The following is a 123,836-nucleotide window of genomic DNA, read 5'->3' as shown; positions in this document are numbered from 1 at the left end:
TTTTAGCCTTCATTCTCCTGAAGGAATTCCACCGTAGTACATTACAAACTCCCTTGCCTCTTCAGGGGCTTGTGAATCTTAGAATCATAAAATCATTTGGGTTGGAAGGGACCCTGAAGACCATTGAGTCCAACCATAATCCCAGCACTAAACCATGTCCCTAAGAACCTTGTCTGCGTGACTCCACTGCTTCCCTGGGCAGCCTGTTCCAATGCCTGACAACCCTTTCTGTGAATAAATTTTTCCTAATACCCAATCTGAACCTACCCTGGTGCAACTTGAGGCCATTTCCTCCTATCAGTTTGTTAGCTGGGAGAAGAGACCAACACCCTCCATGCTACAACCTCCTTTCAGGTAGTCGTAGAGAGCAATAAGGTCTCCCCCCAGTCTCCTTTTCTCCAGGCTGAACTGCCCCAGTTCCCTCAGCTGCTCCTCATCAGACTTGTGCCCCAGACCCCTCACCAGCTTCCCCTGCAGAGTTACCCTGACGAAACCTTGGTCTTTCACAGCCTTCTCGTCCTTGCCTGTAATACGTTTTTCAAAATGCTGTGAATGCCTCTGAGCAGCTGTGGTAGCAGCACGGTACGCTGGCATTCGTTGTGCACACCCAAAAAGGCAGTGCAGACCCATTGTAACGCAGAGCTCCTGGCCTCTGCTGTGTTACTGCCGGGCAGGTAACGCATGGTGGGTTTTCCCATGACCTCTGTGTGTGGCATCTCCTGCCTGTTGGGGAATGGCAGCTTCAGCTAAAGAAGCCCCAAACCAGAAAACAGTTCTTATCCTCAGCCTGGAAAAGAGAACCCAGATGCACAAGCTAAAGGCCCAGTAGATGGAACACAACAATTTGTTTCCTCCCTGAACACCAGCATGTATTATTAAAAAACTAACAGGCAAACAAACAAACAAAAACCTTTGTGTTTTTTATTAATAGTACTTGATGGAGTATAGTTTAGCATGCTACGTATCCAGCCTGTGAAATGGCACTATTGATGTCTGAAAGGAAGCAACAACCACCCAAAGCAATCTGCCTTGTTTTACAGCTTCCAGGATTATACTCATCCTGTTACAGCTTTGCCAGTATGCCGTCTTGGTAAATAAACAACTCTAAAATACATTGTTTCAGATATATTTTTTGTTCATTAGGTAATGGTTTTCTACAATATTTCTATTTAAAGTTTTCTTTTTATAAGAGTCAAATTTTGATATTGGAAGTTTCTGTGTATAATTGTATTTCTCTGCTGCATATTGACTTCATCACCTAAGAAAACAATTTGGTCAGATAATTGTAATACAAATTGACCTGCTAGAATGAATGCAAGTTTAAACTATCTTCTTCTGGCCAGTCATGCAGCAGAGGGATGTTTCTGTTTCTGACCTAAATTGTCACAGCCTCCTGACTATAAGAAAAAATTCCAAAAACCCTTACTAAAGAGAGAGAAATTTTATCCTTGTTTTGTCTTATATAAAATAGGACTCTTCTTTCCTTATGTTGGTTTGCTCTTCAGTCACCGGCAGAAAATGTGGAACTGTGAGTTTGCAAATCTAAGTCAGTCTACAGGTACTCAGTAAGTGGTGCATAAGACTGTTGTGGGAGTCATGTCTCCTTAAACTGGGATGTTCAAATACAGCACCTATCCGCCAGTACCCAAGCCATTAATTCTACAGAAGTTTTAAACAGACTTTGCAGATTTCATTTAAAAATTGTTATGGTTGTGTGAAAGGAATGGCTTGTGTTTCTATTAACGTACTTTTCTCTTTCTCATTGCCTGACTTTAAGACACACAGATACTGGTCAGTGCTATGTTGGGGTACATTAATTTTATTTTCAGTAAAGAGTGATAGCATTGTAAGCTTGCCAGATGTTAACCAGATGACTTCAGATACTTCCATGAAAGAATTAGGGTGTTGAAGAGGATTGTGCAGGAACCAGTGGAGAATAAAAGAACTTATTATATACATTGTATCTCTGTCACTGCTTGTGTTAAATTTCTTCAAAAAGTAAAAAGGGTAGTAATTTAGGGGGGCACAGTTCAAGTGTGTGATAGATATTAAAATAACCTTTATATATACATCTAAGAATATGTTCCATTACAAAGAATAGGTCTGTGGGAGTTAGGGGTGCAGGTTTTAACTGGAGTGTTTCTGTTTAGCTGTAGACCCTGAAAACTACATTTTATTTTTACAAGTTGTCTTTGAGATTCTTTACTTGTCAGAGGATATAAAATTACTCTTAACATGGGAACTGAGCAATGATCTCAGCTTTTTAATACCACATTGTAGCTTCCTTTTTTTCCCTAGGGTTGAATACTATTAACATTGCAGGACTGATTGGTGGGGAGGAGTTGTTTTTGTTGTTAGCTAAGGAAAAATGGCAAGAGAGGAGAGTGGTCCATGATGCTGAAGCCTGTGGGGAGGTCTGATTTGAAGGGCGGGTGGCATTAAGGGGATCCTGCTGGGGATGCTCCTGTTAGATAGGAGGATAAAAGGGGACAGAGCAGCATGCAGGTCTGTCTGCTTCTTTCACCCTCTCAGCCTTATCTTTGGCTTTAGGAGATCAGAAATCATTTGGAGCTGAAGCAGGAGCTGAAGGAAGAGCTCAGATCCATCCAGAGGACTCCTCAGCCTTTTGCGTGGACAAAGAGCAGGGTCTGACACGGTAAGGGAAGATGATTCAAGTGAGACATCCCTCTCTACAGCCTTTCCTCTAGGACCAGCTGTCTTATTAGCTTTCTTTTCTGCCAGCATGCTTTTGAATTGCATTGTAGAAAAGGTCTTTAGTGTCCTCACTGTGATGTGGAATGGAAATGTGCATTTTTTCCACAGGGTAGGAGGCACTGCTTGGTTTCACTGTGTTCCCAGTCAGGAACTTTATTCTGCCTTAGAAAAACTTCAGTGACTTGTAAAAATATATTTAAGGGAAAAAACAAATTTAGCTTTTAAAACCACTTCACTTTTTGTTAAAAAATGGTTGGACCACAGTGCCTAATGAACATTTGTAAAGAGCATGTTGATGTCTTTGTTAGACACAGAGCAGTTGTAACCCTTTACTTTTAAGTCCACAACAACTTCCTAGTGATTCCAGAATTATTTGTCAAGCAGCGACAAAAGGAAAGACAAAGTCTGACATGTTGGATGTATAAAGACTTAGAAAAGTCTTTTGCAAGGAAATCAATCTGGCAATTGATAGAGCATTAAGCATATGCTCTGTGTTTACACACCTAGAGCGCAGTAACTAAAACTTAAAATTAGTCTCTTAGATATTCCACAATGGTCTGTAATCCCCAGGGGCAGGCTACTTGAAATGCTTGCATTGTACTTGGACAATTTAATAATTATGAAAATACATATAGTTACATTTTATTTTGTTGAAAATAGTTTAAGACATCTTAATACTGTCTCAGGAACTTGAAATATGGTAATTGATATATCACAGTTCCATGAACGTCTTTTCTGAAATATACTTCTGTCTTCACTTAGCTTTTGTTTGCCTTTGGAAGCTAAGTAATGACCTCAAACCAATGGTTATGATTTCTTGAGAGAAGACTACTGACATGTTGCTTGCAAAGCTGGTGTTTTATGGTATCTTTAATTTATTATCTATTTCCTGAGTAAGGACTGGTTTATGCCATTAGCATCTTTCTTAAAGGTCATGTTCTGGGGTGTTTTTTCTTTCTGACATTTGTCCACATTCAGCACATATGGAAAAATTAAGTTTGCAGATGTGACCTACATTGAGTATGATAATATTTCTGAAATAAATCAAAACTAATTTGCCTAGAAATATTATTGAGGAACTGTTTTAAATGTCAGTGTGCTAGTGAAATTAACAGTTGTTCTTTTATTGAGCATGCTGTTCTGCTAAAGTTACACTCTTAGCAATTGTCAAAGTATAAAATCTGTTCTGAAAGCTGTCTTTGCCACTTGTTACTGAGGATGTTTACACTCATAAAAGTTCCTAGATTGACCACAGTGTTCAGTTGGAAAGATATGTATCTGGTAAATTACCTAGAGCATTTGTATGAAACTTTCTGTCCTGACCTCTGTACTTGTGCAAATAACTTGATGGGACCTAGTCATGACAAAGTTATTTCAGCCTGGATACCGAAGAGAGGAAATCTTGACTATGCTGAAACAAGTGGGAAAAAAATCTCAGTGATTTCATTGCTGTCAGTATTTAAACCAAGTGTGGATGATGAATCCATTCAGTGACACTACTGGTGCAGTCACTTTGTTCAAATGTCTTATAGATACCTTTCTAATACAAACTGGATTGATATTACTTACCAGTTACAAGTGAGAGATATAATTTATATATTTTTGCTTATTTGTACATGGTTTTGTGAAATAAATGGATAGTGCTATATATGATGATTCTGGGTTTGCACAGGGTAATGGCTGATCGGGTGCTTGTGATTGGCAGTGGAGGGAGAGAGCATGCGCTGGCCTGGAAGTTGGCCCAGTCCCCACATGTAAAACATGTGTTTGTTGCTCCAGGGAATGCAGGAACAGCTGACAATGGAAAAATTTCCAATTCAGGTAAAAAGAAAAAACGAAATATTGTGCCAAGTAATGATTAATATGGTTGTTGGAACTGAAACAAAACTGACCGCATTTGTGTTGAGTCGATAGGAGATAATTGTATTTTTTTACTGGTACCACAAATTATTTAAGGCACTTTTTTTTCCCCCCCCTATGTTTTGTTTCTGAATTTTAGAACTGCCTGGTAAAATGCCATACTATATCTATTTTTAGCCTAGCTTCTTAAGACAGTGGAGCTTATGTGAGACTGTGTATTTCTATACCTCATCTCTTTCCTCACACTGTTATGCTTTAATTCTCTTACCAATTTCAGTGAAATCTAACAGAGGAATAGAAGGCTCAAAGTGATTGACTTCTGGCTAGAAACTTCTCTGGTGTCTGCCCAGGCTGCTCACCTAAATTTAGCTGCATCATGCACTGGCATTGATTAAATCTTTGCTCAGATGTTGAAATTGAGTTGCCTTATGAACTTAAAGTTTTATCTTTTTAAGGTTTTATTCTGTTATGATAAGCAGCTTTTAAAAGTTTATATTGGTTACATATAGCAAATAAAATAAATTTAATAAGTTAGCAGATGTGTATTGAAAACAGTAGTGCAAATTGGAAATGTTCACTGTTCCTTGTGAACTCTGTTATTACATGTTTTTTTTACTGTGGCCTTCATGGACTGTTTCATTATTTTAATCATACTTCTTGGGGTGATGAAACAATGACATTCTTATCTCCCATCTTGTATTTAGGCTTTACAGTGGTAACTTAATTATGTTTCCTTTTCCTTTTCAGCTGTATTAGTGAGCAATCACACTATTGTTACCCAGTTCTGCAAAGATCATAACATTGGACTTGTGTTAGTTGGCCAAGAAGCTCTTTTGGCAGCTGGTAAGGCTTGACAGTAAAAATCAGCACCTTGAATTCTCCTTTAAAATGACCTTCCTTGGTCTTAGGAAACACACTGACTTACACTGTAGAGCAAGAAAATTTAGATTATCTTGTAAATTGTAGTAGCTGAAAACACTTGGCTTCATATCAGTGTGCTGCTTTTTCTATGTTAGAAATCAGCAGAGGAAGTCATACAGGATCAAGAATCAGTAACACTTCTCTTGTGTTTTCTGCTCTGCTTTCCTTTGTATGAGGAATTGTCTTGCAGTAGTCCTAACATTATTGCAACAGTACCCACATGCATTTATTATAAAGTAGTACAGTAAGATCTCCACATCTTAAATAGTGAACAGAAGCACCAGACAGACCTAACAGTAGTCATGGGGTGGTAACTGTGACAGTGCTTACTAATGTAAAGAGCTGGAGACCTCTTAAAACTAAATGATGAAACAGGTCACTGGATATGCAGAACCTTATTTTAAGGATGAATGAGGTGTTTGAGACAAGGAAAAGTGTAGCAGACTGCTGGAATGGTTATGTGGTTTTCCTTTTGTGAAAATGACTTGATGTTTCCAAAGAGATGACTTGGTTATTTTGCTGGTTTTGACAATTAGGGATTGTTGATGATTTGAGAGCAGCAGGAGTGAGGTGTTTTGGACCATCTGCAAAAGCAGCCCAGCTGGCATCCAACACCAGTTTTGCCAAAGCCTTTCTGGATCGACATGGGATCCCAACAGCAAGATGGAAAGCCTTCACCAATCCCCAGGAAGCTTGTAGGTTTATTATCAGGTAAATATTTTGATACTGGAAACTCCTCTGTTGAATCATCTGTGCATTGGGCCCTCACCTGTGATAGTTACCTAGAACTAGGTAACTTTTCAACTGTTGTTCTTCTCAAATAGCTACTGAATGAATTAGTTTTGTAATTAGAGACAGATGGTGAAGGTGCAGGGAACAGGTTGGTTTTTCTGTTCAGGGACCACAGCGCTTTTTCCCTTTGATGACCTTCTTCAGGATGCTAGGCAGTCTTTTAGAAGACAAAAAAATGTGGCAGAGAAAAATATTTCAATATTTCTCTAAGAGTAAGAATAATTTTTACACAGACAGATACCAACAAAACGCTGTCCGTGGAGTGATTTGGAAGATACTGGTCAAATACTCATAACTAAAGGAGGATACTTCTATTTCTTCAAGGCTAGACAGCATATATCTTATGTGGAGAGAGAGAAATATAGCTGCATATCTCTGCAATTGCTTTGAGCAGTAATACCTCTGAAGTCACTGAGGATCCTTTGGGAGAGTAACTTACGGCTGTCGCTATTTTGGTCCAGCCTCACAGCAGCTGCTGTGTTCAGCTACACTGGTCTGTGGCTATGTCGGTTTCACGGACTTCTTGGTTTTGCTGTCATCTGCTGCATATGGTATAATCTAGTGGAACTTCTTTTCTAAAAAAAATAAAAACAAACTTTTCACTGACTTTTCTCTGTGACAGCGTTTAGCCTGTATTACTGCCACGTAGAGAAACAGGCCAGCAACTCGTACGTCTGTAAGCACGCATAAGGCTCAAAAAGGAAAACTGTATCTCAGGTCAGCACACTGAGATGTGGAGAAAGGGAGCTTTGTGTGAACCTGCTTTAGCTGCTTGTATAAATCTAGTGTTGAGATTTATCCTAATATAAATCATAATGTGGAAAGGAGGAATGAGGTGTTCTTTGAGAAAACAGGCTAGTAGTGTGTAGAATCAGCTCTTCAAAAGGGACATTTTATTTGGCTGTTGACAAGCTGGAGAGAGGTGAATGGGTAAAGTGTAGTTAAAATACATTAACATTATGCTACTTTTTTTTCCTCCTAGATTTAGTTTCTGTTTGAGTAAGTGAAGCAATTCTGGGGATACAGTGCTGATACACTAGTTCTAACGTATCCTTTATGTGCAAGACCTAACTCGGCCTTAACCATATAACCCTAAACAGACCTTCCATAGTGGTCTATAGGATTATGTACTGTAATCTGATGTTATAAAACTATAGATCATTAATTAGTTCATCTTTCCAAACCTGTGACAGGAATAAAATAATAACCCAACTCAGGGGAAAGCAGAAGAAACTGCAAGGCATTAAAATTCAGTGACTTGTCCGAGGATATACATTGAGTTGTTGTCAGAACCAACAACACAATTCATGGATTTCTGGTTCAGTCCTGTGCTGAGGGCTATAAGAGCCCATTCACTTCCATGACAGGATGGACTAACAGGGAATGTATTTTTCTGATGTGTTATTCTTCAACTGTTCGTAAAAAAAGGAGGAGTATGGGAGGCATTCAGCTTAAAAATTATAATTTCACTGGATGCAGTAGGGACGTCTAAATCTCACTTTTGCTTTCATTTAAAGCACAGACTTTCCTGCACGAGTTGTACGGGCGAGGGGCCCTGCTGCTAGAAAAGAAGTGACTATTGCATCCAGCAAAGAAGAAGCCTGCAGAGCTGTCCAAGAGATTATGCAGGTGGATAAAGCTTTAATTAATCAGTGAGAATCCAATTCTGGATGTTCTGTAGCCTCTGAGTTTGTAATTTTGGCCACAGGAACCAAGTATTTTCAGGAGAAACTTTCCTATTTGACTAAGGAATTTCTCTGGGTACCATCCTCAGATTCCTCATGTTTGCCCCAGACAGTGGACAAGTGTGCAGGGATTAGTAGAGTTTGTAACTGAACTCTCGTTCTGGCACTGAGTCCTGCCGCCCTGCCCCTCCAACATTTTCATTTTTCATTGCCTCCTGGGATCTGATAAGGTGCATTTCAGTGTCTCTTCCTTATCTCCAAATGAGATTGTTAGCTTTGCACAACTTACCAGAATTCAAGCAAGCTGGTACTTTTTCATGTGCCTAGTTTTTGTGTTAAAAGAAAATAAAGAGAGGATTTAACCAGTAAATGTCATGTTTGCCAACTGGAGAACTTTTTTTTTTTTTTTTTTGTACAGGACAGAATGTTTGGAGAAATGGTTGTTATTGAAGAACTTCTTCAAGGGGAAGAACTTTCTGTATGTGATCAATGGTGTGGTTATGTACTTTTATTCTTTGCATTATTGCTATGCTGTATGTATAAGCACACAAGTTTATTGTTTCAAATTGTGGGTTTTTTTGTTTTAGTTGCACTTACATAAATATGCAATCAAAGCAATTTGATGCCATACTAATTAATGGATGTTGTCAGTAAAATTTTCTTCTACATCAGCCATAAAATTGCAATTATGCCAGGTGTTTTTAGGTGGAAAGTGATATTTTTTCAAAAGTGTCCTAAAACATGTTTTTGTGGTCTTCGTCTTGGTAATTCTTGTGACATTAATAACTTTGTGCTAATATTTAGTGCCTATTTTGGCACCGTCCTTACTACTGATTACTACTCAGTGGCAGAATAAAACTTAAGCATGCATATTATATGCCACATGAAAACTGAAAGTGCAAGTTTGTGCTGTGCTGAAAATGCCTCACACTCATTCAGGCCGCAGATCTGCAAACACATGTTTATCTTGAAACACATGAATAATTCTGCCAATCAAAGAAGACTGTTCACATGGCTTAAGGTCAGCATATGTCCACGTGATTGATAGGTCAAGATCTGATTCATCAGAAAGAGATTGTTATGAGAAGCACCATTTCTCTTGATAATTAAAAAATGAGAAAGACCTGAATGAAATCCCTCAGGTCTGTGGGCTTGCAGCAGAATAAATTAAACCTATTGTTTTCTAGCTTTGATTCCTGGAAGAACTGAGCCTCAGCCTGTGACCAGCATTGTTAACTTCCCTTAGGACAGGTCATTGTCACTGTTTCTTTGTTGTATGTGTCTCTTAACAGTGCTTGTGCTTCACGGATGGTGTCACAATTGCCTCAATGCCCCCAGCCCAGGCCCATAAACGATTATTGGATGGTGACCAGGGTCCAAACACTGGAGGGATGGGAGCCTATTGCCCAGTTCCTCAGGTATTGCACTCCAGCTCCTCAGCCTGCAATAAGGCTGATCACGTCTGTGGTTAATATATCTCCTTTAAGGCTCAATCTTGTTTCTATCACATAGGCCAGATGTCTTCTGGAATTGATTGACTCTTTGCTTGTATAAGTGCAATACAGGGCGCAAACTTTAGTAGTCATTCTTTAGGATTTAATGAGCCAATGTTCTCAGGAATGGTCTCTTTTACCTTTTCCATTATTCCTAAACCTGGTGTTTCTCTGCTCCTATTAGAATCACTTGAAATGTCTCTGCAAAATTCCACACGTGCCTGGAGTCTTTGTGACTTGGACATAACCTTGGGTTTCTTGTTGTTGATTCTTAAAACTGACTGCATTGTTCTAAATATGCTGCTCTACTCAAGTACATTATTAGTGTGTTTTTCTATAAGTACAGAAACAAGCTTACCGTGTACAGCCCAGGTTGCCAGTGTTTCAAACCTCCTTAAAATTGGCCTTCTAAAGAAAGAACCAAACAGAGAATCTTGGAAGACAGAGGATCAGTGCATCTGGCCTTTGGGCAGCAGCACGCTAATGGAAGGAGTGCCCTAGTTGTGGGTGGGAGAGTGGAAAACACAGCTGAGGAATTTACTTACCCCAGTTCTTCCAGGTCCTATGAGCTAGTCCAGCAAATGTCATCACTCTCAGTCTGTTTCATGTTGGTCGTCAGGTTCCAGAAGTTCTGCTAGAGAAAATCAATGATGCTATCCTTCAACATGTCGTTGATAGTATGAGACAAGAAGGAACAGCATATGTAGGTAAGTAAGCATTCAACTGAAAACCAAGGTAAAAAGTCCTATCAAGGTTAGTTTCATTGTTAGAGATTGCTTTCGAATTAATTTTTTTTTTTTTTAAGTAGTTCATTTTTAGTGCAGTATTAAGCCTCACTGGTTTGGTTTATAGCTCTTCCTTTAAAGAGAAGAACTTCAGTCTTTTATCCATAAAACATACTGTATTTTTTTAAATGTTTTTTATTAAAACAGTTACAACCAGAGTCTTTGTAGTTTGAGTATAATTTATACTTAAGTTCAGTTGTACTGTTTACTCCTATATACAGCAATGTAAGTTCTCTTAAGATCTTTGTCTCAAGGCTGTTTTGAAAAAGGAGGCTGATGCTCACAGCTGTCACTTAATGCCAATGGCTGCTTTTGGTACTGAAGACTGTAAAGATCACCTACATGTAAAGAGTTGGCTTCCAGTCTGCAGTGTATTCCCTGCTATTAATATTTGGTAACTTTTTTACGACACCCAAATCTGCAGTAAGAATTTGACGGATGTCGAGCATTTCTATTATGATGCTGTAGGACCTGATGCTTTGTGTGGTTTGGTTTAAAGTTTAATACTTGTTATTCTCTGGGGATTGGTTTTCTGATTATCCAATGAAAGGCTTTCTTTAGATCATGATAGGCATATATGTCCATTACAGTAGAAATTACCCAAGACCACCTTCAATAAGTTTTTGTTTGTTAGTAGCAGTTATGAATTTTGATTTTGGTTTTATTTTTTTGGCCTAGAATACTTATGCTTCTATATTTATGCATAACAGTAGTGCACTTAATGGTAAGAAAATCACCATGTCTGTGTGATGAATGGGGTTTTATGGGAACTGTTTTTTTCATACTGTCAGCTCCTTCTGATCTCTGAATACCTGGAATTATAAGGCTGTAGCAGAAGGCAGAGAGGTTGCTCTCCATTGGATTTGGTCTAAAATGTGATGCAATGTTCCTCAGTTTGTGGCTAGCCACTTTGTTGGTTACTGTGGCATTTTTATGACTTGTGTATAACTGCTTGCAGAATCCCTGCTTCTAATTCCTTACAGTTTGCAGAAATGCATCCCACGTTCCATAGTACTGTGTTGTGTTTAGACTAGTTCTTAAAAAATAAACATTTGCATTCATTTGCTTGGCTATGTTCTTCCTATTCAGGTGTGCTGCAAACAGGTTTAATGCTTACCAAAGATGGTGTGAAAATTTTGAACTTTAAATGTCAGTTTGGTGACCCTCAGTGCCAGGTGAGTGAAAGAGACTGGAAACTTCAATGTGTTCCATTCTGCTACTTCTGACTGTTACCTTTAGGGAAGTGTACGTGATATATTTGGATTTATGTCTTCTTTCCCCTGAACATGCCGATATGAATGAGAATGTCTTAGATAATGTATGAGGTAACTTAAAGTTTTAGCTTGTCAGCTTCTGTGAATTATTAATTAATTAATTAAAGTTAAAGAGCTGTTCCTCAGATTTTATTTTTTCTGTATAGAAGCAGAATGAGAGGGGCCTAAATTCATGTTCCTTCTACATAATGTCATATCTCATGTTTGTAAATTTATGACTGTTGCAAAAAGATGCTGCAAATTAATGCTCACCTATAGTTTCTAAATCTACCAGTATAGGGAAATAGAGTAGCTTCAGTTTGGCAGGTATAAATTTTACTCTATTAGCTGAATTTTACCTAAGTTGAATTTCAGGTCAGCAAAATAAAAATTAACTTCTATCACTATGAAAATTTTCTGCAGGTAATTCTTCCACTGCTTAAAAATGATTTTTATGAAGTGATTCAAGCAACAATTGATGGCAAGCTCTGCAGCTTCATGCCAGCCTGGTCAGAAAATAGTACAGCTGTGTGTGTGGTCATGGCAAGTCCAGGATACCCAGGAGACTATGACAAAGGCATGGAGGTAACAGGTAACTGCCATAGGTTGTTTCCTATTTAATTTCAGTGTAGTACTTCAGTAGGTTTGCATTTACCCCTTTTCCCAGAGACCTGTACTGTTTTCTTCCGTCGCACCCGTCACACTCTATCAGAGTCTGCGTCCATCCGTCATTCCTTGTCCTTGTGGAAAGGTTAGCTGTTCGGTACGAACTTTTAACTGGAGTGTATGCCTGCCCAAAGTAGCAGAAGGACTAAATGTTTAAAATTACATCAGTGTATAAAGCAATGTCTGTCGCTGGTTGCTCAGATAAGAAAGTGATGGGGAATGATATCCTCCTGGAACAGCTCTGGTACATCCATGTGGAGTACTTCCACACACTGTGCTGGAAACATGGACCGACCACAGTGTTGCAGCACATGACTGCTTTTTCCTAGCTTTGCTCTCTTGCTGGGAGGTTGTGTTATCTTAGCTAATACCTGGCCAGGTGATCAGGGTGAGACTTGAGGACCTGCGACAGTGCATGCCTCCACCATCGTCTTGTTTCCTTCCCTTGTGCCTGCCAGCCAGCCAGCCAGAGTTGTTGCACTGTAATACTAAAAAAGACGTCTTCTTCATAGAGCTTGAAGGGTTTTGGGGAAGGTGCACTTCAGATCGATGTTGATTTTCTGTGTTAAAATTATTGTGGTTTAATATCTCATTGTTTAAAAAGTTTTAAAATGGAGGGAACTGTTGTGGAACTATTTCCTTCCCCCTCAGTTACTGCCTTGCCAGTCCAACGCTATGCCTTGTGGAAAGCAACCCAGACAACTGATCCTGTATCAAAGCCACCTTATTTTTGTCAGAACTCAAGTTACCCTACATCACTCAGGGAAAAGGTCACGTTATTCTGCCTTTTCCCTTGTCAAGGTTTCTGCTGTCATGTTTTCCTCACCCACCCTCCTCCTGTTCACTCACTGTATTTATTTTGTTTTGTCAGTGATATTCTGTGAAACTCTGCATTTCCGTAACTGTAAAAATCCCAACCACATAACTGAAGGAATCCTTCTGCTAGGGAGCTGTCTTTCACTAGTCAATCTCAGGAACTTAACTCTTTTCATGTTGGTATTGACACCTTTAAGAGTGAGATGGTATGACCCCTTGCTTGTTAATCATAAAACAGACAAAACTATGAAATCCAGTCCATTCTTTCATTGTTATACTCCAGCCTCTGGAGTTGTGTGGGGTTTATTAGGTATTTTTGTCCTATTTTCTCACTGATTCCCACTTTTTAATGGCTTAACAAGCATTTTATTCTGGAGTGTTCCTTAAAACATGATGGTAAGGAGTTAGGTTTCCATTGCAGCAAGGCCAACTGAGGCTCAGCTTTGACCTTGTCAGGGCAGTGTTGTTGCAATGTAACACGTTGTACCTTCAGCAAGTATAAAGGTCCTTTTTACTCATCTGTAGAATCTATCCCACTGATAGCAAGGGAAAACTGTGCTTTGTTTTGCTTTTTCCAGGCGATGGCAGCAGTTCCTCCTCTTCCCTTATCCTCTCCTCAAAATACAAATCTAAAAAACCCCTGAACAATTTTGCTTTCCTCTAAAAGGAAAATGCACAGAGCCAAGTGAAAATAATCAAATCAATCATTTGTTTTAGCTATTGGACAACCACCTGCAAGTGTTTGCAGAGCACTAATTCCTGGTGTGGTAGGGAGCTGTGTAGTGTTGGCACAACAGAATTTCTAGGGGAATGCTGAGGTAACATTAGCATTACTGGTTTAATATCAAGGAGAGGGGAGAATCCAGGCAGTAAGCTGCTATGAATTGTGATCTCATACAAGAAGTCCCAGCACAAATAATTCACAATTACAATATACAGCACAGATTTGCCCTGGCACGGGGTAGTTATATGTCCTGTTGTGGTTCCTGGATCCCTTATTTCTGTTCCTGTGTCATCTGTGTCCTTACTGGATGTCTCAGAAGGGAGACTAAGGGCCAGGGGGGTGGGATACCCTTCACAGGTCATGCTGTTTCTCAGAAGAAAGGTAAGGTGGGAAGCTTTATGTTTCTGTCTTGTCTGAAGAAAGGACTTCAATCTTCACTGCTTTGCCAACACAGCATGTGATTTAAAATACTCTGAGAGTTCCTTTTGCTTTTGTAGGGCTGCTGCAAGCCAAAGAGTTAGGCCTGCAGGTGTTCCATGCTGGCACAACGCTGAAGGATGGCAGAGTGGTGACGAGTGGTGGCAGAGTCCTCTCCATTACTGCTGTTAAAGAGGACCTGATGAAAGCACTAGGAGATGCCAACAGGGGTGTAGCAGCCATACGTTTCAAGGGTGCCACTTACCGGAAGGACATTGGCCATCGGGGTATTCGGCTTCTCAAACAGTCTCTGTATGTAAGCAAAGGCACTAGCAGAAATTGATGCTAGTCCAAAGTTTTGTATCTGCTGTTCCCATTTGTGTGATGAATGATGGTCTATGCAGAAAATGTCACTGCTGCTGCTAGCATGTCCTTTCCTCTCCACAGCGGTCTAATGTACAAAGAGAGACATGTGGAAGCTGTAACTACTGATGTTTTGTTTCAGCAGCTGGAAACATCAATTGTGAGTGGCACCAGATCAGGTAAGACTGGGAAGAATCTTTGAATTTCCTCCGTATATTGAATGCAACAATTTTTTAAATTATTTTTTTTCCCCAAGGAGGTAAGCAATGCATTCTTGGCATGGAAACTGAGCTTGAGCAGCTGGGCTGGGGTCTCCACTAAGAAAGAAAACTCTAATTTCTTTCTTATCACTTCTCTTAATTAAAAAAATGATTGGCTTAACATGGAGATGATTGCACTTTTTCAAGATTAATCTAGTGAACAGAATAACCCCTGGATTAATGGAATGGTTTTGTATGTCTCTGGACAAAAGTCATCCTACCAACTCTACATATGAGTACAGCATCCAAACAGTTGTTAGACTGTGGCTAACAATCACTGAACTTGTTATTTGCTCTTCAGACTATGTTCTTTACTCTTAGCAATGATCTGCTGAGGAAAATTTCTTCTTGATTTTTTTCCCCTTAGAAAAAAGTAGCTACACAAATTAAAACAGCGAGCTGTTAACAGTTTGGTAAAATGTTTAACCTTTGCTATACACAGTCCATAGGTCACAAATACAAAATAATAAAGATCTATTTACAACACCATGAAATATGTGACTTTGGGGTCCATGCTTCATGAATCTGTGCATGTTTCTGTCAGTGGACACAATGTTGTCTTCTCCAGGAAACCAGAATTTGCAGTACTTGTCTTGGTGAGTCTTTTATTTCCCATAAAAATGACCCTTGACATATTTTTACTTGGCAGGCAGTCATTCAAAAGTAGGAGACTTCGCTGGTTTCTTTGACTTGAAAGCATCTGGTTATAATGATCCTATCTTGGTATCTCAAACTAAAGGCCTTGGACCTAAACTCCAGGTAACTTGGAACTTGACGTAGCAAAGCTCATGTTATCTCCCAAAACTGTTTCAAATGCCAAAGCCAATTGTACCATCTGCATCCTTTCTGTGCATTATAAATACATCTCTAGTCCACTGCAATGGTCATTTGAACTTTGTAGATGATAACTGAGCAAGGCCTCTATGTTATTGAGAATTTGGAGACTCTGTATTTCGTGATGAAATGATAGTAAACCAAAACATTTAGATGAGCACTTCAGGAAGTAAGAACCAGAATTTGTGCTGTAAAATAGAAGGTTCATTGTCTTTGAGAAGTACAGAGGGAGTGTTGAGACAGGAACTGTCAGACTTAGCTTAATAAATTGTGTGCAGAGAGGTAGTATGATTACCTTTGTCAGTGCACTGGGGAAAAGAACGGTGGAGGAGATAAACATTTAAGGGGAAGAGAAGCAAATAGATAAAGAAAGCTAATTACACAAGGACACACAGGATAAATTCAGCCAGGAATATATATATAAATATATATATATATATAGTTAGAAGAAAACTTCCAGCTATCAGAGAATTTGGTGGTCTGAAGCTGCCTTTCCCTGGTCAAGCACAGCAACTTAACTTGTTTGAAGTTGTTTATACTTTTAGTGATGGGATAGTGTAGTGTGGCTTCCTGCAAAAGGAGAAGACCAAATGTAATAATTCAGAAGGTCATTTGCAGCTTTATGTCCTTGAACACCTCTGAGCATGAAGAAGTGGTTGGTGCTGGCTCTTGTGAGTCTTTGTTCCAACTGTTTGGCAGAGAGACATTCCCAACTGTGTTTACACAGACTGCTCCCAAGACTTCTCCTTGGCCAAAAAATTTGGCCAATGCCTACATGAATTGTTACTAGATTGGTGGGAAGGAGATGTTATAATGCAGCAAAGGACACAGGATGACTGGATTCCATAGCACTTCTAAATCCACCAGCCAGTGAAAAAGTCAGGCTTGTAATCCAAATTCAGAATTTGTTTAGGTGCTGATCTCTTACCATTTTGAAGCCAGTGATAGTATTTATTTGTGTTTTTCCCTCACCCATCTTTCTGGACTGAGCTTTTCTGCACTGGTATAACTACACTGATAGAGCTGTGTCAGTAAAAGGTAGTTACCTTGAAAATTTATTGACATATATGCAATCTTCATCCTATTTCAGACCCTGAAGTGGTAACTGACAGGCTAATTGCACTGTATGAGCTGGCGCTGTGCATCTACATCAGTGTTGGCACACAGGGAACTGCTCTGGTGTATCCCTGACAGTGTAGAAACCTCTGCTTGTAATAAAGTAGTGTAAATGTCACTACTTTATAGAAGCCAGGTTGTCTGAATCAGGTTGCATTACTTGTAGGGTGAAAACACCTTAATAATTTAAAAAAAAAACAACGGCAGCCTTCCCAAGGGAATACTATTACTTTATGAGAGACCTGTCTTTCAAGGGAGCCTACAGACCAGGCCCACATTTTTGTCTGTGATATGAGATAGCTGAGATCAAAAGTCTTCTTGGGGAGGGTGGGAGTGAAGAATTTCATTCCCTGTGGACTTGGAGAAGAAGAAGAAAACTACTTAATAAATTGTATCAGTTTTGCCGCATAGCCCGGTGAAATTAGCAGACAAAAGTAAAGCAGAACACACAGTGATATTTGAGCAACCCAATCTTATTATGGAAATTGCTAGGATGTTCTGTAGGTTGAATATCCTGGGAATTTATAATTGCTTTTAGACACCTCTTATTCTGGATTTGACATAATATTAAAAAAAAAAAAAAAGCAACCAAACAAGCAGCCCAAAATGACAATTTTTGAGTATCTGGAGCTAGAATTTGAATTAATGCTTAAAAAAATAAAATAGATTTTTTTTTTTCTGTGCTAGAAAATGAGCTGTTTTCTTTTGATTTAAAACAGACGATGCAGGATATTAGCTTCTGCATGTATGTTCTATTGTGATTCTTTTCAGGGAAAAGAAGATTTCTGCTTATTTGACTGATTAATATCTGAGTTTTGTATATTTCTTGTCACCACTGCTGTTTCCCACCATGTTTTTTGCAGATTGCACAAGTGTGTAAGAGACACGACACCATAGGTCAGGACCTGGTTGCCATGTGTGTCAATGCTATCCTGGCCCAAGGAGCGGAGCCTCTCTTCTTCCTCACTTATTTTGCCTGTGGCAAACTTGATGTCGAAGTGACTGAAACAATCAAAGAAGGAATAGCTGAAGCCTGCAGAAATGCAGGATGCGTTTTCCTGGGTATGAACACTCCTCTCATTTGAGTTCTGATGTTGAAACAATTACTAGTGAGATGGACTTTGTAGGCAGAGGCAGTATGTGGCATTAGAACAGTTGTTTTTTGTTTGGTGAGAAAAACAGTCAAGCATTTGGGCTTAAATTCTTCTTTATCTCTAAAATGGGTCAGCACAGAAGGATGATTTTTACTATTCATGCATTTGGATCCTGATTCTTGCTTATTTATCCTTGCACAAAAGAGAGCAAAACTGGATGCATCACATTCTTGAAGCATTAATATGTTTACATTCCCTCTCTGATATTCAGTCATAGCAGGGAGGTGCCAGATAAGTAGCATGAAAAAAAAAAATAAAGTTTATTCTTTCACTGACTAGATGAAGCTTTGTTTTGTTGAAGTCTTGAGGTGAAGCAAGAAACCAAGAAGGATTTTTAAAATACATCTGAATGCGCTGCTTAGGTTGCATGTCTCTGCAGCTGTCCTGGATACGATGCTTATTTTAGGAGATACTATAGATTTAAAGTAAACGATAAAAAAATGTTTACAGCTCGTGCTGGCTACTTTCTCCCCGCACTTAGGCAGGGAGATGGCTGAGGTGGCTGGCATGTATTCTTCTGGAGAGTATGACCTGGCTGGCTTCGTGGTTGGCGCCGTGGAGCGAGGGCAGATGGTCCTGGGGCTGCAGAGAGCTGAGGAGGAGGATGTGCTTATTGGACTGGCCTCTTCTGGGATTCATGGCCATGGCTTCAGCATCATAAGGAAGATTCTCTTAATGTCCTCTTTACACTACTCCTCACCAGCACCTGGCAGCTGTGGTGACAAGACTCTAGGTACAATATCTTTCTTTTCGCAACCAAACCCACAAATGAATTGTGTTCAGACATTTTTATAACTAGCTGCTGTCAAGGGGTGTTTACTTCAGGATGGGTTAGGGATAGTCCATCTTTGGGGAAGGTATGTGGGCTTGCTTCCACGGTTTTGGAAGAGTGGGCCAGCACTTTTTGCTGCTTCCCAAGGCTGTCTGCCACAAAGATCAGAAGGGAACCTGTTCAGAGAAGCATTCCCACTAAACACCTAATGACCTTTTACACAAATTAATTTACACTTTTGTTTGCAGGAGATATATTGCTGACTCCAGCAAAAATGTACAGTCCATCTTTGCTGCCTGTCCTTCGCTCAGGGCATGTGAAGGCTTTTTCCTTCATTGCTGAGGAGGGGTTGGTGGAAGGAATCTCCAGAATCCTGCCAGAACATGTCAGTGCTGTCCTAGGTAAGTATCAAAGATGACTGTTTCTGTTTGACAAAATTAATATACAGCATAGACTTGATTTTTCAGCTTCAGTTATAGAGATACTCAGAAATACATGTGTCTACGTAATTGAAGACTGAATGACTGGAAGTCATTACTTTTCCAAAGAGCCTACCAAAAGCATTCACATTTCAAGCTAAGTAGCAGCTGATGAGCACCACTCTCTCATTGGAGAAGGGAAATTTAAGTAGAGTTTGAAGGCACCTCATGTCTAGGACAAAAGGTGTTTGAGAAGATTGTGTGTTCTGTAAGGCACATCTCCATACTAAACATTTTGAGCAAGGACGCTTCTTGAGATAATTAATTTGCATTATTTGCTCCACAATACGTGTACACACAGACATGTACACACACACATATTTAATGCAGTTTTATGGTGGATGGTAGCTTCCCTGTGGCAGATTAACATTTGACATCTGTAAGTATGGTATTATAGAACCTTTTTGTTGAAGGCGAAATTGAGCAAAGTATTCAAAAGTTCAAAATATTAAAGAAAAACCTATTCATGCAATTTCAAAAATATTGTGGGGGTGGGGAGGGAGGAAGGAAGATGTCTGTATGTCTGTCTGTATTTCTATAGAATGAAATTAGAAGGGGAAGGAAGAAACTCAATGATCCTTGTGGGTCTCTTCCAGCTCAGGACATTCTATAATTCTATGATTCTATGAACTCAGCTTACTAAGGTGGTGCCTAGCTTGCTTGCCAGTGCCTGGAAGCACAGACAAGGTAACAAGCCCAAGGGATTGTTAATTTTCTAAAGTAAAGTCAAGGTGGCAAGTCTACACCATCAAGCTTTTCCACAAACAACCTAAGGCCATGCCCGTGTGAGCAGAGTCACTGTGAAATGCCATCCATCCTTCCCATCTATGTGTATAGAACTCTCAGCCCTGTTTCAGTCTGCCCATCAATACACGTAATTGTACAGTCTTGTACTGATTATTGGTTATTTGAAACAGAAAACCAGGATCTGCTTAAGTAGTCCAAAAAAGCCAGAGGATTATGTGTCCCACAGCTCCTTTATCTCTTACAGAAGAGATGCAGGTCATCTGTAGCTTTGTCCTTCTGGCTAATGAGAGATGAGTAAATCTTAATTCGCCATCATTTCCTACATGTTGCCATTAGAAAGCCCAGAGACAACTTGGCTCATACAAATCACAGCTAGAAACCTCTGGCTAAGCAGCAACTATAAAGCTGACTGGAAGCTGGGTCAGTGTCCTCCTTGGGTAGTATTTTTAAAATATCAATAATTAATCTCTATCAGATCTTGTAATATACCACTGTCATTGTATATATAATAAAAGATGGGGAGCAAACATTTGTGCTGACCGTATACAAATTCCAATCCTTTTCAGATGCTCTTAGTTGGAAGATTCCTGAAATCTTTTGCTGGCTTTACAAAGAGGGAAACCTTTCTGAGGAGGAGATGGCTCAGACTTTTAATTGTGGGATCGGTGCAGTCTTGGTTGTGCAGAAGGACCTGGCTCAGCATGTTCTCAAGGACATACAGAGACATGAAGAAGCTTGGCTGATTGGGAAAGTTGATGCCTCTTGTCACACAGGTTAGCAAGTGTCCTAGTGGGAAATGAAGACACAAAAATTAAACAGAGTATAGTTTGACTCCAAGTGTAAGAGATTCATCTGTCTCACTTTAGGAAGAGCTATTTAATTTTTAAGTTTATACAGGTTAAGTTGTTTTAGAGGGTGATATTGTGAAGTGTGAGCATCTCCTGGGATGTACCAGTTGTCCTCAGTTGTGTAGGTTCTGAGGAGACTCCCTATTGCAAAGGTTGTGTAGGTCACATGTTTGCCTGTCATTTCATTAGGCTGGAGGCTACTTGACACCCTCCATCTACATTTCATTATTAAATTCAGTGAAAAGTGAATGTCTTTTTTTTTCAGAGTGACAGTACTTGAATAGTGTCTTATCTAGGTACTGACTTGAGTAAATCCCTCCGATGGCAGTCTCTAAAGACTGAAACATTATATAGTTGTTTATGTTTTACCACAATCATGGTAATCAACCCACGTCCTTTCCTACCCCTTCCCTACTCACATGGATCCTGTGTAAAGATCAAGTGTAGGCTACAGCTGCGTACAGTCATATATGATTGTAGGTCTTCATTCTGGGATGTCCATTGCTTGACATGCAGCAAGACATGAGCCAGAATCCCTCTGGAAACCAGACAGCTTGGGGAGAAGTTTTGGCAGTCAAAATGCAACCTCAGCTCTGTCAACATCATTTTTAGTGTAATTTTGCAACACAAGAGAAAGAGGAAGACAGGTGTAAAAGGTGGGGAAAATCCTTGAAAAGACTATGCCATAGCTAGGTCTTTGGAGACAATTCTGCAAGTGGGTAACACAAAATAAATCAGCACAACTAGCCTGAGTTGGTTTGTTCAAGTAACATATGTTTTTGTACTTCAGGGAGCACTAGCATAAATTAATTGCTGATAGGTTTTTCTCTTTATTGAAACTTATGATTAGTGACCTATACAAAGTGAATTTAGGTGTGAAAGTAAAATCTAAGCTATTTTAACTTTTTCCTCACATATTTGGAGAAGGTTCTCACATCAAAGTTGAGAATCTTCTTGAAGCTCTGCAGCTGAGCAGCCCCCAGCATCTTCTGAATAGTGCTGCTGTCGAGAGTCAACACCAGCCCAGAAAGAACAAAGTTAAAGTAGCTGTTCTCATCTCTGGAACAGGTGAGCTTTCATTTATCATCACACAGAGATACGTCCTTGCAGAGGAGAGGGTGAATTCAGCCCTGGTACAGGTGCATCTACCTTGCCTGTTTTTCAGTAGAGTCTATGGAGCCTTCTAAAACCAAGGTTGCATTTTGACTGAAGTCAGGAAGTTGTGTTGTACTGCTAAACAAATGAGCTTTATTAGTGCACAAATTCCTTAGTCCTCTTCTGTTTGTGCGGTTGTTGAAAACAAGATTTTTTTGTTAGATAAACAGGACTGAGAGCAAATTTTCAGTGGCACAGGTGCTCATCTGTTTCATTAATGTTTCCTCTCTCTCTTCATTCAAGGCACAAACCTTGCTGCACTCATCAGTTATGCAAAAGAGCCAGGCAGTTGTGCTCAAGTTGTGCTTGTCATCTCCAACAAGTCTGGTGTGGAAGAACTACGAAATGCAGCCCGGGCTGGAATCCCCACCAGGGTAAAGACACCTGTTTCCTTTTCTTTTTATCACCATCTCACAGCTACTGAATCTGTAGGTCTTTATGAAGTGCTTGGTAAGCATTCATGTTTTGCTTTTCTTTAAAATTTTTATGTTGCTAAATGGAAGTAGCCCGAAGCTGTCAGAACTATCAGTAGAGGTGGAGCTGAAAGCTGTATGGATGGTGCTCACTGGAGACTGTGAGTGTCTTTGTCGTCTCTTCAGTGAGTGCTACAGTCCAGAGTTAGGAAGACACTTAAAATTGCAAGTGCTTTGATGATTTGAGTCTGAGACTGTAGGCCATGCAGCTTCAAGCTTTAACTGAAATCAGTAAGACTTCAGTCTCTTTGAAACATATAGAATCATTTAGGTTGGAAAAGACCCTTAAGACCATTGAGTCCAACTGTTAACCTAACACACTAAGTCCACCACTAAACCATGTCCCAAAGTGCCACATCTACACATCTTTAAACGCCTCCAGGGATGGTGACTCCACCACTTCCCTGGGCAGCCTGTTCCAATGCCTGACAACCCTTTCCAGGAAGAAATCTTTCCTAATATCCAATCTAAACCTCCCTTGGCGCAACTTGAGGCCATTCCCTCTCATCCTATCACTCGTTGCTTGGGAGAAGAGACCAACACCCTCCATGTTACAACCTCCTTTCAGGTAGTTGTGGAGAGCAATAAGGTCTCCCCTCAGCCTCCTTTTCTCCAGGCTAAACAGCCCCAGTTCCCTTAGCTGCTCCTCATCAGACTTGAGCTCCAGACCCCACACCAGCTTCATTGCTCTTTTTTGAACACACTCCAGCACCAACACAAGCATGTTGTCTCCTTGGCTCATCCTATCTTAGAAAGAGCTTTGTCTTAGTCACTTTCAACATCACCATACAAGTCTCTTCTCCTACCTGTGGTCAGTAAAGGTGCACTGTGTTGTGGAAACTTTCATTGGTTTGTTTCATAAAAGAAAAAAATATATAGAGAGTGACATAATGTCATCATATTTGTCAAAACACAGAACATGGCTTTTGAAAACATTCAGCAACTTGATATTTCAAATGCAGCACACCAAGAACCCTTCCTTCTGACATTTAATGATTTTGAGCAGTTATCTTATTTGTACAGCTACACATGGGTGAGAATAAATGCCCTTAGAGTCTCTCCGTGCATGAAAATGTTTTCAGCAAACTCCCTCAACAGCTGGGTTGGATTCATGTGGTGGTGTTGTCGATGAGCCATTACTATTTGTACTTTAGTCTTTGGCTAGACATTCTGGAATAAGAGGTCAGAATCTTCTGATGTGTTCCCCCTTATTTCCCTCTCCACCACATTACCCACATGTTTCTCTTTTTGCAGTTGGCTTCTCTTTGTGCAGATTTTCTACACATCCTAGAAGGTATCCCATGTGAAACAACCAGTGTTAACTTAGCAAGTGATTGGGGTGTTCCCAGGAATGGTTGTATGAATGTGAAAAATCACAAGTATCCTGAATAATACACAAACTTATAACTTTTAAATCCTTGCATGTCCTGGAATTAATCCATTTTGCTTTCCCTTTGTTGCCTAAGTAGCTGCTCTCATTCATGCAAAGTTATTTCCTTGATACGCCTTTTGATCTGTTTTAATGTTTTAGGTGATTGATCATAAGTTGTATGGGAGTCGCTCTGAATTTGACAGCACGATTGACCGAGTTCTTGAAGAATTCGCTGTTGAACTAATATGTCTTTCAGGATTTATGAGAATTTTGTCCAGTCCTTTTCTCAGAAAATGGAAAGGTAAGAAATTGTAACTCTAAAAGAGAAATTAAAATGTGGATGCTTGGTCTCGCCAGAATTACACAGTCCTAGTTCTTAATCTTTTCATTAAATCTCTCACAGCCTTGCTGACACTGAGGATTCCACGTAAATCAGTGGGGCTGCCCTACGCCTTAATTCATTCCAGACAGTGGGACAGTCCAGAGTAGCACTTTCCCAGATTTCACAGAATCATAGAACAGTTTGGGTTGGAAGGGACATTCAAAGGTCACGTAGTCCAACCCCCTGCACTGAGCAGGGACATCTGCAACTAGATCAGGTTGCTCAGAGCCCCGTCCAGCCTGGCCTGGAATGTCTCCAGGGATGGGGCATCTATCACATCTCTGGGCAACCTGGGCCAGTGTTTCACTACCCTCATTGTAAAATATTTCTTCCTCATGTCTGGCCTGAATCTCGACTTCTTTAGTTTAAAATCGTTACCCCTTGTCCTGTCACAACAGGCCCTGCTAAAGTGTCTGTCCCCATCTTTCTTATAGGCACCTTTTAAGTACTGAAAGGCCACAAGAAATCTCCCCTTCATTACACCATGTGTATTTTTTGCTTTTTAACCTGAACCTGAAGATGCCCTGTTACATTCTGACTACTGTTGAGACCATTTAAACTCCTGAGTGGTGCTCAATGCTGTTGTTTTGAACTGATGATCACATCTCGCTTTTCTTTTTAAAGAAAATTCAGTTCAAATTCTTTTGTTTTGTTTTGTTTTCCTTTTTTCTCCTCTAACACTGATGCCCAGGGAAAATTTTGAATGTTTCCCCATCACTTTTCCCACCAATCAAGGATGGAAATGCCCATCAGCAAGCCCTGCAAAGTGGATTCAAAGGCACAGGCTGCACCGTGCATTTTGTCCTGGTAAGTGTCCTCTTGCCTAACATTAGGTTATGAAAAGGAATTTACCTTTTTTCTTTTCTTTTTGAATGCAGAAACATGAAGAGGTAACAGGAATGTGTGGAAATCTTGGGACTGTTACCAGTAAAAACAGGAAGACGTGGGGGTTACATTGCATTTGTGGTTTCTTGAGAACCTGTCTTCTTCATATTATGAGGGGGTGTTTTTTCAGTTTCTCCTACTCTCAGCAAACTGTCCTCTGAATCTTCTAGCCCATGTCTCTCTTCCTGGTGTACCCCCTAACGTAATGTGGATACCCCTAATAGAGGTTGTAAGCCTCTCCAGATGTACTTTCAGCCTCCTGCACACAATTACACGTGCTTGCTGAGACCTCTCATGAGATTTTTCCTCATGAGATTTTCCCTGTCTCATCTGCATCATCCATGACCATCCTGAGACTGTTCACCAGCCTCTTCTAAAAGACTCCCAATATCCCCATTTTAGGAGGAGTCCAGTCCAAAAGCAGTGATCCACCAGGAGCCGGTATCTGTGAAGGCAGACGACACTGAGGAGGCACTGTCAGAAAGGGTGAAAGAAGCTGAGTGCCGGGCTTTTCCCATCGCCCTGCAGCTGGTGGCCAGCGGGGCAGTGCGGTTAGGAGCTGATGGTAAAACCTGCTGGAAACAGGAGAGCCAAAGTCTCTGTCTTCAAGAGGAGATGGGCACATCCTCTCTCGTGGCTCTGGAACCTCCAGAAAACAATGTGGTGTAGCCAGGTTAATGAGCAGCTTGTTCTCCACTATTTTTCCCCTCCTTCTTGCTGCCCTCCATCTGATTCTCTTGGACTGGCAGCATATCAGTGTCACAGGTTTCCATTCTGAGCCTTGATCCTTTTCCCTTAGCTTGCATCTTTAGTTACCCTCCTTCTGCGAAACTGGCAGTGGAAGCCAAGCAATCATTTCAGATTTTGAATTTAGTTCTTTGTAAAGCAGATACTGTGTTACAGACCAAAGAGGGGTCTTAAGCTGCAGAAATGGTATAGTGCTTCAGAGTGAAATTAATTCTTCTGAGGGATCAGTTTTTGTTGGCTGTGTCACATTGCAGAGCACCAAGAGCTTCACGAAGCAACCACAATCATGAACTGTGCTGCTGCAAGGGGGTAACCAACTTGGATGGCAGAGGCCAGACATGATGGGGCAGATGGGAAGTGAGGCCCAGGCTGGCACAGTGTGGATTTGTCATCAAGGGATGAATGCAAAGTTCCGTGTGAGGAGGTAGAAGCCTACAAGTACCTCGTCCTTGTGATCCCCACCATGTGGAGCACCTCAGGTATGGAGGAGAAGAGGATGTGTAAACATGCACCAGTGTGGGAGCCAGAGTCCAGTGAGCTGACAAGCAGGAGATCCAAAGGCCAGCAAGGCAGGAAGCTTTTAAAAGGCAAAACAAAATGAAACAAGCTCCTCGTCACAGATTATTTGTCAATACGATGGGACAGAGTATGCTGAACATACATCTAGACACTTTCCCTGGCTCCTTGAAAGGGGGCAGCACATAGACATTCCTGGAATTTCATATTAAAACTTTTGGATCTTGTGGGGTGAAAATTTTGATTGAGGGACTAGAAACACCAGACTTCAGGCATTTTTCTGCCTTCATCCTTGAAATCAACACAAGACACTCTCAGCTTAACTTGCCGTGGCAGGAAAATCTCCATTTTCTTTGCTGACTGAATGATTGGCTTGATCCAGAGACTTGCTGCTGTTAAATAAAACCTTTTTCTGTGGAAAGCTTATTTTATATATGCCAGACTAATGACGTGCATGCAAGTAACAAATCAGAGGAAGAAAGCTAGTTAAGAAGCTACTTGAACAAACCAGAAAAGAAGTAGCCAGAGCTGAATTTTCCAGAGGAAAGATCATCAATATCCATTAGATGCAGTGAAAAAAAAAGTACTTTTGTTTTGCTCTTACATGTACCATCCTATTAAGGGACATACTATATATCTCACTCTTGGCTACATCAGTTAAAAAGTATACATTTTTCCTTTATTTTTTCTTTTTTCTTTCTCTTTTTTTTAATGTTGTCGAGGGTTAAGATTGCGGGGTGACAATAAAACCCTGGCAGATGTATTGTTAACCTCCTCTCCCCCCCACTTCCCCCGTATTGCCCCTCCCTCTCCCCCCTTCCCACTAAGGACAGGCGATCGGGAGGAAAAGAAGGACAGAGAGAAGAGAGTTGGAAAAATTAAAGATGTTTTACTAATGCTACTAATAAGAATAGAGAAAATAATACAAAATATACAAAACCAATCTTGAAAGTCTCAGCAACTGCAGAGCCAGCCACCAAAGTCCTGGATTAGACTCTGCAACCAAGCGGAGCTGGATTCAGTCTCTCACTAGGCCTCAGTTCACAGGGACGACCAGCCAGATCCTCTCCTAAGGTCGGCCATAAGGAAAAAAAAGGGAAAAAAAGGGACGAGATCCTCGTGATCTCCCACTTTTATATGAAGTATTCACGTGAATGGAATGTTATACACAGTTGGTCAGTTTCTTGGTCACTTGTTTCTCGTCGCCCCTCTCGCGAGATGTCCATCCATGCTTATCAATATGTTTGCATTCCATTGCTAGGTTTACCAAAACATGTGTCTGGTTCTCCAGGAAAATGCAGTTAATATGAAGGCTTTAGCTGACAGGCAAAATTCACTGAAAGAGAAACTTGTTTTTTAGCAAAACCAGGACAAATGTGTAACTTGGGGTGTTTCAGTAGTTCAGGAGGGAAGAAAAATTCAGTTTCCTTCTGTAATGGCTGCCATTTGTTTACAGAAAACCTTATTTATCTCTTGCATTCTAACAACTGGAGCAAGGAACATATTTTTCATGCTCTGGGAGAAGGAGGAAGAACTGTAACAAGGCAAGATTAATGAATGTTTGGTATATGTAGACAAAATTTATGATAAACACATTGCTTAGTTGGCTTTTGGTCTGTTGTAACTTCATGGTTTTTATTATTTGAATTGCATAGCATGCATGACTGAATGTTTCAAACCTAACAAATAAAATGTTAAAAGAGAACAGGGTGCTGGTTATTGTGCTCTGACAGGTCGCCAAATTATCACCATGGTAGCGAACAACTCTCTCTAGTTGTGCTACTGGCATCCCCCTGAGACTGGGTGTGGTGGCAGGTTATTAATCTGTTTATTCTTTCTTTATAGACTGGTAATTGAAGCAAAGCTAAGATCCCATTCACAATGAAATTCCTTTTTATGCATTTGTAGAAATACAAAGAGGTGCTTACACTCCATTTGTCATCAGTCTTAGAGGACAAAATACCTGAGTCTTTCTCAAATTGCCTGTGATGGAGCAGGGTATGAGATTAGGGGCTCCCAGGTCTTCTGCTGCTGGCCTTCCTGGCAGTGATCAAACTGCCTTTTATCCCTAATGTTACATTTATTAACTGTACACATAGTGATTTCACCTCCAGAAGTCTTTCTTCTTCTAATGTCTGATTTCTTCTGACCTGTACGAGGTTTGCTGCGTCACGGCGGAGGCACTGAACTTGTGCAGACCGAAGCCCTGCCAGGGCTGGATGCTCCCCGCATGGTTTGCATTCTCACCCAGACAGGCTGGCTTTCAAGCCTTGGCAGGAAGCTTGCCTGCAGGGGGGAGGCCCTTCCGTGGGCGGGCAGGTTTCTAAAGAAAAACACTGGTCTGAAGACTTAGCTGTTAATCTTAGCCCTTCACAAGCAAGTCAAATTCGACCATTTGACTCCGTATTTTCTTGAGCCTTATCCTTGGTGGCAAATGATGAGAGGAATATTTTGTCAGCAAGTTTCTTCATCACAGACTATCTGGCCACTGAAACAGTAAGGTCACCACACTCCGCAAATCATTACTAACCTATGCAGGATTGCACATCTGTCACCTCACCAACTGATTTACAGTCGCTGTACTGTGGATGAAGTTGGATTCTGTTTCACAAATTTGTCCTACAGCTTATAGCCCTGGTAAAGGAATTTCGAGGAGAGATTGTGATGTTTAATTTTTCAGCTTTATTAGACTTTATTTCAAATCCAATTAAGATTATGTCAACATGGAAGTACCATAAGGACATCAGTGCACAGAATAGGAATCGCCTTTCTCTGTATTAAAGGGGAGTTCTACAACATACATTATTAGCTTCAGTGAAATGCTTCTGGTTTGTATGGGGCAAAACTGATTATTTTACTAAATACATCAAAATGTTTTCACAGCTATGCTAAAACATAGAAAAAAAAAAACAGGTGCTTTTTCACAAGAGTTCAGCTGTGCAAAAAACCTTATTGTTTCCAGAATGCTAATATTTACTGGGTTTCCACCACTATTATTCCAGGTAAAAATACTGTTCCGAGAATAAAGGCACTTCAGCAGAATTTCTGAAGAATGTCTCACAAGCCAAGAACACGTTTTGTATCTAGTCCATTCTGCTTATTTCCCCAAAAACCTAACTCTTTTGGCTCTGAACAAATTTTTGAGAGTTCAGATGTGGATTCATAGGGGGATGCTTTAAGCCAAATGGTCGGCAGCTGTTTAATTCTATTTAGCACCTCATTGATAGCAGGTCCAACATTTGAAATTATGGGATACATCCAGAATATGGGCCGGACAAGATCTGCCAACATTAAAACAGAAACTGTATGGAAAAAAAATTCTACTTCCTTATCTGCAGGGTTAGTGTTTTGGAGGTCAGTTTTTCTTGTTCTGGCCAGAGATTTTTATTATATGAGTAAAGTTTTTTGCCTTTAGCTGTCTCTTCCATTGTACTAGTTCCATTACACTTCCTCGCAAACACTTCACAGCACATGCCAAGAGAACACCTTGTTACAGCCCGTATGGTCTGTCAGAGAGTGATACTGATGTTCCTCAGTCAATCTCAAGAGATGCTCAGATCCCTCTGTAGCCAACTGCTTAGAAAGTGACTGAGAACCAAAATGTTGGCCAAGGAAGTGATTATAACGAGGAAGGGTATAACAGAGCCATAGCTGAAACTGCTGAGAACAGCCCCCTGCCTTAATATTCCTATTTGTGGCTTTCTCCAGATTTTACATCAAATCTTTAGCCGTTTGAGTGAGAACATGACATGGTAAACTCTATGTTGAAAACACTTTGTGAAGAGAATGTAGTGTGCGTGTTATTAGGCTGTGACCTCTGTTTTGAGCAATTAAGGCACTCAGCTGTCCCATCCGAGGACCTTTGTGGACACGCTGTTCCTACTTCCAGCAGATCCTGCCGGCTTCCCCCACCTGTACAGCCCCGCTGGCGACAAGCTGCAGGGCAGCGGGGAAGGCTCGGTGCTCGGCCTCCTTCACCCTCTCGGACAGGGTCTCCACCGTGTCGCCGATCTTAACTGGAACTGCCTCCTGGAAAATGATGGCTCCAGCGTCGACTTCCTCCTGAAAAAGCAACAGCCAGAAGGTCTGTATGGCTGCAAGAGAGAGGGGGAGCCCAGCTATAAGACCAGGAATGTAATCCAGCTACTCCAGGGATCTGTTTATCATTACATTATTACAGGAAACGTGAATTTTGGGCTAATGCGAGGAATGCAGAAAAGATGCTGGCACTCAGGCTGGCCTGTGAGGAGCTAAACAAAAGTTCAAAGAAAAAGAGGAGGTAGGCAGAACACCAGTGAGTAACATTTCTGCCACAGGAAACAACAAAAGCCACGTTAATTGTGGACATGATAGTCTCAATTGGACAAAATGCTGACATTTCAATTTAGAAGAAGAAATTAGCCAAGCCTTGGCACAGAGCTGGACTAGAAGACCCAGCAGATCTTTCTTTGGCATGTTAACGAGGCAGATCCCTGCTGTTTAGTTATTGTTTCTCAAGTACATGGCCACACGGAGAAGAAACCCTAAGCCATATCGTGGAGAAAGGAATGCATTTTTTTCCTTCTATCTGGAAAAATAGTTTTTGTCTCTTTTTCCAAGAGAAAGCAAAAATAATGAGAACAGATTTCAGAAGCAGTGGAAAAGGGGAAGATAATCTGAAGAATGCAGCAGAGGAGGGGAGACTAGTTACTCTCAACCCTGAGAACTGAACAAGATGGAAAAAATGCTCTCTGAATTTTTATATAAAAATGTGCATCTTCCAAATTGAGATCTCTCTGTTTTTCGTTTTCTTAGCTTTTGACTAATGTGATTTGTTATTTTTTCCTCTGTTCCCACAAACATTGAATTACTTCTTAACAAATCTAAGCTTCTTGTGCCATTTCCAGTGCTGTGGTTTTGCTTCTTCTTTTCTTGAAAACAACAAATAAGGAAGGTTATGATAAAATCTAAGAAGCTGTTGCTGTGTAGTAATAAAGATTTTGGGTTAGCCAAGACCTTATATGAACTACTACCCCACTGCACCTGGTGAAAGACAGCAGTGGGATGCTTAGGGAAGAAGTTAGCTTAGGTAAAGTTTAAACTCCTGTATGGACTGTTCGTTTCCAGTTCCTTCTCCAGGGACAGTGAAATAAAGCAATATATTTTCTAACAATGTTATGAATGAACAAAGGAGAAAAGACAATGAAACGTGGTGGTATAAGGGTGTTCCACGCAAGCTCTGAGGTGAAAATCTTAAGAGTGGCCAGTTATAGAGTTAAAGTGGGGGAAAGGAAGTACTTACAGCTACAAAGTGGACAGTACAGCCTGTGACTCGAACTCCAGCTTGTAGCACCAATTTGTGGGCATTTGCTCCCTTAAAAGAAGGTAGTAGGGATGGGTGGATGTTCAGTATTTTTCCTGGAAAATTATAAATGAGGTCATTGTCTTTTAGTATTCAGCCTTACCAGAATGTTCGAAGTACCGTAATCAACAGAGGAACAAAATACATTGGTGAAAAAGTTTTTTCATGACTTTTGCATACACCTGTTTTGTGAGGATACTGACAGATAACCAGCTCAAAGCATTTCAGAATGTCTCGGTATTTCAGAAAAATCAAAGACAGCAATCAGTAACAATTAATTGCATGGCTAAAGCAGATTTCTCCAGTGACTAATAATGATCAGTTTTTTTATATAGCTGTCCTTTCCCTCAGCATCTTGTCCTTCTCTTCTTTGATCACAAGCACAATCCTCTTCCTTACAAACTCAGCACCTGGAAGAAACTCGGTGCGGTTTCAAATGATGTAACAGACCCCTCGTGACACAGCAAAAACTCCTTAGCCTGGACTTTCCCTCCACACTTGTTTTGGCTTAATCAAAGACAACAGCTGCTCAGATCAGAGCCCTTCTCTCTGCCCTTCCAAAAAGCACCTGTCTACCACCACTACTTTTCACAAAGACAGCTGGCTGGGGAATCCCAAAATTGATAATGTAACCTTTAACCCTCAACTAGGTGTGACTGTGGGTATAACCCCGGGAAGCTTGTACCTTACGTTTCCCTTAAAGAAAAAGCATATGCCTGATTTCCCACCTAGCTGTACAGCAGGAGAGAGTGGCTGCTGGTGACCTCTGGGTCTCACCGCTACAGCAATGTGATGGTTCAAACCATGAGAAAACCTTATTTCTTCTGGCAGACTTCCCCTGTCTGCCTCTAATACGTCTGTGACGACTCCTCCTGTGCATTCTGGACCACAGTGAAGTCAAGAGGTGCTTGACAGCCCTAGATCTTCTCTTAGATTTGGTACAAACCCTCACAGGAAAAGAAAAAATCGGCCATCGATACTATTTATATCAGAGTACGCTACGCCCACGCCGTCTCTGCATGCCTCCCGTTTAGGAAGACTGTATGTCATCAGGATTTATTGAACACCACCTAAATGCCAAGCAGCGAGACGGAGCTGACATGCGCTAGCAGAGGCAGCGGTGTCCGAAAATAGAGGCTTGTGATTTTGTAATGTGAGTGAAGGCCATTTCTGGCCGCATGACATGAAACCTGCCCCCTCGCTGCAGCAACACATCCAGATTATTGCCCTGTGCAACCTCCAGAGGCAAATGTATGGACTGATCTTCAGCAATGTCTCAAATGTGTTTTGTATCTCAAAAACCACTACTTCTTAAGCATCAGCATCTCCCTGCCTGCTGCTTGAGCAAAGAAATATTTGGGACAGTGAGCTGAAAACAACACTCTGCACTTCTGAGTTTCCCCAGTTTCTAATTACGGCACTGTCAGAAACTGCTCTAAAGGAAAATGGTTTCCTGTTTGCTTGTTTTGGTTTGGTTTTTAATCTGTCCTTTATGTTACCATTCAAAATTAACATTTCAGGGCTGTTAAGCAAGGAGTTTCACAACTAACCTCACACTCTATGTCTTTGTGACTGGGAGAGAAAGAAAAAGTAACAGCTTTCAAGAGAGCAGCAGTAAGAATGGATTACTCCTGGGTAATTTCAGGCAGTCGGTGCCTAGGTATGGCAGGGCAGAGTTTCTTGGTGGGCTCATCTTGGCTGGCACAGATCCCTGAGCTGAACTGACCGAGCTCACATTGAAGACCTAAGTGGAGGATACTCTTGGTCAGAGCTCAGGTAGGTATCTGTGTTCAAGCTCAATTCAGTGCTGGACATTTAAAAAATGAGTTAACCATCCTGCACCAAAGAAAGTATTTTGCTCTCAGGCCAGTCACACGTGTAACGCAAACCCTGTCCCGTGCAGGGCCACTATCGGTGCTGGAAGTGCTCTGTCCCTAAATCAGAGGGAACTAAAGCTTTATTCGCATAAGATTTCTGCATTAGAGAAAGTTCTTTTCCATCCTCTGCACAAATACTCTACTCAAAACACATCTCTTGTAGTGAGGGATTCCTCTCTCCTAAGTACAGCTATCTACAGCACATTTACATCTTCATCTTCTGGACTAATGAATAGAAACAAAAACAATGCCTCTGATTTACTTTAGCTGACAGCTTTAGCATAAAATGAATTGCCTCCTAGGAATGCCTCTTTTGTTCCACTGATTTTAGAGAGATATTTGAAAAGTAGTTCAGGTGTAAAAGGTCCATGTCACTGGCACACCCACAGTAACACAAAAGTCACCCTGTGAACAACAGCGGCTACCTGGAGAGCTGCAACTTATATTATATATAGGCTGACCAGCCTATGACTGGTATGAGCAAGAAGTAGTTTAAATAACTGAACCCAAATGACAAAACCCAAAGCAGAGCGAACAGAGAGAAGAGCAGCTGCCGCTGTGTGATTCACGACAAAAAGAGATAAAAAAATGAATGTAACAACTGGGGGAGGGAGAGCAGCCACTGAAGTAGGGTGAGGTGTTATCAGCCTCTAATGAAGACCCGCGAAAACAGTAAAACACAACCAGAAAGGAGACGCTGTGAACACTTTGGGCAGAGGGGCTGAACCTGCCTATGAACAGGCCATACTCGGATTCAGAGGGCTACTGGGACATCTGACCAGAAGACTGGCAAGATCAGGTTAATAGGAACTGTATCGCTGCCTAGTTTTGCAGTTTTATACACGGCCAAAGCAGCTCATCTGTTAGGGGAAGGAATTCTCAGTGGCTAGATGCTAACCTCTGCCTAACTAACACTTACTTCTTAGGCAACAATTTGCCCTGCACCTCGTATCTGCAGAGGTCTAAAGTTTTCACAACCTTATTTTAAACTATTTTCTAGTACATCAAAGACCACAAGATCTGCATTTGCCCTTGGCTTCCTTAAATCTCTGTGGAAATGACAGAGAGAGAGGAAAAATACTGCCTTTCTCTTTCTCATCCTTTTCTTTCCTTACAAGATAGGAAGAGTCTAGTTTCCTGCAAACACAGAATTGATACGGTCCCTTTTCTATATTTTTCTCATTTTCTTTTTCCTGACGATAAGCTATATAATTACTTCTTTATTTTTAATGCATACACTACTATGCTGTACTTACCTTCCCATTTTTTGACAAAAGGACCTGACAGTATTCGCATAAATCCAGCCAGACAGATCAGCTGAACTGAGAATTCTTCAAGGACTTTATCAACTGCGCTGTCAAATTCAGCACGACTTTCATACAGTTTATGATCAATAACCTGTGGTAATCCAAAAGATGAAGAAATATGGACACGGTGTTAATTTAATATAAATGTCTTAAGAGCACAATTAAATGGTACTCTGAAATAATAATAAAAAACCAAGTAAATCTCAATGTGTGGCTCTGGTTGGGTGCACATACACAGCAAGAGGAGCAGTTCATAAATACATGCAGCTAACAGACAAACATGCAGTCTTTAGTCCTATTCACACAGTGATCACAAAAGTAAATATGAGTTTTATTTGATGAGGTCCCAGCATTTGGACACAATTTAACAACATACATCCATAGATCATCAAGACAACCTAGAGTCTTAGAATTACTTCACTCAGTTTAAGATCCCTGACAGTTTTAAGCAGTTGAACCTTGGTGAAAATTATGTTGTAAAACTTTGAAAGAAAGGCTAATCACAAACTGATAAACCAGCCCTTACTCCAACGGGTCAATATAACTGAGTAATGCACTTTCCATCCAGGATACATCCCCCAATTTAAAGAAGAATATAGAAGTGCATCCATAGCCTTTCAAATAAAAGTACCTGTTAATCCCTGCCAGATTTACCATGGTGGCACTTTTAAATATCACAAAATGGTTTTGAAAAACCAGAACTGGCAGAGGTCCCTAGAAATAGAGCCCAGCTCAACACTGGGCTGAACTCTGCCAGGAACTACCAGGTACTGCCTGGCAGAGCGCGCACTCCTCGGTGCCTCTGTTTCACCACTCACTCTCCATCTTAACCACTGAGATCATCATCTCTCCAAAACTGTATTTTTTTCCTCATTATATGTTTGTTCTTCCCCTGCATACCATGGATATATTTTACTTGTGATCTTCGTGTACTCCCAAATAAAAAAACCAGCAGCGCTAACAATCAGATCCTCCTACTACACAGGGGCCCAAATCTTCCGTATGTCTCTAGTTATCGGTGAAAAGTGACTGTGAAATGCTCTTAAGTCAGAACAATAGCATTTCACATGTGTAATGCAAATGGCTACACAAAGGGCAAAGCAACCAGTTGTCACCAGATCCCGTGACACTAAGGGAAATGATGTTTGCTTTGAATGAATCCTGGAGAGCCTGGAGCAATGCCCAGGGAATCGGTGGAGTCTGCCCTCCCTAATTCATTCAAATGAACTACCGTGTCTGTTTAGCATGTAATTTTAAAATCAAATTCAGATGAAATAGCTTGATACTTTAGTGCAAATGCACTACAGTTAAATAAACAGGAAAGTTTAAACCGTAACTGTGAAAGTTTTGCCCTGGTTTAATGACTGTTCTCAAAACCATCAGGATTGCTGGCAGCAGCTCTGAGGAGAAAAGGAATTGTATTTGTTTCCCATGTTAGATAGTTTGCCCCAGGGCACAAGTTCATCACAGATCAAAAAAACCCAAACCACTAAGCCATCGTATAAAACCACCTCTTACTCTAGTAAAACTCATTATCTCACAGTACCTCTCCACTGTAGCCAGAGCTAAAGATGGCTAATTTTGAAAATATGAGAAATACATACCCTTGTAGGAATACCAGCTCTTTCTGCTTTCCTTAACCCCTCCACACCAGCTTTGTTAGAAACAACAAGAACTATTTGTGCAAAACTGGTGGGCTTCTTTGTGCTATTTATGAGGGCTTCCAGGTTTGTGCCTGTGAGTGAAAAAATAATGCATGAATATCAGGTTGTTCCTGGAGAATAAATATAGTTAACAGCTATAAGATGTTTTAAATAAGCAGCAATGTGGGTGAGACCCAATCCAGAAAACACTGATGTTAACAGTAATCCTTTTTAAAATTGATCTTACTGGGAACCGAATTCGACAGCTGGAGGGCTTTTACTAGCAGTTAAATTTGTAAACTGTAATTTATGGAATGGGAATGTTGGTCTGTTTCTTAGCAAGTGAGAATGCTGGAAACCTGGGGAGTGCCTATATGGCAAGAAGAAATTCTCATCTATTTGTGAAATACTGCTGCTGGCCTGATAGTGAAATGCAGTGGTTGCTCGAATCTGTAGACATGCAGAAATTTTAGATAAATGAACACAGATGCAATTCATAGTCAGTTTGCAGCAGAGTTTAAAGATCATTCTGTTTGTGACTGAAATTAATCCAAGGGCAAAAGCTATTCTGCCTGTTATTGTAAGCCTGTTAGAAGCCTGTCAGAGCCCTCATGGAGAACTGCCAGGACTTCAGAGATTTTTAAATCTGAGCTGAAGTTCCTTTTTCAACAGTTTGTTTTACACTGTAGTAAAGAATATAACTCTCACCTGTTCCAGAGATAAGGACAGCAACCTTCACTTTGTTTGTCTGGATTTTGCCTTGGATATGGCTGTGCACAGACAGTGACCTATTTGCTTGCAAGGCTCGAAGCAGATTATGGACTTTAACATGGGCAGAGCCTAAACATGTCCAAGAAAAAAAAGAGGAAAAAAAAAACAACAACCAAACAACAAAAAAGCAACATGCAAATAACGGGAGAAAGAGAAAGAGGAGAACAGTACCCATGAAAAGAGATTAGTCGCACTTTACGTCTCATTATTTATTTATAGTTCTACCGGCATCTGACATTGCTAAGCACGTGTTCTGTGAACTAAGACTGAAGTCCTGAGGACTGTCTTTTTAATACACTGTGCTAAAAACCCATGGAAGTGCCAATTTAAGAGATTTTCAGCTGACCCTCATGGAGACTCACTCACCAGCTAAGGAATTTAGGTCTGCATTTTTTTAAAAAGGAAAACAAAAATCTAATAACCTTTTTGAAGGGCAACAACCTTCCCGATCAGCCAGGCTGCCTCGTGTCTCTGTATGTCCTTGAGGACCTGCTGAGCCAGCTCCTTCTGAACTACCAAGACTGCACCGATCCCACAATTAAATGTCCGAGTCATTTCCTCCTCAGAGAGGTTCCCCTCTTTATGGAGCCAGCAAAAGATTTCAGGAATCTTCCACGTAAGAGCATCTGAAGAGAATTGAAAACACAAGTGAAGAGTGAAAATCACTACCAAGGGACAAATACTAAAATTGTTAGAGCATTAGGAGGCAAGATCTGGATGGAAAGCACAGACTAAGTCCCACAGCAGCATTAGCTTGAGTGAAACTGGCTTCCATGCACGGAAACAGGATGTTTTTTCCTTCCATTCTGAACAAGGCTTGGGAGTAAAAAGAAGTATCACTCTGGGAGGAAATTAATCATATTGCTTCACTGCAATCCATTAATCAGTAATTCAAAACAGGCTCTGAGGCAGTCTTCAGAAAATCCTTTTTGAAGGTGACAACTCTGCTTCTAGAGAAACTATTGTACCAGAACAATAGCCTTAAAAACTGTCACAAAAGTCTCACACTGTCCCCAGTTCCCATGAGGTAAGGATGATTTACAGCAGCATGAGAAATGCTTCTGGACAAGCCACTGTAAAGGAACTTCAAATACAGTAAGTTTCTTTCTTGTCATGTTATACTTAAAATGGTGTTATCCCTATTTATATATACCAGTGTCTACTGTGGATCACTGTTTATGTGACAAGTGGAAGAATGATTTATATGCAGTTCTGGAGTGCAAAACTCAGTATTAGTTACCTTATTTTATTCTATAACCCAATGAACACTGCGTAACCTATAGCAAGTAATCCACCTTTCCATACTACACTTTCTCCTTAAGTGAAATACTATTTCTAGCACACCTGATGAGATTGTGGTGAGGATTAATCAAGGTATGCTGAAGATCATGAGATGTGCCTAAGCTGTAAACTATATTTGAATGCCAAGCAAGGACTTAACAAATGTAATTTAATTAGCAATAATTTTGCCGATTATTGCAAATGGTGACAGCTCACTTTGGGTTGTTTTTGAAGTTGTTCTGGTTTTGCAAGAATGAATAGAGTTTCCTAACAAATCCAATTCAAAATACCACCAGGGGAAGTTAATTCAATGGGCAGCAGCCTTAAGACTACAGTGTGCTTTGACTGGCTCTGTTTCAGGCACAAGGAAAAATTCAGCAACAACGAACAAAAAGCAAACTGAGATCTAGACAAGCAAGTCCAGCTCTTACAGTGCAAGTCAGCTGACACGACCCCATGCACACAGGCTTCTGCGTCAATCCACATTAACATGCAGGTATTTCTACAGCTTTTATTTTTTATCTCACCTAAAACGACACCAAAGGACTCTGGGAGAACTCTGGGGATGTTTTCTAGCAAGCCCCCTCCAGTGATGTGGGCATAGGCTTTCACGTGGCCTGAGCGCAGGATGGGTAGCAAAGTCTTGCTGTAGATCTTAGTTGGGGTTAACAAGAGATCTCCTGTAGATGTAAGAGGATGAAAGAAGATCAGCTACAGCACAGAAAGAAATGTTAATCAATAAAAAATTGAGGAAATCTCAATATATTAATTTGCTGGATACTAATGAGCATCATGCTACAGAGAAAAACACAATGTTCTACCTTTTTTTGCATATAATTAGTTAGTTATTCCCCTCTCTTAATTTCTGTCCCACATACGTGATTCACAAGAGAAGAGAACACAAAAACATGTCAAAGAACTTAATAACTTTTCAGTGCCTTAGAAAAGCTAGCAAAGCAAAGGCACAGACAAAACAAATGTGTGGCATCTGCCAGTTCAGAAATTCAAGTTACAGTGCAAGGAACTTCATGATAAATGGTACCTAATGTCTGATCACCGGAGGCACCAACTGGAGAAGAGAAATCGAACGATGACTTCTCGACAATCTTCCTTACGAGGCTGTACCCATTGCTGTGAACACCAGAAGAAGCTACTCCAATAACCACATCTCCATCAGCAATTCTGTCCAGCTGCGGCAGCATCTGCCCTCGCTCCACGGCACCAACAGCAAAGCCAGCCAGGTCGTACTCTCCAGGTGGATACATGCCTGGCATTTCAGCAGTTTCTCCTCCTGTGGGAACCACAAAAAGAGAAAGGGGGTGATGGAAAACCTCTGGGACCAGTAGGCCTACCCATGTATGCAGATGAACTGTTGTCTAGGCTATTATCTATTATCCTCTTGTTTTGTCCTCTAAACCATGCTTTATCTGGCTGATACATCCTGTCTGAAAAGATAATTTTCCCAGCATACACAGAAATGCACAGCACTGCTCAGATGTTATTCTCTCTAGATGTATATATACACCATACATAGAACCCAAGGGAATGGCAGGAAGATGTGCCAGGGGAGGTTTAGGTTGGCCATGAGGAAAAGGTTCTTCCCCCAGAGGGTGGTGGAGCACTGGAACAGGCTCCCCAGGGAGGTGTCACGGCCCCAGGCCTGACAGTGTTCAAGAAGAGACTGGACAACGCCCTCAGACACATGGTGTGAACTGTGGGGTTGTCATATGCAGGGACAGGAGTTGGACTCGATGATCCTTGTGAGTCCCTTCCAACTCAGGACATTCTGTGATTCTATACTGGCTCCCCTACTTCTCTTCAAGGATAAGCTGATGGTCTGCACTGTTGAAGACCTGTGTCCCGCCTGCCTCATTCAGTGTAGAGAAGGGAACTTGCTATGTTTGGCACATGAAATGAGCATTTACTAATCACTCCAAAGTTTTCCAGACCTCTTCACACTGTCCCATCACATACCAGGGAGAAACTTTCCCCAGACATCCTCACATCCATCTCATTAGTCTCCTTCAAACCCCTCCACTCGTCACGATGTCTATAAGAAAACAACTGGACAATGATTAAGTTGCCATTATATTATGACGTCTGCCCAAGATGTTTTTGCTTTGCACTCACAAGGTTTCATCCAATACAAAACTCTTCTGTTTCCCAAAAGTGCCCCTGAAGGGGTTCCAAATTTACCTGAGTGATGGTGGAGGCTGCTCTTGTGCTCAGTGCTTGACACTGCACAATATGAGATTCTCTGGAAGCTTTTCCAGGTTTCTACATTACATTGCTATAATCAACTTTAAAACTGAAGTTCATTTGCTTAGATATATTAATTTAAGTCTGTACTTAATAACGTTTGTGCTAAACTAAGCCCGTAGATAAGCCTTTCAGTCCCTCACTGTCAAATGGTGTGATGAGCTTAAGGCAGTTGAGCTGAATATTCAGTTATTGTAGAAATGCAAGGTAGGAATTTAGGAACATGCTTCAAATTAGACTTTTATGAGATGATACTATACAAGGGCAGATCTACATGCTATGTGCATGCACAATGCAGCCCAAACTGAAATTATTTGGATGATCCAGGTGACAGAAAGGCATTTCCTTCTTAGGTTCAGAGTTACTGCATCACCTCTGTCCCTTCTTTTCTGAGAATGTCAGAAGTTTGGGGAAGAAATCGTGGTGGTTTTATTCATGAGTTTGGACTTATTTTTATATTAGCACAAAAATATATTTACTAACCAATTTACAATTTTGAGAAATTATTCTCTGGTAATTAATTTACAGCATCCAAAGCAATTCGTAGTTTTAAAATCTTCCAGTTGGAAATAAAATCTTGAAATCTCAGTAAGCAGTTTCCTAGCAAGATTTCACATAACATGTACTTATGCTGAAGTATGAATGGTTTGATTATATTTGATAAATGGAGAAAACACATTAAGACAAATATAAAGGTGACTAACAGTTCATGCAGAAAAAATTAGACTGGAACATAAACAGCCTCTTGTTCAAAGCTTGCAAACTACCTCAAAATGACACACCCCCACTTAGAAAAGACTTCTGTTACTAACTTTCTTAAAGAATTGGGAAAAAGGAAAAAACTACAGTATTACTAATTATAAACTGGTACCTAAAGTAAGACACTCCAACTGTCATTTTTAGTTTCAAATAAAAGGCATTAAAAAAAAAAAAATATATATATATAGTAATTCTCCACTACTGTTTTTATGAAAGAGAAGAAGAACAAAAACTATGTGAAGAAGCTGAGCTTTTGGAGATTCATTGCTTTAAAATGTAACCCTGTGTTGTACTCCTTTTATATACTTACACAAAATAATGTATTTTTCACTGACCTAGAAATATTTTTATTGAGTTAAACAGTTTTAATGCTGTATTTTTCAAGATTCAAGAAGCGAAATATTATGTTGTTTTCATGGATAACTAGATTACTGTATACCAGAATACATGCACCATTTGTTAGTAAAATGTATTATGTACTTGTATTCTAGGGCTGAAAAGGAAAGTGTTTACATTTGAGTCTTAATATCTTGACATGCGCTGATCTTGGTAAAATGAATCTTCGACAAGTCTTCTGCAGACTCATAATTTTGCTATTAGTTTTGTAACTAACAAAACTTGGTTTCTTCTATATTTCTATATTGTGATTAACTTCTGTGTCTTAAGTAGTGAGCTCCAGCTGAAGCTTTTGCTGCACACATAAGGACATTCTGTGACTTTCTAGTTTTGTGAAGCTTTTGGGAACACAACAGCTGTGAGATCTCTACCTTTCCTGTCAAATTTGCTTAAAATCGGCCAAGAGGTTCAAAGGATAATATGTAGACACGCAGGGACATGTGCATGCACAGTAACACGTATCAGTCTTGTTGCCTTGAGGATTTCCTTTAGGATAAAGGATAAAAATTTAAAAATCTATTTGGCATGTCTTAAAATTTACTTGAAAAGTGACAAGAATTAAAATAAATGAATTGTTAGTTTTCTAGGTAGCTGTTAGAGTTACAAAGTTAAATGAAAAGATACATATAAGAAAATCTCTACCCTTCCAGTGGGTAGAGATGATGCTCTCTGAAAGCAAAGACATGCAACGCTTTGGGTGTTTTTCACTCCTCTAAGATTCTTCAATCGAGCAGAAAAACAAACACATTAAAACCAATTATAAAGAGATTGCATAAGATTTTTCATGTCCTTCAAAGAAAAGTGTCCATACCCAAAAGAGCGCATCCTGCTTTTTTGCAAGCTTCAGCTATTCCTGCAATGACACCCTGAGCCACTTCAACGTCGAGTTTGCCACAGGCAAAATAGTCCAGGAAGAAGAGAGGCTCCGCTCCTTGGGCCAAGATGTCATTGACACACATGGCAACCAGGTCCTGACCTATGGTGTCGTGTCTCTTACACACTTGTGCAATCTGCAAAAGACACAGCGAGAGAAGCCCTTGGTTAGCTCTGAGAAACTGAAGCCCAAGCAGAGAGTCTGCCAGTGGAGGGGATCGAAATCACGCTGCTCGTCTAGATGCTTGTTGAGGAACAGCTTCATTTATAATCATCTCTGTGAGCCTCTCCTAACTTTTTATTTTAGGAATTGTGACTTTCGTAATTGGCAAGTACAAAGGCACTTTAGGGAAGGAGACACAACTGGAAAGGGTTTCATTGCAGCTTGTGTAAACACAATAGCAACTGTAGAAAGAAATGTTTTTCTGCATGAATAATCTTTTCGAGGGTGGAGATTCCACCTTAATGAAATGGAGTCCCTGATTATGTACTTCTGATTAAAAATGAGTTATTTTAAGCATTGTTTCACGTATGGCTATTTACATGCCAGAATTCAAAAGTTGATTTAATTCCTTTTCCTGAAGGAAGGCAGTTTATTTTTCTTTCCCTTTTTAGAAAGACAAATAGGTATTTTTAAGACAACTGATGTTTGCTGTTAAAACATTAATGATGTGATTAAGCATTTTCCCTGCTGTGCTGTTTTCCTTCCTTTACATGGATTTTCACATTACCTTGAGTTTTGTGCCAACACCATCAGTTCCAGATACCAAGACAGGATCTTTGTAACCAGCTGCTTTCAAATCAAAGAGGCCAGCAAAGCCTCCAAGTTCTGCATTGCAGCCTGCCAGCCAGAAAACAGAAAAAAATAGTAAAGTTTTACTTTCATGGGTTTCTCCAGGATCTCCAACACAAATTATCTCTGATATCTGTCAACATGACTTTGCTTTGTCACCAGGAAACTTCTCTGACATTTAGGGCCTGTTCACAGAGGCATGGGAGCTCCTAATCCTCTTAAGTTTGCTTTGTCTTATTTCTTCATTATAAACTAAGGCTAAAAAAATCTAAAACTTTGTGATTGAACGTTCAATATTTACTGTGCCTGATATACTTCCCCTTTGCACTTAGTATTTTTCTGAAAAACAGAAAAGTAATTGTGGTAACAGGTTGAGACCCACTGCTTTCTAGGAAAATATGGTAACTAGGCATCTTCCAACTTAAATTTCTTCTGTCTTTATTAATACTGCTACTTAGAGTATATTAAGACTCCCTGCTTCTAAGACTGGTTATGATAGGTAAGTATGGTAATCTTAAAATTAAAATTGTTTAAATCCTAAGAGGGAAACAAACATGAGTAGAAAATACTACGAATGCTAAGAAGTGACTAGTACTACCAGTGTGTGTATGTATACATGATTTTCTCTCTATGTATATCTGTTGTTGTCTGAAAGTTCTCAGTTAATTTGAAATTAAAGGGCTATTATATACATGACTAATATTTAAAATCTATAAAATTTATCACAAGGACTTGCTAGAGCAAGATGTGCATGAGACCACAACAAAAAGAGAACAAATTGATTCTGTTTTAAACAAGATAAAGATGTGTCTTCCACATACATCTCAAGAAATAGATAGTATCTCTGAGGAATTCTAAATCTTGTACACCTTTCTAAACATTTATCTACAAAAATTGCATAGTTCACTGTGCAAGAATTAATAATCCATGTAATGAAAATTAGCACTAAATGGTAGGATTTTTGCTTGCATTTAACCTTTCAGAGCCTTGAACTGTATTCCCTATCATGCTTAACACACATGACATTCAGGAGATACAGTTTAGAGTCATTTTGAGAAGAAAGTCTGCAAATTCAACAAAGCACATTTTTAAGAAATCACAGGCGTTTGCTTACCACAGATTTTTTTTTTGTGTAACCTAGGAACACGCAGAACACATAAATATGAGCTTTTAGATCACGATCAAGATCAAATGATAAGCCTCATGGCCATGAACTGACTGAAACAGAACAGAAGGTACAAGTCTTACCTGACCTTGACGTGGCTGCAGCTAGGGGTTTAATTTTCTGAACCAAAGTATTCCCTGCTGCGATGTCTACCCCACTGTTCTTGTAAGTCAGGCCTCTGAAAGATTATTAAAAAAATGTTATGGCACTTGATTACTAAACGCACAAACACGTATTTTAAAAACAATATTTACTGCTTTACATCATTTCATCACTGAAAGGATTAACCATGCAGAATCCTATTCTGCTGTCAAGTCCCAGCTTTTTCCTGCCTGTACAGTAACTTTGCTCATATAAAATGATTTCTAAGTGTGGCAGTATTCATTTCAGGCAGGCTCAGTGGCTCAAAGGTTAATCTTTTTGCTCTCTGGAACTTAACATCACGCATATACCTGGAGATAGGGAGTATTATACCAAGGAAACAGAATTTCATGGATTTGCACCACAAAGAGTTTGCCATAAGCAGTATTCAAATAGTTCCAAATATCTTGAAAACACGCATCAGAGCATCAGTACCATCATACACTACCCAGTCAAATACCAAGACAAAAACCAAACAAAAAGGAAAATCCAACTAGGTAAAACAGGTGGAATAATGGCTCTGATTTTGCAAGTTTTCAATACCTGCTCTGGATACTGAGGCATCAGTAGTATAGTTCTTATGTTCAAATCAAAACGTATAGAAAAATGCACTGCTAAATCAGAACACCTCAGCACCGTGCAGGATCAAGCTCAAGTTAGCTTTTCCAAACAGAAGCAGCACATAAATCAATGGTTCTCTATGACACTTTGAGGGCTCTACAACTCTAACTTAAATGTTGCCTCTCCTTGTCACCTGGAATGATATCACCACAAAACCAACTGCACCTCTTTTTTACTTAAGTGGACTTTGAATTATATTTTTTTAAGTTTATTTAAAAATAACTAAGTTCCTCAGGTCCATTTTAGCAACCTAGAAAGAAATGTCCGTTAGCTCCTTTCATATCTATAGATATCCATACAATTCAGAAAATACCCTTACTACAAACTGGTGTATGTAAATTGTCTGTCCATATGACTGACTGGTGACATTAAGTATCGTATTTACAGAGGGACCTTTTCATTTTGGAGACAGTGAGTTTAATGACTTTACTACTAGTTGTACCAAATGTATCCCACTCCACTTAAGCAATTGTTATTTCTACACTGTCAGTGGCAAGAAACAGGGTACCCAGTGCTCCCCTATTTTAGGTTCATACCTATTTTAGCTCTGTTATTGTTGTTATTCAGTATTACGTCTAAATTCTAAGGGTGAATAATAAGGACATGTACAATAAAACAACTGGCTGAAGAGCCGTGGTACCACTAAATGACAGAGATATCTGCACTCACATTATATCACTGCTCAAAAGTTCGCAAGAATAAAATAATTATAAGAAGCAGCTGCTCAGCCTGTGAATATGAGTCAAGGAAATAATAGCCTGCAATAACATGAGACCAAACAGGCCCTTTCAGTCTGAACGCAATCAATATTTAATGTTTTAACATTATTTTTAAAAGCACGGTATCTGATTTGGCTCTTTAAAAGGAAAATAGTCTAAAAATATTTTTTGTTAAATAAATATTCTGGATATTTTCACAAAGTGAAAGGCGCAGGACTTAACCCCGCAAAGGTGCCAAGAGGAGGTGCATCCCCAACTTTACAGAGCAAACCATTAGCCTTCCTTAACTGTGTGCAACACAGAGTCCAGAGTGAAATGTGCCTGACTCTGTGTTCTTCCAATTTTAGGATGCCTGAGCAAAAGTTGGTGCAGACTCGAGGACAGTGAAACAGGCTCTGACTGTAAACAGTTCCCAGGAGTCTCCTTCACAAGCCAAGGATCCTCCCAGCATATGGGCACTCTAATCAAGAAACCTGCTGCCCATCCCTCAGTTATTTAGAGAACTGTTCGTTAAAGAACCACCTCTTCTTGCCTCACACAATGACTTCATTTTTTCCTACTACAATATAAATAGCAATTATAAGTTTTCACAGAAATTTCTCAAAAGATGCACAGAAGTTCAGAGAGAAAGAAGACTAGATACAAACACCTTTCTTCATTTAGTAAGTTTATTGATCATAATTTTACAGGATACTAATTGGTATACACTGTCAGCAAAAATGAAACACTAATATGCTTCATCGACTACAAAATAACCCATTATCAAAAGTTTTGTTTTGAGTGAACTGGAGAAGAGGCAGGCAGATATGCTTCATATTAGGTAAAAATGAGTCTAAAAACCTGGAAGAAGCTCTCAATAACAGAGACAGTAGGACACGCTGCTTTAAAAAGAAACACCTGCACCCACATCGTCTCAAGACTGTTGAACTGAATACTATGAAAACAAAAAGGATAATAAAGAGGTGAGATAAATTCTACCCACACTGTTAGCCAGCTATTCCATTAAAATGTATATTGCAACAAGGTAGGTGTTTCAAGACCATTTTAACCATTTCTAAAGACTCTAAAATGAATCAATAAAATTTTGTTCATACCCACACTTCATTATATTAATACTAGACTTATGGAGAGCACAAATCTATAGTAAAGGCTGTGGTTTAGAGCCTAAGAACCAGAAGTTCACCTTCCGTAAAACAGACATAACAAAGACAGCAACGGCACAAGTTACTCCTATGTGCTGGTCACTGTGGTTTAGCTCAGACTTGAAAGAATAAGAACATGGATGAAAAAGCCATTGAAAAGCCTGTTCCTTCCTCAGCTGGTCTTGGTTATATTGCTCACAAGTATCAGAGTTAAAACTTGTCTAGAGTTATGCACAGTATCACCATCAGTTTATTAATGTAAACGAGTAGTGTCTTAAATCCCTTGTATGCCAGTTATTACTGTTTCAAGTATTTCAAATATCTACCTGGATTGTCTCAGGAAAGCTATAGCCCGATAACCAATGTCCCTTCTATAAATGGCACCCTTGAAGTGTATGGCTGCTACTCCATTGTTGGCTTCCTGCAGCGCTGTCATTAGATCCTCTTTAACAGCCGTTACTGTAAGGACTCTTCCTCCACTAGTCACCACTTTGCCATCCTTCAGGGCTGTGCCTGCATGGAACACCTCCAATCCTAGTTGTTTGGCCTTAGAAAGTCCTGTGATTGTTGATAAATAAATACAGGAAAAAAAAATATTAGAACATTTTCTGTTAAATTACAAATTAATAGATATTCAGCATTTATTGACTGTGTCTAGAAACCACAAGCAAATTCTGCATGATTATTCTGGGAAATAGGAATAAATTTGTAAAACCTACAGTTTGAGAAGACAGGTCTCTACTTGTATGCTCAGAGACACAGAAAGAGGTATTTAGCTGAAATATCTGCATACAACACCTAATTCCAGCGGGATCTTGTACAGCACTGACATAGAGACCGCACAACCTATCTGCGTCAACATTTTGTAAGAATCAGTGATCAACCCAGATCAACTTTACTCTAACACATATTAAAGAAATGCTACAGAACTTAGCAATATGGTGCAGAGATGTGAAAATGCTATAGGTGCATTACCAATAAACTTTGATGTGTGAAAATTCAGTTTCTTCCTGACCCTTAACCACAAGATCTACAGTTTCTATGAATCTGAGGTACACTGATTCACCTTTTTCTGGCAAAAGAGAGAACTGAGAGAGAGCAGGAGAGGAATCAAGGCTTCTGCAGTTTCTCCTGCTATACTTACCTGTTATTTCCAAACCCTTGGGATATGTTCCTGGATACCCTTCGCTAGCCATGACCACAGTCACAGCTGCACTGTCTTCAAACCAAACTGGCATGGAACTAGACAACTTTTTATTGACAACTGCTTGCATAACTTCATACAAATCACTTTTCAACAGTGGAAGAATTACCTACAAAAATACACAGTAGCAAATTAAAGAAAGCAGCGTACATATTTACGTTTTTTTCATGAACTTTGAAAAACACTACTGCAAGTTTAAAAACAACATAAAGTACTTTTATATACTGTATTCTCACACATACAAACATACTGTTCATAATCTATGTACTTTTAAAAATACTCTTCCTTGAAGATAACTTCTATGGGTAAAAGAACTGCTACAGAGGGAGGGGAAAAGGCAGAGGCCACATAATCCTATTCTGTTTTGTAGAATGGAAGTGAAGGGTTTTGTTCCACTTGTCAACAGGGAGTGGGGAAAAGAAGTGTTCAATTCTTTGTTAAAGTAAAAAAAAAAATCCAACTCCAGAAAAGATAAGAAAGTACTTAGTTTCACTCAAGCTTATCCTTGTAAGGCTCATATCTGAGTATAACCTGCTGGAATTGCCTCTGGAATTGAACAATTTAAAAACAGACCTTCTGGCTTGAATAAATGAACACAATATTTTAAATCTCAGTGCAATTAGCTAATTACTCATCCAAAAGTTAGTTAAAAATAATGGTATATGGTAACAGAATTTCCTCCTCCCATAATGACAAACTGTACCTACCTACAAAATAACTCACCTGACATTCTGGGTCACCAAATCTGCAGTTAAATTCTAGCACTTTAGGTCCATCTTTGGTAAGCATTAATCCAGCATAAAGCACACCTAGAATAAAAAAGTATATGAAAAGCTATCTAGGCAATGGCATAGGTCATTTGTTTTGAATCTATTCACAACAGTGTTAAAAAAGGATGCCACCTGTGTTAATTTAAAGGTAGAATGTTATCACTTTAGAAGAGTTAGAAGTATATCAGATAGAAATAGTTGTGGTTACAATTTTGCATCTTATTTTCAAAAGTTGACCTTTCCATTACAGAATCACAGAATGTTAGGGATTGGAAGGGACCTCAAAAGATCACCTAGTCCAATCCCCCTGCCCAAGCAGGAACACCCAAATGAGGCTACACAAGAATGTGTCCAGGTGGGTTTTGAATGTCTGCAGAGTAGGAGACTCCACAATCTCCCTGGACAGCCTGTTCCAGTGTTCTGTTACCCTCACTGAGAAGAAGTTTCTTCTCAAATTTAAGTGGAACCTCTTGTGTTCCAGTTTGAACCCATTACCCCTTGTCCTACCATTGGTTGTCACCGAGAAGAGTTCTTCCTTCCTTGATGATTATCCACAATTAATGAAACAATATCCATTGATTTCAATGGACAAGCCACTGATACCAAACTCAGATTCCAAATAGATCAAAGTTATCTTCCTTAACTTACAGTATGAGTTAGGCCTATAGAGAGGACAAAGTGAAAAATACTTCTTTCTCCTTATGCTTAAAAAACCCAAACTTTTGTACATACCAAAATAGGGGACACCTTCTTTCCTCATGCCATCAACAGTTTTCTGAAGAATAGTATCTCTTATTTTCTGGAGTAAATCTTTAGAAATCTAATAAAACAGGATCAGAAAATAGTGCTCGTAAAAACAGAGTGAATGATTTTTCCTGCTGTGATGTCTAGCATTTTTAAGAGATGAGCAGAACATTTGGATGCTCTCTTGCTCACTCCAAAACATTTCATACAACAAAAAGCTAATATTTTTTTTCTCTCTCCTCAGACAACATACCACAGCATTAAAACAACCATCTGCATTTCTTTATACACTTTTCCATGCTTAGATCTACATGTGCAAGCAATCCCACTGGCTTTACTGGAAAAAAAACACTTGCACAGACATACTGACCTTTCAAAGACAAATCACAGTTGGAAAGTAGGGTGAACAATGATAACATTTTATTCAATAAACAAATAAAGAGCATTCTACAGGAACAAAACCCATACTTTTTTTGAACTTAAAGAAGAAAAATCTCTGGCCATGACACAGGTGAATAGAAAGCAAAGTAAGTCCCTCTTGCAAATAGCTCCTTGCCAAACAGAAAACAAACTACCTTGAGGTACACAGCAAGTGAACGAAGCTCATCGTTAGCTTAGTTTGGCACAAGATAAAAACGTGGTTTTAAGCACTTATTTCTAAAACAACACTTAAAACCCAAATCAAAATACAGGGTTGCAGAAATAACATTTTCACCTTTATAATGAAAGGTAAATCAGTAGAAATATCCTCCTCTTTGGAGAAACAAATTTAAGCTATGTACTTTACTTGACAATGTCTGTGTTAGGAAACTCCATCTATAGGAGCCTACTCTCTTCACTCTCCTGTTTCTCATGGTGGAATTGAACGTTCACACATGTTTTCAGTACCAGAGGTGTAGTACCTCTTTAGTGAAACATCTTCTTGCCAATACATTTTTACCTGAGGTGTTGGGGAATAAGCTCCCATCCCTCCAGTGTTAGGGCCTTCATCTCCATCCATTAATCGCTTGTGGTCCTGGGCTGGAGGCATGGGTGCAACTGTGATGCCATCAGTGAAACATAAGCACTAGAAAACAAGTAGAATAATTAAAACCCAACTGTGTGATTAAAAGCACCAAAAGTGCAAATATATTTTATTTTCAGTGTTGCAAATGGATATTTAAGAATATAAATTCTGTCTCCCTGAAAAAACAAACTACAGGATTCTAAACATTTCCTTTTCCCTCAGGGAATAGCGCCTCAGTTTATATGACCTTCCTACAGAAATTATCTTGAGTATAACACACAAAAAATTATAACATCAGTAGTTGTACTGAAATGAAATACTCATAAAGTTAAAAAAACATTTTAAATACTCCACGATGGAAGCTACATCTGCCCTCCCTCTTCCTTCCCCCTACTCCGGAAGGAAGGCATCACATTCCTTTGAAGATTTCCTTTTCCTTATTGATAAAACTATTTACTTCTGAATTATTTATAAATTACTTATATACCAGATGCTTTTATCTTCAATATCTTCATAATAACAAGCCTGCTGGCATCTTCTGTAACTGGATGAGAATGTTCACTGTCTGGACTACCACTAGCAGTACTCATAAAAACGTTTTACAATGCTAATTGAAAAACAAGCAAAGATTGCCCTATGAAACCCCAAAAAGTCAAAATATTAAGATACTAAAAACTACAGTCATTTACAGAAGGTGAATTATTTTGACAGGCAAAGCAAGCAGTATGTTTTCTTCATTGGTGTCAGTCATCATATGAAAAAACCCTTTAAACTGCATGTTTATACTACTGTGTTATATCACAGTAAGTCTGCCAGAATTCTAAGTATTAATGAAAAGAAATACATATTTTCCACCAGAGAATGAAGACCTGGATAACCCCTTAGTTTCTGGGAAGGTCAAGCCAACCAGGAAGGAATAAGGATGACCAACAAGTGCACGTCTCATTTCCTCATATTGGGCAGCAAACCAGACTATGCAAAGACTGGAAAGAGTTGGAGACGATCGCTTACTTTATAAATACCACCACCTTCAAGACGAATGTTCACAACATCCAGCATAAGTCAATTCCAGCTCCAGGACTCGGGAACCTGAGCTGGTACTTGGCTGTTCTATTTCATGTGATACAAGTGTCAAATTCCCCTGCCACCTCAAAACCTTTAATTCTCCTTTTCTCCTTCACACTCTGCTAATTAAATCAGATACACTTTTTTAAACAAAGGACCTGAATCAGCTTAAAATGGGAATGGAAATGTTCCCTCTTCATCTGCAGAGTAAATGAACACCCTCAAAACATTCAACAGCCTTTGTCTCCAGGTCATTTGTCCCCACGTGCACTCCCACATGGCAATATCTCTGGTGATGAAACTAGTTAAATTGGATCCTGCCTGTGCCTGCCTGAGCTGATCGCTCCTTTGCTCCAAAGGAGTTTACTGCTCCCTCATGATGCAGTTCAAAGTATTCCATTCCTCAGCAAAACTGATTAAAGAGTCTCCATCCTCCCTGACTTGCAACTACTCCTTGCTCTGATTCAAGCAGTGCTGGGCTCTACAACCAGAACAGAGAAAGCGTGCAAGGTGGTGGTGTTGATTTCTTTGAAAAAAGGTCTTTAGGTTGCAGCTCCACAAACAGGTAACTAGTGTAACTGAATCAATGTCAAACAGCAGTGCAGAGGTAGCAGTATGGAAGGGAAGGGACTGTCTTTGCTATCAGAGAAATCATAACACAGAACTGCACCCTCAGTGACACTCAACATCTTTAAGGTTTGATTTATTTTTTTTCCATGTGGCAACATCTGATTACTGTTTGAATTATTTTTCTCTAATTTGCATTATTTTAACAGACTTCAGGAAGTTTAGTTCTTAACACAACTGTCGTTAATAACATAATTTTATTTAGAAACAGATGGCTGTGTTTAATTTAAGTAATGAAATCTTACACATCCCTGCTGTAGGTATTTACATAGCGTTTCCTAAATAGTTTAGGACAGGTATAATCAAAGAGTGAGATGCACACTTACAGAAACTTCTTCTCCTTCCAGAAGTTCTTCAACAACAACAGTTTCCCCAGCTGTGCCAAAAGTCTTATCCTACAGTAAAACCAAAACTCTTTAGTTCTGTTTCAGTTATTCTAAATTATTCAGAATGCAAAAAGAAAAAATAATTTTAATACAGAAAGAAAAAATGCAGCACAGTTTTGAGACTTAATCCATTCTCCACCCTGGGTGTGTCAGCAATGGCAAAATCTTTGCTCCTCTTTTCTGTGTATTCTTAAATAAATGCACATTTTATGCTTGATTGTTTTTAAATTGTAGATGATATTTATGAACTACTGAGCAATTCCTCATGCTTTACGTTCTGAAGTTGCAGCCATGATACTGAGACTAATAGCAGCGACTGCCAAGTCTATAATCAGAACTCCTACTTCATAAGAAAGTACAATTCTATAGAATACATTGGAAGGGGGCAATATTTTCGTATTCCAATGCAATGTTTTAACACTGGCTGCATATTTAAGCAATTAAGAACAACCAGTCCACACTGACAAGATAATTTTGTGGGTCTATAAGACTCTCTAACATACATGTTTTTTGTTTGAGACACTGAGCCATATGTTAAGACATATACTTGTCCAATAACTACACACACACACCAAAAACGTGAGTGCAGAGCCTATATTCTGACTCTTGAAATACAAGTGTGTCAGATAACATGTATGAATCAGCACAGCTCCACTGAATTGTAAGATGCTGTGCTGCTGACCACAGCTGAGGAACTGACCTGTATGTATTTTATTTTCTAGCTCTGTGCTCCTGATTATTCAGATGAAATTGCTTCATTTTGCTCCTCTTCAGATTTTGATGGTACTTAAAACACTTGTTGAATATTCTACCTAAATACATACTTAACTTGAAATAATTCCACTGGAATTTTGCTGCACATTTAAGTGCTGTGTGACTGTACTCCTAAAGCTCATGTTGCTTGGCAAGATCCAGCTCAATCACAGTGTTAATATTACAACACTGTAGCACCTGTTCGATTGCAGCAGTCTCACATGCTAAAAACAACAACAAAAAAGCAAATCCATATGGAAATAACTGTGGGTTTTATTAAGAATGATTTTATTTTAGCCAACAGGAATTATGCCTAGAAAGCGTATCCTGCCTCAAGCAATAAACATGACATAGCTTCATAGCTGTTCTACTAATGGGTGAAAGATTTGACATCTTTTATCCAAATTCCTATTCCACAGAAATAAATAATATCTTTGAGACTCCGAGGTGGCTAACACCTTTTTTTTTTCGCGAGAACTCCTCCAGTTAGTGCGTGACATTTCTACTCACCTGCATGATTTCGTTAACAGCTTTGCAGGCTTCTTCCTTGTTTGAAGCCACAATTACTCCTTTGCCAGCTGCGAGGCCACTGGCTTTCACAACTAAAGCAGGGAAGTTTGCACTTCAAAGACAGAGGAGAGGGATTCAACAGTAAACAACTGGTATTGCAAATATATTTCATAGGCATTTTGAACATTTCAACAGTTGAAAGATGAAAATAGTTACCAGTTTTCACAGCTACCACTTTACTCATTGAATAACACGCAAATAAAAAACAGGCTTCTGTTGTTATCCTATGCCTGTAAAGGATTTCTGCTTCCTGTTTCTTCCCCACCACTGAATTTCATTACTGTTCTGAATGGTTGTTTTCCTTTTAATAATTTACTGTTGCATCATTTTTGGGTCACCTGGATTGTATTCTGATGAGTAGATCATAATTTGCTGAGTTAAGTCTCCAGTGCAAAATGGATATTTGTGGCAAAAAGGTACAAAGAAGACAAAAGTTTGACTATCAGACTGCAAACTGGGCTTCCACAGCAGGCAATTTGAAAAAAAATATAAACTTGTCCTATATTCTCCTGTAAACTGAGCACCAAACTTTGCCTTCATTGAAGAGCAATAAATAAGGAACTGCTTAATTATCAGACTTATTGCAGCATGATAGTGCCATGTTAGATTATTCTTTAAAGCCTTTACAGGTGTTCTATTACAGCCAAGAGTACTGATACATTAGTAATCATTTGATTGTTTTGCCTACCTAGCACACTGTACATTGCTGTAAAAAAAAAAGATTTCTATTATTATGAGAATTTTACCTGTTAATAAAGCTACATGCTGCTTTAGGATCAGTAAAAGATTTCCACCTCGCAGTTGGGATCTCGTGACGATCCAAAAAGGCTTTGGTAAAGCTCTTACTGGACTCCAGCTGAGCTGCCTTTGCTGTTGGACCAAAACACCTTACTCCAGCTGCTGTCAAGTCATCAACAATTCCTGAAAATGACAGCACAAAAAATGTTATAAATCACCAGATGATTTACAGGAGTCGTTTAGTCCAAGTCTACAGATGCACTGATTTGTTGGAACAAGTATGTCTGGAATGATAAGCCTTGTATTTCTATCCAGTGCCTATTTTACCAGATGGATGGTAAAAAAGATGCATTCTTCACTGTAATCAGGAGCAGATATCCCTGCAATATCTGGGATTAAGATCTGCTGCATTTGGTAAGAGATGACCATCCCACCTTGTTTTATTATAGCTTTTAGCTAAAAAGTCAACATTAGTCTTTTGTGAAGATGACAATTGTTTATCATAAAATTGTCAAGGTTTATAGATTTTTTTTACCAAGTCCCAAGTTATTATTACTTTGAAAAATGAAAACTCCATAGCCAAATCAAAACTCTAGTTAAGGTTCCTATATGGAAACACCTTGATCCTCTTTTACTAATACCACTTAAAAGGAAATTGAACATTTAGGGACATTTTAACTGTGATATTGCACACACAATACCCTTCAGAAATTCATTTTCATCGCAGTACAATCTTGAATTTCAGGGAAACTGCCACAGAGTATCTATCTCTATAGAAGACACTCAGACCATGTTGAATGGTGCACAGAAGACGGGGACTAAAAATTTACTTTTCTTCCTAAAATATGAAGGCTATGATCTCGTCTTGCTTTCTCTTACCAGCAGCAAGAGGAACCTCTGGACCAACCACCACCAGCCTGATCTCCTGATCTCTGCAGAACTGGGCAAGTGCAGCATGATGGCTGACTGAAACAGCTGTCAAAGATAAAAAAAGGGAGGTCAGACTGCATTCATTACTCTTGCATAGCACTTATTTATCACATAATGCTGAAGCATCATTTTCACCAGTCTCACACTCTTGAATGGCAGGTCACTGTGAATCTGGAAGAGTGAGGCGTGCACTAATATGAAGACTCACACGCGAGGCTTGAACCAAAACACACCACCAAACCCCCAAGGAAAGGCTGCAGGTTGACATGTGCTGTCAACTGACCTTGCTTTTGAAGGTGAGAAAAGAAAGTTACAGGTTCCCCCACACTGTGGTAAGTAAATGGTTCTCATCTCCAGGAACATCCTGTTTGCCAGCAAAAGAAACATCACAAAGGATCCAAATGAAAAATAACTCGCAAGCAAAAAAGATATTTTTTTATTTTCAGCCAGTCTCCTCCCTGAGTAGGGTCGCCGTGAAGCTTTATATATTTGTGCCAGCATGGTGTAGGGGGTGGCAGGATTGCAACTATGTTATTTTCTTTTTTTTTTTCTTTCTTTACGTAGTGCCAGCTAAAAATTGCCATGCTAAACGGTGATCCCACTGAAACAAAGGAGAATCTGAACATGTTCTCTTACAACAGGCTGAACTTAACAAGGGCATGTGCTGTACTCATGGGTAAAGATATTTGGTCTTAGATTTTTAGGACTGTTACCTTTCCATAAACAAACATTTAATATGGTAATACTTGGAAGGCCAAAAAAAATCTGTATAAACAAAAAACAAGCTTGCACGAAATACAATAATGTCAAGTCTTATGATCAAAAATTTACGCAAAAGCAATGCAATCCCACTGCTTTTATCAAGAATAAATAAAGCCAAGGTCTACAGAGGATGGGAACATGAATCCAAAGAGCCAAAAAAGTGATGGCTTGGCTGCCCCTGCGGGGAGGAGACTCATACATCAGGGCATGAAGCCGGCAAAGGGAGCAGGGTACGGCGAGCACAGCCGGAATGCTCTGCTTCCAGTTTTGCCTGTCATCTCCTGCAGGTGACCGTACTGGCAAGAGTGCCAGATGGTCTCTTCCAGCTAGTTCTGGGGAAGCAATGAGAGAGAAAGGAGAGGCAGTGATACAGCTGCTGGGTGCACAGACACCACTTGGTGTTGGTGTCCACGGCGCTCTTGCCATCCCATGTTGAATAAATTGCCTGCTTGCACAGAAGTGGTCATTTCTGCCCAAGCGATGGCATAAAAGCAACTATCTGAAACCTGCATTTTGGCTATAGATTTGCCCCATTTGGGTGGAGTGGGGGAAAAAAAACAGACCAAACACTAATAAAAATCACCTAACAGTTCAATTATTTTGTTCCACCAACATTTTTAAGGACAAGCTAAAGGCCTTTGAATTCCATGTGCAAGTTATCCCAGTTGACTTCTTGCTCACAAGAGAGCAAAACCAAAAGCATAACACACTTGGCTTTAAAGTACTGATTAACATAAAGGTCAATATTGTCTTTCAGTCCCGTGGGGCTGTTGTGCAAGCAGCTGGAGAACAGCAGATCCCGACCAAAGAGAGTGGGAGCTCTGGTGGGCAAGTGAAGAGGGACAATCCCTATTCCCCATGAGATTAAACCATGCAGAGGAGAGCAGGGAAAGGAAAAGGCCTGTAAGGTGATTGTACCTTTCATTCCAAATTGTCTTGCTGCAAGTCTGATCTACTAGTGATATAAACAGTGAATATGGCACAAGATTTACATTATGCAGAAATGTCCTAGTAACAAATGGAAAACAAGAAATCACACTGTTAATCCGTAATTTTAACTTTTCCCCCAAAACATAATTTTCCTCAGGATGTAAACTGAAAGGGGATATTTTTGTAGCTGTGTTCCATTTCTCAAAACAACAGCTAAACATTTCTTTTGAACCAGATGGAAGGACCTTGGATCAAGGTTTTCAAAGCCAGAGCTCAAAGTTAAGAGTATGAGTTACACTGAGAGCTAAAATGGGATGGAAGGAGGTGTCAGGATGCTCAAGTCCATTCACAGACATACATACGTCTACCTCTGATTTCAGCAAGCCATTCTGTATGCTTCTGGCACCAAAATTGCCCTGCTAATTAAATATAGATGGAATATAAACCTAAATTTAGCCACTTAACCTAAATCTGTCTTTATTGTCAGAAGGGATTACTGGCTCGAATTAACCATGAAAACTTTTTTTTTTTTTGTTAAACTTAGATATAGCCAAGGTTTGATGGATTTAAGGATATTTATAATTTTAAGATCATCTTCATATGTTTCATAAATCATGTGAGAACCAGAGTTACAGTTCTAATTAAAGGAAATCTCATGAACCGTGAGGGAAGGATGAACTTTCAGAGCCAAATCTTGATTACACCAAAAAAAGCAGAAAGTTTCACAGACAGTGTTGCCCAGGCTCACACAATGTAACAGGGCTCACATGCTTCTGTAAAGCTGTTTTTTGTTTTCTCCTGAGTTAAAATCTAGACCACAGTGGTAGGACTAAAATGCCTGAGCAGATAAGACAAATAGTTTCCCTAAAAAACAAAGAACTCTTCACAAATTCTAGATTCTTTCCATCTCCTGGTTGACTGAGGATTTCTCTCCCAAAGTCCATGTGAGCCCATAGTCTAGAGAAAAAGATTTCAGCACACACTATAAATTTCATGGACCTGGCTCAAGCATTATTATGCACATGCTCAAATATTTTCCACTGTTGAGAGTGGAGGATTTTTTATGGAATAACAAGGTGAAAGAAAAGCATGGCAGTTTTTAAAAGAAACTGCTTGCAAAAAAATACTGAAATTAACATTTTGCAGGCCATACAGGCTGGCATTGACTCCATCTAGCATAAAGATAAAGACTTTTGTTTAACTTTCTGGGATGAAAAGGAAACTTCCCTGTCAGACTCTTCCTTGGGCCCTCTCCTCAGAGACTAAATAGAACAAAAAACTACTTACGATACTGTGACTAGTTAAAGAAATTAAAGACAAAGTTCTTTAAACAGCCTGTAATTAAGCATTCCAATGGAATTAAGTATGATAATTACCTGCTACACCGGAATCTGATGGGATTCATGTTTCCACATGACATGGAAGCAAAAAAAGGTTTTACATGCAAATATGAATGCAGAAAATTGATGTATATAATTCATGTTCACATGCATACTATGTTAACCTTAATTCCATATGTTATCACGTCTTAAAGTGGAAACTTAAATTGATTGTTTAAGGTACCTAATTCAGAATCTGTTATATAAAAGATACAAGACAGGAATCTCTTGAGAAATAATGCTGGGTTTTGTACTGATTCACTATGTACCTCCAGGCAAGCACCTTAGAACAGTATTTTTTTAAGATGCAGTATGTAATTTTGGATGCTCAACTTGAAATACCTTAAGCCTGGTTTCTCAAAACTAATAACTATTAATAGTTTCAATTACAGCTAGTCAGAGCTTAACATATTAAGCTACGAGCTAAAAACAAGCAGTCAGTACAAAGAGACAAACGTTTGAAAATAACCTTAACTTCTCAAGGTCACTGAGACAAAGGAATGAATGTTTTTCTATGGTTGAACGTTTTAGGTGAGAAAGTATTCTCATCAAAGGCTGTAGGGATCACAGGGCTTCAATGCACTTCTGAGAATATAGTAGTGAATTTAATATTTTAGGTGCTGGCACTTGCTTCAGGCAAGAGAAACCATCACCCCTTCCCGGCTAGGCGGCAGGAACCACTGCAGCCATCCCAAGATGTATTTCCAGAGGGATGTGCATCAGGCAGATGGAGTTTTGGCTGCATCCTTCACCCTTGAACCCAAAGAACTAGCTATCACAACTGAGATAATGTAAAATCAGTCATAGTTGCACAAGGTCTATTTCAAATGTCCAGAACCTTAAAAAGTAGCAATAATAATAATAATCTTATCACATTAACAAATCCATGAATGGAACAACTTATTTGTTATCAAATGTAAAACCAGTACTTTTTCTTTTTACCTGAATTGGAAATTTTTCCATTGTCAGCTGTTCCTGCATTCCCTGGAGCAACAAACACATGTTTTACATGTGGGGACTGGGCCAACTTCCAGGCCAGCGCATGCTCTCTCCCTCCACTGCCAATCACAAGCACTTGGTCAGCCATTAGTCTGCATAAAACCAGAACACAAGCAAAACAGCCAGAATTAGGTGTGTGAAGTTAGGAAAGCAAGAGCTTCACAGACTGCGGTTTTAAGTGCCAGGTGCAATGCAACTCCTAACAGAGGTGAATGATGTCACTTTGTTTCAGGCAATGATATTTCTGTAAGGGTTTGTGGTTTTGTTTTTTTTTTAAAAAAAAAAGAAAAAAAAAGAGAGAGAGAGAGACATGTACATGAAAATGGATAACTGAGTTTATCAAATGTGATATAAACTAAATGTCAAAGACTGAATCGCTCCAGAACACAGAAGTAACCTGCAGGGCAAACCATCCTTGTTTTCCTTTAGTCATATTGGCAACTGCTCCAAGTCTGTGATACAGGAAAAACCCTTATGAATGACTAGGCTGTGATTCGTAACCTATAGTAACTCCGGGAGAATCCAAGCCTGCAAAGGGCAAAGCCCTTCTGTTGAACTAACTGTGTGAACACAGTATTACAGTGTTGGGGAGCTGAACAGGACCACTTCAGACTTTTTAGAGGTAATATCTGAAAGAGCTTCAGGAAAAGGAAAGGCTAAGAGCAATCACAGAATGGTTGGAGTTGGAAGAGACCTCTGGAGATCATCTAGTCCAACCCACCTGCTAAAGCAGGTTCACCCAGAGCAGATCACACAGGAACGTGTCCAGGTGGGTCTTGAATGTCTCCAAAGGAGACTCCACAGCCTCTCTGAGCAGACTGTATGAGACAGGGAAATCAAGTTCCATCTCTGGCTTTTCTTAGCAGAGAACAACCACAAGGCAAACACCAGGAGTCATTAATAAAGGACCTCACTCTGAGAAGGTACCGCAGGACAGGCACTCCTCCCTCCCATTCTGCTGTGTTTTAGAAAAACACATCAGTGCTTTCTTGGCTTGCAGAAAGTGGCTGTATGACTGAAGGTTGCAATTTTGTTAGAAACTGTCCAAAACCTTTTCAGCAGTTTGGAAACAAAATGGTCACAAAAATGAAAGGAACTCTCTGTGTCCTTCTCTGTGCGTGTACACATAACTTAGACACATTGGATTCATGTCAATATTGCAATTTTTATTTCGATCAGCTTTGAGAGGTAGCCTTTGCTTTTCAAGACATGCTTACTTCTATGTGTATTCTCTACATATTTACTGATGTTGGTCACCTAAGAATTGCTATCCTGACAATGATACCATACAACTAGCAAAGCTTACACTGACAAAACCCAATAGAATTCAGAAAATAGTAAATAAAGAAAAAAAGTAAGCACATGATTTATAAACAAGTACACAAGCCTTTATTTGGAGCTACATGAAAAGCAAAGGCTAGCCTCCTAAACTATTCAAAGAATAAGCTGTTAGAGCCACATTAGTCCAGCTATATGTGAATTACATACACAAATGATGCTCCCGTACTGGTTAACCTGAGAGTTTTATTCACAGAAGTCAAATGGTCCCTGAAGGATCTATTCAGTGATGCAGAAAGCAAGCAGCTACAAATCTGCAGTAGGTCCTAAGCCCAAGGGCAGCATGCGCTGCTTGCAGAAAATCACCTAAAAGCTTTAAATCATAACATACGCAAAATGATGACCTAGAGCTACAAAAAATGGCTCAAAGCATTTGAAGTAATGAGAATAAGCAAACAATAATTTCATGTAGAAAACGGTAAGATTTACTTAAAGGACTATGCACGGCCAGTGAAGAGGCCTGATGTGCCCCTCTGCAGTACAAGCAATCCCCCATTCACTGGGCGTGAGGAACGCTGCCCAGAGAAGAGTTTTCCTCAGAAGGAACAACCAGTCTCCCTGCTGTAATCCTGGCACACGTAACACGCAACCCTTGGCCGCTTTTTGTTAGGTGGCTGGTCATTGACCTGCGCTTGCCAATTTGCGCAGGGCTTCCCAAGGCGAGCTCAGAGAAAAACAAACCCCGACATACACGCACAACGCAGCTGAACACACAGGTGACAGCTCCATTTCCCAGAGCAGTGAGAAGTCAGAACTCCTCCGCGGTGCCCTCCTTCAAAGGAGGACAAGAGAGGGATGACCAGCACAAAGCACATCTTAAGCAAAAGAGAGAAAAACAACAGATTTCTAAGGGAGGAGCAAAAAGACACGATGGAAAGCAGACCTTCAGCCAACTGATAAGGCGGGGGCGTGTGCTTCTCCTCCCATCAGCTGCTAGAGCCTGACTGGAATAAAGCTGCTCCGACAGCCCTGGCCCTGGAGAAACCCGTCCTTGCCGAGGACCTGGACTATGGAGGGAATGGCTTCTGTTCTGAGGGCACTATGCAATGCATATGGTGAGCCTGATTTTTAAATCCAAGTCATCTGCAATAAGCTTCAGACAGGAAGAGCCCATACAGATTTTAGAAGGTATTCCTATGTCATTTGCTAATGTATTTCAATCTGTTAATAAAGGAATTATTTGGTCAGGGAGTGATACTTTTAGGCAAAACATACAGTCAGAATAAAGACAAACCAAATACAAATAGAATGGTAAAATACAGAAAATTAACACTAAGTTGTTCGCTATGAACTAAACATACTAGAGTTAAAATTTAACCATAGTTTCAGGTAGATGGAGACCAATAGCTTTCTAATCAGCAGTGTTTGACAAAATACACATGCTGTAAAGTTGCAGAGATGTTTTAATTACAAAACTCCAGAATTACTCACAACAACAAAAAAGTATTTTGGGGTAAAAACTGTCCACTATAGTATACATATCTGGGATATCAAGTTACACTAAACCTCTTCTATATTGCAATTCAAACAAAAATAAAAGATAAAAGGGACTGGCTACAACAAAGGAATGAATTAGATAAAGACAGTTACCTAGGACAAATGAATGCAGTATAAAAGAATAAACACTTAACATGTAGCAGGCAGCTATCTCCTACACTAAAGTTAAACCAAACAAGCACATTTCCAGTGCTTTCCATGAATAGCCATCACTAAACAGTTTTTTAAGGCAAATTTTATCAATAATGAGTTGAACTATACACATGACAGCATTTTCTTACAAGTACCTCAGAACTGAGTGCAGAGATGCAAACCCGAACAGAGAAACACACTTACTCTATCCTACGTGCTGCCAGTTTGAGGAAAGCAGTACTCGAGAGCTCAGATGCGCAAAGAGAAAGGCGATAAGTGGCCTCTGGTTAAAATGTAGTACCCCTGTCCCAATATTACCGCCCCGCTGACGACATCGTGCCGCTACCCAATGAATGGGAAAGTTCAGCCATTCCAGTTGGAAAGAGGGGACAGAATCTCACATACGAATGGTCTAGGAGTGAGGAGCAAAAACTCTGCAGACCAGACGCCCATCCTGTTGATTCTAAACATGCAAAATCAATTCTGTCCCATCCCAGGTATCTTTTGCAGTTAAAAACTGCTTACTAATCAGATTGTAAACCTTCTCCTTTTATCTAAAAATGAGACTATTAAATTTTGATATGCATAAAAATGAGGCTATGCATAGTCCTATGCACATCAACAGTATGAAAGAATAAGGTGCATGATGCACACGCACACTCCATAAAGTCTACTGCTTAAAAATAGCAGAAGCACAGGCTTGAAGACCCAGCGACACTGTTGCCAGCTAACGTAACTGACCATGCTGGCAACTCAGTCAAATAATTGCTTCCTTTTTCCCCCGCAAAGTAACATATTCTACTACTACAGCCAGCTCAAAAAAAAAACAAAAACAAAAACACATACAGCATAAAGTTTTACACAAGAGTAGGTAAACAGAACAAGCCATATATCATATGGTGAAATAAAATGTAACAATTTTATAACTAAATGTGAGTAAAAAATAAGTTTCAGCCACTTTTAAAAAACTAATTATTATTTGTGTATCCCACGAGAGGTATCTTAATAACTTTTATTTAGGGATGTAGCTTGAGAAGAACTTCTGGTGGCAATCACAGTTTAGGAGATGCAAATCTAGGGACTTTCTTTTTCACGCTAACACAAAAAGATGCCGTGTAGGCCCTATGCTGCCCAGCAATACCTTGCATTAAAAATGAAAATTCCAAGAGGTGACATTTATTTTTATTTTGTCAGTAATTCAGGAGTCAAAAATTTGTTCTCAAAAGGCCAAGAGCCATTCACAAGGTAGATATTTCTTCTGTGAGGATTTTCACGCCCTCTGGGTTTTTTTGGAAACAATATGTAAAATCCTTAAACTCCAAAAATATCCCAGAACACAGTATGTAATTACCTTAAGCAACCATCGTCTGCTCTTGTGAAGAAGGAAGACATGTTTGTTTAAAAGATATTTTAAAATAAAGACAGGCAGCATTTCAGGCAAGGGTCTGTTACTGGGTACTTAGAGGAAATGAGAACAGGAAAGCAGAAACAAGCTAATCACTCCATGTATCCAAAAGGAGTGGACAGGAGGAATGAGGACAGAGCAAAGACAAGTCCATTTCCAGAGCCTGTCCCTGAGGTTGCCAGCAGTAAGTCAGCAGGGACGAGCATCAGCCTAGAGACCTCTATCCTCCACAAAAGGCAGGGCTCACCAAGAAGACGGGCAACTCTTCCACTAGGTCAGGGCCTGTGAAACAGAGAAAATCAAGTGAGGGAGGCAAAATCAACTGTATCTGATAGCTTTCTCCATCCTGACTGCTCCTCAAGGCACAGTGAGATTTCAAATACAGGTAGGAGATGAGGTTACTAACTCAGCTGCAGCCCCTTCCCTACCAACAGAGATGTGACAGGAGACATCAAGTCTTCCTTGCGCTGAGCCTGTGCACAGGCTTGAAAATTAAACTGAGCTCCTTGATTGTACTTAAGAAGAGAACTGTAAATGTAAACTCCTTGAGCAATTTCTTCCCCAGTTTCAGTTTCATATTGTGTGTGGTGCAAGTTACCTAAATATTTTGTCTCAACTAGGTGGAGTCTGGTGATAAGCCACTGCCTTTTTATCACCCCTGACTAAAGCAGTAAAAAGGTGCAATTAAGATCTCCGCAATATAACACAAACATCTAGGGTATGACTGGTGGCTCCCTGCTTCAGTGCCTTTTTTTTTTTTTAAGTTAAGCTCCAATGCTGATGACTTTCTCTGTGCTCCTCAATTGAGAGACCTGGGTGGAGCGGTTTTTGCTTTGGTGAGACAAATAACATCAAACCTTGAAAATCTGTGTGGAAAAGTTGACACAAAACAAAGTGCTTTAAAAAAAATATACTTTTTAGTCTCTTAGTTTCAACAAAATCTGAGCTGAGGGTGGAGTGGCACTGATAACACTTAGGTATATTTAAAATATTGCACTGTGCAGCATCCAAAGTGCTTCAGCCCTTCATTAAAAAGTATGTGCTGCTCAAGCAGGTTTACTCTGTGCTGCGAAAATTTACACATGCATTAATGCTGAACTCATTCATAGAACCTGTCATCATTGAAAGGGGATGTTGTGAAGCCAGACACACTTTCCCCTTCCATATACTGGCTCCAGTGCTCACCTGAGTACAGTCAATTCACTGAGATTTCATAAAACTAACTGGAGAAAGAAAAAAATTTAAAAAAGCCTAAACAATGCAAAATGATCTGATCTGATGCAAAATGATCTGAACTGATCTGACTTAAAGTGCAATCAGCCAAGATCTAGAGACACTAACAGTGAATGGATGGGACAACAGAGCTGAAGAGAGGAACTCAAAGGCAAGACTTGCCTTTCAGGCAGCAGCAATCTACTCGTCACTGCACGTGTAACATTTAGCTTTAGCTGCAGCCTATTTAAAAGCTGCAATACCTCAGCTTCCAGCACTGGGATTACAGAAACCTGATGCAGGCATTCAAGTTTCCGCATACAGAAGATGCAGTCCTCACCCAAAGTGTCTTGACTCCTACCTTTCCTAGAGCTTAGGCTACAAAATGGCCCAGCACTTACCCCAAACACAAATAACCCAAGCCCAGCATCACCAAGCAGGTTCAAACTCACACCCCCCAGTCCCTGGAGAAGAGCCCTTATCACTTGGCTTTGGACTAAAGGAGAAGGTTCATTCTTCGTCTTGAAGCTATGCAGGAGAAGAAATGAAAACTCACAGGACACAGCAAGAATAGAAAACTGGGAAGGCTGTGTAATTCTGCTACCTCCCCAGCGAGCAGAGTATTTATTAGCTTCTAGCCCTAGCAGTCAGGACTGTTTATGCTTTTTCTTTTTTTTTCATAGACCTATAATGGGATAAGATATTGAAAGAACCACTTGGATAAGAAGCAGGACTTTGTCCTCCCAGCTTCAATAGCTAGGCTGCTGCCATACTCCCTCCTGGAAACCTGCCGTCCTTTACCTGGCTTCTGAACCTGCCAGCAGCCAGATCACATTGTCTCAAACCCCCTTGGGCTGTACACCGCTCTTCTGCTTTCTGAATTAATGCTCTAATCAGCAAGTCGAGTCATTTCTTAGGAGTCGCATTATGAGTGCACACAGATCTCGGTACACGGGAGGTGACCTCCGAGCTGGCCTTCCCAGTGAATCTCTGCCAGCTGCTGGACCCCATTCAAGCTCGCAGACCAAACGGAGACTGAACTGCGCAAGCTGCAGGTTCACTGACAGGTGTTTCACAACTGGCTTTCCTGCCCTTTGCCGGTGCAGCTGCCCATTGGTCCCACCAACTTCTCCACCTCCAGCCTCTCCTTCCCTCTCCCACCTGGGTGTGCAGAGGGCGTGCAGTCACTTAGACCAGGCAGCCAATAATGCTAGAAAACTAGAACCCCAACAGCAATCAAGACAGAAAGGTAAATATATATACACGCACATATAAAATAAATACTTCTCTGCCAGTTTAGTGAGCTAAACTAACTCACTGAGGGCTGAAGTGATCACCACAGCCAGTACAAGGGAAGCAGCAGCAGCAAGCTGCCAGAGAAGCTGAAAAGAGCTCGGTTTTTGCTGTCACAAACTGCTCATCAACCCACCTGTCCTGTACACTGCACCCTCAGATCACCTCGATTGACTGAGAGGTGATAAAGCAATCGGTGGCAAATGCTGCTTCACAATTTACCTTCCCACCCAACTGCTCATTCCCACCTCCTGCCCCATCCTGTTTATGGTCACGGGGCGAGTCGAATCAGAGAATTAAATGATGGCTGAGGAGGGGAACAGATCCTTGTCTCTCCACATTTTTTTCCTATGTGGATCAGTTTCCTGAAGGAATTCACCCTACCAAGTGTGCAGGCAGCTCTGCTGGTGCAATGCGAGGTGTAGAAACAGCTGTGGCACCTGAACTGGCAAAAATGGCCAAAATACAATGATGGAACTTCAAGTTTAGGCTGTGGCAGGTATTACGCTCATCCTGAAGGAAAACAGCATGGCCTTAGAGAACTTTTAATCTCCTTAGCTTTCAATACAGTGAAGAGTTGCTTAAGGAGTTGAGAGGCTTCCAGAATCAGTTTTAGGTATGACTTTGGGTTTAAATAATCTTTGGCTCATACATTTTATTTGGGACTAATTCCTGGCTCTTACCCAGCCGTAAGTGTGGTGTATTAGACAGTTTTATAAAACAAACAAAAAATAAACAAAACAAAACCAAATGAACAAACAACAAAAAACCCTTTTACAAGAAAAGTAATTATTATCTGTTTTTCAGCCCTGCAGAAACCAGAGCATCATACTGAAGGCCTGACTCAGAGCTGAGAATAAAACTTTCATGGCCCGATTTAAGGATCTGCACAGCAGGCGTCTTGCCTCCCGGTGTGATCCTTGGAATGGTTGGATTGTGTGTTTCCTAGGCAAAATGTTACTGCAAGTTTCACTACTAAAAATAAATGTACCTTAAAAGTTTTATCACCCTCCCCAAAGTATTAAATTTTGACCCACCAAACTCTTTGTGGGAAACTGGAACTGCTCTGTGCCTTTCACCTCAGAAGCAGCTACGAGGTGAGAACCACAATGAATGAGGTGGGGGAGAAATGCCCTTCCTGTGTTACTATTTCAGTTATGCACACAACATAGTGAAATAAGTACCCTTTTCCCCCGAAAATTTTTTTCAGGATTTTTGAGGATGCTCAAAATACAAGCGCTACTCCAAAAATAAGCCCTACTTACAGTTCATTACAAAAGTCAATTTAAATAGTGTCTAGGCAGCTATACATGTAAAAAAGTAAGCAACTTCTGGAGCAAAAAAATTGTCTTATTTTCGGGGAAACACGGTATTAACTCTTCTCATTAGTTTCAAGTACCTACTGGATAGACTGGAGGAGAGGTGGGATGCCAATGCTAAAGTTGGTAAGTCCCCAACTTCACAAACAGCAGGGAAAGAATCAAAGTGAGTCAAAGTCCAAGACTAGAGAGGTTAGAAGTTTAATATTTACTTTAAAGCAAATATTTCGCCATTTTTTCAAAGCCAAGCAGTGCGGATTTAAAAAAAAAATAGCAATAAGAGCCATGCGCGTTTTAAAATACTTTAAAGTGCAGTACCTTTAAAAATGCTACACACCAAGCTCTCCCAGAAGTAAATCTGGGTAGAAGACGCGCAGTTAAAACAAATATATAAATGAATAAGCCGCTAGCCATCAGATCTCCACACGCCTCTCCATGGCCGGAGGCGCGGGCAGAGCAGTACCCGGGTTAAACCAAAGCCGCCAGGGCTTTTTTTAGGCCAGGCCGGCTCTCCACGGCGGGCCTGGGTGCAGCAGGAGCCGGCGGGAAAGCGCCGGTTCGGGCCGCCCCGCCATTTTACCGCCCGGGCAGGAGAGAGCACATGGCCCCGCCGCGTCCCTCCCGCACCGCCGCCCAACAGCCCGGGCGCGGGGGGCTGGCTGCGGGCAGCCACACCGGGACGGAGCGGCCCGCCGGCGGGTGCCCTTCTCCATGGCAGAAAAGAAAAGAAAACAAAAAACTTACTTTTCTTCAGGGGGATTTTAAGGAGCGGGAAGGCATCCTCTGCCACGCCGCCGAAAACTACAGTACCCAGGAGGCACCGCGACATGGCGGCGGGTCGGCCCGGGGGCGGGAGCCGGGAAGCCCGGGGTAATCAATGTGTCAGCTTCGGGACCCATTAATTGGCTTTTGCACGTAGGTTCTTCAAGTCTCTAAGTTATCTTCTGCGGAGAGCGGCTGTTGCCTGCGGAGCCTGCTGAGCCGGTCGGGAAGGTGCTGGAGCCGGCCGTAAAACATTGCCTGTGTGTAGGTTATTGCTTTTACTTTATCCACAGAGGCTAAAGGTGATAATAGAGTTGGTTGTGCAAAGATTGATTTTGCTTCTGTGTCCTCTCAGGGTGAATGCTCCTATGTATCTTTAAGTACTGTGTAGGAACAAGTCCTTAATTTGTACCACGTTGAACTTTCCACTTTATGAAACCGAAGAGTATTGGGAAACATTGAGTCCAATTTAGCATTAAAATTGTGCAACAACATTGTTAATGAAAGCAGATTTGATCCATAGTTTTGCTTCTCCCCTCTGCCAAGAGCTAAAATGTGAAAACCTAACTGCTTTTTGTAAATTAGCTCATGAAATATAGGCTTGTTAAATACTGTTTGCGTATTTAAGCACACCTTCGACTCTTGCTTTAAAAGGGAACAGTCACATGAATAAATGCTTTAGGTAGTACTGACAATTGCAGCAGAACTGCTATTAGTGAAGTCCCATAATACTATGTTTACAAATTGAACACTGAATGTATCAGCAACAACCACTGGTCTTGACAAGATGAAAGTATTTAATTAACCTGAAAACTACCTTACTGAATGAAGGTGTTTAACTAAAAGGTGGTGGGTTTTTTTTTCAGCAAATAGAGATGGGGTGAGCGGGAATAGTTATTTTCCTGTGCGGCTGTGCATTCAGGTTTCTATGGATAGCAATTTTTGTAGTTATTACTTTGCCCATGTTGATTTTTAGTGAACCCAGAGTGAAATATGTGGCATGCACTAAAATCCTCCCCTGTCTCTTTTTACACCTTTGTTCATGGTTTTCCTTGTATAGGTGGAGGCCTACGCTGGTAGAGATATCAATGTAGCTAAGCTCCTTGGAATCAATTAACTGTGCTTGGAGAAGGTCCCTCTCCTGCAGGTGGGCAGGTTGGTGGTGTGGGTGCCCCCAGCCTCCATTGGAGGTGTGATCCCTGCCTGGAACATCTTTTCTGCCTGAAGCTCCTAACATGGGCTAAATTACACCAGTCAAACCCACTGTTCTCTCGAGGAGAGCTGGAGGATTTTTGGAAGGTGTAAGTTACGATTATATGGTGCTTCAGCCTTCGCAGCTTTGTTGTCAGGCCCCTGCTAGCAACCTTATGCCTATGTAGAATATCACAACTTGTTTCTGGGTACAAACGTGCCTGGTCTAGGCAAGGCCATTGGCATCACGGGAACCTAAATATGTCTGAAATTGTTCAAGGGAAACATTTTCAGTCTTTAGCTCATTGAATACCAGAAATTAGATACACTATTGGTAAGATCTAAAACTTATCAATGTTGGTATGGCACGGAAGGTACAGGTTATTTGTGAAAGCCCCTCTTAAAATGTAGCTGCTTTATATTATAAATGTAATAAATTGACTGTGACATTGTAAGCAAATCGACCCACGTATCAAATCCATTATTTTCCCAACGTTAATATTAAGGCACCACACATCCCAGCAATGCACAGTAAAGAACAATGCTGCTTTTAAAGGGTCTTGCAATGTGATTATTCAACCACATTGAAGTTGAGGCTGATGTTGCAAATAAAGACCCCAGCAGCAATGAAATGGTTATATCTAGGTTTTAAATTTATTTCAGGTTTACTAAACCCCCCTAAGTTACTACTTCATGACACCAGAAGAAGCTCTGTGAGGCAAGAGTTGTAAGGTTACCTGGCTTTACAGGACTGAAGATGGCAAAGTCTTATTTTTACACAGATAAGAGTTGAGAATTGGTTTGGGGGCAGCAGGAAGGGACACCCCCCACCCCAGGCCTAAATTGACTTCGGTTTCAGCGAAACACCTCGCAGAAGACACGGCTTTACAGGTGGGCTGAGGCCGGCTTTCACTCAGCTGTCATTTATTGATTCACGGCGGCGGCGTTTTCCTCGTCTTCCCTTTGTTCCTTTTAATTTTTCCAGCCCCCCCCCGCCCCCACCTCCCGGGGCGTCCGCCCGCGCCCCGCCGGCAGCCCCCGGAGCACACGTGCGTGTCGCAGCCGGGCTCGCCCGCTCGCACGGCGGAGGGGGCAGGGCGCGTTTCGCATGGAACCGCTCGGTAAGTGAGGGAGGAGGGCAGCGCCGCGCCGGCCCTGTGATGCGGCACTCGCGCGCCGGCAGGCCCCCCCGCTAGGCGCTGCCTGCGCTCGGCACACGGGGCTTGGCCCCCGCTCCATGGAGACCAATGGCATCGCTCCCACCCACCCCCAGCGGCCCCGAGCCCGCCGGCACGCACAGCCACACGCTTCAGCCCACCATGGCCCCACCGCCGCCGCCGCCACAGCCGCTCGGGCCCACGGCGAGGTGAGTGCCGGCCGCCGGGCTCCTCTCGGGGAGGCCCAGACACTTTCGGGGCCCCAGTGGCTGCCGGAGGCGGCCGCGATCGCGACGGGGGAAAAAGGGGGTAGAGGCGCTGTGCGTGTGGGGGGGAACGGGACGCGGACAAGGCCGAAGGGACCGGCGGTCACCGGGCACGATGGTACCCTGCACCCACTCCACCTTCTGTCCCTCCCCGGTCTCCCCGTGGCTCAGGCGCAGCTTTTGGGTGTACGGGGCGCGAGAGGGGCCGAGAACGGTGTGTGTATGTGGTGTCGGTGTGGGGGCAGAACGGCAGTTAACGGTTTCACCCGGCGGCGGGGGGGGCGGGGGGGGGCAGGACGGCCCGCTGGGGCTTTGCCTGTCGCGGGAGGCGGGGGGGAAGCCGCCGGGAGGCGCGTGCGGCCGGTAAGGTGGGGAGGGCGGGGGCGAGTGCAACAACATGGCGGCGCCGCGCGCTTCTGCGGGGGGAGGGGGGAGCAGCGAGCTTCCTCGAGACACGAGACTTCTCCCCCCTCCCCCCCTCCCGGAAGCCAGACGGGGACTGGCGCTCTATGGCTTTTACTCAGCGCTAGAGCGGCCGCCCGGAGGTCTGAGTTGCTCCACCCTCCCCGGCGACGTCATCCGTTAGAGGGTAGCCAATGGTGAGAGGGCATATAGCGAGGACGTCAGCAAGGGCCCTCGGCCTCTAGTTGCGGCGGTGGGTTGTGGGATACTGGAGGCCTCGCGTCTCGGCCAGAAGGAAAGCGGAGAGTGGCGGTGTAGGGGAGGGGGGTTCCCCGGTGCGGTGTAGCTGTCATGGCGACTAATATCGAGCAGATCTTTCGGTCCTTTGTGGTTAGCAAATTCCGGGAGATCCAGGAAGAGCAGCAGCAGCAGCACAGCGGGTAACGAGCCTGCCCGGGGTGGCGGGGGAGGGCGACGCAGCCGCGCTGGAGCCGAGGCCTAGTGCGCGGGGAGAGGAGGGGTGCGCTGGCGGGGGGAAGTGCGCGGGCCCCGCCTCGGGACGGAGGGGGACGGGACGGGGCCAGGGGCTCTTTGCGGGTCGTTTCGGTGTCAGCGTGGCGGGGACAGTGGGCTCGCGCCCTTGCGAGCGCCTTGAGCGAAAACATGCCCGGGTGGGGGGGGGGGAGGGGCAGTCGGACGGACGCACGCACGCGCGCGTTGTCTCCTGGCGGACGCGCACCCCTTTCCACTCACGGGTTTTCCCTCTTGTTCTGCTGCGTTGCTGCAAGAGGGGAAGGGGCGAGCGTCTGTGTGATTTGTTTTATTACGTTTAAGCTTGCCTAGGTTTTCCCCAGCTTTATCTCACAAAGTAAGCAAAATCTGCTGGAGAAAAGTGAGTGCTGGGTACTTATTTTATGAGGGGAGCCTGTGCAAGTTCTTACAGAAAGCGTGGGGACAGTGTTACATTCGAGATTATGTTTTCCTTACTTGTGCCTTAATATTCGGTTGTCACAACATGTTCTGTTGTGAATAAGTGAAAACTAATCAAAAGCTAGATGTTTGGCTAAAAGCATGGCTTCTTCAGGAGGCTAAAATAATGTTTTGAAGGGTTGAGTGTAATAAATGCTTATGAATTTAAAAAATCAAAAAAGGCTCAAAATTGCTTGTATTAAGTTGATATTTTTCTTGGTTAGTGGAAAGGTAGAAGGCCAACCCAATGGTGACACAATCCCAGCTGAGCAAGCCAACCCTTCAGATGACACTGTTGCTGGTGCTGGGAGTCGTCAGAATGATCAGATAGTGCAGAAAATAGAGGAAGTGCTCTCTGGAGCCATTGATACAGAGCTGCAGTGCAAATCAGGTAAATGAAAACACATTTGGCAAATATGTTCTTGTTTAAGAAGGTTGTCATAGTGCTTAAAATTGAATCAGTTTTATAGAGATGAAAAAGTACTTTTCAGTACTGTTTCTCTCACTGACCTTCATCTGACAAGTTGTATGTTTATTGTAATGTTCATTAAGTATTCTTTTTTTAGTGTGATTTACAACCATAAGTTGGAAAGAGAAATACATAATTTAAAAATTGTATCTGGTTCTGATATAAAAGCATTACTTAGTGTATGAAAAAATTATTTTTATTTCAGTTACAGTAATGTTAAAACGTATACATAATATCCATATATATAATTGTGCTTTATTTTAGATATGCCTGCTTCAGGGTCTCAATGAGCAGTTCTTACTAACAGAGCTGGTACTGATGGATAGAAGCATTGTTTGTTGTGTTGTTTTGGATTGGTTTGCAAGATTATTTCTAAAAATCATTTATTAGAATTCAGAACTACATGGTTAATCTGTCAGAGTAAGGTGCTTTGTTGTTTTAAAATGAATAATGCACTTATCTTTAAAGTGTAGATACACAGATTGTAATCTTCCCAAGGTTAAGATATTTTATGTAGCAATCTCATAACTTCAATAAATAAATAAAATACTGGATTTATTTTGCCAAAAAGTTGCCTACAAATATCCCTTCTTATGGGACTAGTCCTTTTTGTAAAATTTCTCAATTGTGAGAGTTAGTGATATGAAGGCTTTCATTACTGCATTTGTAATTTTTTGGAGTTGAAACATGGGTCACTACTATGTGCTTGGTAAGTATAGTTCCAGAGTAATTTTTTTTAAGGGGCAGCATAGAAATTTGTTTATTTCAGAAATTCTGTTTACAAGGGTTTGGAATTGCTTTTTCCTTCTTTTATATACAGTGGCTTATTTCCCTCGAGCGTTTTCAACAGTCTTTCACTTACGCTGTACAGGCAGCACTTTACAGTTTAGGCTGGCTCCTGTGTTGTTTTTTGTGGTTTTTGCTTATTTTTATTATTTAATTTTTTAAAATTTTTGTTCTTCTGTTATGAACAAATGAGATGAGCCAACATGGTAATAAGCGAGACCTATTAACATGGAAGTTAATAAACTTAACCTAAGGTAAACGTTCCCACTACTCATATCTGGAAAGGAGTTAACGTTGCTGTTGAACGATGGAGATTATGTGAAAATGTTGGGTAGAAAAGGTCATTTGGCTCTGCTTCATTGTCTTCTTTCATTGCATTCACAACAATGTTGATGGAAACACTGTTTTTTTGGTTAAGCTGTTTATTCCATAAAAAAGGGTGTGCTTAAAGCTGGCTGAGATACTTATCTATGGAATCATAAGTCATGTTAATTTACTAATATTGCAGTTACCAACAACTTTTGAATTATTTTGCATTGTTTACTTGAAAGAGGATGTTTTGCAGTCATAGCCAAGATTATAATTGGAGAATGCCTCTTGCTGTGCTGGCCAGTATAAATATAATAATTGAAGATAACATAGAAGTGGACTTGATAATATAGCTCATATTTAACAAGTTATTAGAAGCTGCCTTTTATACAAGTGCCTTTCTTATGAAAACATGGCACTAGATCCAAAGAAGGGTAAGAACCTAACACAGGTTAAATTCAGAGGGAAGTGAGGTGTAGAATTAAAAGAATCACAGAATGGTTTGGGTTGGAAGGGACATAAAGATCTTTAGTTCTAACCCCCCTGCTGTGGGCAGGGACACCTTCCACTAGACCAGGTTGCTCAAATCCCTGTCCGGCCTGGCCTTGAATGCTTCCAGGGATGGAGCATCCACAGCTTCTCTGGGCAACCTATTCAAGTGTCTAACCATCTTCGTGGTGAAAAATTTCTTCCTTACATCTAATCCAAATCTACTTTGTTTCAGTTTAAAGCCATTATGCCTTGTCCTGTTACTACATGCCCTTGTAAGAAGACCCTCCCCATCTTTCCAGTAGCCCCCCTTTAGGTACTGGAAGGCTGCTATAAGGTCTCCCTGGAGCCTCCTCTTCTCCAGGCAGAACAACCCCAACTCTCTCAGCCTGTCTTCAGAGGAGAAGTGCTCCAGCCCTCTGATCATCTTTGTGGATTCCTCTGGACCCTCTCCAACAGGTCCATGTCAGTCTTGTGTTGTGGGCCCCAGAGCTGAACACAGTACTGCAGGTGGGGTCTCTCAAAAGTAGAGGGAAACAAGCACCTCCCTTGACCTGCTGGTCATGCTTGTTTTGATGCAGCCCAGGATATAGTTGGCTTTCTGGGCTGCAAGTGCACATTGTCCTGTCATGTTGAACTTCTCATCAAGCAACATACCCAAGTCCTTTTCCTCAGGGCTGCTCTCAATCCATTTTCCACCCAGCCTGTGTTTGTGCTTGGGATTGCCCCAATCCATATGCAGGACCTTGCACTTTGCCTTGTGGAACTTCATGAAGTTCACATGGGCCCACTTCTCAAGCTTGTCCAGGTCCCTCTGGATGGCATCCCTTCCCTCCAGCATGTTGGCTGCACTACACAGCTTGGTGTCATTGGCAAACTTGCTGAGGGTGCACTTGGTCCTGCCGTCCATGTAGCTGACAAAGATACTAAATAGCACTGGTCCCAGTACTGACCTGTGAGGAACACTGCTTGTCACAACTCTTCGCGGGCAGCCATCCAGCCAGTTCCTTCTCCACTGAGTGGAACATCTGTCGAAGCCATGTATTTCCCATTTAGAGACTAGGATGTTGTGTGGGACAGCATCAGATACTTTGCACAAGTTGAGGTAGATTATGTCAGTTGTTCTTCCCATATCCACCAATGCTGTAACCCCATTGTAGAAGGCCACCAATTTTTTTCAGGTGTGATTTGCCCTTGGTGAAGCCACACTGGCTGTCACCAATCAAGGAACCACCTTATTTTTCATGTGCCTTAGTGTAGTTTCCAGGGGGATCTGCTCCATGATTTTGTTGGGCACAGAGGTGAGACTAACTGGCCTGTAGTCCCCCAGGTATTGCTTTTTTCCCTTTATAAAAATGGGGGTTATGTTTCCCCTTTTCCAATCAGTGAGAACTTAACTGAACTGCCACAACTTCTCAACTATGATGGATAGTGGCTTTGCAGCTTCAGCTGCCAGTTCCCTCAGGACATATGGATGCATCACAGGTGATTGAAACCTCAGTCTTCCTCTTTCCTTCCCTTCTCAGTGATTGTCCCTGCAGTCACTTGAATGTATTAGTTACTTTCTTGTTTGAAGCAAAGCTCCATCAGACAGTTGAAGGTTTGCAGTTGCTTGTGGCAACTGCAGTCCAGTCTGAGCATCTGGTGGCCTGCAGTGCCTTGAACGTTGTTTAGAATTGGTGAAGTAGATGCTGTTTCCCCAAATTTGTTTGAAGAACTTAGTGAGGAACTTCATACACTTAGATAATTTCTAACACGTTAGTAGTATTAAGCTTACTCACAAGTTAAAGCATTGCAAGGAATAACGGCACAGCCACATTTTGTACAATCAGCATGCCACTCTGTAGATAATTGGCCTGGAAATCAAGAGGAGTTGTTTCATTTCCACGTGCAGCTTGATGTACTTTAAAAGCACATCTCCAGCCTCCTGGAAGAGTGCACTGCCCAGTTGAAAATGGGTATAAGTCTATACAACTAGTTCTTGCAAAGAGTCATGGTTCCTACTGGAACTGTGTTGCTGACCAAGAAGATTCTGTTAACTTTTTGAAGGAAGAAATTACTTATTTTTACTTAAAGTGACTCCTGAGAGGGAGGGTAAGAGGGCTGGAAAAGGGAGTGTGTGCTATTTGTGTATGGTAGTTTAGTAAAGAAGGCATGGGTTTCAGGATTGAATTTTTTGTACCTCTGTCCATGTACTTGGTCACTAGTCTAAAAGAATTTTTAAAATGCAGTTTTAATAATGTTGACAATGAAAATATCATTTTTTCTAGATGTAGACAAAAATACTGTGAAAAGTAGTACTAAGTCTACAAAAAGAAGCTCTACTGGTGAAGATGAAATTCCTAAGAAAAAATCAAAGAAGAACAAGAAACACAAAAGCAAGAAGAAGAAGAAAAAGAAGAAGAAAAGGAAGAAAGAGAAGAAGCATAAAAAGCAGCCAAAGGAGTCAAAGTTGAGTACACGTCATGGAGATCATGGAGATTTGCAGCCTGTTTCTCACTTGATGCCAGAGAAATCAAGCTCCAAATTGAGTGTACAGCATGGAGGATTTGGAGATACGGATCCGGCTGTCCACGTGCAGCCAGAAGAACTGTCCTTAAAAGCAAATGAGGAGCTTGATAGACAAGCTGCAGGACTTGTTTCTGATTTAAGAACTGATTCTCAGCAGTCTACAGAAAATCTTGGAAGTGAGAAGGGGACTTTGTGTGCAACAAATCCTCCACTTAATTTAGAAGGCAGCCAATCTGGTATCCAAGAAAATGCTAGTATAACTCAAACTGAAATTTGCACTAGAGAAGAACAAATTAAACAGTCTCATGAAACTATTTATCTTAGAGCTATTAATGTGAGTGAAAAGGGTGTTCTTGTTGATACTGGAAATGATACTTCATCTAGCATCCCGTCGGGAGTAACCAATAAATCTGAAATTCAGAAAGATTCAGCAGCAACTCTGCCTTCAGAGGTAATAGAAGCACTAAAAGGTTCAGAAGTTATTCTGAAATCTAAAGGCACTGGACAAGTACAAGCTTTGGATACAGCTTTTGAGTCTGAGACCACGGAGGTGTTGAAATATTCAGACACATCTCTACAATCTGTGGCACAGGGAGGAGCAAAAGTGTTAGAAGCGATTTCAGAATCTGTGACTTTGGCAAGTGATGTGACAACAATTCCTGAATCTGCAAATCAGGCAGATCTGAATACTGTGAAAGTAGCTCACGTGGCTGTGGCTGTAGAAGAAGTGAAAATTCCAGAAGCAACTGAAAAATGTCTGCATATGGGAAATGTGGAAAGATTGTTGGAATTAGGGGGTGTGAGCAGACCTTTGGAGACAACCCTGAAGTCCTCAATTACATCTGATAATTTGAGAGTAATGCAATGCAGCCCTGTGGAGAGTTCGAGTGTCTTGAAGGCAGATGTATCTCTGCAACGTCCTTTAGAAATCCCTGCAGCAACTGCTGTGACCCAAGTGGAAACAAAAAGTGCCAAAATACCGCTGGAACCAGGAGCTGTTACAAAAGTGAAGGATATTGAACCAGCTAGAAGCTCTGTGCACATGGAAGAAGCTCTTCAGCCGGTTGCTGTAGTGAAGGCAAAAACTTCGGAAACAATCATAGAACCTCTGGGTGTTAAAGCAACAGATATCAAAGCAGCTCAAGAATGTCTGCAAGTTGAAGTAGTTAAAGGTGTGGAAGGTACCACTGATCCTGCAACAGTGCTGAATGCATCAGTCTTGACTGAAACAGGAAATGTGGATAGAACGCAGCAATCTGCAGTTTCAGCAGAATCGAAAGATGTGAATGTGGTTGCAGAGGCAAAAGATTTAAGAGCAACTTTACAGCCTGTTGCAGTTGGGCAGACCTTTCCTCAAACAACTTCAGGCATTCAGATGGTGGAGAGTTTTAAAGGTCCACGAGCAACTGTGGAAGTTGCAGCACTAACAGGAATAAAAGATCGAGAAACAAGTCAGGCTACTCTGCAACTGGAAAATACTAATGCTTCCCAAATTTCAGAATCTACTCTCAAGCCTGTAGCTGTAATAGAGGCAAAAGATTCAGAAGGTACTTCATTACTGAGACAACCAGAGGAGCGTGAATCAAATGTGAGAGGTTTGGAAGTGACTCCGCTGTCTTGGCAGAAAGATAGGAAAGGTCCAGGTTCATCAGTGGTGTCAGAAAGTTCAGAAATAAATCTAGATAGCATGGCAGGAATAGAAGCAGGCTCAGGTGCTCGTCTCCTAGCTATGCAAGCCAGATATGTAAGACTGGTGAAGAATTTAGAAACAACTGTGAGACCCGTAGCAGAGACAGAAAGGAAAGCTTCAGAAGCAGGCCTTGGTAGAGCTAGGGCAGAGATGAAGACTACGTCATCACACCTGCACGTGAAAGGTGTGAGAGGTTTAGGAGATCCAGCGTCTGTAGGTATGGCAAATATACAAGCTTTGGAAGCAGTCTTGCAGCCTGGAACCCTTGCAGTTGCAAAGGGCTTTGGAGAAAATGTGCTTTCTGAAGCCAGAACAGGTGACAAAGTCTTGGAAGCAAGTCCAGGAGTTTATACCTTAGAAGAAAGGTCAGAAAGGACTCCTGAATCTGTGGTTGCACATGCAAGTATAGCACCAGTTAGAGAGTTTGAGGCATTAGGAGGAATGATGCATTTGAAAACCACAACAGAGAGAGAACCAAAACATGCTGAAACAGGTGCAGAACCTCTTGGGGCAAGCACAACAAAGAAATCCATTGTTTCACAGTCTCAGGTCATGACACATACAAGAACTTCACAAACTGAGGTTGTAGGGGACATAAGGGATTCTGAACTAGCTACCAGTTCTGCCAGTGTAGAGGTGAAAGGTTTAGACAACTCTTCGGAAGTTGAGGCAGTTTCAGAGGTAAAAGATGTGGAAGCACAATTGAAAACTTCACCCTTATACATGAAAAATTTGGAAATGCCTGAAACAAGGACACTAATGCAAGGGTTGGAAAGAACATTGGCATCTGAGGTGGTTAGAGAGATCAGGCACTCTGAAGTTGCTCCAGAATATCCAAACAAAGCAGAGGTGAGGAGCCAAGAGGCAGTGCTAGAACCTGTGCAAACAGTAATGGTACAAACTTCAGAACTGACTTCAAAATCTGCACAGGAACAAATAGTAGGTCATTCAGAAACAGTATTAGAGTCTTTCTCTGGAGTGGAAGAAAAAACAATGACATCAGAAATAATGACAGAAGGGAGAAACTTGAAAGGAACTCTGGAATCCAATATTTTGACAGATGTGAGAACTCAGGGACCTACTGCAGAATATGCAATTGCAACAAGGAGGGAAAGCACACCAAAAAATGAGCCTTCACTCATCGATTTAAAAGATTTGTCTGCAACAGTAGAGGTGAAAAGTTCTGAAACAGTTGAAGAGACTGAGGTACACATGGATATCCAAGGTTTGGAAACTTCTCAAGAGTCTGGAGATGTGGGAGTGATGAATGTTTTAGGTTATGCTTCAGAAGCTGTTCCAGAAGCTTTGCACACTGAAAAGCAAGAACATTTGCAAGCAGTTCTAGAAGCAAAACCTGCTGCAGAATGGAAGACTGCAGAAGCCGCTCCAGAAATATTGAATAGTGCTGAAATTGAAACTTCTGATGCAGTTCCCAAACCAGGGGATGTGAAAGATCCAGAAACAATGCTGGAACGTGAAGTGGCAGCAGAAGTACAGTATGCAGAAGGGGTGCAGAGTCAACAAATGGAGGACATGAGAGTTCTTGGTCAAGCTCAGGAATGCAAGATAGTGGTTGAGAAAGATGCAGAGCAAATTTCAGCATCTGAGTCTTTAATAACAGAAACAGTTTTTAGTTCTTCACATGCAGCAGATGGAAAAGATTCAGCAGGGACTGAACAATTGGAAGCAGCTCCAGCTCATGTGACAGAAACGAAAGATTTGGAAACAGCGCCTTGTCCTGAGACTGTAGAGCTGAAAGATGCAGAAGCAGCTGTGGGTTTGGAGGCAGAGACAAAAGATTTGGAAGCAGCTTTAGCACCTGGGACTGTTACAGGAGTTCCTGTGCTTGCAGCAGAGACAAGCCAGTCTGAAGTCATTCCAGAGGCTGAGGCTGTCAAAGAAGCAACTCCAGAAGAGGAGTCAGAGAAAAGAGATTCAGAAACATCTGATGTGCAACCTGATGTGGCGGCACGAATGAAGGAGACTCTGATGAGACTTGAGAAGGTTATTGAAAAAAGCAGCCATAGAAGCAGTGATAAAAAACATGATGCAAAGAAACAAAAAAGGAGCCGCTCCAAGTCTCAGTCCAGGTCTAGGAAGCGGAAGAAAAAATCACGGTCGCGTTCTACTTCCAGGCGTTTGACCTCTAAAAGAGCACGTTCTAGGAGCAGAAACTATTCAGATTCCAGAAAAAAGCATTCCAAATCTAGATCCCCATCTGTGGAGAAGAGAGAGAGAAGAGTGTCTTCACGGAGGTCCAGACGCAGACGTTCCAGGTCATCTGATCATTACAGGTCTAAATCCAGATCAGCAGAAAAGAGAGGGAGCCGATTGTCCTCTGGGAGATCCAGACGCAGACGTTCCAGGTCATCTGACCGCTACAGGTCTAAATCCAGATCAGTGGAAAAGCGACTGTCTTCCCGAAGGTCCAGACGTAGACGTTCCAGGTCTTCTGACCGCTACAGATCTAAGTCAAGGTCGGTGGAAATTCGACTGTCCTCTAGAAGATCTGGACGCAGACATTCCAGGTCTTCTGACCGTTACAGATCTAAGTCCAGGTCACTGGAAAAGCGACTGTCCTCTAGAAGGTCTGGGCGCAGACGTTCCAGGTCCTCTGACCGCTACAGGTCTAAGTCCAGGTCAGTGGAAAAGCGACTGTCCTCTCGAAGATCTGGTCGCAGACGTTCCAGGTCCTCTGACCGCTACAGGTCTAAGTCCAGGTCAGTGGAAAAGCGACTGTCCTCTCGAAGATCTGGTCGCAGACGTTCCAGGTCATCTGACTGCTACAGGTCTAAATCACGATCAGTGGAAAAGAGGGGGAGCAGGTTGTCTCCCTGGAGATCCCGCCGCAGACGTTCCAGGTCCTCTGACCATTCTAAATCTAGATCCAGGTCTTCAGAAAAGAGAGGGGGCAAAGAATACTCGTGGAGGTTCCGGCACAGAGGGTCTGGTTCCTCTGATCGTTCAAAATCTAGGTCAAGATCTCTTGAGAAAAGAGGTCGGAAGACATCTCTGCGGAGGTCTAAACGTCAGCGCTCGAAGTCCTCTGACCGTTACAAGTCTAGATCCAGATCAGTAGAAAAAAGAGATCGAAAGCAATCATCACGGAAGTCTAAACGTCAACGCTCAAAGTCGTCTGACCGTTACAAGTCTAGATCCAAATCAGTGGAAAAAAAGAAGGAGTCCTCACGAAAATCTAAGCGCCGCCGCTCAAAGTCTTCTGAACGTTACAAGTCTAGATCTAGGTCTGTTGAAAAAAAGCGTAAGGAATCTTCAAAAAAATCCAAACGGAAACGGTCCAAGTCCTCTGATAGTGTTAAGTCAAGGTCCAAATCTATAGAAAAAAAAGAGAGTAAGTTATCTTCAGTAAAGTGCAGTAGCAAGCATGTGGAGTCTTCTGAACCTCAGGAGTCAACCATATGTCTTGAAAAAGATGTTCCTGAACCATCTTCTGCAAGTGAAGGCAGCTCCTCCAAATCCTCTAATGGTCCCATGTCAGTAGCTTTGCCTGTTGAAACAGTAAATGGTCCGGAGCTTCCGCCAGCATCTGAAAGTGGATTTTCCAAAACTTTTGATGGTCTTGAGAAAAGCTCCTCATCTGAACAAACAATGGGTCTGCAGCCTTCTGTGATGTCTGAACTTGATAGCTCTAAGACCTCAGATGACCAGGAATTGAGATCCATGCCTGTGGAAAAAACACAGGTTTCAGAGCTCTCTCTGACATCTGAAAATGGATCGTCTGAAAAAGCAATGGCTCTGGAGTCTTCATCATTGCCTGAACTTGCGTATTCCACACCCAAGTCAAGATCCTCATCTGTTGAAAAAGGAGGCGATCCAGAAACTTCTTTGGTAACAGAATTTCAGCTCTCCGCTTCCCATGAAAATGAGTTGAGATCTCTCAAAGAAATAGAGGGCCCAGATCCTCTTCTGACATTTGAAAGGGGATGCTCTGTATCTTCTGATGATTACAAGACAACCTCCTTGTCCTCTGGAAAAGTAGAGGTTCAGGGATCTTTGCTGGTGCCTGACAATGTACCTTCTGACTTGTCTGATGGTCATGAATTGAGACATATGCCTGCTGAAAAAACAGAACTTCAGGAGTTTTTGCAAGTACGTGAAAGTGAACCTTCTAAGTTGACTGACAGTCTTGAGTCAAGGTCTTTTGAAACAGTAGAGACTCAAAAATCATCTCCAGTGCTTGAAGTTACATGCTCTGCATTCCCTAATGTGTGTGAGTCAGCCTCCTTGCCTGTTGAAGAGGGCCAGGTGCAGGAGCCTTCTCTGATTTCTGCCAGTGAATGCTTCAAGTCTCCTGTTGGACATGAGTCAGGATCCAGCTTTGCTGGACAAATAGAGGAGCCTCTGTTGATGTCTGAAAGTGGCTCCTTTAAGTCACCTGATGGAAACGAACACAGATCTTTATCTGTTGAAACGGCAAAAGCTCCAGATGGTTCCCTGACATCCGTGTGTGGTCCTGTTGAGATCTCAGATGACCTGAATTCACTGTCAGCTTTTGAAAAAACGCAGGAAGTTGTATTGACAACTGTAGGCCAGAGCCACAAGTCTTCTGAAGTTCATGAGTCCAGATTGTCCGTTGAAAAAGATTTAGATGGTCCAGCGCACTCACAAGAAATTGATGGCTCTGAATCTTCTGAAGTTCATGAATTGAGATACCTGCCTGCTGGAAAAATAGAAGGTGCGGGATCTTTCTTGATGTCCAAAAGTGGAATTTCTGTGTGCCATGATGGCCATAAATCAAAACACAATTACTTGGAGAAGACAGAAGGTGCAGAACTGTCATTGGCATCTGAGCTTAGGTGTTCCGTCTTCCCTGAAGGGTATGAATTGACATCCACTGCAGTTGAAAAAATTGAAATACAGAAGCCTCTCCCACTGCAAAGTGAGTTCTCCAAGTCTGCTGATATTTGTGAACCAGTGAGTGCACCTACTGAAAAACCACAGGCCCCAGTGACTTCTCTGACATCTGAAGGTGGACTTCTTGTCTTGTCTGATAGTAATGAATTGAGACCTATCCCTGCTGAAGAAGTAGAGGTGCGAAAATCATCTTTGCCCTCTGAACTGAAATGCATTGCATCCCCTGATGGCCACAAGTTGAGATCTGCCTATGAGGAAGAAATACAGGTGCAGGAGCCATCTCTGATACTGGAAAGCAGATGTTCTGTTTCTTCTGATGATCATGAGCTGACATCCACTCCTTTTCAAAAAGCTGAGGTAGAGGATCCTTCTCAAATATCTGAAAACGAATACACAATAGCGCTTGATGGCCCGGAGTTGACATCAACTCCTGCTGATAAAACAGAGATGCGGCAACTTTATCGGATGTCTGAAGAAACATGTTCGTTGTCCATTGAGAACCAGGAGTTGCGGTCACTCCCTGTTGAAAAGGTAGAAATGCAAGAGCTTGTTCTGATGTCTAAAAATGAATATGAGTTGAGATCTAGCTCTCCTGAAAAGGTAGAGGTACAGGAGGCTTCTGTAGTACCTGGCAATGAATATGCTGTGTCTTCTGAAAGTCACGAATTGCCACCTTCCTGTGCCGAAAAAACAGAGGTACAGGAGTGTTCTCTGCTGTCTGAAAATGAGTATGCTGTATCTCCTGAGGGCCAGGAGATGACGGCTAGCCCAGCTGAAAAAGGGGTGCAGGAGCCTTCTCTTATATCTGACAGTGAATATACCGTCTTCCCCGAAGGCCAAGGATTACGGTCTACCATTGCTGAAAAAACAGTCGTGCAGGAGCCTTCACTAATATCAGACAGTCAATATGCTGCATACCCTGAAGGTCAGGAGTTGCTCTCTGCTGTTACTGAGAAAACAGAGGTGCAGGAGCGTTCTGTGCTGTCTGAAAATGAATACGCTGTATCCCCGGAGGGCCGTGATTTGAGATCCAGTCCTCTTGAAGAAACGGAACATTCTGAAACGTCTGAAAGCGAAAGTTCAACGTCCACTGATAGCCAGGAGTTGCAGTCTACTGTTGTTGGAAAAACAGAGGTGCAGGAGCTGTCTTTGTCTGAAGGTGAATGTACCATGTCCCCTGAAAGTCAGGAGCTGCAGTCTAGCCCTGCTGAAAAGGTAGAGGCTAGGGAGCCTTCTCTGACATCTGAAAATGAACGTGCTCTGTCTCCTGAGGAGTATGAATCAAGATTGACTCATGCAGAGAAAACAGAGGATATGGATTCTTCTTTGATACCTGAAAATGACCATGTTATGTCTTTTGAGAGCCAGGAGGTAAGATTCACCACTGTCCAAAAAGCAGATGAGCAAGAGCTTTCTCCAACACCTGAAAACGAACATGCAGCATCCCCTGATGGCCAGGAGTTGAGAAAGGTTGGCAGTCTTGAACCCTTGGCACTAAATGATAAAGCTTCCATGTCCCCGGATGACGGTGACTTGAAATCTACTCCTGTTGAAAAAATGAATGATGCAATGCCTTCTTTAATTCCTGAAAGTGGGTGCTTCATGTCCCCTGATGGCTACAGAGTGAAATCTGGCCCTGGTGAAGAAACCGGAGATCTAGAGACCCCTTTGGTATCTGAACGTAGACATTCCACATCCTCGTATCAGGAAGGTCCTGAGCTGCAATCTCCCATGGAGGAAGAGGGTCTAGAGTCCTCTTTGACTTCTGAACACAGACGATCTGTGTCCCCTGAGGACCATGACCAGAAATCTACCATAGATGAAGAAATGGATGATGTGGAGCCCTCTTTGACATCTGAACGCAGGCGCTCCATGTCACCTGATGAACATGAGTCAAGATCTAGCATTGGTGAAGAAGGAGAGTATCTGGAGCAGCCTTTGACAACGGAACGTAGATGCTCTGTGTCTTCTGATGAGCATGAGTCAAGGTCTTCTGCTGGGGAAGAAGTAGAGGATGCAGAACCCTCCTTGACAGCTGAACGAAGAGACTCCATGTCCTCTGATGAGCATGAGTCAAGGTCTACTGCTGGTGAAGATGTAGAAGATGGGGAGACCTCTTTCACAGCTGAACGTAGACACTCCACGTCTTCTGATGACCGTGAGTCAAGGTCTACAACTGGTGAAGAAGCAGAGGATTTAGATTCTTCTTTGGCAGCTGAACATAGACGGTCTGTGTCTCCTGATGGACGTGAGTCAAGGTCAACTACTGGTGAAGAAGCAGAGGACCAGGAGCTGTCTTTGACAGCTGAACGTAGACACTCCACATCCTCAGATGAACATGAGTCGAGGTCTACCACTGGTGAAGATGCGGAGGATATGGAACCGTTGGCAGCTGAACGAAGAGATTCCACATCATCAGATGAGCGTGAGTCAAGATCTACCACCGGTGAAGAAGCAGAGGATATGGAGCAGTCTTTGACAACTGAACACAGAGGTTCCACATCCCCTGATGGGCATGAATCGAGGTCTACCACTGGTGAAGAAGCAGATGATGTGGAACCCTCCTTGACAGCTGAACAAAGAGATTCTTCATCCTCAGATGAGCATGAGTCAGGGTCTTCCAGTGGTGAAGAGGGTGAGGATGCAGAGCCCTCTTTGGAAGACGAAGATAAACAGGATTCTATGCCTCTTGAGAGGTCGGAGGAACAGGACTCTTCCTTTATAGCTGAAAGTAGGCGTTCTGAGTCTTCTGAACGTGAAAAATCTAGATCCAAATCTGTTGATAAAGCATCTGACAAGGAGTCTCCACGAAGGTCTATAAGCAGACACTCAAAATCTCCTACTCACCAAAAAAGTCGATCCACATCTGTTGAAAAAGCAGCAGACGAGTCTTCACGGAGATCTAGACATAGACGTTCCAGTAGATCCATATCTGTTGAAAAAACAGCAGACAAAGAGTCTTCGCGGAGGTCAAGACACAGGCGCTCGAGGTCCGCTGCTCACCAAAGGAGTCGATCGACATCTGTTGAAAAAGCGACGGACAAAGAGTCTTCGCGGAGGTCTAGACGTAGACGCTCGAGGTCCACTGCTCACCAAAGGAGTCGATCCAAATCTATTGAAAAAGCAGCAGACAAAGAATCTTCACGGAGGTCCAGAAGCAGACGCTCCAGGTCTTCCCAACGCAGATCGCAGAGATATGATACAGAATCTCGTTCTAGACGGAATCGCTCCAGATCAGCAACACGGAGAAGAGCATCAAGATCAAAATCTAATCGTCGCTCTCGTTCTAGCTCATTGTCACGTTCAAGGCACAGAAGGAGGAGTAGGTCAAGGTCAGCATCAAGAAGGCGGCGTTCTTTATCAAGAGACAGGCGTAAGAGATCACAGAGAAATAGATCAAGATCTACTGACAGAAGAAGAAGGAGATCAGATTCAAGAGATCGTAGAATATCACTCAGATTACGGAGCAGGAGTCGAACACCTATTCGTCAAAGGCGATCAAGGTCAAGAGGAAGACGACGGAGCTCTAGTAGGTCACCAATTCGACTACGGCGATCCAGATCTTCAGGAAGAAGAAGATACAGCAGATCACCTGATCGTCGTAGGTCGAGGTCATCAGAGTTTTCAGTCAGGTCACCTAAACGTCTCACAGACTTGGGTAAGTGATGGTTTTATTTTCAGTAGTTCTATGGGTAGGTTATATTATTTTAACACATCTTTAGCATTCATAAGGAATTTCTTGGAAGTCGTTCTGTGTGTTACTTTTAGGCAGTGACTTCGAGTAGGAACATCTATGGTGGAGCTGAATCCATGCTTGCCATTTGGAAGAAAGCCTATTTACAGCAGGTTACGTTTTGGTTCTAGAGCTTTTATATAAAGCTACTCTGTTGCAGTTTTGAGGAATACTATTCATTCTAATTGTTAGTAGAGACCAAGTACTGTAAACTTAACAATTTCTAGTTTTCCTGAGAACAGATTGGGCATGAAAGGACATGTGAAAGTAAGCACCAGTTGGAGAGTTCTTAGCTGTGTTGTTAGCTGTAATGCTTGTTTATTTGTTGGCATTACTCTGTTTTTCCTCTTAGCCATGATAAGAACTTAATGAAAAGGGAGACTTGTTTCTGAACATGTTCACAGACCTGGCTGCTTAGAAAATAAAAAATGCTACTGAATCGTATCTTTTGTCTGTGACTAGAGAAAGAGAGGCCTTGAAGTTTCTTTAGGTAGTAAGTTACAAAAGAAGAAATGAGATTTTTGAGAGACAAGCTCTTGCACAGTGTGTGAGGAAGCCTCCTGTTGTGGACCTCAGGTTCTGATCCTTTTAGTCCTGTGTCATAACATTACGGAAGCCCCTCTACCAGAGTAGTATTTTTGTACAGAACATGAGAATAAATGAGCATCCCTGAATTGGCCTTCATGCTTTGATTACGCAACAAGTCTGTATCTATATACTTCTGTTGCTTAATTGCTTAAGTCATAAAGGAACATTGTCCTTTTAGGATTTTTGTAAAGCTGTATGCTTGCTTAGGGTGGTGCTAACTCATTTATTTGCAAACTGGCAGATCAAATAAGACATACCTTATTTTAATTCATTTTTTCTATGATAGGGCCCCATGAGTTTTTGTCCGTAAAGCAAAATACTGTTTCATTAACAGTTTTGTTTGTAATTGTATTTTATGTAAGTGCACATTTTGCCTACATTTTTCTGTTGGTTGTAAGTGGCTTTCAGGCTGTGTACTGGGGGACTTGAGGGGACTTCTTCAAGACCTTTGAAAGCTTTTCAGAGATAGCTAAGAAGTAGAGTATGGAATTTAGGGTGTCTAGAAGTAACCCAGTATTTCCAAAACAAGAATGAATCAGTGAAGTAAAATAAGCATCAGAACTTCTGGGCTTTGGAAGATTTTGAGTGCTATAATTTGGACTTCTGTGCTTTGTGCTGAAGTTGGAATTTTGCTTGGCTGTTGGGTAGAGCAAATTTGAAGAAGTCTAGAGCAACTAAGTACAATTTTAGCTATTTTCACAGGATATAAAAATGCACAGTGTGGGTAAAAATCTTGTGTTTTCTCTTTGTAATCAGTTTAGTCTGCTAGAAATGCTTATTTATTACTAAAACAGTAATTTGTAAAAATAATAATTTTTCTCTAAATTTTATTTTTTTTTTTTAGACAAGGCTCAGCTACTTGAAATAGCCAAAGCTAATGCAGCTGCCATGTGTGCTAAGTCTGGTGTTCCCTTACCGCCAAGCCTGATGCCTCTGTTATCTCAAAAGAAAGATGACAAAGCTAATCAGAAGTCATCAAGAGATACGCTAAAAGAGCTCACTGAGGTAAGAGAGATCAACGGTATCAAACCTGAGGATGAGCAAATGGGGATTTTATGACTTCAAGGAGAGCTGTGTTTGGTTTGTGTGTAAGCAGTCTTGTGATTTGAAGCCTTACTCTCTACAAAAGTGTTTAAGTCTTGAAAACAGGCTATTTAATTCCGTGGAAATGCATGAAATCTAGTTCTTGTGCTTTTTTTTTTTTTGTCTTGATACTGTTATAATTTTCTACAAATTGATAGTTCACCTTGCAGTCCTCTTAAGAAAAGCTTTCACTTCTAGTTTTTGCTTATGTGTTGTTAGTTATTTATGTTATTTCTTAGTGAATTTCACATTGTCAAATGTTATTGCTGGATTAAAAATCTATTGCCCGCTTCACATAGTTCTGTATGCACTTTAGTATAGTTTTAGAGATTTATCGTTGCAGTTCTATCCTGTTGCACTCCAAGTCTACAAATGGGATGGTTTTGTTCTGATTGTGGGGAAAAACTTGATACTTATCCTTTTACTATAATTCTTTCACTATAGTAATGCCACCTAGTTAAATTTGTTAATTTCTACCTATGTTTTTTTTTCCCGGAAACTGAAGAAAATTTGGGGAAAAAAAGTACTGCCTTTTTTTTTTTTTTTTTTTTTTTAATTGTCTAATCAATGTGACAGTTCTGAAATATCTGTTTATGGAAAGAACATCTGAAATTAGGCAAGGTCAAATTGCTGAAAAGTAATCTCTTAGTTGTGTGTGGGTTGATGGAAACAGAAGTACTTGTTAGTAAAGAAGTTGAGATTGTACAGATACGCTGTGCAGACACATTAAGTGGTTGTTCATGTAACCTGACCAAGATCCAGTGTAGCTGGTGCTAATCTGGAAGCCCAAAACCTGCCCCTTCCTTCCCCTTTCCAACTGTGGCAGTCTGGTGAACTACGTTCCTGTTCTATTGAATCAGAGTTGGCTGCAGAAGCAGTCCAGGCCTGCATGACATGGTAGTGTGTCCAAGTGGAGGACCCTTCCCAAGCCTGCTCAGCTTCTTGCCAAGCTAACTGCCTTGTCTTTCCTCTCCGCAATGTAATCTGCAAACCGTACACACTGTTTCTAATTAGTTAGGAGCCAGTTAATAACTATAGATAATATTTTTGGTTGATTAGCTTTCCAAGTAGTGCAGGCTTTTCCTGTTGCCTAAAGAATGTGCTTCAGTTGTTGTTGGGAGGCATCTTAGTGCAGAAGAGTTCAGGAATCTTATAAGGACTGATGAGAACAGAACCATCAATGCACCCTGCTTTTTAGAGATGGAGCTACCTATTTGCTTCTTAATGCCAGCAATCAGGTCATGAACAGATCTAACTTAAAATGACATGAATTTGAACTAGAATCAAATCAGATGATGGCTGGTATTATTTCCTCAAATATGATGTCTTCAAATGTCGTGTAAGTTTTATAACTACTTTTCATGAATGGGGACGTAATAGAAGCATGATACTAGACTATAATGTTCTCAAACGCATATTGTGCTGAATAAGTTAGTTGCTACTGGTAAACACTCAGTGTAGATAACCAGAATCTGTGTAGAGTTTTTCATAATAAAATTTTAGCCTCTCTAGAATGTCATTTTCCCCCCCAGAGGTTTGACTGCAGTATCCCCATTACACCTAGATGTTTTATATTCAACTCCTGTTGAATATGAATTGGGGATATCTTGCATGTCTGGCCAGTGTCAAAATATTGCAGAAGAAATCTGAGATGCCATTGCTTCTGACTGGGTCCCAGCACTACCAGTGGAATTTGGAATTAGAAATTATTCTTAGATTTTCCTGTGTAATAGTTTTCTGAGTTCTACTGAAATTCCTATCAGAGTGCAATATGCTAGTTATGTGGGATGTCAAACAACCAGTGAGTAGCTACTCTGGAATGTTGCAGCCTTAGACACACATTTTGCAACTAGCACTGTGTAGCAAGTTTTACAGTGTGCTGCTGAAATGTTACGTCTGTGAAATTATTTGCTGCATGAGTGTCTAGCACACCTAGGCAGGTGTTTGATAATATATGTAAAATGTCAAAAGTACAGATATTGATGACATTGCTAAAAGGTTTACTTATATTCTACCTCCTGCTTTGGAAAAGAAAAACATTGTTTTGTAAAAATGTTATTTTTGTATGTTTTGGTTGGAAGGTCTGGGTTTATTCAGAGCTCTCATATCTTCCCCCTCGCCCCTTTCTCTTTTTAAGAAATGCAAGAAGATTGCTCAAAGCACAGATGATGTGATAGTGAACAAACCCCATGTTTCTGATGAAGAGGAGGAAGAACGTCCTTTCTATAATCATCCTTTTAAGCTCAGTGAACCCAAACCTATTTTTTTCAATTTAAGTGTGAGTATTCCTTTAATTTTCAATATTTAAGTTGTGATTTATTTTTAAATAATGCCAGTAATTTTGCAGAAATATAACAGGGATTGATAATCGTGGTGAAATTGCATGGGGATGTTGTTTAAAGTACTCTTGCTACAATAAGAATCTTACCTGTAGTTATGAAATCGTGGTAGTTCCCATAATAGGATTGAAATGGCTTTTGAAATGGCTTTTTTTTTTCCTTAAGGTCTTTATAGTTTTTAAAGCTTAAATAACGTAAGGAGGATCAGTTTTACTTCACATTTTCATTGCAAAAATATGAATATGTATTTACAAACAGCATTGGAATTGGGAAGTGCTTTTGGAACAGCATTGTTTTTCTTTGAAAGACAAACAAAAAAAAGCCTAGCAAAATTCTCAAAGCATTTTGAGGTGTTTTAAATAAGATTATGCCATCAGCTTTGTGCAGACTGCAAATCTTGTATGTCTGCTTCTTTGGTAGATCTCAAGCGTTCCCTAAAGGAGAAAGAATTTCTGTTACTTTTGAGGTTAGTCAATAGAGAAGTAAATGGTGTATTAAGAATGAAGGTCGCTGATGTTGCTTGTTACCAAGAGGGTCTGAATGTTCCATTAAGTCCCCTCCTTGGGGTCTGCTTTTGACTCTGTCACAATTGGCACTTCCTAGGTATGAACAGGTTGGAAGGAATAAAATGAGGGAGCATTTCTTCAAATGCATCTGGGATTCATATGCTTTAAAGAATGGATTAGAATTAGTCTAGATTTTTTTTTAACAGTTTTATCTTTGGGGGTTTTTTTATGTCCTTGAAAGTATGCTCTGATGTTGTAGGGTATGAAGTACTATAAAAGTATTAATATGCCAAGTGAAAATATAAGTAGCATTTATATTTCTATGTACCAATATATATAACTTGTGGCAGACACAAAATGAGCAGTAATACATGTTTACATAAGATGTAAGGTAGAAACAGGTTTACAGTTTATATTGTACTGTTAGAAATTGGTACGACAGAACTCAAGAAACCTTGGGATTGTGTACAGGCTCCAAAGAGGAATGTTCTTTAGTGGTTATGGGCTGCTCTGCCTCTTTTCCAATATTTTGACACTTCTGGTATTATTCTTTTCATTCTTCCTGGATTCTAGTCTTACTACTGGTCCCATCTGTGTCCATTTGATAGCAGGAGTTTACTCAATATTGTCTGGACTCTGCTTGCCTCTTGAAAAAGGAACCTGTCAGAGGTTTCTGTGGTTTCTTAATGTATTAGCAATACTTTCTAAGGAAAACAAGCTTATAGACTTAGTTTACTTCAAGATTCATACTGCTATTAAAAATTTTTAAAAAGCAGAAAATGTTGAAAACTGCTTTCTCTGTGTATAGTAATGTAGAGCTTTTATCATCACGTGGATATCACAGCCAATGTTTTTTGCTGCCCAGGATTTTTATTTTGGAGCTTTCCGTTACAAAATGTGTATGTGGCAGATTATGATTATTCTCTTTATGATAGGGTGCGGGGAAAGCAGGGAGCTTAATTGCAGGAGTGAGGTTTTCTGTATTTTTGGCTGCTGAAGGTGATTTAAGCAAAATTAGCTTCTAGCTGTTTTGTCTTATACTCCAGTTTGTTGCTCACTTGTGTGTTTTTAGGGCTGTAGTAAAATGATTTGTTATAAAAGCTTTCAGTTTGATGTTGGTAAGAAGGATGACTGTTTTATGAAAAGTTAATATCAAGTGTATGCATTAAATTGTTTCTTAAAGACGTGGGTATTGTGTTTTCAAGTTTTAACTCTTTCTAATTTTGTTTCTTTAAGACTCCCAGCATAAAACCAGCACCACCACCACAACCAAAAAATCAGGTCAGCCTGTCAAAGGAATTTCCTGTATCATCTGGGTCTCAACATAGGAAAAAAGAAGCAGATAGTGTCTATGGAGAATGGGTTCCAGTTGAGAAAGGCAAAGAAGACAGCAAGGACGATGTTTTCCCCAAACCATCCATTGAGGTAAGGAAGGGAAGGAAAGCATATCATATAAGAAAACCAAAGCCATTACCTGGTCAGTCTGGTGCTAAATCGCAGTCTGTGAAAAAAAACAAAAAACCAAACAAACAGAAAACCAAACAAAAAACACTTAAGTAGGTAGTATCTAACACTTCAATAAGCTAATACCTGAACAGCTGTGGTCTTCAAATTTAGTTGCTCGCGTGTGCAATGATGAAAGCAACCTGTACCCATACTGTGCACTTTTGTCAACTAGTGACTTTGTTGTCTCGGTAGAATTTAAACTTTTGCTTGAAGATGAAAAGCAAGTTTCTTGTCCAGTTTCTTGAAAAGGTTAATAACCCTAAGTTGAGAATTTCATAATTATAAATTCAACAATAATTAAAATTGTCCTGTCAGTCTTAAAGCAATAACATTACATTGAAAGGCAATCCATTAAAAATAGATTTGAAAGTAGTTTCTAAAACTGCCGTTTCATCTGGATGTATCTAATAATTTTTTAGCTTTACAGTCACATTTTTTTGCATAGTTGTCTTCCACGTGGCCTTCCAAAGAAAAATCTAATTGTATGTGTAATTAAAAAAAGGCATGTTTTTCCCCTTGAAATGTCTTCAAAATGATATTTTATGGGGTCTTTGTAATTAAGTAAATTAAATATTTAAAACAGATGTAAATTCTTTCAAGTCGATGTTGACCTCATTCCATCTGAAGACTTGTCCTCACACTTTTTAAAGCAAATAAACGAAAAAGCCTTGGCATCAGTTTCTGATGAAACAATCTTTCCATTTGGTCCACTTTGTTTTTCAAAAACTTTATAGCGTTGTACAATTCAATTCCTGAATCACAGAAGGTATTTTCTTCTGTGTCTTCTACAGAACTAGAAGCACAGAGAATATAATTAATTCAACAGACATTTTCATGGGTGTACCTCAGAGTTTGAAGGTCAGGCATCCAGTTCATTGTTCCCTCAGTGCAGACGATAACTGCTGTTTGGTCTTTGTCATGAACCACTAATAGGACAAACATTCTGAAATGTTTGTGCAGAAATGTCATTCCCAGTTACTAGTGTATACATAAAAAGTCCGGAGCATAGAAACATTTTATTCCAACATTTGGCTGTATTTTTACCAGGTGGTAAAAAAGTCTTGTCCTTCAAATGGTTAATGATATGCTCATACTTCAGGCGAGCTTTGTTGATAGCTGCATCAGGTTGCCAATGATGCTCGGCTTGTGTCTTTGACAAATTGCGTTAGCTAAGCACTGATGGTTTCTGTATTGATTGTGTAGAAAAGGCCGTAAAAATTGATATTGGAGTAAATATATTAAACATAACTTTATTTCCTTACTGTCATGTGTATCTTTATAAATGCTTGTAACAATATTGTCTGTTTTTATATTTTGTAAATAAATATTTTTATTTGCACTTACCTTAACTTGGTTTGTGTTAAGGGTGATTTCAGGGGTCAGTAGCTGACAGCAGAACTTAAAATTCCCTTGGGTTTGGCAATCCTTAATTTTGAAATACAGGAATACTCTTGTAGTAACAGAATTCCTGCATGTTTCTTCGGGGTGTCTGAAAGGTAACAGAATGTTTTTCTGCTAATTTTTAAAAATACTTAGAAGGATTCTTTGTGGATGAAATTGCTTCCTTGGAGCAAATACGCCAGATAAACTCCCTTGTTGTTGGAGTAGGGTAGTGGGGGAGTGTACTTGGATCCTCAGGAAGTTTGACATATCATTTACCTCCCTTCATTGTTGCTGATTTTGAAATCTGATTGTGACGATTCTGATGCAAGTCTATATTTACATTAAAAAATATGTCATTGGTTTTATTGTTATGTTTTTATTCAAGTAACAGGTTTAGTTATGGGAAGAAGCAGTCTTGAAAAGGCCCTGCTAATATATTACAAATTGTTTCAATAAAACATTATTTTTTTAATATAGCTGTTTGTGGTAGCAGGAGATGGAGAGATGGAGAAAAAGTCTTGAGTATTCTGAAGTATCAGCATATCTAGAAGCCAGAGAAACCTATGAGAAAGAATCTATATTTGAAAGTCTGAAAGAATAGAGCTGAGGTGTTGTATTTTAGTTTGGAATATACACAGGTGACCGTTACACATAGAAGCCATTGTGATCTAAATATGTAGTAAATGCATTTGGTGTATCAGTGGACCTATGAAGTATGTCAAAAATGCCTGCTTTCTACTGTCACTCTTTTCTTTCTTGCTTCAATATTTGTTATTTGTGTCCATGGGGAAAATGTTACTAAGATTAAAAGTCAGGATTGGAAAGGCAGAGCTCTTGTGGAAAATAGCATGCTGAACTTGAAACTGTTTTACTTGCCTAAATAATAACAACTTTTCATACTTCAAGCAGAGATATTTTTTTTTCAAGATCCAAAGCTGCCATCGAGTGTGTTGACATAAAACAAAGCCATGATGGTCTCCAAAATGGTGACTGGCCATGTGGGGAAAGTGTGGGAATTCTAACTAACCAGGGTATCTACTAATAGGCCCCAGTCCGGTAAAGCACTAAAGTACACATATATGTTTAAGTATGTGAGTGGTCCCAATGTGGTTTCAGTGGACTGCTTGCATGCCTATGTGTATTGCTGGATTGAAGCTTTTGGTGAGTAGAATAACTTTTATTTCTCTCCTGAACGAGTTTCACAGACAAAACATTGAAGAATTATTTTAATTGTATAAGGGGAACTTATTAACATAAGAAAGTATATATTGTAAACAGGCATTCTTTTACATGCATGACTGTCATGCTAGGTGATTGTTAGAAAATCTTTTAATTCTTCTTGTGCCTTGTTCATGATTTGTGTTTTTGTCAGCTGGGGAAATAAATATTGAAGTCAGTTTCATAGACACATAGGACTTCTGGGATTTTAAGTCTGTCTTGGTCAGTGCCAGATGTTTCGGTAATGATCTTCCTAAGGGAAATTCTTCTTGTCCTAAACAATTTAAAAAAATCACCCATCTTAAAATAAGTTTTAATAGCCAGAGTACAAAAATAATACGCTGTTTTATGCAATCACAGACATGTGTGCCTGGCTCTTCCTGCTTTTTAATATTTACTAAATTCTTGACCTGGGCCATGTGTCAGGGATTTTGGGTATTTTTCTCTTCAGCAGGGTCAATTTTAAATTAGATTCAGTTTCTTCTGCTGGCCCTTTATTGTAGTGTAATGTATGAGAGGCTAAGATTATGAGATAATGACTAACAAAAGGTGCAAATCTTCTGTAGTACAAATTAAAAAATGAACATGCACCAAAACAAGAAAAAAACCCCCACCAAACAAAACACCCCAAAACCTAAAACCAAACCATCCAAACAAAAACCCCAACCAAAACTAAAAACAACAACAACAACAAAAACCCCAAAACCAAACAAAAAAAAACAACAAAACACCACACAGGGAAAAAAGTACCAAACATCAACCTGATTTATGTCTATATGTTACCTGCTGTTCCGATTATTGGATTTCCTCTGCGCTTCAAACAGTTCCAACCCTTTCAGTCCCCTTCATGTGCTCAGCTCCAAAGAAGTTTCACTTGTCTCTGAATACTCTTCTTTTTCGCCTTTCAAAATAGAATGATCCATAAAATGCCCATCATCTGAAGAACAAGGCACAAGTAATTTTACAAAAGAGGTGTATTCTAGCCATAATTTGTTACATTTTGGTATCCCCAAATATTTTGGGTTTCTCTCGATTTCTTTGCACATAGAGGTTTGCATTGAGCCTCTTCATTTGCTCCATAATTTTTACCCAAATAATTCTGATTACCATGTGTGAGATAGTTTCAAATTTGTTTTTCTTTAAATTTTATTTTAGTTCAGCAGCACAGATCTAAACAATACTTTCTAAACCCATCAATTTTATGAGCTACCAGCCTGGTTTTACTTTTATGCAAGTCTGTTTTACACTGAAGATTAAGATTTAAAACACTAAACCTCAAGTTCATGGAATCCATGTGATTCTTACTTTAATTTTTTAATACGTGAAACTTGAAGTTTGAATGTGACTTAATAGTAGGGCACTCATGTGAACAGCTCTGTTTGATGACTTTTAAAAAATTCATATTTACATTACATTTAATTCTGTTCGTTAGTAAGAGTCCACTGAACAATAATATGCTTCTCTCTTTAAGTAGTATACACCAGGACTTTTTGTCACCAAGATAGTTCTCTGAAAATAATTATCGTGATATTTTGTATGTACACGGTGTTAAACAAAATCTGAAGTTGAATATTTGTTTAGGAAAGCCCATATTGTATATACTTAACAAGTAGTCTGAGATTTTTTTCACATTGCCTATTTATATGTCAAACCAACTGTTCATTGTGTAAAACACTGCTGTAGTTTTTGTAGCATTTATTCTACAACAGCTTTTTCCAAATCAAGTGGATGTTATCGTGGTCTTATGTATTTTTAAAAATAATCCTTTTCTTCCTAGGGTGTGGACATAACTGCAGCTATGAATGATCGAGCGCTGGCTCAGAAAAGGCTTAATGAAAATGCATTTGATTTAGACGCCATGTGCATGTTGAATCGTGCACAGGAACAGGTACGTTGCAGTTTTTTATCAGCATTTTGATGAACTTTAAATGTTTACCCTTCACACCAGCTGATATTTCTTACATATTTACGTACAGGTTTTTAGAAGCCCAATTTATTGGCACACATTTAGAAATTCTGCCTTTATTTTGCATTTTGTAACACTGATTTTGAGGATAAGCAAACCATGAACCTGCTAGACTTTGAGCTCAGACGTCCAAAGATGCTTAGGTTTTTGGAGCATCTTCGTACAAATGAGTGTTCATGAACACAGCACTAAACGTAAGTGAGGAATCATGATGAAAATAGAGGAAAATTAGAGAATTGCAAAGGAAAAATGAACACATTTTTATTTTGGTGTTACAGTTGATTTTTATTTTGTAGATTGATGCCTGGGCTCAATCAAACTCCATACCTGGCCAATTCACAGGAAGTACTGGAGCACAGATTCTGTCCTCGGATGAGCTGACCAACAGTGGTCCCCAAGCATGGATTAGAAAGGTAGAAGTTATGCAGACATACTTATCTAACTATCACATTTTAAACAGCAGTGGAAGTATCAAAAAATGCAGAAAATGTGCCTTAAAAACCTATGGTAATGCATGTGTCAAATACAACAGGTTGAGTTAAAACGTTGTCTTTGATCAATTTAGATACTTGCTGCTGTGTCCATTTTGTTGTGCATTAAGGTGTTGCTCATGACATAGAGTACTTCAATAAGGTCTGCGTCTGGTATTTGAGTCAGATTGGTTCATATATACTGTTACCTTACACTGTAATGACTTTCATGATATTGATGTGGCTGCATTGGTAGGTCCATCACTACTTTTATGGGATTGGGACAGATCTGGCAAGGTTTGATCCTGATGTTATTGAAGTCAATGATGTTTTAGCATCATCTTCAGTGAACCAAGTCCCAAACTGCTCTTTTGTTTGACTTGGTTCTATCTGACTGCTACTTTGCCTCTTCTCTTTGTGTCACCAGCACTTTCTGGGAGCCAAAGATTTGGAGCATTAAACCTGAAGTTGCAGTTGGGTTAATAAGTTTAATGTCATCCTGCAGTGATAGTTACTTCTTACTGCAGAGTTATACTGGCTTTTTTGGGGGGTGCAATGCGTCATAGATACATGCGTTTTATAAGTTTAATAATTCATGCCTCATCTTTGAAAATAAATACTGAACTGGTTCTCTTTCAAGAAGTAGAACTGAGAAATTCAAGCAATATCCACCTTTCAGGCAGAAAGAATAACTCATTATGGTGGTCAGTCTTGGAAGTCACTTAGTTGAGTATATGCTGTATCTGCTTATCCTTTGAGAACACAGTGTTAAGACAACCTTCAACTGGTAGGTTAGATTTGAAGCTTAGGTAGAATTTTCCATAAAACTTGGTATAAACTGAACACAAAAATCTGGAATTACAACATCCTAAAACCAGAAATATTTTTGCCAAGATTCACTAACTTGTTTTTCCGCTTTATATGGTCAAGCAATACCAAGAGCCAGGCAACAAAGAGGTACAGGTTACTTGCTAGATGGGAATCTTTTGGCTCTTCTCAGTATTAATACAGAGCATAGATAATAAAGTCCTATTTCAGCAATTAGTAACTTTTGAGATTGTAACAAAATGTCAGCTTTGATTACACTTGTCCCCGGCAGAGGAATTTAGGAATATAAAGAACTCCTCAGCGATATATTGGTGAGAAAAGGAGAGCATTTCCACCACAAGGCTTGTGAAAGAGATCAGCAAGCCTAGGATGGCTCTAAGTTTCTGCACATCTTGAATGGATTCCCAGGGCAAGGGAAAAGGGAACATCTCTGATCATCTCTTTCCCAAGCCTCCTCATCCCATTGTCATTCCTCAAGGTTCTGTGGTGCTCTTCTGTGCCTTCCAGTAACAGGGCTGTCCGCTAACAAAAATCAAGTGGAGAAGACAAGTGCCTTCTTCCCTTGGTTTTCACTCTGTGACCTACTTGAAAAACCAATAAACCAAACAAAAACCCAACAAAATGCTTTATAGAGAGAAAATGAGAGGAGAGTCTGGTCTCTGGCTTGTGGACAAGACTGCTGTGAGTAGTAGAAGCATGTTTGACTCTTTTGTTGAATCTAGAAAGAGCGAGTCAGCAGCAGCACTTCTGTCCTTCCCATAGCTGCAAAAATGTAGTGGTTTGCAGTAGTGGGCGTCCTCCCTTGCAAGCATCATGTGGTTTGTTGGAAAGGAGGCTGCTACTGGAAACAAGAAGAGTTTTTGGGTGAAGAAGATGAGGATACAGTCCTCTTTCCTGCTCTGGCATTCCTCAGCCTGACTTCTTTTGCTCTTTCCAGGTTCCATATTTGCAAGCACATTGCCATCAACTCATGAGATGACAAGTAGCTATGGTCATGCGCCCTCTACAAAATATATTAGGGGCTGCACAAGACTCACCTTGGTTTTTGTTTTGGGAATGGTGGGTCCTGTGAAAGCCTTCATAAAACTTAGGTTTGAAGAACTTAATGTGGAGTTACATCTGTGGTTAGAGAATGATTTCACAGAAAAAAAGTGAAGTAGGGATAACAGGTTATGAATGCATGTTATCTTTCTCAGTGACATGAATGCAAACCAACCATGAAATGCAAAGTACGGGTTGTATTTTACTTAAGCTCTTGAAATTGTGTAACTTAGTTCCTGTTAATTATGCAGTGTAGCACTGGGAAGTCAGACTTGTACTCCTCTTATTGGCCTAAGGAAAATGCATTTTAATATTAAAAAACCCTAGTAGTTCTAAATTTTTCATCTGCTAGTAGGGCTGTGGAATTTCTGTGTGTTGTGTGTGGAAATTAATGCATGTTTCTGACTGAAGATGTGGTTTACTGAAGGCATTTTGGTTGGTAGATTGCTGTAAGTGATTGCTGTAAGAGGACTTGTGGATGTGCACCCTTCAGCAGAAACAGAGCCTATGTCAGATAGTTATTTGTGTATCATTAAACAAGGAATTACAACATCTGCAGAGTTTGTGCTTGTGGGAGATAATCTCAAAACCAGATAGATTGTAACAAAACAGAAGAGCGGTGTTAGGAGGGGAGAAAAAAATACGTGGGGAATTTGTTTGATAAGTGGTGTCTTCACTTTGCATTTCTTGGATTTGTGCTTTTTTTTTTGTACTGTAAAAATGACTCTGGAGAGGTAATATGTACTCAAACCAAAATGTGCCTGCAACTTCAATTTTATAGCAATAAAGTTTTGAGGGAATTAGCTACCGAAGTGGTTAATGCAGCATACTTGAATGATCGACATACCAAGTAGAAGTATAATTTGTTTTTCTAAGTAATGTTCTAATTCATTATGTTCATGCGTAAGGTTCTGAGCAGTATTCATAAATAATATGTTGTTAGGCTTCTTGTATCATTAAAACAGCTTTATGAACAATATTATCTTTTTAATTTGAAAAGTGGTTTCTGTTTCAGTTTATCATCATAGGTGTAATCAGTTTACAAATATGACTTGCTTCTTCTGGAGGTTGCTGCTCTTTTTTCCTTTTTCTTACAAATATATTATGTTGCTGAATAAGTGTTAAATTGGAAGAAGTGGTCAAATATTTTTTTCCAAGCAAATTCTGTTGAGGTCTACTTACTCAGACTTTCCCAGACTTACCACTTGTTTATCAGCATAATTCTAGAGCCTGAGCTTACTCTCAAAGCAAGGTTCCTGCAGTGTTTTACACGCATAGGTTAATGCTTGGGATCTGCTAAAGCATGAGATGCAGTTTTACTGTGGCCATTAGGATGCTCTGCTTTGTGTAGGAAGTTCTGAAAAGTTAAAGCATTTCTTTTCATTCTTCCACAGTCATAGCAGATGAATCAAACTCAGACTAGTGATGGAGGTGGAACTAAATTTTGTGATATTACTTGCACAAGGACTGCTGACCTTCTAACAGGACTGCTTACCACCATTATTGTATTCTTACTGCATTATATGACACAATGAGCTTTCCTTGGAAATGTCACATAGCAAGGCAACGCAACTACATGTTAGTTATATTGGACTGACTCCCTGTTCAGTCCTCAAGATATGGTGTGGGTGTTTGTTTGTTTTTCCAAGCCATCCTTGGCTTACTTTCTACTGATTCTATGCAAAAGCTGAGAATAGAAATCCTGACGCTGATTACGAGTGTAGTTTTTGTAAGGCATTTGATGGGATTCTTTAGAAAGATATTCTTCATTTTGTGCTGGGGAAAGAAGTTGCCTGCTGCCAAAAGTGCCCGTTTATTTAATGGAAAACTCAGCTACTTTGCAAAAGTTTTGCCAAAGACAGATGCTTGTTCCTAGTACTTGATACAGAGAAATTTTCTTTGGAGTTAGTCTAAAAGTGATCTTTAAGACAGCCCATTGTCCTATAGCTGAAACCGTCTACTGAGTACCTTTAAGACTTTGTTGTCCTTTGCTTAATAAATTATTGCACAAAAGAAATAAACCTTCCTTCTGACAGAACTTGTTTTTAGTGCCATGTTAGCATTGTGAGAAGGAATAAGTATTTTCAGAGAGCAGAAATTGATGATATATTTTAAGATCTCTCAAATAATTATGGCTTTTATATTTTGGATGTTGCAAGTATTGTTTTATAGATAGTTCAGCTCAATCTTGAACCTTTTCCCCAAGACAGTTGTTGCAGTTAAACAATGATGACTATCTGACCTGTGTTTCAGAAAAAATTTCCAATGTGTAATACCATATTTCAGAAGTGATTGTTTTGTTTTGTTTTGTTTGCTTGTTTAAGCCCTTAATTAGTTGTCCTAACATAGCTTTAAAAGAGGGATATTTTTAATTAAAATTACTTAAAAAAACCCTGCTTAAGTGATCAGATTTTACTCTATAGTCATCTTTTCAAAGAAGTGTTGACATGAGAATGTGGCTTATTAGTTGTCTCCATCTGCTGGCAGAATGGAAGTGTGCTTTACTTGGCTGACCTTTCATGGAATTCAGAGATCAAAAGACAAGAAAAATGATACTAAACTTTTATGCAGACTTACTCAAATTTGGATTAGTGAATGAAAAAGAACAATTGTTTTCTAAATAATTAGTTAATTTCAACAACAGTAACCAAATACTTAGGAAGCTGGGTGTTTATTGTATTGCATACTTTTCAATTTGATATCCTCCTTATGAGCCAGATCTGCACGGGTACACACCTGCTAAATAGTTTTGTGTGACTTGGCCTTTTGTGATTTTTAAAATTGAAAAGAAATGCATATATGGCTTGCCTGCTCTCATTAACGTTTCTACTATTTTTACATTTCAAATGTAATTACAAACACAGCACTAGTTTTTACCCGTACTCTACTAAATCATGGGCTGAGTGAAGTTGTCTGTCATTAAATTATAAAAAAATAGTTAAAGAGAATATAATTGCAGAGGTGACATTAGAGATTTATATTTGGGTTACTGTTTAAAAACAAACAAACACACAACCCCAGAAACTGAAAGAGCTTTTTCTCCTGCTGTGGGCCTTTGCTTCTTCAGTGAACTGAATTAAAAACAAACTTGTCCTGGCTACTTTCATATTGGTACCCAAATTACTTTATTTACCCTTTTAGTATGATGCACAAGTACAGCTATTCTATAATGAAACAAAACTTCTTTTTCTCATCTCTTGTTGCCTTGGTTCTGTTGTAAACATTGAAGAGTCAGCATAGTGCAAAAAATTCCTTGTATAGATAGAATTCTGAATTCACACTTTAGAAGAGATGTTTCTAATAAGCTGCATTTTGGAATTGAGAACTCTTTTTTTTTTTTTTTTTATTTCCAGTATTTGAAATTTGTTCGGGATCTGATCATTTCTATACAGGAACTTGAGGCTTTAATTTTTAACTATGAATAGCAATATTTTGATTCTGTTCTTTCTACACCACTCCTAAACCCCAAATCAGTACATTTACAGGTGTGATGAGAAAGCTGTGTGACATTAAAATGACCTCATCAAGAAATTGCACTCTGTCATTTGTGAACTGATTATACGCTAGCGATAGTGAAACAGATGTTTATATTGGAAATTCTATCATTGCAAACTAGGTACAAAAGAGGAATCGGAACCCAGGGTGACATTGACTGGGGTTTGTATCATTCTCGGAATGGTTGCCCTTTTCTTGTGAGAGGTTCCTGGGAAAGAGAAGGGAGGATGAAAATGGAAGTAAGTAAAGCCATTCTAGGTGTATAGATGGAGGCAGCTCGTATCAAGGAAACTGATTGTCTCTGTGTACACACACACACTGCATGGTCTGCACCAGTCAGAAAAAAGCTGAACAGGAGAGATGCACTTAGCCTCTCTACTCTTCCATCAGAGCACTTTGATTAAATGCAGTATCCAGTTGCATGATTGATACCTATTTACTGTTTTGTAGGTAAATATTTCGAGAAGTCCTGCCACAATCTTCAGCAAATCTTAAAAATTTTTTTGACGCCACATATAGTGGGAATTACACACACACATCATTAGTGTGTGTCAGTTGCCAATTTGAAATCCCCATAAAAATACATTATCCTTAGTCTCTGTAAAAGTAAGACTTCTGATTTTTTTTACATACAAATCAAAACCAAGGACCTATCCTTTGTCCAAATCTGGGAAACACTTCTGCAAACACAGCTCAAAGAAAAAGAAAGTTCTGTTTGCTCTGATAGTGAGTAAAATTTTCACAAAAATACTAGGCATTGTGTCAGCTAACCTACTATGCGAAATAACTGATGGACTTATCAGTGCCGTGTGTAAACTTGTATATTTTAAGGCAAGCAATTCTTTGCTGTGATGGAAATGATTGACTTACTTACTTGGGTCAGCGGGGGGGCAGAAGAGAGATGATAGTTCACAGAATAACCTGTGAACTTTCACCCCTCTATATGGAAACTTGTTTCAGGGTCAAATCCTTGTAGCTGCCTTCTTGCCACGGTCAATGCCAGCCCTACTATTCACAACACTGCGGCCATCGAGGCCTAGGTACGTAAACATTTAAGGAGTTTTTAAAGTTCTTTACATCAAAACAGATTTAAAAAATTTCTGTTTGTAAGCTTTCACCATTTAACAACTATTATGTTAATGATGATTTGAAAGAATGCGAAGACTACTGCTGCTAAACTGTGTGGCTAAGCGCCTTTTTTTCCTTTAAATAAAAATGTTTCATGTGGATTTTCAGAGTAGAATGTGCAACTGCTGTGTAATAAAGTGGAGAAACTTTTTTTTTTTAATTTAAAATATGCCTAAACACTACGTGAATGTCATTACTAAATGTCCTTGTATTTTGTTCAATAACTAGGTACACTTGGCACACATGTTGCCAGTTAAACAGTTAACACTGCCTCCTTTCACAAGATGAGAAGAGATGCATTGGAACCAAAGTAGCGTGTTTAAAACTGGACGGTTATCGTTTTATTAAATACATATGTCTGAAACGGGTCACTTGCCACTTTTGGATTGCATTAGAATTTTCTTAAGTTGTTCTTTTTTTGAAAATCCTGATTTGTGTCTTGTGTCTGCGTGAATTCTGGTTTATACAAAATGTTAATGAATATAAAGCTGAGGTGTATTATTTTGAATTGAGTCTGTGAAAAGTTGTTAGAAACATTTTTGTGGAAGCATCCACTTATTTTTTAAAATCGCAGTGCTAACTTCAGGACTTGTTTTACTTTTCTTTTTCTGGATAGGATCAGTTCTTAAGAGCAGCCCCTGTAACTGGAGGAATGGGAGCTCAGCTGATGAGAAAAATGGGCTGGAGAGAAGGAGAAGGGCTTGGAAAAAACAAAGAGGGCAGCGTTGAGCCTATTATGGTCGATTTTAAGACAGATCGAAAAGGTAAGCCCTTCCTGGAACGGCAGTGTAAACTTCTCATCTCTGTTTTGGAGACAGGCAAATTAACTTTGAAATAGGAAGCTTTTCCTGGCTGCAGCTTCACTGTAAAAATTAACAGAATTATGTGGATGATTTTGGTACTGTTTTTTCAGGCCTCAGATTACATATATAGGCTGTGTCCTTCTGCCTGTGAACTCTTCCAGGTGTTCTTTAACTTTCCCTAACCTTCACCTTCCATTTAAAAAAGTGCCTCTCTGGTGTTCTTGAATTAGTGATGTGCTTCAGTTGGATGTATGGAGAAGGCTTAGACAGGAAAATTAATTGTGCCCTTGTGATTGTTCAGAGAAAAGCTATTGTGGTTGGTCCAGAGAAAACAGCTGTTACAGGAATGGGGCAGGATAGAAGATTGTATAGTTTGGTCACTTTTAAACAGGGGTGAAGGACAGAGGTGTGAGCTACAGAGTTGAGTTACTGCTGCCTTCCAGCTGAAGGCCTGACATGAGTAGACTGTCCATACTGATGTTTTTAGGTTGTCCAAGTGGATTTTGCTTCCTTTTTCATCTGTCTGATCTCTGTGCTGTTCCATCCCCTTGTCTGATCCTCCTGCAGCCACCTCCGCTTAGTTACAGTGATGTTTCCCTGCTTGTTTTCAAAGATGGCTTTAGCAGTCTTTCCTCCTCTTCTTTATGTAGTCCATGGCCACAGGTGGAGAACTGTTGCACTTGTCTCATTGGATTCAAAAGAACTGTCCTTTTATTTATAGGCAGCATGTGCAGCTGCTTAAGCTGGCTAGTAGTGTGGTTTGTATGATTTGCCATCTCCCCAGCATACTCAGCAAAAGTCCTGTTTTTGAAGTGAATGTTTATGAACATTTTTCATCTGAAATACCTATACAAGTTGTAACCATTTAAAATGTAAGATGCAGAACTTCAGCAGTCAAGATTTATGATTTAATTGTTCTATGATGCATGTTACCAAAATAAGCAATGTAACGCTGACTGCAGGAAAACAATTTTTTTTACTGTTGTTCTCCTAAGTATTTTTTTTAACTGAGAACCTTTAATATATTAAATAGATCACATCTAATACTAAAGCATGGAAATAATTTGAGTAATGGGTTTGTGTTAGCTTTTGTCATTGCTCATAATTGAGCTCCGAAGGAAAAATAGCATATAAATGCAAATGTTTTGAAGTTTATTCGCAGAGATGCTGTTAGAGTTGGAGGAACCTTGAAGTGTCAAAATCTCTAGTTCTCAATACAGAGATGATAGTACAGTACTGCTCAAGTGACCAAGCTTGCTGTGAAAACATAATTTAAACATTAGTAATTAAAAGTGCAAAGAGGTAGAAAATGAGAAAGCAAGCCTGCATTACGAAAATATCCATTGTTTTCTAAATTGTAGAGACTTTCTAGCAAGCATAATACAATTTTATAAATAGAGAAGTGCAACAGTCTCAAAAGTACAGAACACTATCATCCAGACATCTTCATTTTCTGCGAACAATGAGCTTTCTTTTCAGCTGTTTTTCATCTGCGCATCCTTACTTTTTAAAGAAAGGAGAGGAAAAAAAAAGATACGTGGTGACAGAGGGATTGCCAAGAAAATATTTGAAAAGTATTTTGTTAATGTTACTTAGTTCCTGTGATCTGTGTAGATTTTGTCTTGTGAAGTTCTCACTGCTGATAAGAGTTCCTTCCATTTAGGTTGATTAATATCAGTCAGAAGGAAGAAATTGCAAATAGTCAGTTTCAGTGGTATTTTCTCAGGCAGCCTCATTAACATAGTGATGGATTTTTGTGGTGAGGCAAGAGTTAGCTCTGTTTGTTATGTTGCTTACTTCTTGTTATGCGGTAGGAAAGAGGCAGTATTGCTGCACAGCCTGTGAACATTTTGAACATGAAAAACATTTTGATGATACACAGCTGTGGTGCAGCTCAAGTTTCCAGTTCTGTAAGTATGCCACAGGATCCTCAGGTGATTTCCAATATAAATTTCCTTAATGCCTGCAGAATTTGATACCGAAGTTGCAAGCATTAAGGCCTGAGACAGGATCAGGTCCTCATGGTGCTGGGTGTTCTGTAACAGATAGTTTGCTTTCTCTGCTTCCAAACGCTCAGTCTTCAGTAACATTTTAAAATGCTGGATGGAGTTAAGGATGCCTCTTCCTGGCATGTGATAGATTCATCTGAAAATACTGATAACCTTAGTGATGGTTGGGCCTTGCTTTTATTTCACGGTTTTAAAATATTTCATTATTATAATGTATGCAATCATATGTGATATTTCCACAAAAACATCTAAAGGTGTTCTGTGTTGATAAAGAATACTGTCTAATGTTGAGCCAACCAAGTCTATAATACGGGATGACACCTTGCATTGTGAAGAGGCAGCATATGTCATGCTTTGCAAAGAAGCAACTGAACAGTGGTTATACATTTATGATGAGTAGCTGAAAATCTTCAAACATTAGTGGTCTTTGATGTTTAAATGTATAAAAAGTCTCTTTTTTTTTTAAAGGTTTGTGTAGATGTCTAAAGAAAAGTCTGAAATTTTTAAAAGTAGTCTTTCTGTTATTAAGTAACCCATTATTATTTTATAAGGTGTTTTTAGCACATTTTAGAATATATCCCCCAAATAAGACATTATTTCTAGATACAGGAACAAGCAGTTTGCTAAGGAGTTACTCAGGAGGCTACATTAAGACATGAACCAGAAGGTTGCCTGCTTTTGCCGTAGCTTTCCTTAGACCCTATTTTTTCCAGGCCTTGAGTGAGATCTGTAGTTCTCTCACAGACAGTATTGAAACCAAAGCCTTCTTGAACTTTGCTGTCAGCCAGTAAATTGTTGGTTGTCAGTGTTCAGAGAAGCTTGGTCCATCAGCAGAGCTTGTTGGAATCTCTTGCAGCTTTTGTGAAAGTGCCTCCTGAGGTACCAGGGACAAGATGTTGAAGACAGGTGTCAGTGGCTTAAAGTGAGGGAGACACAGCTGTAATGAGGAGAATGACAAAAGAGGTTTTTTTCTTTGGTGGAAATATTTTGTTATTTTGGATATAAACAGCTGTACAGAAGAAGAAATGTTGTTTCAATGGTTGTCATCTATGAGGGTTTCATGCCACTTGAAAAGTCCCTACTTAGGAGCTGCATGAATATTAGGACAAAAATCTGGTAAGGAGGGAAGGATTTTCTTCTAAAGTAAAACAAAAAATGCCAGCCAAAAAAAAGCTGAAGGAACAGGAAGAAACTGGAGACAGTTGCAGTGTCCCCCTGTATTTATTCACCAAAGCCAGGAACAGGAACAAATTGAGGTAAGAAACGAAGTAATATCGAAGGATTGAAGTCAAGAGAAATTCTGAAAAAAAGGTCAGGTAATTTGTTTACATGCATTTAAGGGCAAAATGAATGGAAAGAAACTTGAGTCACTTCATAAGCATGGATGGCATGGTTACTGGCATTTGATAGGTTTTTGGCAATTGTTACATTTTATTTCTTACTCTTGTAAGAATTTAAAAAGAAAAATGTTTGGCTTACCTGTTTCACAGTGACTTCCACTAGAACTTGTACTCTTTGTATTGCCTTGGGGGTCAGATGCCTCCTTTTCTGCTGCTTTATATTCAGGTGTGATTGAAATCACAGGAATTGGGCTGTGAACTTTCACATAAAGGGTAAATATTTGAATACCTTTAAATAAAGAGAGCGCATGTTGTAAGAACACCAGTGCGTTACTCGTATCATAAAAGGACATACGATGTACACTGCTTACTGTTTAATGGAAATATTTCAAATGCTTAGTGTGTTAGAGGCAAACTGTCAAGATAGTGGATGTCTTCTGGGTTACACAAAACAGATCCCGAATGAGAGTATGTTTTTAAGTTTACCTCTTGTTCTCTAAAGAGAGCATGGAAAACCAGGTGTTCCTTGACTTGCATAACACTACTCAAAGTTTTCTACTAGCTGGTGTGTTAAGAGCCTTACTAGAGCAGTTGAGAAGAATGTTCTGTGTAGTCTGGAGGGAAAAAAATGCTGGATGAAAGGGAGGTTTGAAAGAATTCCGAAAAGACAGTTGTACGTTGTCACTGGGTTTCATCATCTCTGATACATGTTACTGCTTTACTGGTGAGAATACAGAAATCGTGTGGGAATCATAAATGTAAACTTTATCGTGTTTTGTTTAGGGCTTGTTGCTGTGGGAGAGAAGGCACAAAAGAGATCTGGACATTATGTTGTGATGAAGGATCTTTCAGGTAAGATTCTTACTTGTCTATAAAAAAGCTCTTTTAAAATGATTGCTTTGATAGCATCATTGAAATTTCAAATACATTTTATCTTTAAGGTAAACACCCAGTTTCTGCATTGATGGAGATCTGTAACAAAAGAAGATGGACACCACCTGAATTTGTGTTGGTGGATGATAGTGGGCCTGATCATCGCAAACATTTTATCTTTAAGGTGCGTTTGAGTTTCCTTGTTTGCTGTTGGTTTCTCTGTTAAAAGGTGATTTAATTACCTGTCTATGTATTCCAGAGGTGGCTGAGTACTACTAAGCAGTGCCTCGATGCTAAGATTTCAGAGTCCTGTTTCTGTAAAGGCCAGATCAGATCTCTGACATTGACCTGTCAGTCGGTCAAGAAACACACTATTCCACTTGTTACTAAAATTACTAGCCTATGTGGTATCATATTCTTGCTCTTTACTTGCAGGTGTGGTGTTAAGTCTTAGTGTTGTAAAGGTAGTGAGCAAGATTTAGTTATTTTTGTTATTTGTTATTTATATGGGCTTGCTTTTTCATGTAGTAATTTGTATTAGCACCGTTACTACTTGTAAATCGTTGTGTTTATAGACCAGAAGCGAATTTTATCTACCCGTACAGCAGAATTACACAGAGAATGTGCCCAAAGGAGCGATATAGTGCTGGCTTGAGACAGAAGGGAAGAGGCACTTTCTAACTCTTTTTTCCCCTCCCCCTCTTTCATGAACAGGTGAGAGTGAATGGAAATGAATACAGGCCTACTTTTGCCAGCCTTAATAAGAAGCATGCTAAAGCCACAGCAGCAACTGCGGCTCTCCAAGCGATGGGACTTGTACCAAAGGAAAGCATGGTTAATACCACCATGTTTAGGAGTGCCTCACACCGCTAGATATTGTTTTTTATATTGACATTATTTCAGATAATTTTACTCTGCACAAAAATGGTATTTGCCCTTTCATGTTGTAAATACATTGGCGATTCCCACGTTGTAAAAACTGTACAGACACCTTCAGGTTTTTCTTTTGTACCATCAAAATGTATTTAAATCATACTTAGTTTTTGGTATGTTTATATTGTTTACATTAGTGATGTAATTATTTCTTAAATGACTAAATCAGACGACAGACTCTGGAGGCATCAGTAATCTTAAACCCTTGTTTTAAAACTCATGCAATTTCTCTTCAATATGGAATGTTAACACTTTCATACTGTTTTGTACTATGCTGCAGTTTTCCCTGGTCTCGGTAAAGCTACTCGTGCGCTTTTGCCGGCAGCTGGCGAAAGGTCACGCAGCTTATTACCTGAGTCCAGTCGAGGCTGGCGTGTACTGCTGGACAGATACTGGGCCAGTACTGGGACCCCTGGGAGGAGGCGCACGGCGGTAGCCCTGTTGTACAGCGCTAGCGCTGCCGCTTCTCTTTGCGTTTTGTCGGGGGTTTAACTCGGTGATGCACCGTGCCTGGCCGTACAGCCCGTGCTCTGGGACAGACGTGATTAGGCAAAAGACTTGGCGTTAAAAGGGGTGGCAGAAAGTCCAGCAATGGAACCCGTGAGACTTGCCACGTAAAGGTGATTCTCCCTGTGTGTTCTGAGAGGGAGACGGTGGAGTTGTCTGTTCCAACCAAATTAACACACTGCCTGATGTTGATTGTATGAATTTGTGGTTAATGTGAATTTTAAACTCTAACAAATCTACAACTGGATTCGGGGGTCGGGGAGGGGATAGAATGATGCTTAAATTGTTGTACCCAACTTGGTCAATAAAGCAGCACAAGTTCATAATCTTAATCACTGGTCAGTAAACAGTAATTAAAGTGTATGCCAAAACAACTTCTTGAAGAAACGCACAGTATAAAAGTACGCTTTAGGAAGATTATCAACAGCTGTTAAGGTTGCAGAATCAGTTGTAGTCATTTTTGGTTGCTTTGGACTATTACCAAATTAACTCCTTGGGCTTAAATTTTCCGTAATGGTACTCTGCCCTCAAGGAGACAGCCTGATCCAGAGTCTTGGCAGTTTGACAAGGGAGAGGATGTGGAAAGCTTTTCCTTTTTGTTTTCTTTTTTAAAATTTAAGAAGTATTAGTACTTTAGCTATGTGCACTTTGAATTGGAAAGGGCATTGTACATCTTTTGCCAGATCTGTCTGAGTTATGAGCAGATTGTCACGATTTACAGACTCCAGTAGTTCAGATGTTTATTTTTGGAAAAGTCTTTTTGAGGTCTCCTTGTATTGCATCTGCTGACCAGAGCTTCGTCTGAGACAGGAACAAAGTACAGTTTGTACACAGTAAGGCTGTGCTCAGGCCTAAAGTGAATGACACTGCAATGGTGGTAGGGACATGGAGCTGAAGAATTACTAGTACCTCTTCTTCCACCAAGTCAGGTGATTTGTGTGTATTCTGTCAACTGTTATGGAACAAGGTGTCTTTCTTTGCCCTAACGGGACATGGATCAATGTCTCATGTTGTGTACAGTGGAGAAACGGTATTTGGTTCTGCGCCACGTGCTTTCAAGAAATAAAGCCCCTTATATTAGTCTGTCAAAGCGCTCTGAAAATGCATAAGTTAATCTTAATTTTCATGGACGTAGTTGTCTTTAATTAAACTTTTTTCCCTTTGGCTTCTCGCCTTCAGTCTCTGACTAAATATTTGAAGATCTTGCCTCATTTGCTGAATTAGTTGGAAGGTGTGTGTAAAAGAAAAAAAAAAGTAAATATGATGGTACAGCAATGGAAAGATGTACTGTGGGAGAACTGGCTGTTGTATCCGTCTTAGCTGAAGTCTGGTTTTTTTTGATCTATGACTTGGGATGTGGGAGCGGCTCCTAATCCGACTTCTGTTTAAATGTCCAGTTCAACAGAGCTGAAACATCAGATGTTGATCATTCTATTTAGTATGTGGTGTCCGTTGGTTTCACAGCTGTATAGTATCAAATCTGGGAACATACCATCTCTTGTACTTGTCATTTTGTTCTTTTCTGGGTCTATATTACCCATGTGTAATGTAAAGATACATGTTACCTTGCAGCAGCAACGAGCAGAGGAGTTCAGTCCCATTGAAGACTCAATTTAAAAAATAACTACTTAGGCAAATTCTGGATTTCATGCCTTAAAGACGTGGTACTGTATGTGGATTTAACCTTTGGTCTTAAAGAAGACTTAAAACAATTAAGGTCTGTAATGCCCTAATTATGACACTTCTTGATTTGGAGGTTTCTGTTTTAGTTTCATTCTTTGTTGTTTAGGATGATACATGAATCTAAAGCTAGTGCAGCGACGTGCTTCTGTTAAATTTGTACATTTGAATTGGTTTGAGTGTCCTTTGCATGCAGGAATAGATAAGTAGTGTTATATTAAAAAGAACAACTAGGAAACACTCTCTTGGAACCTGGTTATTTATGCAGCACTTCAGCTGTCTTAAAGGTGAACAGTTTGTGACTCCTGCTGATGTAAGACGTGATCTGTTTGGCTGTTGGGTTTCCTCTTGCTGCAGAATTACTTTCCTAGATGTAACCTTGCTGAAAGCTCTTCTGACTTCCTGTGGCGAGAAGCATTTTGAAATGGGTGCCTAAAAACTTGCAGCCAGCTTCCACCAATTTCTTGGCAGTCTTTTGATTTGTAGATCGTAAATACTTAAGGCTGGAGGAGCAGGAAAGTGAAGTTCTTATTCCTTAGAAAATTTGAAATTGCCTCTTAAAAATATGAAGTATTAACTGCTGCAGTCTCTAGCTCTCCCAAACAAATCATAGTTGTGAAAATTCCCACATTTGGGCAGGTCAAATAAATCAATCTTACTGCTCTACAAGTGTTCGGAATGGCAGCAGCATTTACTGAAAATGCCTTTAGGTGGAAGGAGCAGCAGAGCATGTTGTGTAATGCTGTGACTTTTATAGGGAAAGTTCATTGGAGCCAAGTGTGTGCCAAGAACAGCACTGAATCCCAGGGCTGCAAGGAACTGGAATATGCTGCTGAAATTACAGGCAACGCTGTGATTTAAACCCCACAGTTTGCAGTGCATAGAAGGAGTGACAGCTTGGATAATGGTGCGAAGCATGCGATAAAGAATGTGGTGGTAAATATTTGAAATTACACAGTTGTAGACTACAAGAAATGTAGTTGCAATTCAAATTTTTTAAATAACTGCAGGCTATGAATTGGTGTTGCTGTCTCTCTATAACTCTCACATGCTGGATGTGAAAATACAAAGTGGAACTGAAAGTATTAGTAATTATTGTATTTCCTAGAAACAGGCTCAAGTCCACATACCAGAACGGTCATTGGCTTGATTAGAATTTCGTTCCCGTAGAGGCATGTACAGAATTGCTTTCAGCACCTTATTCCATGTGCTCACATGCTGTGTAAGCAGGGCTGTTCCTGGAGCACACACTCAGGGGATGCTGTTTCCACACTGGAACTATGGGCCCTGAGCTCAGGAGCAGCTTTGGGAAGGGCTCACCGGTGTGACACGAGGGGAAGCTGTGTCCCGTTCCGTGCATCAGTGTGCAGTCACCGTGAGAACCGCTGGTAAGGACACAAAGGTTGGTTTACAGCAGCCTGCAAAGCCCTGGGGTAGAGGCTGTGGCTGACGGAGGCACACAGGCCAGAAAAAAGGGCATTGAGTTAACCGTAACTCTTCAAAGTGATGGAAGTGTGGTGAACACACCACCCGCTTTAGAAACCCAGTCTTCTATTCCCCATGATGCTGTTACTGCATTTTCACTCTTGGTGTCTGATACTAAGGGAAGGGGAAAACTTTTGTAATCTGCTTCTAGAGTAGTCATGGAAAAGTGTAAAGATGTATTAAGGTTGGATTGTACTGCCCTGAACTCCACCAGAAATTGAGTATTTGATATTATCAAAGTATTTAACATTCTAAGGTGCCTTTTTCCATCACAAGAGGGACTTTATCTAGGTTTTCTAGAGGTTGTCTTGTGCAGTCTACCGCTATGATGACAGTGTCATGATAGTTACTGTGAAGAAACAAATGTAAACAAAGTATTCCTGTGTAATTCTACACCTGCTCTATTACTGGGGTAGGTTTCTTGTGGTGGTGTCAGTGTAAAGTAACTGGAAGGCACAGGAAGCCTTTACCATGCCTCAATCTGCAGAAACTTCTTTATGTGCCCACATTTTTAAGCTGACAGGCTGTTTCCTGAAGTACAACCTGGCTGCAGTCTAATGTTACTGTTTCAGGGTCACAGATCCTGAGGTGGGGAGCAGGACCACGCTGTAGTAAGGGTGAGGTTAGCTGACCTTGGGGTGTCAGCACCACTCCATTTTCTGTGTGCAGTTGCAATAGAAATCTTCCCAGAGTGCACAAGCATGACAGTAGTCTACGTATTGCTTCGGTATTCTCTGCTCCAGGAGCCCGATCACCCGAGGGATGTGTAAAAAAGTGACGTACATATGCCTCCAAACAACAGCTTTGACTACCTGCAGTCAAACAGCCTGTGTTAAATCTGTTAATAGACCCTGCTATTGCTATGAACATTCAGTTGGATCAGCACCCCCTGCTGGCTCTGATTTTTCTGTTCTCGATCAGGGGGTGCAACTTACTGCTCCAACTTGTTCTGGTTCACGTTATAATTTGTACAAATTGCTTTTTAAAAGTCTAGCTCATTTTAACATAAGTGGGTATGGGAATACGAGACAGCTGGGCTGAGCAGTTCTGAGGAAGCTTAACCTTTTAATCTGAGCTGCAGCCAGAACTCTGTGCTTCTGTCCATCTGACTTGCATCTTCGTGGAGTTCAGAGCCAACTCTAAACCAAAACGTGCAACATAGCAAGGTGTAGCTACCAAGCTTTTGGCAAGGTGCTGCAAGCAGGCTTGGAAGGGGTTTTGCCAAGAGTTCCACCTGTCCAAAATGGTTATGAGTTGCTGCACAGAAAAACAGAAACTCTGTACTTCAGAATAGAATTTGCATATGCATGAAGAATACAGACCTTCCAGAAGTGAATCAGACAAATAAAATGCATAATCTTGTTTTATTTTTAAAAAAAGCTTTCCAAAACAGAAAAGGAGATGTCGAAGGCCTTTTCCTTAATTACATTCAGAAGTCCTCTGAAGTGTTTTATGATGGGTGACGTGCAATAGTTATTGTCCGTGATGTTCATCTAGATTGTATCCCTCCTGGTACCGTGTAGGCGTTGCCTGTGCAGACCAGAATGACATACAGCGACGGCACACTAGAGAGCATTCTTTTCCACCCGATGGAACCAGCATACCTAGGACTTCCAGGTGTAACCGTAATCCTTCAGTTCCAGAAATCGGATGGAAGATTTTCCCAGTGTTGGACACTGAGTCAGTTGATCCAAAGTCTTTGGATGCAATCCACACGCAGGAAGATCTTTGCATACAGTTTCCTGTGGAAATTCACATGAAGAAGAGAGACGTGGAATAGGTATTTCTGTTTGAAATACCTGTAGTTTTTAGTGTTTACTTGTGTACCTCTGGGGAACCCTGGCAAAGCTAGTTTTCCCGATTATTCAATTTCTGAGGGAATGACAAGCCACCAGAACTGCCCAGTAGTGATCATAAGTCATTGGGTCGTGTTAGGGGAAAGTTTTGTGTCACTCAGTATTCTATGGTTTGTAATAAAGATATTATTCCTAACAGGAAAGACTGTCTCTGCTAGTTTCCTTACCTTATTTAAGGCAGGGCTTGTGTCATCAAGGTGAGTGTTAAACACAGCAGTTGGCTCATGGGTGTATAATACAGCGGAGAACGCTCCCCTCTGCGCAGATTTGAGCAGCATGGTCAGTGAATGCAGAGCATGAGGCATGACAGGGCCTACAATCTCCAGACTGAATATCTCCTCATACGCCAAGTGAACTCGGGCTTTGGCATTTATACTTCGAGCCTGAAGACAAGAGCAGACAGGATTAATGACACACCAAATCAAGCCCTCATTTTCATTTACTTTAAAACTGCAGTGCCACAGTCCTATTGAAAGTTGTCAACTTACTGTTCAATTATGATGGTCTTACTGTCTTTGTAACAACTCCTAAAGTGTACCAACTATGGTTATGCAGGAATGCTGCACAGTGTTAGGAAAGTTAACTACAGAAGAACAGTGTGAGCGACTGGGATGGAAGAGGGCTGGGAGTAGCACATCCTTTTGCATCCACCACCTCCTTACAGTTAGCAGATGGTGAGCCATGGTTCAGAGGTGCCCTCGTTGCAAGCAGCTGTGATACTTTGAGAGCTCACAATATCTCAGGAGAATCTTTTAAGAACCTTTTTAGTATCTGGGAAGTCTGCTTAAGCTCTTCTGTAGCAGGATGTAAAGAATGGAAATGCTGGGGTGTCAGTGTAGCAGCACAGATGGCTGCGGATAGAGATGATTTAGGACATGGTCTGTATTGCAGTCACAGTGTTAATTCGGGCTGCAGCAACAAAAATTACTCTGCTGTATCTGAGGAAAACTATACAAAGTCATTTTACGGAATGCAGAAACAACATGCCTTTCTTCGTTGGAAAACAGCGATGGTTGCGTTACTTACTTTGAGCGTTTGCATTGTTCCACCTCGGAAAGCAACAGGGGACAGCAAAGTTGGTGGGAGCCCTGCTTGTGGACCTGCAGCAGCCACCAGGCTCTTACAGTTTATCAAGAAGTTCAGCAAAGTGAACGTGTTTGTTCCTTTCACTAATGCAAGGGATTCAGGTCTGTGATCCACCTGCACCTCTTGCTTCTCCTTACGACTGTATTGACTGGAGTCAAAGGAAAACCACGAGGAAGCGAAAAGCATCGATGTACCAAAGGAAGAATCAGAGCAGCGCAACTCCAGAAGAAATGTTCCCCCACCACCCCCTGCCTCTGAACAATCAGGTCATTTAAACAAGCAAAACAAAAACACCCCACCACTGATTCAGATTTGGTCTTCAAATATTAAGCAGCATCTTAAACCTGACTTCTGATTTAATTATCAAAGTTGTGAGATAAAAAGCATTTTCCAGGTCCAAGTCATGCTTACTGAGTATCTATGAATTTCACAACTCCTGGTTTTACTATGAATTTTGCTTCAAAGCAAACATAAAACCATAAGCATTCAGAGTTCGGACTAGGAGTCGCGTCCCCTGACCGTCCCCACTTTCGGTGTGCTGCTGCAGGGCAGCCTCAGGAAGCTGAAACGAGATTCCTCTGGGGTGAAAGCCAATGGGAGCTGCGCTGGACAGTGCAAATGCAAACGGAACCAGAGGAAGACCTGAGTTAATCGGTCCCTCCGAAACACGTACAGGTCCACAGAATAGCTGTTCTGGTCTACAGCTGTGTCCCTACTATGCCACACTACTTCCAAGTGTAAACTGAGCCTACATGAACGCACCCCCTTTTCTTAGAAATACATTAAAAATCTAATGTCTTTCCAGTGAACCTATATGTGAGGTGACACGATCAGTTTGTGACTGAACAGACTGATCTTACAAAGTTACATTAGCAATTCACAATAGCTTTTCCTTCAAGAGAAGCATTGAGAAATACTTAAAAAAAACATCAAAAAGACATGCACAGTCTCTTAATACGCAGTAATGTGAGGATTAATATTTGGAAATAAGTTCTCAAAAGCTTTTATAAAACTTAAATCTATACCACAAAAAGATAACATCTGCAGGGCTTTCCAGCATCATGATGTGCAAGAAAAGGATACAGTTTAATAGAAATAGTATCTGGTTTCTTAACCTTGTCTTGGACTCCCATCTCTTCAAGCCAAGAGAAACTTTCACGCTCATCATCACTTGGATCCAGTTCCCTGGGAAACAGAATCAGTGTTAGGAAGGCAACAGTTCCTAAGAAGATTTTCTAAATCGAATGTGCAGGAGTCTGTAGGTACCCTTGAATTCTAGCATTGTAGAAGACTTATTACATACTCTCCATCTTGCCCGCTGCTTTCCACTTCAAGGCTGTTAGCAACCTCAGTTTCCAAATTCACTTCAGAGTTTTTCTGTTTTCTGGTTCTACCTTCTTCTACCAAAGGTAAAGAAAACTCTATGCCTTGAACAGAGGGGGAAAGAAAGCAATGAATGGTTTTGTAACATGGCTAATGGCACTGCATCACTTATTCAAATCCTAGCAGGACTGGTTTCACCTTACCTTCATTTCTCATGGCTTCCCTTAAACCTCGAGTAGTGGGAGAAATTACCGCTGTGATAACATCACTTCCCGCAAAACCAGCCGCACGGAACAGGACAGTAAACTGGTAGGTACATACATAGAAGTAGGGACACAGTTTGGCTTTGAGCAGATTGTAGAGAGAAGTAAAGCTGACAGACCTGCAAAACAGAATAAAACAATTCCGTAATTAACTGAAGTTAATTCTTTGCTTTTGACACATCACACTGGATTTGGCTGTGTGGTAGTAACTTGTACACTGCAGAGGTTTGAGAGCACACCAAAGGACTACTCCGGTTTTCAGACATGCTCCACGTCTAGGAAACTGCACTCCTCTGAAACGCAGCCTGTCTGTAGGTGCTGTGCTCTACCAGCATCCTCGCTTTCCAGTATGTGATTTTACATGAAGCATCAAAGATAACTAGCTAACAGGATTTATGGAATTCTACTCAAAACAATAACTAGGCTTGGAAAGAGGCATTTAATATGAGAATGTAGCCTTAGCCTTAAACTTATTTCCTTAGCCTGGTCTTCAAAATAACAAGCATTCTAGCTAGAAAAAAATAAGCTTTCTCATAAAAACAAAAAGAACTTGTGCATTAATTAAAATCCCGTTGTCTTAATCGTAATAAATACATCACTTATTTGTTTCCACTTACCAGTCACTCATTAGCACTTGTTGCAAGGCTTCGTCCTGTGACCAAGGACTGGCCTTCCCAGCTATTCTTCTGTCTGCGCCAATCCGAGGGAAGAGCTGCAGCCACGGCACTGAAGGGTGAAGCCAGTAAACGAGGCTTTGCTGAAAGGCACAACGCAGTTCTGTGGACAGTTTTGGTTCCTAGATGTCAAAAAGTATTTTATGAGGACAGTAATACTTAACTTCAGGCAGCACTGCAAGTGATGGATTAAAAAAATATTACACTAGATACTAAAAAGAATCCTGGGCTTGTGAATAAGCCAGATTGAAGAAAGATGGCCAGCAACTAGCAGCTGCTCTGTGGTTGAAGTTAAATGACCACTCGCCACTGTGGGTACAAGCCACAGATGGAATTAGATTAGTAGTCTAAATGAGCCTTATTCTTAAGGCAAATAAGATCAAAACAAGACACAATCAAACCTTCACTGCCATGTTTAAGGAAAGTGCAAAGGTACATTCTCCTTTTGGAAGCTGGAGCTTTGAGCTGCTCTCTGAAGCGTTACCTGGATGCTCTGTGGCAAGTTTGTTTCTGTAGCTCTACAATGCTGAGCAAATCCTTGAGCTTCCTCTTGTGCTTTTAAATGCTCTGCCCAGGTAAATGGTTGGGAAGACATAAATAGAAGCCGTGTTTTAATACTCCAGTCCGCAGGAAATTCATGTCTTGGTGAGGAGGGAACTTCAGGTACAGCGACAGGTAAATGGAGGTCCTGAAGAAAACAGAAATAGCATCAATTAACCCATGGAAAAAGAAAAAACAACAAACCCACAACTATGTAGCTACCTATTTATATTTTAGCATGGTTAGGTCTCCTCTCATGTTGATGTAATACACCTTTCCTGGCAGGCAAACCAAACACGGGACTAGACAGGACTATGGCTAACACATCAAACGTCTTGAGTTTAGTAGCCTATGAAAACACAAGATGAACCTGTCGCCTCCTGCATGTTTTTGTCCAATTCAGTGAGCGCAACAGCAAAAATACCGAGCTCATTTTGATCCTAAGGAAGTACTCACATTAAGTTAAGGGACGTATTTAAACCCTTTGCAGACAGATTTTCTGCATTCCAAGTTATACAGTTTGACTGTTCATTGCTAACCAAAGTTTATAATTAACTGATTTTTTTTAGTCACTAACAGATTCTAACAAAAATATGGCATTATATTGTCTATAAAAATGCATAAGAGGGTTTTCATTCTCAGGGGTCTTTCCAAAAGTCATAAACTAGGTATAAAAGAATGAATAATTAAAAAAAATAAAAGAGAAAACTTAGCCTGAAGTTTATGAAGACAAGAATTTCCATGCTAAAACAGTTATTTCATTTTATCCTCTCTTGGTGATTGTAATGTCAGAAGCTTCCCAGAGGTCATTCTTCTCCTCTGCTAAGTTAGTTTGAGCTTAAGTTTCTGAAACCATAACAACATTAGACATTATCTGCTTGAAATGCTCTTTCAAGGACTGTTTTTCAGGTATTGTCTCTATCCTGTGTGCCTGGTCAAGTTGTTTCTTCCCTTTCTGTAGCTGAATAAATGACTGCAGGAGATACATCACTTTGAGAAACATCTCAACAAAATACAAAACTAAAAGAAAGAATAATTACAGTTAACATGATAATAAAACTGGAAGAAGACAAAAACCTCTATCAAATAGAATTACAACAGTAGCGAAGTCAGGCAAAAGGCTGGCATTTAAAAGACTGTCACCATAACAGTAAACATCAAGGCAATTTAAGACATTTTCTTGACCGCTGTACATCATTTTATAGAGAAATGGGCCACCAAATATTAAACAGTTTCAGCTTTTTTTGTGAACGGAGAACAGCTAAAAACGTTTCAGAAGCGCTATGTGCCGTTCCGTACATCGGTTAAGGTGAGGAGGTCGGTTCTTTCAGAGGGCTCTGCTCTCCTGGCGGGCTTGTCTTCACAAACAGGCTCTAAAAGCTGAAGAGAAAGGGAGCTTAGATGGGGCACAAAATAAGAACCAGGTTGATAATTAAAAAACCAAACCAACACAACCTCGCAGTGAAATTCCAGCAGCGGCACTAAGCACCGCACGCTGCAGGCAGGGAAGCGGGACGGCTTGGTCTCGGTGTCAGCAGGATGCCAGGGCCAGCCCCAGGCCCGGAGGCCGGTTGTCCCGGGGCAGCGGGCTCCGGGCCGGGGCTGAGACCGACGGCCGCCAGCGCCGGGACCGCTTCTCTGCCCCGCTTCTCCCCTCGCCTCTCCGGCCCCACTTGGTTGCGGGGAGCCGGGACTCATCCCTACCTGCCAGAAGGGCGCTGCCGAGGGGGACCCGTGGGGCGGTGGCGGCGGCCGCTCCCGCGGCTGGGGGGTGCCGGCGGCCCGCGGCGCGTTGTCCAGGCTGGAGAAGGGGTTGCGGCGGGCGGGAGCGGAGGCGGCCCGCGGGGCCGCGCAGCAGGGCGGCGGATCGGCGGCAGTGGGTTCGCTCCTCCGCAGCCTTTTTCGCTTCAGCCGCAGCATCGCTGGCGGCTTCTTGAAGCCGGGCGAGTACCCGGGGACGGTAGGGGCTGCCATGGCTGCCTGGCGGGAGCCGGTGTCCCCGCTTGGCGCGCAAAGGAGCGAGCTCCGCCCCTGGGCGGTGCTGAGGAACCGCGGCCGCCATTTCCCCCGAGCCTCGGGAGGGCGCGCAGGAGCCTGCGGGGAGTCAGAGGACACCCCATCCGTGCGGCTTCCGCTGGTAAACAAAAAAAAGCGTTACTGCTGAAAGAAACTTACTGATTTCTGAATCCATTCTGAAACCAGCCTTTCTCCAGTCACGTGTTAAGGAAATTGCCACATGGCTGCACCAGGACAAAAATCACCTGCGACGATACTAGAACAGGGTTGCAGTTGCGTGAGATGTGGGTCTAAACGCACACTGTGTGTATTCGGGTTAGAAAACTAGTTTTGACTGTGATCTGTGGCCCACACTGCAGTATTTTACTTAGGACTGTATTGCAGAAAGACACCCATCCCCTCGCCACCAAAAAAGGGGCAGATGCGTAGACAGATGATCCTTTCCAACATACAGCTCTGAAGGCCATTAAATAAAACAATGGTGGATTATAAAACTAATATAGACACAAAACTGGCTTTGAAGACACATAGCTGCCCTTAACCACAATCTACGCCTTATCCATATCTCCCTGGCTGCACAGGGCTCGAACTCCCTAGAGCAAGAGCATCCTCACACAACCTGGGCAAGAGCTGGAGCTGGTGACAGGAGATCCTGGCAGCCTTTGTAGGGCTGCCAGGTCAGTGTATGGGGAACAGTGAAGCACATTATACTTTCCTGTTAAAGCTACAAAGGAACAGACGAGTGCCTGGCAGCCTTTCCCTGTGGAGGTGGGGAGCCTGAGCCTCCCTCCTGCACTCAAAACTTCCTGCTTGCTTCTGTCAGGGGATGTGCAAAAGAGGAGGCAATTCTTCATGAGGCTCTAAAGCATTATTAAAGAGCATTTGAAGTTGCAGACACACCTCCATCAACT

General features: G+C 40.7%; 4 protein-coding genes across 10 annotated transcripts; 2 read left to right on the top strand and 2 right to left on the bottom strand.

Moving 5' to 3' along the window:
- Positions 1 to 4,391: 4,391 nt before the first annotated feature.
- LOC309453003 (trifunctional purine biosynthetic protein adenosine-3-like) lies at positions 4,392 to 26,939 on the top strand (the record flags this gene model as incomplete). The annotated part of the gene is made up of 21 exons (XM_082076066.1): positions 4,392 to 4,536; positions 5,323 to 5,418; positions 6,033 to 6,207; positions 7,806 to 7,917; positions 8,392 to 8,451; positions 9,266 to 9,391; positions 10,086 to 10,173; positions 11,341 to 11,426; positions 11,928 to 12,096; positions 14,208 to 14,439; positions 14,575 to 14,669; positions 15,400 to 15,509; positions 17,564 to 17,762; positions 18,336 to 18,587; positions 18,875 to 19,027; positions 20,419 to 20,625; positions 21,628 to 21,768; positions 22,099 to 22,229; positions 23,860 to 24,001; positions 24,774 to 24,889; positions 25,370 to 26,939. 21 exons carry the CDS (start codon positions 4,392 to 4,394, stop codon positions 25,634 to 25,636), a joined length of 3,102 nt encoding a protein of 1,033 aa, XP_081932192.1. The 3' UTR covers positions 25,637 to 26,939.
- A 2,232-nt stretch (positions 26,940 to 29,171) lies between these two features.
- On the bottom strand, positions 29,172 to 69,198 carry GART (phosphoribosylglycinamide formyltransferase, phosphoribosylglycinamide synthetase, phosphoribosylaminoimidazole synthetase). Of its 4 annotated transcripts, none has more exons than XM_082056139.1 (23): positions 69,122 to 69,198; positions 64,801 to 64,835; positions 60,125 to 60,273; positions 56,061 to 56,156; positions 55,190 to 55,364; positions 54,384 to 54,495; positions 53,061 to 53,129; positions 50,977 to 51,102; positions 50,025 to 50,112; positions 49,246 to 49,331; positions 48,463 to 48,631; positions 47,645 to 47,876; positions 44,779 to 44,873; positions 43,469 to 43,578; positions 42,676 to 42,874; positions 39,493 to 39,741; positions 38,978 to 39,130; positions 37,592 to 37,795; positions 37,107 to 37,238; positions 36,360 to 36,490; positions 34,705 to 34,846; positions 31,512 to 31,627; positions 29,172 to 30,292 (listed from the first exon to the last, which is right to left on the bottom strand). In XM_082056139.1, the coding sequence occupies exons 3-23, from the start codon at positions 60,267 to 60,269 to the stop codon at positions 30,110 to 30,112; spliced, it is 3,012 nt and encodes a 1,003-aa protein (XP_081912265.1). In that variant the 5' UTR covers positions 60,270 to 60,273; positions 64,801 to 64,835; positions 69,122 to 69,198; the 3' UTR covers positions 29,172 to 30,109. The 4 variants fall into 4 exon arrangements, with proteins under 4 accessions (XP_081912265.1, XP_081912264.1, XP_081912263.1 ...); XM_082056138.1 differs by lacking the exon at positions 69,122 to 69,198 and adding an exon at positions 60,903 to 60,999 and having other exon boundaries at positions 64,801 to 64,832; XM_082056137.1 differs by lacking the exon at positions 64,801 to 64,835 and having other exon boundaries at positions 69,122 to 69,190.
- A 2,203-nt stretch (positions 69,199 to 71,401) lies between these two features.
- On the top strand, positions 71,402 to 113,923 carry SON (SON DNA and RNA binding protein). Of its 4 annotated transcripts, none has more exons than XM_082043269.1 (12): positions 71,405 to 71,696; positions 73,349 to 73,515; positions 77,448 to 87,911; positions 89,419 to 89,579; positions 91,795 to 91,935; positions 93,739 to 93,927; positions 98,387 to 98,497; positions 98,872 to 98,988; positions 106,154 to 106,301; positions 110,473 to 110,541; positions 110,631 to 110,746; positions 111,277 to 113,923. In XM_082043269.1, exons 1-12 carry the CDS (start codon positions 71,578 to 71,580, stop codon positions 111,433 to 111,435), a joined length of 11,961 nt encoding a protein of 3,986 aa, XP_081899395.1. In that variant the 5' UTR covers positions 71,405 to 71,577; the 3' UTR covers positions 111,436 to 113,923. The 4 variants fall into 4 exon arrangements, with proteins under 4 accessions (XP_081899398.1, XP_081899397.1, XP_081899395.1 ...); XM_082043270.1 differs by lacking the exon at positions 71,405 to 71,696 and adding an exon at positions 72,383 to 72,595; XM_082043272.1 differs by lacking the exons at positions 110,473 to 110,541; positions 110,631 to 110,746; positions 111,277 to 113,923 and adding an exon at positions 105,370 to 105,449 and having other exon boundaries at positions 71,402 to 71,696.
- Positions 113,924 to 116,503: 2,580 nt separating this feature from the next.
- On the bottom strand, positions 116,504 to 122,947 carry DONSON (DNA replication fork stabilization factor DONSON). The gene is made up of 10 exons (XM_082043273.1): positions 122,614 to 122,947; positions 122,209 to 122,289; positions 120,854 to 121,057; positions 120,313 to 120,491; positions 119,636 to 119,814; positions 119,413 to 119,536; positions 119,193 to 119,294; positions 118,050 to 118,248; positions 117,191 to 117,406; positions 116,504 to 116,909 (listed from the first exon to the last, which is right to left on the bottom strand). The coding sequence occupies exons 1-10, from the start codon at positions 122,881 to 122,883 to the stop codon at positions 116,772 to 116,774; spliced, it is 1,692 nt and encodes a 563-aa protein (XP_081899399.1). The 5' UTR covers positions 122,884 to 122,947; the 3' UTR covers positions 116,504 to 116,771.
- Between the last annotated feature and the right edge of the window lie 889 nt (positions 122,948 to 123,836).

Source organism: Streptopelia decaocto (genome assembly GCF_964273445.1).
Source record: "Streptopelia decaocto genome assembly, chromosome: 1".
Lineage (NCBI taxonomy): Eukaryota > Metazoa > Chordata > Aves > Columbiformes > Columbidae > Streptopelia > Streptopelia decaocto.
This window is presented reverse-complemented; position numbering and strand designations above follow the sequence as displayed.

What these genes read in the sequence shown, in the direction of transcription:
- GART (XM_082056139.1), bottom strand. Translation starts at nt 60,269, where the DNA reads ATGGCTGACCAAGTGCTTGTGATTGGCAGTGGAGGGAGAGAGCATGCG. An exon ending in GTCCTTTGGTGTCGTTTTAG is followed by an intron (nt 37,796 to 38,977) that starts GTGAGATAAAAA and finishes AATTCTCTTCAG; the next exon opens with ATGCTCTTACGTGGAAGATT. An exon ending in TGTCCTTATCTCTGGAACAG is followed by an intron (nt 36,491 to 37,106) that starts GTGAGAGTTATA and finishes TTTCACTCACAG; the next exon opens with GCACAAACCTGGAAGCCCTC.
- SON (XM_082043269.1), top strand. Translation starts at nt 71,578, where the DNA reads ATGGCATCGCTCCCACCCACCCCCAGCGGCCCCGAGCCCGCCGGCACG. An exon ending in TGAATCGTGCACAGGAACAG is followed by an intron (nt 98,498 to 98,871) that starts GTACGTTGCAGT and finishes TTTATTTTGTAG; the next exon opens with ATTGATGCCTGGGCTCAATC. An exon ending in TGTGATGAAGGATCTTTCAG is followed by an intron (nt 110,542 to 110,630) that starts GTAAGATTCTTA and finishes TTTATCTTTAAG; the next exon opens with GTAAACACCCAGTTTCTGCA.
- DONSON (XM_082043273.1), bottom strand. Translation starts at nt 122,883, where the DNA reads ATGGCAGCCCCTACCGTCCCCGGGTACTCGCCCGGCTTCAAGAAGCCG. An exon ending in ACCTCCTCACCTTAACCGAT is followed by an intron (nt 121,058 to 122,208) that starts GTACGGAACGGC and finishes TGTTTTCTTCAG; the next exon opens with GACCTCCATTTACCTGTCGC. An exon ending in GAACAATGCAAACGCTCAAA is followed by an intron (nt 117,407 to 118,049) that starts GTAAGTAACGCA and finishes TCTTGTCTTCAG; the next exon opens with GCTCGAAGTATAAATGCCAA.